Source organism: Drosophila serrata, unplaced genomic scaffold, assembly GCF_035046125.1.
Source record: "Drosophila serrata isolate PLE 108 unplaced genomic scaffold, ASM3504612v1 contig_255, whole genome shotgun sequence".
In the NCBI taxonomy this organism is placed as follows: Eukaryota; Metazoa; Arthropoda; class Insecta; order Diptera; family Drosophilidae; genus Drosophila; species Drosophila serrata.
The window spans coordinates 18,941-163,119 of NW_028257153.1; the positions used below are offsets into that span (position 1 = coordinate 18,941).

General features: G+C 39.4%; 3 protein-coding genes and 1 pseudogene across 3 annotated transcripts; 1 reads left to right on the top strand and 3 right to left on the bottom strand.

The window, feature by feature from the left end:
* The first annotated feature begins 11,618 nt into the window (after positions 1-11,618).
* On the top strand, positions 11,619-113,177 carry LOC110182648 (gamma-aminobutyric acid type B receptor subunit 1-like). The gene is made up of 5 exons (XM_086832920.1): positions 11,619-12,719; positions 12,784-12,882; positions 12,975-13,029; positions 103,533-103,553; positions 112,961-113,177. Exons 1-5 carry the CDS (start codon positions 11,889-11,891, stop codon positions 112,990-112,992), a joined length of 1,038 nt encoding a protein of 345 aa, XP_086689046.1. The 5' UTR covers positions 11,619-11,888; the 3' UTR covers positions 112,993-113,177.
* Positions 68,874-71,361, bottom strand: LOC147643634 (uncharacterized; annotated as a pseudogene).
* LOC147643635 (uncharacterized) lies at positions 92,307-101,967 on the bottom strand. Its single transcript, XM_086832921.1, has 2 exons — positions 101,785-101,967; positions 92,307-95,391 (listed from the first exon to the last, which is right to left on the bottom strand). Exons 1-2 carry the CDS (start codon positions 101,965-101,967, stop codon positions 92,500-92,502), a joined length of 3,075 nt encoding a protein of 1,024 aa, XP_086689047.1. The 3' UTR covers positions 92,307-92,499.
* On the bottom strand, positions 107,879-108,703 carry LOC110182646 (COMM domain-containing protein 3-like). The gene has a single exon (XM_020950714.2). It carries the CDS (start codon positions 108,571-108,573, stop codon positions 107,938-107,940), a length of 636 nt encoding a protein of 211 aa, XP_020806373.2. The 5' UTR covers positions 108,574-108,703; the 3' UTR covers positions 107,879-107,937.
* Positions 113,178-144,179: the final 31,002 nt, after the last annotated feature.

Below are 144,179 nucleotides of genomic sequence, written 5' to 3' on the forward strand. Positions count from 1 at the left end.
TATAAAATGGCTATATCTCAAATTTAATTAAATTCTGTTGAAAACTGAAAAGTTATAATATTTAATTGTATTAATTACTCGATCGTTACTATGGGAGCAGCAGGATATAGTAGTTCGATTTTCATAAAATTGTACACAAAATTGAAGAGTAATAAAAAATGGCTATATCTCAAATTTAATTAAATTCTGTTGAAAACTGAAAAGTTATAATATTTAATTGTATTAATTACTCGATCGTTACTATGGGAGCAGCAGGATATAGTAGTTCGATTTTCATAAAATTGTACACATTAGAGTAATATAAAATGGCTATATCTCAAATTTAATTAAATTCTGTTGAAAACTGAAAAAGTTATAATATTTAATTGTATTAATTACTCGATCGTTACTATGGGAGCAGCAGGATATAGTAGTTCGATTTTCATAAAATTGTACACATAATTGTAGAGTAATTTATAATGGCTATATCTTAAACTTAATTAAATTCTGTTGAACACTGAAAAATTTATAATATTTAATTGTATTAATTACTCGATCGTTACTATGGGAGCTACAGGATATAGTAGTTCGATTTTCATAAAATTGTACACAAAATTGTAAAGTAACATAAAATGGCTATATCTCAAATTTAATTAAATTCTGTTGAAAACTGAAAAAGTTATAATATTTAATTGTATTAATTAGTCGAACTTTTCAATGGAAGCTGCAGGATATAGTAGTTCGATTTTCATAAAATTGTACACAAAATTGTAGAGTAATATAAAATGGCTATATCTTAAATTTAATTAAATTCTGTTGAAAACTGAAAAGTTATAATATTTAATTGTATTAATTAGTCGAACGTTACTATGGGAGCAGCAGGATATAGTAGTTCGATTTAATTGTATTAAATACTCGATCGTTACTATGGGAGCTATAGGATATAGTAGTTCAATTTTCATAAAATTGTACACAAAATTGTAGAGTAATATAAAATGGCTATATCTCAAATTTGATTAAATTCGGTTGAAAACTGAAAAAGTTATAATATTTAATTGTATTAATTTCTCGATCGTTCTTATGGGAGCTGCAGGATATAGTAGTCCGATTTTCATAAAACTTTACACAAAATTGTAGAGTAATATAAAATGGCTATATCTCAAATTTAATTAAATTCTGTTGAAAACTGAAAAGTTATAATATTTAATTGTATTAATTACTCGATCGTTACTATGGGAGCAGCAGGATATAGTAGTTCGATTTTCATAAAATTGTACACAAAATTGTAGAGTAATATAAAATGGCTATATCTCAAATTTAATTAAATTCTGTTGAAAACTGAAAAAGTTATAATATTTAATTGTATTAATTACTCGATCGTTACTATGGGAGCAGCAGGATATAGTAGTTCGATTTTCATAAAATTGTACACAAAATTGTAGAGTAATATAAAATGGCTATATCTCAAATTTAATTAAATTCTGTTGAAAACTGAAAAGTTATAATATTTAATTGTATTAATATCTCGATCGTTACTATGGGAGCTGCAGGATATAGTAGTTCGATTTTCATAAAATTGTACACAAAATTGTAGAGTAATATAAAATGGCTATATCTCAAATTTAATTAAATTCTGTTGAAAACTGAAAAGTTATAATATTTAATTGTATTAATTACTCGATCGTTACTATGGGAGCAGCAGGATATAGTAGTTCGATTTTCATAAAATTGTACACAAAATTGTAGAGTAATAAAAAATGGCTATATCTCAAATTTAATTAAATTCTGTTGAAAACTGAAAAAGTTATAATATTCAATTGTATTAATTACTCGATCGTTACTATGGGAGCAGCAGGATATAGTAGTTCGATTTTCATAAAATTGTACACAAAATTGAAGAGTAATATAAAATGGCTATATCTCAAATTTAATTAAATTCTGTTGAAAACTGAAAAAGTTATAATATTTAATTGTATTAATTACTCGATCGTTACTATGGGAGCAGCAGGATATAGTAGTTCGATTTTCATAAAATTGTACACATAATTGTAGAGTAATATAAAATGGCTATATCTCAAATTTAATTAAATTCTGTTGAAAACTGAAAAGTTATAATATTTAATTGTATTAATTACTCGATCGTTACTATGGGAGCAGCAGGATATAGTAGTTCGATTTTCATAAAATTGTACACAAAATTGTAGAGTAATATAAAATGGCTATATCTCAAATTTAATTAAATTCTGTTGAAAACTGAAAAGTTATAATATTTAATTGTATTAATATCTCGATCGTTACTATGGGAGCTAGCAGGATATAGTAGTTCGATTTTCATAAAATTGTACACAAAATTGTAGAGTAATATAAAATGGCTATATCTCAAATTTAATTAAATTCTGTTGAAAACTGAAAAGTTATAATATTTAATTGTATTAATTACTCGATCGTTACTATGGGAGCTATAGGATATAGTAGTTCGATTTTCATAAAATTGTACACAAAATTGTAGAGTAATATAAAATGGCTATATCTCAAATTTAATTAAATTCTGTTGAAAACTGAAAAAGTTATAATATTTAATTGTATTAATTACTCGATCGTTACTATGGGAGCAGCAGGATATAGTAGTTCGATTTTCATAAAATTGTACACAAAATTGTAGAGTAATATAAAATGGCTATATCTCAAATATAATTAAATTCTGTTGAAAACTGAAAAAGTTATAATATTCAATTGTATTAATTACTTGATCGTTACTATGGGAGCAGAAGGATATAGTAGTTCGATTTTCATAAAATTGCACACAAAATTGTAGAGTAATATATAATGGCTATATCTCAAATTTAATTAAATTCTGTTGAACACTGAAAAAGTTATAATATTTAATTGTATTAATATCTCGATCGTTACTATGGGAGCTGCAGGATATAGTAGTTCGATTTTCATAAAATTGTACACAAAATTGTAGAGTAACATAAAATGGCTATATCTCAAATTTAATTAAATTCTGTTGAAAACTGAAAAAGTTATAATTTTTAATTGTATTAATTACTCGATCGTTCCTATGGGAGCTGCAGGATATAGTAGTTCGATTTTCATAAAATTGTACACATAATTGTAGAGTAATATAAAATGGCTATATCTCAAATTTAATTAAATTCTGTTGAAAACTGAAAAGTTATAATATTTAATTGTATTAATTACTCGATCGTTACTATGGGAGCAGCAGGATATAGTAGTTCGATTTAATTGTATTAATTACTCGATCGTTACTATGTGAGCTATAGGATATAGTACTTCAATTTTCATAAAATTGTACACAAAATTGTAAAGTAACATAATATTGCTATATTACTCGATCGTTACTATGGGAGCAGCAGGATATAGTAGTTCGATTTTCATAAAATTGTACACATAAATGTAGATAATAAAATGGCTATATCTCAAATTTAATTAAATTCTGTTGAAAACTGAAAAAGTTATAATATTTAATTGTATTAATTACTCGATCCTTACTATGGGAGCAGCAGGATATAGTAGTTCGATTTTCATAAAATTGTCACACAAAATTGTAGAGTAATATAAAATGGCTATATCTCAAATTTAATTAAATTCTGTTGAACACTGAAAAAGTTAGAATATTTAATTGTATTAATTACTCGATCGTTACTATGGGAGCTATAGGATATAGTACTTCAATTTTCATAAAATTGTACACAAAATTGTAAAGTAACATAATATTGCTATATCTCAAATTTGATCAATACGGTTATAAACTGAAAAAGTTATAATTTTTAATTGTATTAATTCTCACGTTACTATGGAGCGCAGGATATAGTTCGATTTTCATAAAATTGTACACAAAATTGAAGAGTAATATAAAATGGCTATATCTTAAATTTAATTAAATTCTGTTGAAAACTGAAAAGTTATAATATTTAATTGTATTAATTACTCGATCGTTACTATGGGAGCAGCAGGATATAGTAGTTCGATTTTCATAAAATTGTACACAAATGAGAGTAATATAAAATGGCTATATCTCAAAATTAATTAAATTCTGTTGAAAACGGAAAAAGTTATAATATTCAATTGTATTAATTACTTGATCGTTACTATGGGAGCAGCAGGATATAGTAGTTCGATTTTCATAAAATTGCACACATAATTGTAGAGTAATATATAATGGCTTTATCTCAAATTTAATTAAATTCTGTTGAACACTGAAAAGTTATAATATTTAATTGTATTAATTACTCGATCCTTACTATGGGAGCAGCATTATATAGTAGTTCGATTTTCATAAAATTGTACACATAATTGTAGAGTAATATATAATTTCTATATCTCAAATTTAATTAAATTCTGTTGAAAACTGAAAAGTTATAATATTTAATTGTATTAATTACTCGATCGTTACTATGGGAGCAGCAGGATATAGTAGTTCGATTTTCATAAAATTGTACACATAGAGTAATATAAAATGGCTATATCTCAAAATTAATTAAATTCTGTTGAAAACGGAAAAAGTTATAATATTTAATTGTATTAATTACTCGATCGTTACTATGGGAGCAGCAGGATATAGTAGTTCGATTTTCATAAAATTGTACACAAAATTGTAGAGTAATATAAAATGTCTATATCTCAAATTTAATTAAATTCTGTTGAAAACGGAAAAAGTTATAATATTCAATTGTATTAATTACTTGATCGTTACTATGGGAGCAGCAGGATATAGTAGTTCGATTTTCATAAAATTGAACACATAATTGTAGAGTAATATATAATGGCTTTATTTAAATTTAATTAAATTCTGTTGAACACTGAAAAAGTTATAATATTTAATTGTATTAATTACTCGATCGTTACTATGGGAGCTATAGGATATAGTACTTAAATTTTCATAAAATTTTACACAAAATTGTAAAGTAACATAAAATTGCTATATCTCAAATTTGATCAAATCCGGTTAAAAACTGAAAAATTATAATTTTTAATTGTATTAATTAGTCGAACATTTCAATGGAAGCTGCAGGATAAAGTAGTTTGATTTTCATAAAATTGTACACATAATTGTAGAGTAATATATAATGGCTATATCTCAAATTTAATTCAATTCTGTTGAAAACTGATAAGTTATAATATTTAATTGTCTTAATTACTCGATCCTTACTATGGGAGCAGCAGAATATAGTAGTTCGATTTAATTGTATTAATTACTCGATCGTTACTATGTGAGCTATAGGATATAGTACTTCAATTTTCATAAAATTGTACACAAAATTGTAAAGTAACATAATATTGCTATATCTCAAATTTGATCAATACGGTTATAAACTGAAAAAGTTATAATTTTTAATTGTATTAATTTCTCTAACGTTCCAATGGAAGCTGCAGGATATAGTAGTTCGATTTTCATAAAATGGTACACAAAATTGTAGAGTAATATAAAATGGCTATATCTCAAATTTAATTAAATTCTGTTGAAAACTGAAAAGTTATAATATTTAATTGTATTAATTACTCGATCGTTACTATGGGAGCAGCAGGATATAGTAGTTCGATTTTCATAAAATTGTACACATAGAGTAATATAAAATGGCTATATCTCAAAATTAATTAAATTCTGTTGAAAACGGAAAAAGTTATAATATTCAATTGTATTAATTACTTGATCGTTACTATGGGAGCAGCAGAATATAGTAGGTCGATTTTCATAAAATTGTACACATAGAGTAATATAAAATGGCTATATCTCAAAATTAATTAAATTCTGTTGAAAACGGAAAAAGTTATAATATTCAATTGTATTAATTACTTGATCGTTACTATGGGAGCAGCAGGATATAGTAGTTCGATTTTCATAAAATTGCACACATAATTGTAGAGTAATATATCTGTCAATATGGCGTTCATATTTCTGAGCCAGAGTAGGGGCGATAGTACCCCGCCCTGAGCTGTGCCTCTCTTCACAGTCCGCATGAGGTGAGTGCCACTCAGTTCGGCTGTGATCGTCCTGCTCTTTAGCATGACCCCGATCCACTCTCTGATGCCTCTCTCAGTATCTAGCAAGTTGAGGGAGCCCAGGTTAGAGTCGGGGTTCACGTTATTGAACGCGCCTTCGATGTCTAGGAAGGCTGCCATCGTGTATTGTTTGTGTTGTAATGTCTTCTCGACATGATGTACAACTACGTGTAGCGCTGTTTCCATTGATTTTCCTCTGCGATACGCATGCTGCGCATCCGAGAATTGATGTCCCTCTAGAGACTCTCGGATGTGGACGTCCAGGAGTCTCTCAAGTGTCTTCAGGGCGAAGGAGGTGAGACTTATGGGTCTATAATCCTTTGCTAGGATATGCCCTCTTCTGCCCGGTTTAGGTATAAAAATGACTTTAGCCTCTCTCCACAGCAGTGGGATGTGCGTCAGTCTTAAACAAGCTTCGTAAATGGCTTTTAGCCATTTGCAAATGCTATCCTTGGCTGATTGTAGCGTTGCCGGTATTAAACCGTCTGTGCCCGGGCTTTTATACTTATCGAAAGAATCTATTGCCCACTGAATTCGCTCAGTTGTAATGATGTCTTTCGTAGGCGTGTCCATTTAAGAGTTCGTACCCTCCTTGGGTTCCGAGCTCACTCTTAGGCTTCCTGGGAAGTGGGTGTCAACTAGTAGCTCTCGTGACTCCTCAATTGTCGTCGTAGCAGAGCCGTCTGCACTGTTGATCAGGGTAAGGTTTATGTGCCCTTTGGCGAGAATTTTGCTTACTCTTGCCGTGTCCTTTATGCCTTCCAGTGACTCGCAGTAGTTTTGCCAGGACTCTTTCTTGGCCTTGTATACTGCCTTCTTGTAAATTTTTTGTGCCTCTTTATATGTTCCCCAATCCCGGGTTACATAGCTGTGGTTAAAGGACTTTCTCGCGCTCTTTCTGAGCTCGCTTAGTTCCTTTGTCCACCACGGTGGGTATTGCTTCTTCGAGAATGTTAGCTTACAAGTCTCTTTGAAGGCGTTATTCAGAATATTTGTTAGGTCCTCAACCTCCTTGTCGAGTGCCTTTGCAGTGGATATAGTCTTGATCCTCCTGCCGTTTACTTTAGATTGGACAATTTCGCGGAAATTGTTCCAATCCGTCTTACGGGGGTTTCTCCTTGGCACCTGTTTCTTAACTGGTGTCGTTATTTCAAAGAAAATGTATCTATGGTCTGAGAAGGAGTGTTCTGTTGATACCCTCCAGTTCTCGACACTGTAATTATTTTGTTCTATATGTAATGTGAGGTCTAACACCTCTTCCCAACCTTGAAAATTTTCCGTGCTCGGAAAGATGAAGGTCGGTGTATTACCCTTATTACATATCGTAACATTTCAACAGATAATATTGTCAAAAAGTGACTCACCTCTTTTGTTAGTCTCCGAGCTCCCCCAGAGCGTGTGCCTTGCGTTCGCATCACACCCGAGCACCAGGGTCGTCTTCATCACTTCCGCCTATTGCAGCAGCTTGACTACCGGCTCAGGCGGGGCCGGCTCGTCATGATAGGGCGTCAGGAGATTTGTCGTCGATGACCATGTCGTCCAACAATTTGTTGGTGTCATCGACCTCCTCCAGAATCTCGTCCGGCTCGGCCAAGAAACCTTTATCTTGGCCTTCCTGATGCCATACCGGACTTTGTGGTCATTGACCTCCAGCTGTGGCAGACAGCGCTGGTTAATCGGCAGGACAATAGGCTGGCTTGCCTTCATTTCCTGCTCTGCTCTGAGGATGGTCCAGTCCTCTGTATAGATGACTGGGTTCTGGGTCTTCAGACAGGCGATCACCCTCGCATGTTCAGTTTGGCTCTTTTTAACCAGATGCGAGCTCTGGGTCTCCTTGGGATCTCCCTGGCGTGGACTAGCCTAATCTTAGACCAGCCCATGTGTCGCTAATCTTAGCCACACACTCCGCCAGGAAGCTTCGGGAGAACCCGTCGTCACACTTGATGACCCGGTGCCTCTAACCACGTCTGAGGAGTCGAAGGAGGGGATGGGGCCGGTCGGCATGCTAACCAACCTGTCGGTCACCATGTCGGCCAACTTGGCCTCGATCTCCTCCCACTTCTCCGACAGCAGGCGATCGTCGTCATGGAGCTCGTCGACCAGTGCCATAGCCAGACTGTCTCTGGCCATCTCGCTAAATTTCTTTGCCTTGCTGACAAAGTTAGTCGCACGCGGCTTACCCTGTGGGTTCCTCGCTCTCTTTGGTCCGCTTTCGCTCACTTCCTGTGAGCGAATTCGCTTCGCCTTCAAGGGCTGGAACGCCGCCGGGTTTGCCGCTTTGTATTGCTCAAATTCCGCGACCTCCGCAAGGAATTTGGTCTTGTCCTCGGCATCCCGAGGGTGGGTTTTGCCCTCAGCCTCGTTCTTGGCTATCTTGCCGAGAACGAAGTGGGCTCTGTTGACCCTCCCTTGTCTCTGATGGTGAGACATTTTCGCCATCTCTGAGGTGGTGCCTAGCTGAGCCCCACCTGTGTGTTTAGATTGGGGAGTGCTACTCGCCCTCCCCTCGGATTGCGACTCTTCTTCGTCGGTCTTCGATACTATGTGAGATGCAGCGACCAATCTCGGCCTCTGCATCTCCTTCTCGTCCTTCGTTGACAGTTTTTGGCGTTTATCCTTTCCCGGGAGTTCCGAAGCTCGGTTTGTAGAGGTCAAATCAATTCATGAACGCCCGCTTTGCTCGACCTGGCAAGCGCAGTGGACCAGAGGGGGTTTGGGGCTTTGAAAACAGGTCGACCGCAGCTTCGCCCCAAAACTGCGGCAAGGCCACTTACGACCCAGGGTTGCCTGGCCCTGGGAAGGCTCCGTGCAGACACAGCTGGATTAACCCCTCAGCTGCGAACCTGGAAGTCAGTGTGCACGGGTCGCATCACACACCTGACTTGAGGGGAGGCTGATTAAAGACTTGCCTAAGTCCGCCCGACTACAATTGGTCAGCATCCCCGGTCGAACCTCGACTGGGGACCTGCTTCCAGCCGCCCTCGCTTGGAGAGTATAGTCCCACTACCGATGGCTTACACAGTTACGGCGGAAAACACAGTCATCCGTTGATCCCCCTGTGCACCCTATCGGCTGACGGCCATGTCAGGTAAACTTAAAAAATATTTTTCTTGATTTAAGAAAAATCGCCCTAAAACTAAGAAAATTTTTTCTAGAATTAAGAAAAGGTTTTCATAAATTTAGCGAAAGGCATCATAAAATCAAGACAAGCCACCATATGTTAAACACAATTTTTTTAGTGGTAAATTATATTTTTTGTTTAAACAAATTTTTCCTGATTTTTTTCGTTTAGCTTCTTTCTTAACATACAGGCGAACCGCCCAAGTTTGGCAGGTCAATTTTTTTGAATTTAAATCTCGCACATGTGTTCATAAATTTCCCAACTGATTTAAGCATCCCTGGCATGAGGTGATGGTTGCCGGTCAAATCCTAGATGAGTTTATGTACATATATGTATGAACTAATACAGAAGCATGATACAATTGTATCACGTTCAGAAGTAACAACCTTAAAGTTCCATTTATCATTAATTAATCAAGGATTCATCAACTGTCAGGCTGTTTTGTTAATGAATCATCGATTAACGTTCATACAAATTAGTGATGAATTTAACATGGGCATGTCCTAGACTATCATCCACAAAATTCATCAACAATTAATCAATGAATCATCAACAATTTATCAACATTCATCAACAATTCAGCAACCATTCATCAACGGCCGAGCCACTATACAGCCGACGACTGCCGACGGCTGCCGACGAGACTACAATCGTAACTGTATCGTGGGCAGAGCGTCGACTCGATAGAAGTAGCAATCGGCAGAGCGTCTACTCGGTAGAAGTCGCAGTCGGCACCATGGTACAAATGTTTAACATTAATTCTATTTGTAAAAAAAAGTGAGTATGGATATATTTTAAAAGTAGGCTTGGATATTTCAATACTGACGACCAACAGAATGACCAGCCTTTCTATCTTGCAAACAGACTCTCTTCAAAAACTCTAAAAAACTCCAAAGTCAATAGCCGATCTTTGTGATAAAAATAAATACAAATAAATAAATATACATAATCCATATTTTTCGATAGCAAAAAAATAGCCGAGCACCCAAACAACTTGTAACCTTTACGCCTCTCACAACCAATCAAAAAACGGGATTCGTTTGAAACTTTGTACAGATGTTAGGAAAAAGTGTACCAACATTACAAAACAACAAGAAAGGAAGCTAACTTCAGCACGCCGAAGTTTATATACCCTTGCAGATAGAACTTCTATGAATAGGAATCCATACAATATAAAATATATATATTTGTGTTAAAAAACAATGAAGTAATACCTGCTTTCATTTCATTCACCTTTACATATTATATTTGCAGTTTTACATTCACAGATTTGCATTTTTCCTCGACATCAAACGATCGTTTGTATGGCACCTATGTGATATAGTCGTCCGATTTTCAAAAAATTTGACACAAAATTTAAGACTAATATAAAATATACCTCAAATTTGATGAAAATCAGCTGAAAACTGAAAAAGTAATAAATTTAATTGTATTAATTTCTCGATCGGTCCTATGGGAGCTATATGATATAGTAGTCCGATTTTCATAAAATTTTATGCAAAAGTGTAGAAAATAGTAAAATGGCTATATCTCAAATTTGATCCAATTCTATTAAAAACTGAAAATGTTACAATTTTTTTGTAAAAATGTTCCGATCATTCCTATGGCAGCTATATGATATGGTCGTCCGATCCGGCCCGTTCCGACATATATACGAGTGAGAGTATATAGAACGCTAACTACAAAGTTTCATTCAGATAGCTTCAAAACTGAGAGACTAGTTTGCGTAGAAACGGACAGACGGACAGATGGACAGATGGACAGAAGGACAGACGGACATGACTAGATCGACTCGGCTGTGGATCCTGATCAAGAATATATATACTTTATGTAGTCGGAGGTGCCTCCTTCAGTGCGTTGCAAACTTCTGACTGAAATCTCGTATGAAATAATTTACTTCAAGACTATAATTATTTCCGTTTATACTATCTCTGGGGTTATATAAAACATCAATAAGAGGTAAGACAAAGTTCGACGAGCCAGCTTGTTTTTTTTTTAACGTGGTGTTTACGACTGCGCAGGATAATGAGTTTTTTTATTTTCTTATCCTAAGGCTGAACGTACGTTCGTAACAAATCAGACTCTGTGCTGGTTTAAAAACTTTGACGAAGAAGAACCAAGGAGTCCATAGAGATCAACATGTGAGAACGATTTAAAAGACGTCCATATTTGTTTAGCTATAAGTTCAAAGGAATTTTATTTTGTATAAGCTTATGTACATAACTTGAATTTCATCTCGTTACCTACAGTAAGTTTAAGTAGAAGGCAGCCAATATTTTCTTACAGGTAAAGTCATGTGGGAAACTAAATCGAATTTATTTTCATAATTTTGTGGGATTCTTTTAAAATCATAAAATAAAATCAAACGCATTTATTGTAAAAGATTTAAAAGTATCAAAAATATGATTTATTGAAAAGTAAGCAAAACTATAACTATAGCTAAAAAAATCTTTCAAAAAAATCTTCTAAAATCTTTTTCTTATTTAGTTGTGATCAATATATAAATCCGAGGTGCGTAACATTAAAATGTGCCACAATTTTAGCAGAACACAGAAAGGATTCTGTTTTCATTGAGGATCAATTAAACGAAACTGGTGCACTTGTCAACGTACTTTGGTTGGGACGCAACTTCAGAAGTACAGTCAAATGGCTTGTAAAAGAATACACAAAACGATATCCAAAAGGATCCAAGAGAATCATTATTTTACACTGGAACTCATCTGAACTAATTAATAATCAGGAAAATTTTGCAAAAATTGTAATGCCAAAGTGTGAATATTTCGATCCTGTACGCAAAACATATTGCAAATACAAGGATACTCGCATTGTAAAATATTATGCAAAAAGCTTGGAATATGACAAACGACTAATTTTTGCAATTAAAAAATTTTATTTGAGTGAGGGCGTCATAGAAGACATAAGGGATGAATATCAAAGTAATAGTTTTAACGACATAAATATATATAGCAAGGTGGCTTGTAAATGGTTGACCAAACACGAACATTTGTATAATACTTGGAAGGAAACTTATGCAGACACTAATTTATCAATCGGTGGTATATTTCCAATAAATATAACTAAGAGCGGTTATGAAGACCTTCATAAGGTAGCAAAATTGGCGGCTATGGCTGTTAACAAGGAACAGTCAATATTACCTGGCTATAACTTGCAAATACTAGTAAATGATGGACAATGCAAGTCTGCCATGGTTTTGAAAGCTCTTATACACTATTACACGGAACCAAATATGTTGGGAATTTTAGGTCCTGCGTGTAGTGAAACAGTGGAACCATTAGCTGGCATTGCTAAACACATGAATATGATGATAATTTCCTATTCGGTGGACGGAATAAACTTGGATAATCGTGAAACTCACCCTTACTTTTTTCGTACAATTGGTTCAAATTTGTTATTTGTTGATGCTTACCTCGAAATTATGAATTCATTTGGATGGTTACGAGTTGCCTATTTGACCGATTATGCCAATAACCATTTTATTGTAACATTGGAAAGAATATTAAAATCTCGAAATATAATACTACTTTCAAATCAAAAAATTGCTGTGGATATTAAACTTGTGGATATAAATAAGGTAAAATTTATATTGATATTGAGGCAACAAAATTTTATAAATTTGTATGTTTTATATTTTTCAGCATCTTAAAAAATTAAAAGCTACACGATCTAAGATCATAATTGCAGACTTACATAGCGAAAATGCACTAAAGACATTATGTGAAGCATATAAATTAAGCGTAAGTATTTTAATTCTACTGTTCCAAAATTTAGCTTACGATTTGCCAAATTTAAAAGAATTAAAAATAATATGGGTATTCTGATTTGATAGCACCTGATTACACTTAAGGATTTAGAAGTCAAATCATATTCAACAAGATTCCAAGGTAAAAAACATCTTAGAAATTTGTAAAACATTCAGGAGTTTCTTATAAGAAAAAATTTCTTTCAAAATTTGAATTTGTATTCAGATTAATTTTTTTAAATATGCAGACTTGATTGATCCGTCCGTCCGACTATCTGCTTGCATACAAGTTGATTCGCATTGTAGCTGTTAAAAGCAAAAATAAATATGGTAACGCAGTATTTCAAGTTATATGTGCCTATATGTGTACTCAATTTAAAACTTCTCAACTACTAAACTACTCGCAATAAGCGACAAATATAAAAAGAGGTTACAGGTTACCTGAGCGCCTGCACTGCGTAAGAGAAATAAAATGAAGATTGGAGGCGCTTTTTTTTAATTTTGTTGCATAAAAATGAAAGAAGGAGACAGAAGCGGCTTGCACTTGAAAAATTTGTTTAATAGCCTCAAAAGTGAAATTGGGAAGATGAGACAAATTGTCCTTTATGCATGAGTAAAAATCTAATTACTGTAGAGAGAACGAAGAAAGACGGAACTTTAAACCAGGTTTGGTTAGGTTGAACTGGACTTCCTCCTGGGGCCAAGCATAGGCCAAAATGGCTTTTTGCCTGTGCGTCCAAACTAGGTTTGAAGCGTCCTTAGGGAGACGGGGACTGTTTCTTTTTCGCCAGTCCGACTAGTTCCTTTGCAAGTTCGTCTGCGGTCTCGTTGCGATCGAAGCCCAGGTGGCTGGGAACCTAATAGATCCGCTTTAATGTTGTCGTGCTTAGAATATCAAGTTCGCCCCTGCTTGCTAATGCATTTTTGGAACTGACTGCTGCGATTGCATAGATCTAATCGGTGCTTGACTGTCTTCAATCCGGTTTATCGCCTCTGTGCAAGCTCTGCCGCATTCTTGATGGCGAAGACTTCCACCTGGAATATGCTGCATTGGCTTGGTAGCTTATAGGACAGCCTTATCTCAGGATATGTGCAGTATATGCCCACTCCAACTCCTACTTTCTATCTTGGAGACGTCTGTGTATATTTTAAGGTATTGAGCATGGTCCTGAGCCGTTTTTCAGTCTTTGGGTCCCATGAATGTTGTTGTTTAGACATTTGGGCAGTGTTTTCGGGGTGCCCGGTCGTATTGTTTTTGCGGAGATCCATAGCGGGTTAGAGAGTAAGCCCAGTCGAACTTTGCTTCAAACGGTGAGCAATTCAGGATAGAAAACTATGTCGAGCAGGGATGGCCTTATGCATGGTCCCCAGTTCAGTAAAGCTGGAAGCGCGGCATTCAGGTACCTGAATCGAACGCTGCTCCGTTCAACGTTCAGTTCGGTGCTAAGGTATTTCCTTTTCGGGATATTTTTTAACACGAAGTCCGACGACCAAAAAAAAAAATACCCGCAATTATTTTACGTTTGGCTTTTCAAACTACGTAGAATTCCTCTGAATGAAAAATCGGAAAATATCTAGAAAGCAGAAACCTATTAATATGAACTTAATAATATATTTTTGACAGTTTGTGTACTCTTTATGTACTATAATTTGGTTATCTTACTTAACCACAGTTATTAATTTATTTTAATTTTGTTGGTCAATATTTAACTGAAACTAAAATTTTTAAAAGAAAATTCATTGAATTAACAAATTAAAAAATAAATTAAGAAAAAGTTTTCTCGCACGAGATTTTGAACTCGCGCTAGCCTGTTTGGAAGGCGGATGTTCTAACCCCAGAGCCACACGCCACGATCGCCTAGCGACGACAAAGACAAATATCAAGCGAGCAAAAATAAATGCCCTAAAGAGGTTGCAAGTTTTTGTCCCTCTCACACGAGATGTGCACATGTGTGTATATTGCCGACGCAATGTAAGTTGTCTGCGGCCAGATTGTTAAACATTATGACGTAGGTTCAATCCCCAGTTGGTCGTATAATATTCTAAAAAAGTTTGTGAATATGGTTCAAAGTGATTTACTACAATTTAAATGTAAAAAATAAAAAAAAAATCATCTTAATAAGTCGAAGCTTCATACAATTTTTTTTGTTAATCGAATTATTTCATTGAATTTTTTCCATACCGCTCTTGATGAATTTGATCACGAGCCGAGCAGCGACGGCGGCACCATGAATTACCTCACTGAGCGCTGAGGGTGAATTTGATCATGAGTCGAGCAGCGCATGAATAAAAGCGAATAAGAACTTTACATAAACGGTGGATCCTACCCACCGATTGGGTTCGCATTGAAGTTGAATTTGGCTAAAAAGTCAGACTAGGAGGTCGGTCTTTTCCCCGTTGATATTGAGTCCTACCTTGTCCGCTCAGCCACATATCTCCCGGAGTGTTGATTCCATAATAGAGCTACGGGTCGATGGACACACTCTTATGTTAATTATGATTTTGTCGTCATCGTGGTCTTCCTCTCGAACCTTTTGATTAGGTCGTCGACCACTAGATTCCATAGGAGGGGAGATAAGACTCCGCCTTGCGGCGTCCCTCTGTGCGCTGTACCCATATGCAACTTAGTAGATTTCGTGTCCAAAATTTGATGGCGGGGTGCGTCGTTTCAGGCGGCTTATGTTGTTGAATGCCCTGGATATGTCTACAAAGACTCTGAGCGCATATTCCTTAGTGTGCAACGAGGTCGAGGCGACCGATTAAACTTCTTCGAAGTCTACGTAGATGGCTTATGCCATCGTCGAAAAAGTTCTATATTGAGTATGGCATTGCTATAAAACTTTTTCTAGGGATAGATTGAATTGATCGCGATACCGGTTCTGGCAGCGATCGAGTGAGACTTTTTTAAAATTGTAAGACAGTCAACCCCTCTAAACTGTGTGTCAGATAGGGAGCAACAAAAAGGAATGTAACGGCCCTCTCATGTATTTGGGTTTAACGACACGGCCAAACATCATTCATTCTTTGTCAAAGATTGCGCAACAAAACTCGGGTCCACTTTATAAGTTTATGCCAAAAGAATCCTGAGGTACCTGCAAAGTAAGAATACATTCCACTGGAAATATAAGCGAACTGAAATGCTCGTCTCCTGATATCTGGATGCGAACTGTTTTGGAAACAACAGCAATCGGAAATCGTTTACAGGGTAAATGATTTTGGCGGCGATCAGCTGGCAGTCAAAGAAGGAACCGCTGGTGTCCCTCAGCTCTGGAGCGATTTAGATCTTGGCGAGGTCTCACCGATTATGTATACAATTATAATGATTAGTGAAGAATTCGGTTTATTATGCGCGTAGCAAAACATATATATGAAGTATCATTAGGTTATGGATATGTTTAGAGAATAATGTTTGGACTTGAAGAATGTCTGAATGGAATGAATGGCAGATGTGAAACGAAGAAACGAAGAAACACAGCAAAACACGGGAAATGTATTAATATCTGAAATAGACGAACACCGTTGAGAAAGAATGTTTGATATACTGATATATATCAAGCGATGGTTGGCAAGCTTTAGGATCCGGTCTTCTTCTTCGGCTTTGCTAGGTGTTGTTCTTGCTTATATCGATTCAAGCACTGGCTACACTTTATTAATAACAAGAAAGGAAGCTAACTTCGGGACGCCGAAGTTTATATACCCTTGCAGATAGAACTTCGATGATTAGGAATCCATACAATATAAATTATATATATTTATGTTAGAAAACAATGAAGTAATACCTGCTTTCATTTCATTCCCCTATACATATAATATTTGCACTTTTACATTCACAGATTTGCATTTTTGCTCCACATCTAACGAACCTTTGTATGGCACCTATATGATATAGTAGTCCAATTTTCATAAAATTTGACACCAAATTGTAGAATAATATGAAATGGCTATATCTCAAATTTGATAAAAATCTTTTGAAAACTGAAAATGTTCTAATTTTTAATTTTATTAATTTCTCGATCGGTCCTATGGGAGCTATTTGATATAGTAGTCCGATTTTCATAAAATGTTACACAAAATTGTAGAGTAATATAAAATGGCTACATCTCAATTTAAATTCTGTTGAAAACTGAAAATGTTATAATTTTTTTTTTTTTGTATTTCCGATCATTCCTATGGCAGCTATTTGATATAGTCGTCCGATCAGGCCCGTTCCGACATATATACGAGTGAGAGTATATAGAAGAATTACTACGAAGTTTCCTTCAGATAGCTTCAAAACTGAGAGACTTTTTTTGCGAAAAAACGGATGTAGACGGACAGACGGACATGGCTAGATCGACTCGTCTGTTGATCCTGATCAAGAATATATATATTTCATATAGTCGGAGGTGCCTCCTTCACTGCGTTGCAAACTTCTGACTGAAATTATAATACCCTGCAAGGTTATAAAAATTACCAATTGAGAGTGATGCGACGAAAAGAATACAATACAATACAAAACCGGTAAAAGAGATTAGTTAATCCACGAATTTTATGATCACACGCCTTAGAGCTTGGCCCTGGAGACCTTCCGAATTTTTCCTACTCGCAAAAATACATCAGCAGAGTTCAGTTCACTTTAAATTTAAACATAAATGATTTATTTATATTCGCTAAATAATATAGTGCTTATTTTAATAATGACTCTTAAAATTAAGAAAGATTGGACCATGTTTACTCCTAAGCTTCATAGCACGCAGAGAGATCAATATGATAATCAAGAGTGGAATGCAATTAATTTCAAACTTTCAAGTTGGCTTAGATTACATTTTCAGACCTTATTAATTTCCTATCTTAGATATAGTTGGATTTATATATATATTAGATTTCGTACTGATATATAATTTTAATTTTACTTCATTTTTAGTTTGACTACGATAATAGGTATTTAAGATAAAAAAAATAATTAATTAGTTTACACTCCATTAGGCTTTTCAAATTAGAGCTTGTGATCGTCGGGCTCATTAGATACTATAAAATCTGTAAATTTAAATCAGAATAATCATATACATAGATAACTCACTTTAATTGTCACAAAATTGTCTGCAAAAAGTTAGAAGAGATAAGCAGCATCTCTAAATAGCGAGATTCCTCAGCGACTGCAAGTTCGCGAACAGAGAATAAGGCTAACAGGTATCCTCGGCCAGCTATTATAGAGCGCACAGCAGATTAATTTTGCAACGGTAGGTTGTACCATATGGTTTTTTGATAGTGATATTTTAAGAGGGCGCAAAAAAAATTAAAACCGAGCTCCGTGGCTGCGGTTATGGCGTACGAAACTAGTTATTCTGCTGCACCACGACTATGCTCATCTTCTGGCTAACAGATTCTCTCTGCGCAGCTCTGGCATTCTCTTGAGGAGGAGTTCGCCAGTCTTGGGTCTTGGGTCTTTTTATTAATATAAAATACCCTTAACCCAAAAGTCGACACCGACAGTCAAATATATGTATTCCCCGACATGTGGGAAGCCACTTTTTGGTAGGTACTTTCCCTTATCACAGTGCTTCAAGTAGTGATGCTCGGGAGACATCGGGATCCCTCTCAATAATGAAAAGGGCTAAAGTCGAAAATAACACGAGCTCAAGATCTCCGCCAGGAAGTAAGATATGTCTATTTTTTTCATTTGACCACCGATCGCAACGGCAGCGTCGCGTCATCATTTATGTATAACAAGTATGTAACATATATGCTCCTAGCTACTGACAGCGGGTAGCTCGACAGAAGTAGTGTGCACATGGTCAGCTCGAATCATACCTTGGGTTTACGTAAACACTGCAACAAAGTGTTACAGTGTGTCTCCTTTAGGTACTCTTGGTACAGTAGGTATTGTTAATATCTGTATATACTACATCTACCTCCTATTGAAAAATAACGTAATATTAGGAAGTTATATTCTAGTCATAATATGAATGTGATAAGTATTTTTACACCCTTGCAGGGTTATATAATTTCAGCCAGAAGTTTGAAGCGCTGTGAAGGCATCACCTCGGGCCATATAAAGTGTATAAATTCATGATCAGCATCAACAGCCGAACCGATCTAGCCATGTCCGTCTGTCCGTTTCTAAACAAACTAGTCTTTTAGTTTTGAAGCTATCTGAATGATACTTTACAGTTAGTCTTCTATATGTTTTAACGGGTCGATCGGACGACTATATCATATAGCTGCCATAGTAACAATTCGAAAATTTTTCCGCAAAAAATTAGAACTTTTTTCTATAAAATTTACAATCTAGGCATTTTATTTTATTATCGAGAAATAAATACAGTTAAAAATAAACTTTTTCAGTTTTCAACCGACTTTTATTAAATTTTAGATATGGCCATTTTATATTATTATACAATTTTGTGTAAAATTTTATGAAAAGCTGACTACTATATCATATAGCTGCATTACAAATGATCGATAAATATAGAGGAAAATACAAAAAGTGATTGTAAAACCGTAAGTATAATATGTATAGGTGTTTGTTGTTATTGTTTTTTTTTTTTTAATATAAATATATATATGTCGGAGATGAATTCTGGGAAGTACGCTTTTCTTAAGAAGCGTAGCGCTAGGCATAGCAGCAGAGACGAGGGCAGTCTGAATTCGGGGAAGTACGCTTTTCTTAAGAAGCGCAGCGCGAGGCATAGCAGCAGAGACGAGGGCAGTCTCTGCTGGCGAGTGAGGTCTGTTGTCGCGCTACCGAAAGTCATAGGAGAGAAAGAGAGGGATATAGATCAACTGTAGTAAGAACATGGACAGAACATATAAATTGATGGAGAGAAGGGAGTGGAGTTCAGTTCAGTTTGGGTAACGATCGGCAACGGAACTCGCTGTGCTGTCGCGTGAAGATATTAATATGGACGAAACAGTTACGCATCCGACATATAATTTAAATTTTATTAATTCCTACTGATCGAAGTTCTATCTGCAAAGGTACATAAACTTCGGCGTTCTGAAGTTAGTTTCCTCTCTTGTTAAAAATCGATTATATGTCCCGTTTTGTTTTTAAACAAAACTTGGCCTCCTATTTTAAGTTGAATATTTCTAACTCTCCTATCATACAATAAATTATTTTTAGTTTTATTATTTTCTATCATTATTCTAGTTCTTTAATATGCTACTTTTAACCTAAACTTAGATTCCTTAGCGTAGTCGTCTGCATTGTAATGTGGTTCTATTTTATCTTTGCTATTATTATTTTTATTATTATTATTATTATTATTATTATTATTAGTGTAAATACGTATTTGTTGCCATTGCTCGATTTTGGACCAATTGTGTCTACTACTACTCTGTCGAAGGCATTCCTTGGCTTTTTGGTAATGGTAACTGCTGAATGGTTATTCTTGATAACGCATCGGACATAAAATTATCTTTTCCCTTAGACATTCGACAGTAAAGTTATAGTTGCCTTCAACGGCTGTCACATCACTCGTTCCCGTCAGAAAGGGAAGACTTCTGGCCTGAGGGCGATTATGGTAATATAAAAAGCAATACGCCCATTCACTTACGCAGTGCCGTTTTATTCTGAAATCATTTAAACTTAATCTCACATCAAATTTTCTTATTCATTAGAACTCACCGCAGTGTGTCCTTCTTATTTCGTTTGACAATGAAAAGCCCAAATTTTGCGGTTAGTTCTTATTGCTACGATAGTATGCCATTCTCGTCATGGCAAGGCAGGATCACAGATGAAGACCATATCGCCCAGGCGGCACCACATCTCGCGGCGCACAAGCTTAGGTAGGTACTCAAGAACCCACCTCGTCCAGAAACGGTCTCGCAGCAGGCGAACAATCCTCCATTACTTTCGTGTAGAGCACTTTTAGCTAGGCGTATCCGGCAGGTTTGCTAGTCTCTTAAGTAGGTCTTTCGACGTCAATGCCGCCTCTTGGTCTGCTTCCACCGGAAAGTCGGTGAGCGGACGCGAATTCACCAGATTCTCGGGAACACATGTAGTTCCTTCTTCAGGCGCCGGCCAGCTGTCTGCTGACTGGCTTAAGTCCACTTCTCTTTTTGTCCTAATCGCATCATCTGCCGCATTGTCGGCTACACATCCCCAGGGGGAAACCTTCAACGACTCCAAGTTCTCCGCCACTCGGTTGCCAACAAACTGATTGTACCGGCGGTGGGTGCTACCAATCCATCTCAGCACCGTCTTTGATTCTGTCCATAATACCACGTCATTGATGACCACACTATGCTCGTCCTTGACAGTGTTCATCAGTCAGGTTCACGTTGTCGTCCTCATACGTGACCCTCTAGTAGGCCACCGCCGCGAATGCAGATTAACTTGGATCCACGACCACGTGCAGCTCTATGGATCGAACTGCTCCACGCATCAGCACATAGATCAGACTCCGACTGCTCCTTATCTGAAATGAAAGAGCACGGCTGGCACATTTGTACACCATCTCTTAGCTCTGTGGCAGCTTAACGTGATCGTCCTTTTAGAGCAGTCCCGTCCGGTAGCGATGACCCACTCTCACCGTGGTTTCTTTGTGCACGCACATCGTCGCTGCCTGCGACCTGTGGCGCGAGCTCTACGCCAAAGTTCTCCATGTTTAAGTAGTCCTCCACCATTTGTTCCACCATGTCATCCATCGATACGGAAAGTAGGCAGGACCTCAGTGATGGCGTAGTCAACCCACTTACGGGACCAAGCACAACCCAGCCTAGCTCGGTTGCGGCCGCATACGGTCACTCTCTGGCGAACCGCCTTGTTCTAAATAGCAATCCCAGATGACCAGGATCCAAGACGATGTTCAGCTTTGGCACCAAGTTGCTGGGCATCCTTATGCACACGCTGCACATCCTTTTGACTTAATGTCTGCATGGGCAGACTCAAGCTCCAAATAGCATACACGTTTCTCAGTACGTGACAAGTGGGTATTTTTCAATTCCACTTATTTTCAGGCCCATCACGTTGGTGGTCTTTCTGGGTGCTCTACCTTGCACTCCCCGATCCCTCCGTAGCTCGTCGTCAATCATCGTGACGAAGGATCCTCCAGCTCCGTAAAGCGTTATTGACAGTGTACGGAACAGAAGGCGGCCTTCCTCGGCGTCAACGCAGTTTAAATTCTTCTGCACGACGCTGACTGCGGAGCCCTTCTCTCCACGCTGTTTATGGGAACTGCGGGCCGCTGGTTCCTTTTGTGGTCCCTGTAACCATATCGTGTCAAAGACCTCCTGTCCGGGCTGCATCTGGAAAATTCAAGCTGCTGGTTCCCTGCTAGGTGGCAAAGCTCCAATAAATTCTCTGCAATTCGGAACTGCGTGTTGTCCTCAACATATTAGACAACCTTCGTGCCGATCATCCTGTTGATAATATCTGTTCTGGTCGATGTTCGCATGTTGAACTCGACGCCTTGACTCCTTTTACTCAACGTCTAAAACCGTATACACAACATTTGCGTACTCCTGTAGTCACGCGGTGAATGCGCTTCAGTGGGCAAGGGATGAATCGTCACAGCATACCAGGCTCAGCCCACTCGCTCGATCGTAGGAAGCTAGGCCACAAGTTTCTCCATGAGGTCCACTAAATGCTGACTGCCTTCGCTGACTGCAAGAAATCCATGGAGTTACTCACTCGGGTTTTGCAAAGGGAACGATCTCCTGAACGTTGTTCAGCTGTCTACTTATAAGCTGCTTCGGTCGCCCAAATTTAAAGCGCAGCTGCTCTATTACGCCGCTGACGTTCCCAGGATGAATTAATACCGACTTCACTGCATCGCGAGAGTTTTCATTTAGTGCCTACAACAACCTCTGATCCAAGACCGTTCAATTTTTTTTAAACTTTTTTTTTTAACTATTTTTTTGTCTATTAATTTTTGTACCTGCACCTGTATTTCATCTTTTTGACTAAGACGCTTATTTGTTATATAAGTTAACAACCAGCTCCCAGTACAAGCTAAGCAGGGTAATTTTATATTTCATAATTCCATTTTATATTTTTTTTATTATTTAATTTTTTTTTATATTATATATTTTATTATTAAATTTTTTATGTATTATATATTTTACATATTACCCACGTATGATCACCCTAATATTGTACCACCCTTATGGTGTCTGGGAGTTGAGCCAGCAAAGTGCACCATTTTGGGCCGTGCCTTTGTGCCATTGGTGGCCAGCGATCGTATGACTTTAGCAATTTTGTGCATGGTCAGCGTAAATCCCACGAGCATCCGGTCATTCGTTTTACTTTTTGTCAACTTAGTTTTAGTTCACTTTATATTCTGTAAGAATAAAGAGCCAACGCTCGAGAAAAGAAAACTCCGGCAACAGCCGTAAAAAAATTTATCATTTGATACCCAGACTGAGTCTCTAGGCCAGCGGGAAAAGAGGGCAGTCACCCTCTCAACATATTTCATCACTTGAAGCTAACGCCAACCGTCCACCCTTTGATATCCGCAGCAGCCGGGGCTACTAGCTGCAGCTCCCTTTAGCCGACTCCCCGCCACGGACATCCAGCCAGCCGGCTCCATCCCTACCACGGAGGCATAGCCCGCCGGCACAGTAATATCATAATTGGTGCCCAACGGATTAGTGTTAAACATTACTAATATTTGAACTTCACCCCTGAAGTTATACAATATGTAAGTAGCTGAGCGCCAACAATAGCCAAGGTCTACACATACATACATAAACTCACAAATACAAAGTGACTCGGTTTTTGATTACTGATTTAGATTTTTTTGAGTGCGTGACGATCCTAGCGATTTTTATGTGAATAAATAATTTAAATATTAAATGACGAAATATTTCCAGATTCATGGGTTCATTTAATTTTTTCGATTTGGATTTTTTCTAGTGCACTATAAGATAAAGAAAACCAAATAGAGCGCCAAGGCAATCAATATTTCTATGAATTAATTAAGAAAAGAAATATTTTATTTCTTTATTAGTGTTGGTGTGTATACACATGCAGAGGTTGCCAGTAGCTGTTCTCCTTGTATTTTGTTACAATTTTTATCCACTGTACTAAAATAATCCAGTGTGTCTGTGCTAATAATACACCGAGTCGAATTGACCAATACCTTTTGCCTCGCCGTCTTATAGTTCTGTATTTTAATTTAATTCTTGGGACAAATTAATCCGACATTTTTGTGTTTCCGATGACGCTTCATTATTTTTCGCTAATTTTTGCGGCTTTTATATTACAAAAAAGTGGCCCATCGAAACAATATGTCTTGTGTCCCAATCATTAAATACCTTGTATTCGCCCAATATATCCACCGTTAACCTACCCAGCTCCCCTTAGCTACTAATGAGTTGGGAGTATAGGGAATTAAAACAAGAAGTTAATAGCGACGACGGCGAAGAAGTAGGATTCTGCCCTGAAGTTAGGAACATAGATCAACCAGAAATTAACGCGGAGATGGTACAAGCGATTGTCGCTAATGCGGTCAGCAGCGCTCTCGTCGCTCAGGAAGAGCGTTCAAGAAGCGCCTTCGCCTCAGAGTTAGAATCAGGTAGAACACAAGTTAGCGCGCTGACAGTGCAAGCGCCGCAGGTTGTGGTCTATAAAAAAGCAGTACCGAATCCCAAAATAAAATGTGAAGTCAAGGTAGACATAGTAAAATCTCTATCGACGTTCAATGGAAGCCACGACGAGTACGTTTCGTGGAGACAGACTGCATCAGATGAATATGAAGTATTCAAAAAATACGACGGCAGCGAAGCCCACTACGAGGCCGTTGTCATCATTAAAAACAAAATTTGTGGTCCCGCTCGGTCACTCCTCACGTTCCACAAGACCGTGCTGAATTTTGAGGCAATTCTAGCCAGACTAGATTGCACATACGCGGAGAAAACGTTCCTAAGAGTGATACGGCAATATTTGGATATGGTTCGGCAAGGAGATGCCGACCTTATGGCATACTATGACGAGGTCGAGAGGAAACTCACGCTCGTCACCAACAAAATTGTTATGTCACTTAACACAGACACAGAAACCATCCTAAATAAGGAGGTTAGGGATGACGCCCTTCATGCATTCATTGCAACGCGTCAATAATATAGACCAACCCCAGCAGGAGGAAACAGACTACGCCGCCTGAGGTTGCCACCATTGAGGAAGATAGTGACACTGCCGAGCTTAACGACGGTTGGCTGGCAGAACTGTAAAGATACTCATCGACACAGGGGCGGCAAAAAATTACGTCAAGCCCGTAAAGGAGCTAGGAAACGTAATGCGGGTTGAGACCCCTTTCACTGTGAGCTCTATTCACGGCTCCAGTGATGTTAAAAACAAGTGCATGATGCGCATTTTTGGACTAGATGTCCCATTTTTTCTCTTGGATACATTGAGCACGTTTGATGCTATAATAGGCTTCGATTCGCTAACGCGAGCAGAATTAGCATTGGACCTAGGCAACAGCGTAATAAAATACGCAAACGTCACTGAAAAGCTCAAATTTTTTGACTGTCAAAACGTCAATTTTACCAAAATCGATGACATAGTGGTACCAAGTTATTCTGAAAAGAATTAAGGTGTTTTCAACCTCTAACGAGGCGCTTACCTTTAGCAAATCGGTAATCGCTACCATTCTAACTACGAATGACGAACCTGTCTATTCCCCTATACTATGGGGGCAGCACACCTTGTGATCAAAGAAAACAAGGAGCTAGTGGAAAATGGCATAATTAGGCCGTCCAGATCCCCATACAACAGCCCTACCTGGGTTGTTGACAAGAAAGGGACTGACGATAAAGTCACCAAGAAGAAGCGATTTGTAATCGACTTCAGAAAGCTGAACGAGCGAACAGTCGCCGATCGCTACCCAATGCCAAGTATATCCATGATTCTAGCGAACTTGGGGAAAGCCAAATTCTTTACCACCCCAGACTTGAAGTCAGGGTATCATCAAATATACCTGGCTGAAAAGGACCGAGAAAAGACCTCGTTCTCAGTTAATGGAGGGAAGTACGAATTTTGCCGACTACCCTTCGGCCTAAAAAACGCAGGGAGTAATTTCCAAAGAGCCATCGACGATGTGCTGCGGGAAGAAATCGGTAAAATATGTTACGTCTATGTTGACGACGTTATCATCTTTTCCGAAAATGAAACGGAAAACGTCAAACATATTGACACAGTGCTTAAGCGCCTACTCGATGCCAACATGAGGGTGGTACGGGAAAAGACAAAGTTCTTTAAAAAGAGCGTAGAATTTTTAGGATTCATCGTTACTAGGGGAGGAACAAAAACAGACCTAGAAAAAGTTAGGGCAATAAAGGAGTTCCCCGAACCAAAAAATCTGTTTAGCCTCAGTTCCTTCCTAGGCCTGTCGAACTATTACAGAAGCTTTGTAAAAAATTTTGCCTCTATTGCTAGACCTCTTACCGCTATTCTGAAAGGGGAAAACGGAACGGTCAGCAAGATTATGTCGAAAAGAGTAGCTGTCAGGTTTAATAAAACCCATCGAAATGCATTCGACCACCTTCGTAACATCTTGGCATCTGAAGATGTCATATTGACATACCCTGATTTCAAATTACCGTTTGACTTAACCACCGACGCCTCAGCGAGTGGAATAGGCGCGGTACTATCCCAAAATAAAAGACCTATTTCCATGATTTCGCGCACACTTAAGGACTGAGAACTGAACTACACCGCCAACGAATGAGAATTGTTGGCGAAAGTCTGGGCAATAGGCTAACTCCAAAATTACCTATACGGTACCAAGGAGGTACGGATCTTTACGGACCACCAGCCTCTCACATATTGGTATTCGACAAAAACAGCAATGCTAAGATTAAGCGATGGAAAGCATTTATTGATGAGAACAACGGGAAAGTATTCTACACACCCAGAAAACAAAACCTGAAAGCTGACGCGCTATCTAGGCAACCCCTGAATAACTTAGAGGCTGTTGCTCAGTCCGATGCAGCCACGGTGCATTGTGAGCTTTCACTCTCATACACCATAGAAACCACAGACAAACCTCTGAACTGCTTCAGAAACCAAATAATTTTGGAGGAAGCAAGCCAACCGCTTCGGCGAGATTTTATAATCTTCGGAAATAGAACTCGCCATATCATTAACTTTAATAAAAAGGACTCGCTTGTCGTATCCGTTAAAAAGATCATCAACGCCAACGTTGTGAAGGCTATTCACTGTGATTTTCCTACCCTAGCTCGTATTCAACATGCCTTGAGGCAGGAATTTCCTGCTACAAAGTTTTGGCATTGTAAAACCTTCGTCAGCGACATTACCTATGCTAATGAACAGCTTAAGATCGCTAACATTGAGCACAATCGCGCCCATCGGTCTGCCCAGGAGAACGCAAAACAGATCCTCCAAAATTATTACTTCCCGAATATGTCTAAATTAGCTAGCGAAGTGGTCGCAAGATGCAGAGTCTGCAATAAAGCCAAATACGACCGTCATCCCAAGAAGCAGAAATTAGGAACTACGCCCATCCCTTCATACGTCGGGGAAAAGTTGCATATCGACATTTTTTCGACCGACAAAAAAATTTTCTTAATCTTTATTGACAAATTATCCAAATTCGCTATCGTACAGCCCTTAGTTTCTAGGGCAATAATAGATGTACGAGCTCCTATTCTCCAATTGGTAAACTTCTACCCTAACATCAAAACCATAAACTGCGACAACGAAGCCTCTTTCAACTCCGAAACAATCACATCATTGCTGAAAAACCAATACAGCATCTATGTTGTCAATGCGCCACCGCTACATAGTATCTCCAATGGCCAAATAGAGAGATTTCACAGTACCTTGGCGAAAATTGCCAGATGCCTCAAAATTGATAAAGGAATCGAGGATACTGTGGAACTGATATTGCGGTCTACGGTAGAATACAATAGGTCGCTACATTCAGTCACAGAGTTTAGGCCGGTGGAGGTCATCCATGCCAGCAGTGTCTCCAATGGCCAAATAGAGAGATTTCACAGTACCTTGGCGAAAATTGCCAGATGCCTCAAAATTGATAAAGGAATCGAGGATACTGTGGAACTGATATTGCGGTCTACGGTAGAATACAATAGGTCGCTACATTCAGTCACAGAGTTTAGGCCGGTGGAGGTCATCCATGCCAGCAGTGTCTCCAATGGCCAAATAGAGAGATTTCACAGTACCTTGGCGAAAATTGCCAGATGCCTCAAAATTGATAAAGGAATCGAGGATACTGTGGAACTCATATTGCGGTCTACGGTAGAATACAATAGGTCGCTACATTCGGTCACAGAGTTTAGGCCGGTGGAGGTCATCCATGCCAGCAGTGACGAGATAAAGCTGGCAATTAAACCCAAAATTTACAAGGCACAACTGTCTAACCTAGACAGGGTTAATCCTTCAAGGCAAACCCGAGTCTTCGAAGTTGGTGAAAAAGTACACCTTCGCAATAACAAAAGATTAGGGAACAAACTGACACCGCTTTATTTAGAAGAGCGTGTAGAAGCAGATCTGGGAACATCTGTTCTCATTAGGGGGAGGGTGGATCATACGGACAACATCAGATAGGCCTTTCATCTGCCACATTCGCCCTTATACTAAAAACCAATATTTACTATAATCTCTACAGGCTTGCCGTAATATCCATCATATTGCTGTCCACCGCAAGCGCGTGAATCACCGACTTCTCGCATCCAAAATACATCCCGATATTAAAGGGGAATGTTTCAGTTTGGCCTGGTTAGGCACTCGACAAATCTGTCCTAATTTTCTAGCATAATTGACTCTACGGTCAGAATGCTGGAACTGTTCCCACAATCCCACATGAGGAAGCTGCTGGAAGTTGACATCGAACATGCCCAGAACATTTTGGATGAGCTTAAGGTACACCATCGTATGGCCAAGAGCCTTGATTTTTAAAACTCAGTCCTTAAGGTCGTGGCGGGTACACCCGATGCGGATGACCCTAGTAGAATTAATATCAATCAAGCATCGCTTATCGAGGCTAATAATAGGCAGGTTATTATTAACACAGGAACCCAAAAACACATTAATTTGCTCACAGACACAGTAAATAGGATCCTCAAGGAGAAAAGAGACGGGCTTGTTGACTCAGGTCATTTGTTCGAAACACTCCTCGCCAGAAATAGAATGCTAATATCCGAAATCCAAAATTGTATGCTCACTATTACACTTGCTAAAAACAATATTATAAAACCTACCATTTTCAACCATAACGATCTAAAGGCTATCTTTGACGAGCAGCTCACTGAGGTCCCCATAGTTGGTCTCATGGATGTTTATAAAATTAAGATTTTCCAATCTAACGCCGTTGTCCACATTGTAGTACAGTTCCCTAAGGTTAAGTTTATTTGTAAGAAAATGCTGCTCTTCCCGGCCATACTGCAGCTGTAGCGGAATGTGATGACGGGATATTAGCGGTCTCCGATTGCGCCTCCACCAATTTGGCTACCTTCTGTAAGAGGGCCACCCACGACACCTGCGTCCGTCACTTGCACGCAGGCGGGACGGCTACCTGCCGCACTCGCCCTAGCAACCTGGAACCCATCATAGTCGTGGATGACGGGGTAATAATCATCAACGAAGAGCGGACGAGGATTATTATTGACAATGGGCCCACTACTACCATCAAAGGGGCCCATCTGATCACCTTCGAGAGTAAAACTATCATAAACGACACTGTCTACCTAAACCTCAACAACTCGGTTAATAAGAGTCCGGGGATAGCGGCATCACCCCTGCTGAATATCACGGGGCGCGACAATATGGTGAGCTTCCCGCTACTACAGCGGATGAACGAACATAACCTGCGCCTCATGCAGGAGCTCAGGGACGACGTGTCGGCCGGGGGATCTCCGAAGTTTTGGTTCGCCATGGCAGTCGCGGTTAGCCTTACATTGTGCGGCTTGATCCTATTGCAACAACGCTGGAGTAGGAAAAGAACATCTATCAAGTTGCATAATACCATCGACGAATTGGTAATCACCGAGGACGGCGACAAACTAAAGGGGGGAGTAGTTAACAACCAGCTCCCAGTATAAGCTAAACAGGGCAATTTTATATTTTATCATTCCATTTTTTATATATTATGTACAGGGTGCGGCAAGAAAACTTGCTGATTTTAGAAGGTTATACAAAAAAAAAGTAGTTGACATACCATTCCAATTTTTTTTTATTCTTATAACACAAATGTCGAAGTTTTCATTACACAGTTTTGAAGATTACATCGGACAAGTGATGGCCGTCGTTTTCAATGCACTGAGATACCCGATTTTCGAAGCTCAGCTGAACTCTCTCAAGCATATCGACGGGTATCTTTACGATTGCTTGCCGAATGTTATTCTCCGATGAGCTGGATGGGATTTTGTCACATTCCCGCTCTCCCTGAATGTTTTCACAGACGAAACAATCGACTGCCGGTCAGGAACGCGACCTGCAGGATGAATGTTGAGTTGGGTGGCAATTACGGAACGACCTTTGGAAAAGTAAGCCTCGCAGGCAAATGCGCTCTGCTCTTTCGTCCAATGCATGATGTCGACTGACTGCGGAGTAGACGAAACTTCAGGAAGTCCCCTAAAACATGAGACACTCCCCACCCTTACCCGATCACTCCCCGCCGCTTGGCGCCAAAAACAAAACCAAAACAGACGGACAGACGGTCATGGCTAGATCGACTCGGCTGTTGATCCTGATCAAGAATATATATACTTTATATAGTCGGAGGTGCCTCCTTCACTGCGTTGCAAACTTCTGACTGAAATTATATACCCTGCAAGGGTATAAAAATAGTAAACAAGAAAGGAAGCTAACTTAAGCACGCCGAAGTTTATATACCCTTGCAGATAAAAACTTCTATGACTTGGAATCCCAACAATATAAATTATATTTATTTGTGTTAAAAAACAATTAAGTAATACCTGCTTTCATTTCATTCACCTTCACATATTATATTTGCAGTTTTACAGTCACAGATGTGCATTTTTCTCCACATCTAACGATCGTTTGTATGGCACCTATATGATATAGTCGTCCGATTTTTATAAAATTTTACACAAATTTTCAGATTGATATAAAATGGCTATATCTCAACTTTGATGAAAATCTGTTGAAAACTGAAAATGTTATAATTTTTAATTGTCTTAATTTCTCGATCGTTCCTATGGGAGCTATATGATATAGTAGTCCGATTTCATAAAATTTTATACAAAATTGTAGAATATAGTAAAATGGCTATATCTCAAATTTGATTAAATTCTGTTGAAAATATACGAGTGAGAGTATATAGAAGACTAACTGCAAAGTTTCATTCAGATAGCTTCAAAACTGAGAGACTAGTTTGCGTAGAAACAGACGAACAGACGGACAGACGGACAGAAGGACAGACGGACATGGCTAGATCGACTCGGCTGTTGATCCTGATCAAGAATATATATACTTTATATGGTCGGAGGTGTCTCCTGCACTGCGTTGCAAACTTCTGACTGAAATTATATACCCTGCAAGGGTATAAAAATAACAAAAAAAACATTCCAATTCGTATGTTGTCAATTAATTCTTTGCAAAATGCAAAGACGTTATAGTTTAATAAGGATAACTTAAAAACTATAATAGCTGCGGCGTTAATATTTTATGTGGAGTCCGTTTGCATCTATTACAGCATGGAGGCGTCGCGACATTGGCATTATTAGCCCCTTCAAGTCGTAATATTCTGGAATTTTCTCCCATTTCTCGTGTATTACTTTAATTAAACCCTTTTTATTTGTTGGAGTCCGTTTAGTCACTTTCTTTTCCAAAAAATCCCGAACATTTTCTATTTATTGCTGCGATTTGAGCTTGGGTTCGTTTTCCTGGTGCAGTTAATATTTATTTATTTTTGGACAAGTTTCGTCATGCAGACCAAATTTCTCCGCGCTTCTGGTCAATTCATTTTTAAGGATTTCCTAATAAAACTATTTCGTCATTATATCATTAAAAATCCCCAGCTCACCAACGCCTTTGGATGATATGCACCCCCTTATCATCACAGAAAACTTGCCAAATTTGAATGTTGGTATGATATTTTTCGGCTGGACACCTGTGTTTGGTTTCCTCCAAACTTTATTGGGTCAGCCATGAGTGTATAGCATTATTTTAGTCTCGTCACAAAAAAAAAACTTCATCCCCATACTCAGGAGCCTGGTTAACGAGGCCGATAGAGAAATAAAATCGCCTTTCAATATTTATAGCTGAAAGCATTGATTTCTTCCTGGCTATGCGTGAGGAGTATTTGTGGAGATTTAGGACTTTCCTCACAGTCTCATGGCAACCTGTTTTTCTGCAATAATTTTGTATGTCCAAAGCCAACTTTTTGAGGGTTGTTGGCGGGTTTTTTTCAATTTGTTTCAAAATTTTAGAATGGTCGCGTCTGGAGAGCTATGGTAATCTGCCTGTAGAATTGTACATGTGAAGTCTATTTTTCTTTTCAGCCCGTTTAATAATATTATACATTGTTCTTAACTTAATATGAAACATTTCTGAATGTTCGGACGCTGATTACCCTTTGTAATGGTTAAAGTAAACCAATTGTATGGTATTATCGTCAATTCGTTTGCCGGGCATGATTATACCGTTGAAGGGTATTATAATTTCAGTCAGAAGTTTGCAACGCAGTGAAGCAGGCACCTCCGACTATATAATGTATATATAGTGACATATTCACAAAAAAAAGAACCTCGAGTGAAAAATAAATTAAATTTTATAATTCAGTTCTCGAACAATAATTACGCAAAACATTTTAAAACACTTCAACTTGGATTATAATTCCAATTCGGTTGTCCAACAAAAAGTGGAAGAACAAAACAAAACAAAAACACAATAAGTCCAACGGCACCTAACAGTTAATAAAAACAAATAAATTTTAAGAAAATTAATTTAAACAAACACTTCAACTTTAACTTTCAACTAAGCGACAACAACCTTGCTGAAGCTCGTCGGCAACTAAAAGACATCATGCCATTTAAGGGTGATCCAGAAACTCTCTACACTTTCGTCAGCAGAGTGGACTATGTAATTTCACTCTACCAAACTAATGATGTGCGACAACAGAGGATTCTTCTTGGAGCCATCGAAAGAAACTTGGACGGACACGTAACACGATCATTGGGCCTTCCGAACATTGAAGATTGGCCTACCCTTAGATCGAGACTAGTTGCAGAATTTAAACCCCAAACACCGAACTACAAACTACTGGAGAACTTCAGGGAGACACCTTACAAGGGAAATCTGAGAGCATTCTGCGAAGAAGCAGAAAGACGACGTCAAGTACTAATTTCGAAATTGCATCTAGAAGGTAACCAGCCAGATTTTCTTATTTATATTCAGGCGATTAAAGATTCCATTAAAATATTCATCAGAAAATTACCAATACAATTATTCACTATTTTGGCTCATCATGACTTTGAAGACTTAAGATCATTAATCACTATCGCACAAAATGAGGGAATATATGAAGAACATGTTAATTTTGAATTAAATAAAATTCCAGAAAATCGTAATAAAAACTCAAACCCTAATCAGAATTCTAAACCACACAAATTCAATACAAATACACAAACCCAATATCGACCAAGTTACCCACAATATTCTCAACCATTCCAACCTAATTTTAATCAATACACGCAATCATTTAGACCCACCTATACACAACAGATACCTTACAACCAAACTATGTGGCCAAATCATTTCGGACCCAACCAATACATGAACACACAACCATTTACTCACAAAAATCCTTTTCCACAATATTCAAATAAAATTCAAAATCCTCAAACAGCACATTTTAAAGGAAATACATACCCTCAACAACAAAAACCCTCTACATCTAAAAATACTAACTTCCCGGTTACCAAACGACTAAGACCATCGGACAGTGAACAAACCAAAATGTCTATTGACGAATTAAGATTTCAAGACGCACGAATACGAAGAAATACAACCTAATTATTATGAACAACAATATTATGACCACAATCAATACCATAGGTTGATTAATAAACAACAACAGGTCCAATACACCCAAAATAAAGATGAACAAAATCTAAATAGATCAGAACCAAACGAAAATTTTCGGTTAACAGCCCCGGACAACACCAATACATAGAAATAGCATACAAAGGTTGCACATACAATTGCCTTATAGACACAGGATCCACAATAAATATGATCAATAAAAATATATTTAGTCTTCCTATTCAAAATACTATATGCGAAGTTTTGACATCAAATGGCCCTATTACATTGAACAATTTAATTATGTTACCCAGCAATAGTATTTTTAAAACAACTGAACCATTTTATGTACACAATTTTTGTAATAATTATGATATACTAATTGGCAGAAAATTGTTGAAAAATGCACAATCAATTATAAATTACAAAAATAGCACAGTTACCCTTTTTGATAAAACAAATAAATTAATAACTTCAAAATCAGAAAAGAACCACAATTTTTATATCCAAAAGCCAATAGAACCAATTAAAAATTCACCTCAGGAATCAACAAAAAAAATTGATTTTGGATTGTTTCGATTAGGTCACTTGAATCAGAAGGAAACTTCAAGGTTGAAAAGTTTATTAAATAAATTAAAAAATCTTCAATATGAAGAAGCAGACAATCTAACATTTACAAATACCATTAAACACGTACTAAATACAACACATAACCCCCCAATTTATTCAAAACAGTACCCACTTGCTCAAGCGCACGAAATTGAAGTCGATAACCAAGTACAGGAAATTCTTAATCAGGGATTAATAAGGGAAAGTAATTCACCATACAATAGTCCTACCTGGGTAGTACCCAAAAAACCTGATGCATCTGGAGAAATTAAGTATAGAGTAGTAATTGATTATAGAAAGCTAAATGAAATAAATTCCCGACAGATACCCAATACCAAACATGGACGAAATCCTTGGTAAACTAGGTAAATGCCAATATTTTACAACTATCGATTTGGCAAAGGGAAATGGAACTCAGAATCAATACCTAAAACTGCATTCTCCACCAAAAGCGGTCATTACGAATACCTTCGAATGCCATTTGGCCTTAGAAATGCACCTGCTACTTTTCAAAGGTGTATGAATAATATCCTTCGACCGTTGCTCAATAAACACTGTTTAGTGTATTTAGATGATATCATAATTTTTTCCACATCCCTTACCGAACATTTAAATTCATTACAGCTAGTTTTTTCCAAACTTTCAGAAGCAAATTTAAAGTTACAGTTAGACAAATGTGAATTCTTAAAAAAGGAAGCTAGTTTTCTTGGCCACATCGTAACCCCCAATGGTATAAAACCAAACCCCCTTAAAGTTAAAGCCATAGTTTCATATCCAATTCCAACAAAAGTAAAAGAGATTAGAGCTTTCCTTGGATTAACCGGTTATTATCGTAAATTTATCCCAAACTACGCAGACATAGCAAAACCAATGACCAAATGTTTAAAAAAAGGAGCAAAAATAGATACACAAAATATCGATTACATAGAAGCATTCAAAAAACTTAAAAAATTAATAATTAGAGAACCAATTCTCCAATTTCCCGATTTCGAAAAAAATTCACTTTAACCACAGATGCCTAGCCTAGCCCTTGGAGCCGTACTTTCTCAAAATGGTCATCCTATATCCTTTATTAGCAGAACACTTAATGAACATGAATTAAATTACAGTGCTATCGAAAAGGAATTACTTGCCATTGTTTGGGCCACTAAAACTTTTCGACATTATTTACTAGGACGACATTTTCTCATTGCTGGTGACCATCAACCTCTTAGATGGCTGCATACTTTAAGAGAACCAAATGCCAAGTTACAAAGATGGAAAGCCAAGTTAAACGAATACCAATTTAAAATCGACTATATTAAAGGGAAAGAAAATTCAGTTGCCGATGCATTATCAAGAATTAAAATTGATGAAAATCACCATAGTGAAGTTACTCAACATAGTGCAGAAGAAGATAATAGTAACCTAATTCATTTAACAGAAAAACCAATAAACTATTTCAAAAAACAAATAATTTTCATTAAATCCGATAACAATAAAGTAGAGCATTCAACAATATTCGGTAACACCATTACAACAATCCAATATAATGTAATGACACTCGACAAGGCCAAACAAATTTTACTTGATCATTTTATTCATAAAAACATTACCATTCATATTGAAAGCGATGTAGATTTTGAAATCATTCAAAGAGCACACAGAGAAATTATTAAGTTAATAAAGTAATTCGCAGCCTCCACTTATTAAAGAATGTTTGTTCATACGCCGAAATCAAAGAAATTTTACTTCAATCACATGAAAAACTTTTACATTCAGGTATACAGAAAATGACTAAATTATTCAAGGAAAATCCCTTTTTTCCAAATATCCAACTATTAATTCAGAATATAATAAATGAATGCAACATATGCAATTTGGCTAAAACAGAACACAGAAATACCAAAATGCCTCTTAAAATCACACCCAACCCTGAACATTGTCGAGACAAATTTGTGATAGATATTTATTCATCTGAGGGAAAACATTACATCAGTTGCATTGACATTTATTCAAAATTCGCTACACTTGAACATATTAAATCAAAGGATTAGATAGAATACAGGAACGCACTAATGCGCATTTTTAATCAGTTAGGTAAACCCAAAGTACTAAAGGCCGACAGAGACGGAGCTTTCACCAGCTTGACTCTAAAGCGATGAGTAGTATAGAAACGGGATTTTCGGGACCTTTGATGTCGGCAAAAGGGGTAATAAAAATGCAATTAACGGGTTAGCTGTCAAAACATTTAATTGCTTTGAGTAATAAAAATGCAATTAATGAGGGTTAGCTGTCAACCTGTCAATGGATGGGGGTAATAAAGATGCAATTAATTAGGGTCAGTGTATGTAAAAGGACACTTGTGAACAAGTGTTCAAGCGCCCCAACAAGGATGTGGATACGAGTGCGAAAGGGAGGGGAGCGATCCCGGAGCGCACTGTACGTTCCCACGACCCTCACATAAAGAAAGGGACGGGGGAGGCAATTGAAAAGGTCGCACCGCAGCGATCCTGGGCCGCATCGATCCCGTTCACGCACGTGGACGTTGACCCACAATCCACACTTAAAAAAGGGATGGGGGTGGAATGGAAGAAGGGTGCTAACGGAAAATTCAACGCCCACGCTCTGCTCGATCCCGTTTACGCACGTGGACGTTCACCCACGATCCTCACTTAAAAAAGGTCATTTGTTTTCCCATAGAAGGAGAGAAACACACAATTCCCTCCTCGAAAAAGGATGAGAGGAAGGGGTTTTCCCACACTCATTGCATCTGGAGTTGTTCGAATGTGTGTGATGACATATACAATTAGCTTATCTAAATAGGGGTGGCGGGTGAAAGGGATACACTTGTAACGGTTTCTCAGTGAAGGCGGAGCTGGCTTCAAAAAGGATGGAAAGGGTCAGAAAATGTCAAGTGTTTGCTTTACATTTTCTGATTTTCGTGGGTCCGCGTATGGACTAGTTGAGTACTAAGAATCACGTCTAGTTGGCGGTTTGATCTATCCAGAGTGAAAAAATTAAATACATTTTTAAAAGTTTATTCAAAATTAATAAAGTTTATACAAAATTTATAAAGTGCAAACGTGCAAAAGTGCAAAAGTGCAAAAGTGCAAAAGGGCAAAAGTGCAAAAGTGCAAAACTACGAAACTACAAAAGTGTAACAAAACAGAAAAACAAAAATAAATAAAATTTATTTAAATAAAAACCAAAAACAAAAAACAATCAACAAAAAACAAAATCATCTTCATCTTCATCTTCATCTTCATCTTCATCTTCATCTTCATCTTCATCTTCATCTTCATCTTCATCTTCATCTTCATCTTCATCTTCATCTTCATCTTCATCTTCATTTTCATCTTCATCTTCATCTTCATCTTCATCTTCATCTTCATCTTCATCTTCATCTTCATCTTCATCTTCATCTTCATCTTCATCTTCATCTTCATCTTCATCTTCATCTTCATCTTCATCTTCATCTTCATCTTCATCTTCATCTTCATCTTCATCTTCATCTTCATCTTCATCTTCATCTTCATCTTCATCTTCATCTTCATCTTCATCTTCATCTTCATCTTCATCTTCATCTTCATCTTCATCTTCATCTTCATCTTCATCTTCATCTTCATCTTCATCTTCATCTTCATCTTCATCTTCATCTTCATCTTCATCTTCATCTTCATCTTCATCTTCATCTTCATCTTCATCTTCATCTTCATCTTCATCTTCATCTTCATCTTCATCTTCATCTTCATCTTCATCTTCATCTTCATCTTCATCTTCATCTTCATCTTCATCTTCATCTTCATCTTCATCTTCATCTTCATCTTCATCTTCATCTTCATCTTCATCTTCATCTTCATCTTCATCTTCATCTTCATCTTCATCTTCATCTTCATCTTCATCTTCATCTTCATCTTCATCTTCATCTTCATCTTCATCTTCATCTTCATCTTCATCTTCATCTTCATCTTCATCTTCATCTTCATCTTCATCTTCATCTTCATCTTCATCTTCATCTTCATCTTCATCTTCATCTTCATCTTCATCTTCATCTTCATCTTCATCTTCATCTTCATCTTCATCTTCATCTTCATCTTCATCTTCATCTTCATCTTCATCTTCATCTTCATCTTCATCTTCATCTTCATCTTCATCTTCATCTTCATCTTCATCTTCATCTTCATCTTCATCTTCATCTTCATCTTCATCTTCATCTTCATCTTCATCTTCATCTTCATCTTCATCTTCATCTTCATCTTCATCTTCATCTTCATCTTCATCTTCATCTTCATCTTCATCTTCATCTTCATCTTCATCTTCATCTTCATCTTCATCTTCATCTTCATCTTCATCTTCATCTTCATCTTCATCTTCATCTTCATCTTCATCTTCATCTTCATCTTCATCTTCATCTTCATCTTCATCTTCATCTTCATCTTCATCTTCATCTTCATCTTCATCTTCATCTTCATCTTCATCTTCATCTTCATCTTCATCTTCATCTTCATCTTCATCTTCATCTTCATCTTCATCTTCATCTTCATCTTCATCTTCATCTTCATCTTCATCTTCATCTTCATCTTCATCTTCATCTTCATCTTCATCTTCATCTTCATCTTCATCTTCATCTTCATCTTCATCTTCATCTTCATCTTCATCTTCATCTTCATCTTCATCTTCATCTTCATCTTCATCTTCATCTTCATCTTCATCTTCATCTTCATCTTCATCTTCATCTTCATCTTCATCTTCATCTTCATCTTCATCTTCATCTTCATCTTCATCTTCATCTTCATCTTCATCTTCATCTTCATCTTCATCTTCATCTTCATCTTCATCTTCATCTTCATCTTCATCTTCATCTTCATCTTCATCTTCATCTTCATCTTCATCTTCATCTTCATCTTCATCTTCATCTTCATCTTCATCTTCATCTTCATCTTCATCTTCATCTTCATCTTCATCTTCATCTTCATCTTCATCTTCATCTTCATCTTCATCTTCATCTTCATCTTCATCTTCATCTTCATCTTCATCTTCATCTTCATCTTCATCTTCATCTTCATCTTCATCTTCATCTTCATCTTCATCTTCATCTTCATCTTCATCTTCATCTTCATCTTCATCTTCATCTTCATCTTCATCTTCATCTTCATCTTCATCTTCATCTTCATCTTCATCTTCATCTTCATCTTCATCTTCATCTTCATCTTCATCTTCATCTTCATCTTCATCTTCATCTTCATCTTCATCTTCATCTTCATCTTCATCTTCATCTTCATCTTCATCTTCATCTTCATCTTCATCTTCATCTTCATCTTCATCTTCATCTTCATCTTCATCTTCATCTTCATCTTCATCTTCATCTTCATCTTCATCTTCATCTTCATCTTCATCTTCATCTTCATCTTCATCTTCATCTTCATCTTCATCTTCATCTTCATCTTCATCTTCATCTTCATCTTCATCTTCATCTTCATCTTCATCTTCATCTTCATCTTCATCTTCATCTTCATCTTCATCTTCATCTTCATCTTCATCTTCATCTTCATCTTCATCTTCATCTTCATCTTCATCTTCATCTTCATCTTCATCTTCATCTTCATCTTCATCTTCATCTTCATCTTCATCTTCATCTTCATCTTCATCTTCATCTTCATCTTCATCTTCATCTTCATCTTCATCTTCATCTTCATCTTCATCTTCATCTTCATCTTCATCTTCATCTTCATCTTCATCTTCATCTTCATCTTCATCTTCATCTTCATCTTCATCTTCATCTTCATCTTCATCTTCATCTTCATCTTCATCTTCATCTTCATCTTCATCTTCATCTTCATCTTCATCTTCATCTTCATCTTCATCTTCATCTTCATCTTCATCTTCATCTTCATCTTCATCTTCATCTTCATCTTCATCTTCATCTTCATCTTCATCTTCATCTTCATCTTCATCTTCATCTTCATCTTCATCTTCATCTTCATCTTCATCTTCATCTTCATCTTCATCTTCATCTTCATCTTCATCTTCATCTTCATCTTCATCTTCATCTTCATCTTCATCTTCATCTTCATCTTCATCTTCATCTTCATCTTCATCTTCATCTTCATCTTCATCTTCATCTTCATCTTCATCTTCATCTTCATCTTCATCTTCATCTTCATCTTCATCTTCATCTTCATCTTCATCTTCATCTTCATCTTCATCTTCATCTTCATCTTCATCTTCATCTTCATCTTCATCTTCATCTTCATCTTCATCTTCATCTTCATCTTCATCTTCATCTTCATCTTCATCTTCATCTTCATCTTCATCTTCATCTTCATCTTCATCTTCATCTTCATCTTCATCTTCATCTTCATCTTCATCTTCATCTTCATCTTCATCTTCATCTTCATCTTCATCTTCATCTTCATCTTCATCTTCATCTTCATCTTCATCTTCATCTTCATCTTCATCTTCATCTTCATCTTCATCTTCATCTTCATCTTCATCTTCATCTTCATCTTCATCTTCATCTTCATCTTCATCTTCATCTTCATCTTCATCTTCATCTTCATCTTCATCTTCATCTTCATCTTCATCTTCATCTTCATCTTCATCTTCATCTTCATCTTCATCTTCATCTTCATCTTCATCTTCATCTTCATCTTCATCTTCATCTTCATCTTCATCTTCATCTTCATCTTCATCTTCATCTTCATCTTCATCTTCATCTTCATCTTCATCTTCATCTTCATCTTCATCTTCATCTTCATCTTCATCTTCATCTTCATCTTCATCTTCATCTTCATCTTCATCTTCATCTTCATCTTCATCTTCATCTTCATCTTCATCTTCATCTTCATCTTCATCTTCATCTTCATCTTCATCTTCATCTTCATCTTCATCTTCATCTTCATCTTCATCTTCATCTTCATCTTCATCTTCATCTTCATCTTCATCTTCATCTTCATCTTCATCTTCATCTTCATCTTCATCTTCATCTTCATCTTCATCTTCATCTTCATCTTCATCTTCATCTTCATCTTCATCTTCATCTTCATCTTCATCTTCATCTTCATCTTCATCTTCATCTTCATCTTCATCTTCATCTTCATCTTCATCTTCATCTTCATCTTCATCTTCATCTTCATCTTCATCTTCATCTTCATCTTCATCTTCATCTTCATCTTCATCTTCATCTTCATCTTCATCTTCATCTTCATCTTCATCTTCATCTTCATCTTCATCTTCATCTTCATCTTCATCTTCATCTTCATCTTCATCTTCATCTTCATCTTCATCTTCATCTTCATCTTCATCTTCATCTTCATCTTCATCTTCATCTTCATCTTCATCTTCATCTTCATCTTCATCTTCATCTTCATCTTCATCTTCATCTTCATCTTCATCTTCATCTTCATCTTCATCTTCATCTTCATCTTCATCTTCATCTTCATCTTCATCTTCATCTTCATCTTCATCTTCATCTTCATCTTCATCTTCATCTTCATCTTCATCTTCATCTTCATCTTCATCTTCATCTTCATCTTCATCTTCATCTTCATTTCTATGTGTATAATATATTATCATGAACAATTATAATGATAGTATTAAAAATAAATATTCTTTAAATATAAAACGCGAATGAAATTATAATTGCATATCGAATAAATAGTTTGAGTTGCAATAACATTTTAATAAATTTTTTGCCTAGTCGGATATATCCTTCATACCCTGTTTCCAATGGAAGCAGGACACTCGGACACAAGTTAGCCAAACGGGACTTTGTGAAACGAAACGAACAATAAGAGAAAAAAACGGACTTGAGGATCCGTTTTTCCGGACCGTTGTTGGTTTTGTTGTTGGAGGCACGGCCCTTTTTTTTCCTTTCCTTTTTTCGTGTTTTCACTTGCAGTTAAACAGTGAGATAAGTAAGAAGTGTGCGCAGGCCAAAAAAAAAAATTAAACATATACATATACATATTCTGTTCAGTTTTCAATAATTGAAATTATATATCAGGTGAGTTTTTATTTAAAGATTTAAAAAAGTTTACTTTCGTATCAATTCTGTCTTCTATTTTGTGTACATCTTCCCCTCCTCCCACTTCGTGTCTGCATGCAGCTATTGTACTTAGAGTACAACATCGATGGTGCGAAGTGTAAGATAAGGCTTCGAGACCATAAGAAGTTATACTCAGCACTTTTAGGTAATTATGTATTTTTTTTTTTAGATTTTGATTTCGATTTATTTTCCATATTTTCCTTTTTCAGATGCAATAAGTCAAGTTGATGCAACGGAAACAGCTACCAAACTGTTGACTAAAAGCCTTCGTTGCGCAAAAAATTTGGAGGCACAACACAAAAAAAGGAAAAGGGATGATGGTGTTTTAGAATGCGGTCCGAGCGTTTTTCAGTACCTCAATACTTAATTTGTCATGTTTATTATTATTATTATTATTATTATAATTTATATTATTATTTTTAATTTATTTTGTATTATTATTATAAGAACTATTTTTAATTTAAATATTTTTATTATGTAATGTATAATTTTAATTTTATTATGTTACTTTTTAATAGAATATGAAAAAAGTGAATAAATTGAAATATGAAATCCCTTAATTATGTTTTGTAATTGATTTATTGTTGATGATTCATTGATGAATTGTTGATGAATTGATGATGAAACATCGATGTTTCATCGATGTGTCATCAACAAAACATCGATGAATTGATGATGAAACATCGATGAATTTATGATGAAACATCGATGAATTGATGATGAAACATCGATGAATTGATGATGAAACATCGATGAATTGATGATCAAATATCGATGAATTGATGATCAAACATCGATGAATTGTTGATGATGATGATGTCATCAACAAAACATCGATGAATGACGAAACATCGATAATTTGTTGATGAAACATCGATGAATTGATGATGAATTGTTGATGAAACATCGATGAATTTCTGATGAATCATCGATTTATTTTTGATGACGTTGTTGATGAAACATCGATGAATCATCGATTTATTGTTGATGAATTTCTATTGATGACAGCCTAGGACATGCCCGTGTTAAATTCATCAACAGCACCCCCTTGACTGTTGATGAAACGTTGATGAATTACTGATGACAGATACTGCAGGGTATTCTTTGATTACTAATACATGCAAACGCATTCTATTTTTAGATTTTTTACGCTCTCAACTTTGTGAGAGCAAGGAGAGTACCACTGTCGTTTGAATCAAAAAATTAGTCTCATATTGCAAAACGAATGTATGGTCGTGAGGCATCTTGTAAACTTTATAGTCTTTGGTGCTGGTTAAGTCAGCTCAATATTCCATGTACCAAGTAGAAATACTAGATCCAATATTCCTTTAGTGTTTCACCACTGTAGAACCTATTTTCAATTACATGAACCTTTTAGAGTATTGTGTGCAAATTTTAATGATTTTTACACATTAATCTCTAATGTAGATAGCTTTCAAAAACTAAAAACTTGAATTCTAACCCACTTAGTACACATGCAGGCAAGCAATTTATCTGGACGCCAGTAGTTAGTTTCCTCGTCCTCTTTTCTATATTTCTTATCGCGCCTACTAACACTTAACCCAACAGGCACGTGCCACCTGTATGTACTGTCCGTAGTGCATCAACGTCCATTAAACTTTTTCGCCTGTTTGGCGAAGAATATCGCTTTCGCTTTCCCATGGACGTCATTAGCCCTTTCCGGTGTGCTCTCGCTCACGTCACGTGAACAATCGGGCTTCGCCTTCGGGGTTTGGAACGCCTCTGGCTGTGCTTGCTTGTACTTTTAAAATTCCGCTATCATCAAAAAAGCTCAAAGTCATCGATCTCTGACCTCGGTCCAGCCACTAGCCCTGACATTGAGAGGGGTTTAGCCTCAACCACTAGGTTCGAAGCACGGCGTTGGGTACTCACATTTTATTTATGAACGCCCGCTATGCTCGACCTGGCGAGCGCAGCGGGCCAGAGGGGTTTTGAAGAAGTCGACCGTGGCTTCACCCGTAAGCCACAGCAAGGCCACTTACGACTCAGGGTTGCTCGGCCCTGGGAAGGCACCGTTCAGACACCGCTGGAATTACCCCTCAGCTGAGAACCTGAAAGCCAGAGAGTACGGATCGGAGGACACGCCTGATTTGAGGGGAGGCATATTAAAGACTTGCCCAGGATCGCCCAAATACAATAGGTCACCATCCCCAACTAAACTCGGTCGGAAACCTGCTTCCAGCCGCTCTCTTTTTTTTTTTCTTCACGCGCGAATCCCACGCTCACCTCCCGCCGAACCGACGTACGGCACTGCTACGTACAAGATAGACGCGAGAAAAGGAAAATATATAATAGAACGAGGAAAATTAGGATACACTCCGAGCTAATTCTAAAAGTAATAAAAAGTTTTTAATTTAGAGAGGCTTTCAATGTCATCGACATTTTTAAAGCGGCGATTGTATCGGTACATAAACCCTGAGGGGTTCATGTACTTTAAACTCTATCTTACAGTGATGTACTACAAGAGCAAAATAACTTCTAGATGTTAGTCGAGGAACATGAAAATTGCGCTGACCAAGCAGACAGGGGCTCTCCAGGTAACGTATAAGTAAGCAAACAGGGGATTGACTCGGTAAAATGCCATCAGTTTGTATTTAGAGCTGTTGAGAAGTAAAGAGTAAACGTGACAACACGAATGAAAATTGTTAAGATCCAAGAGTCGAACGTGTTTTTCTCTCGCTCTACCCTCGCTTAAAGTTCTCACCGTGAATATTTATTCTATAAAGCCCAAATTTTTGGCAAATGATCAGTGTTTTGGCTATTCTTTATTTACCCACAATATCTGGATCATCTCATTTAAGTCAGTGACTTTAATTTCCGAAAACATCATCGGCGAAAAATATTCTTTCGCCCTTGTTTTCTGCGCCGTGTGTTTATCGCTTATTGCTGCTCTGGTCTCAGTGTTGTTGTTGCTGCAAGTGATCTGCAAGCCGCGAACAATCACACAATCTCATACTTTCTTGAGCTGAGATAAAAGCTTACATCTTTCTCTCGCACTGTTTTTGTTTTGATCGGTTCCGTCGCCACTCAAGTCAATTTCCTTTTTATTACTTGCGCGTTGCTTCATACGACTTATTATTATTTTGAACATAATGTCAACTTGCTGTGCCACGGATTGCCCACATAGCCGCAAAATTACTTCGCGGCAGGCCACCGTTTATTGTTGGCTGTGCACTAATGCCGCACACCCTGGCTGCGCCGATCTTGGGCATGTTGGCCCGCGCATCGCCGACCGCATACGAGATCACGCTGGCTTGGATTGGACGTGCCCGAGCTGCCTTCATATTAAATCCGAAATGCGGATTTTTATGAGACAAACTCATTTAGAGTTTCAATCTTTGGCGGCTGGGTTCAAGGATTTGGCAAGCCGTTTCCAAAAAACGGAATCTTTTTTAAATCCATGAAACTGATAAGTGTCACGCCAAATAACAACACGGGACATATTCCTAATAATTTTTTGCCTGTTGCAGACCCTGCGAGCCCTCATTTGCTGTTTAGCCCACGCAACCCACCAAATGGTCATACCACGGGTGTTGCTGATGACTCAGCCGCCGATGTCGCCGCGTCGGGTCAAGCAGCGAATGCTTCCCCTTGTCCTGGACTAGCTGATATCGTCGCATCTCCAACCATGCAGCCAGTCAACATGGATCTGGCGTCTACGTCGCATGCTGCCGCAGCAAACAAAGCCCTGCCGGCCTCAAACCATCTGAAGAATGCTCACTCTGCGATTGGCCCGGCGGTCATCATCGCATCTCCTCTGACTTCTAGTCCCAGAGTTCAACTTTCAACTATCTCTGGTGTCGCCCCAAGGAGTCCGGCGCCTCTTGCCGGCGTTGCCCCAAAAAGGCTAGTTTTTGTCTCTCGCCTCAATCCAGATGCAACCGCGAAAGATGTCGCGATCCACTTGAGCAACAAATTGAATGTTCCTTTAACTGAATTCTCTGTCTCAAAATTCAATTTTAAGCAGAAACGAGATATTTCCTCTTTTAAAATTGCACTTTCCGACACGTTATATAGTAAGGTTCTTGATGCTTCCGTATGGCCCGTATATGCTATTGTTCACGAATTTCTTTACAAGAGCAACCCACGGGCTGGAGTGCCTCTGACTCCCTCAACCAGGCCTCCAAAAAACTAACTAACTCGTTTTCTTTGCACTATCAGAATGCTCGTAGTTTGTTAGGGAAACTTAGCAAGCTGCACGCTAATAGTGCCTCCTTCGATGCCAACGTTATTTCTTTCACCGAAACGTGGCTTAACTCCTCTGTTTCCGATTGCGAATTATTCGCTGGCAACTATATTGTCTGTAGGCGTGACCGTCAAATGCGTACTGGCGGCGGCGTTCTTATTGCCGTGAAATCTGACCTTATTTCTGAACTGGTTCCCACAACCTACTCAGATAATATTTTGGAGTTTGTTGCGGTTCGTGTTCAAGTTCACGACTATTCTCTCTATGTATCATGCTCTTACATCCCACCCCGGTCTGACGCTACTATTTATCTACAGCACCTGTCCTTAATCCAGGGAATTCACTTAACTCTGGGTGTTAATGACCATTTAATAGCTATGGGCGATTTTAACCTTCCTTCCATATCTTGGTTGCCATCACCAGACACCAATTTTCTGGTTCCTACTGCAGCTCATGACTTAGTCCAAGGTCTTATTGACCTTTCTTTGGGCCAATTGAACTACGTCAAGAACTGTAGTGATAAAATCTTGGACCTTATCTTTGCGTCCGAGTTCGCCAACGCCCTTGTCTCAAGAATTGACCCTATCTCCTATCCTGAAGATGCTTATCATCCCACTCTGGAGATAATTCTTGAAGCGTCGTCTCCTTTACTTCCTAGTCCAGAAGTTGAACCGACAACTTTTCGCTGCTTCCGCAGAGCTAATTTCAATGGCATTTATCCTATTTATCCCTAGCTGATTGGACTTTTTTGGATTCTCTAGACGACCCCAATAACATGGTTATGCGCTTTAACGATATTTTATATTCTGCCTTTGACATTTATGTCCCATCCTTTCCTTCACCTGACGCGTCTTACAAGCCCCCATGGTTTTCTCGTCGACTATCTTACCTTAAAAACTTGAAATCGAGGCTTCACAAGAAATTCACTAGGACTGGGTCACAGGTGGACCTTTCTATGTACTTGACAGCTCGCACAAAATTCTTAGCCCACAATTCTGTATGCTACAGAAACCACCTAAATCGGTGTAGGGATGAGTTCCAGGCTAATCCTAAGCAATTTTACGCGTTTGTAAATTCAAAACGAAGATCCCAAAATTTTCCTTCTTGTCTTCATCTCAATACTGAGTCCGCGTCTAACGAGCCTGATATAGCGAACCTGTTCGCAAAATTTTTCCAGTCTACGTACTCATCCATTGGCTACAAGACAACCTCTTCGTATCCTTATTCTCTTCCTCTTTCTAATTCCATTTTAATGCCCGCTATTTGCGAAGACGATGTTTTTCAGAACCTCAAGACACTAAAACCTTCCTTTTCTTCTGGTCCTGATCGCGTTCCTAGCTGTGTTTTGAGACACTGTGCTGGTGCTTTATGCCGACCTCTGTCAATTCTTTTTCAGATGTCGCTTCGTCTTTCATTTTTCCCAGAAAGTTGGAAGGAATCTTTCATCATTCCTCTCCATAAAAAGGGCTTTAAATCTAATATCGAAAACTACAGAGGTATTGCAAAGCTTAGTGCTATTCCAAAGTTATTCGAACTTCTGATTACTGCGCAGCTGCAGCACCAATGTCGGTCAATTATGTCCCCCTCTCAGCACGGCTTTATGAAAAACAGATCAACGTCTACAAACCTTCTAGAATTTTGTGCTGTCATTAGAAACGGTTTCAAATTAAATTTTCAAACAGACGTTATCTTCACTGATTTCAGCAAGGCTTTTGACTCGGTAAATCACCTACTATTACTTAGAAAACTTACGCTTCTAGGTTTCCCTGCTTTATTGACTAACTGGATTGCAACATATTTATCCAACCGTAGTCAACGTGTTGCCTTTAAGCGCTCTCTCTCAAACCGGGTTTTTGTTTCTTCTGGCGTTCCTCAAGGGAGCCACCTTGGGCCACTTCTGTTCGGCCTCTTTATCAATGACTTGCCTGAAGTGGTTCTACACTTATCACATATCTTTCATCTTTCCAAGTGAACGGACGTGTTTAATTCCAAGAGTGCTGAGATCGAGCGCTAGAAAAGATTCGGTATCCGAATGTGCAGCGGGAGTGCCCGTACCGCCGTTGATTTCTGTTCTATCGCCTGGGGGGTCGCAAATATTGACCCCTCAAAGTCCCGTTCACATAAATATATCTACCCAGGGTGTTAGGCCCGGAATACCGGCCGACAATGGCACGGCAGATAACCAATCTGCCTTGCCAAAAGCCCTTATAGCTGTTCCACCAACGAGACATATTTTTGTCTCGCGGCTCTCCCCTGACCAAACATCGGAAGATGTTCTCGCCTTTATACAAGGCAAAACCAGAGCCGAAAAAATTAAGATAAAGCTGGAAAAATTCAAATTTTCTTACGCAAGGGACATTTCATCTTTCAAAATAAATGTCCCTAACGAGCTCTTTAATACTATTTGCTCTCCCATCTTCTGGCCAGAGTACATCGTTGTTAAGGAGTTCGAGGCGAAGAAAAAGAAAAAGCGGCCTGTAGGAATAACTCTTCCCAGGCCTGATCATACCACTGCGCCTTCTACGTCTTCCAATCCCAATCCAAAAAACTAACCCACTCCCTAGGTATTTCCTATCAGAATGCAAGAGGCTTACGTAGTAAGCTTCCTAACTTGTATTCTGATAGCCTTTCGTTTGTATCTCAGGTTATTGTGCTCACAGAAACCTGGTTAAAGCCGGAGATTCTGAGCTCCGAAGTTTTTCCAGCTGTGTTCACGGTATATCGGCTAGATCGCCCTGTCAGACGCGGGGGTGGAGTTCTAATAGCGGTGGACTCCTCACTCATGTCAGAATTATTAACCTTCGAGGAATGTAACGATGTTGAATTCCTCTGTGTGAAGCTATCTATCAAAGGTAGCTCCATTTTTATTACCTGTTCCTACATACCTCCACTGTCGGAACTTCCTATTTATTGGAATCACCTTTCCGCTATTCAGATGGTTTCCAGTAGACTTTTGGATAGAGACCAGTTGGTAGTTCTAGGAGATTTTAATATCCCTGGTGCTATTTGGTGCTCAAATAATTCCACCAATACTCTCCATACACCTACACAACATGACTTTATCGCTGGCTTGTTTGACATTTCGCTGTCTCAAGTCAACCATGTTCGAAATTCCTTACAGCGCTTGCTCGATCTTTGCTTTGTCTCTGATCCTGCGAGAGTCAGTTTAGCAAGGCTGGCGCCTCTGACGCAGCCCGAAGATCCTTATCATCCAACTTTCGATGTGACTCTTGATATTGGGTGTGACGTACAGAATATTTCCGATCGTCCAGCCAATAAAGTCCTATGTTTTCGCAAAACGGACTTTGAACGGCTGAATAATTTTATAAACGAGTTCAATTGGTCCGATCTATACATGTGCACTGACATGGCAGTTGCCGTGGATATTTTTTACAGCGCCATGAATTCGTTTTTTACTGAATGTGTTCCGTTATATTATCCGCCAAACTCGAATAAACCGCCGTGGTTTACTAAAGAGTTGAGCCGACTTAAAAATAAAAAATCTAGACTGTATGCTAAATTTAAAATCACCGGTTCTCAATCTGCCCTTTCATCTTATTTATCAGCTCGGTCAAACTTTACCGTGCTGAACGCGCAGTGTTATAAAAACTATTTAACTCGTTGTAGGGCCCAGTTCTCACAGGACCCAAAACAGTTTTATAATTTCGTTAACACTAAACGTAAGCCTAAAACAAATCCTTCCTCGCTTTCATTTGAAAATTCTAATGCAAATAATGATCAGGCAATAGCCGATCTATTTTCGCAGTTTTTTCAAACAACCTATTCTAGCTCTTCGTATCTACACCAGACCTATTCCTACGACATACCCAAATCAAACTTAATTTTCTGTCCCAGCCTAAACGAAAGCTCTCTCCTTTTAGATCTTCATCGTGTCAAGCAAGTTTATTCGCCAGGTCCCGACGGAATTCCTGGCTGTGTGCTCAGGTATTGTGCCGACGCCCTGTGCTATCCTCTTCTGAAATTGTTTACCTTTATTTTTTTTTTTCTTGGACGTTGATGCACTAAGGTCAGTACATTCAAGTGGCCCGTATGACACCAGGCACGTGCCTGTTTGGGTTAGGTGTTAGTAGTAGGCGCGATGAAAAATATAGGACAGAATACGAGGAAAATTGAACTACCGGCGTTCTGCCAGATTGTTAGCTTGCATGCTTACTAAGTGTGTTAGTATTAAAGATTTTAATTTGGGAAGGGTATCTACGTTAGAGATTAGTGTGTACAAATCATTATAATTTGCACATAACACTCTAAAAGGTTCATGCAGTTCAAAGGAGGTCCTACAGTGGCGCAACACTAATGGGATATAGGATCTAGTGGCTCTACATGGTACATGGAAATTAAGTTGACTCAACAAGTCAGCACTTTCCACATCACCATGTATAAGGTTAAAAATAAATGTTATCCCTAGCATCGTTCTACGATTGGCTAAGGACGGCAAGTTTATTAATAGGAGTCTACTAGAGTAGGAAGGTAATCTTTGGTTTGCATCCCAATTTAAACCGCGTAGAGCGAAAAGTAAAAAGTTCTTTTGAACCGACTCAATGCGTTTACTATGGACGCCGTACTGAGGGCTCCAAACGCAGCATCCATATTCTAGGATAGGACGAACTAAGGAAGTATATAAGGATTTAGTAACATAGGGGTCATTGAATTCCTTCGACCACCGTTTAATAAATCCAAGCACACCCCTGGCTCTATTCACCATAGACGAAATATGATCAATAAAGTCAAGTTTTGGGTCCAAGCGGACGCCCAAATCGTCAACTGTATTAATTCTTTCCAAAGAGCAGCCGTTCAGCGTGTAAGTAGCAAGCTTAGGAGCGACACGTGAGAATGTCATTAGCTTGCATTTCGAGCCATTTAAGTTTAATAAGTTTACACGGCACCAAGTTTGAAAATTATTAAGATCTGTTTGTAAATCACACTGGCAGGCAACGTCGTTGTATTGCACGCATAGTCAAGACTTTGGGCAGGTCATTTATGAACAATGTAAACAATAAGGGTCCCAAATGGCTTCCTTGCGGGACACCAGATGTAACCCTTAGAACATTGGATAAATTATTCTTAAAGAGGACCTTTTGCGTCCTGCCATTCAAATAAATAACAAGAGATCCAATTAAGAAGATCACTTGGAAAACCCATTGAATCGAGTTTTCTAACGAGGAGAGAATGGTTAACAGAGTCAAATGCTTTACTGAAGTCAGTATAGATTACATCTGTCTGACAATTATTATGGAAGCCCTTTATAATATAGGAAGAGAGCTCCAAAAGATTTGTTGTTGTTGATCTTCGCTTCATAAAACCATGTTGACATGGAGAAATAACCGATCTACAAAGGTGCTGTAAGTGAGGGGTGATAATGTTTTCAAATAATTTAGGGATGGCCGACAACTTAGAGATTCCTCTATAATTGCTGGCATCCAATTTGCTACCTTTTTTGTGGAGAGGAATAATAAACGATTCCTTCCAAATAATGGGAAAGTGGGAGGTTTCTAAGGACAAGGTAAACAATTTCAGAAGGGGATAGCACAGGGCGTCGGCACAATACCTGAGCACACAGCCAGGAATTCCGTCGGGACCTGGCGAATAAACTGGCTTGACACGATGAAGATCTAAAAGGAGAGAGCTTTCGTTTAGGCTAGGACAGAAAATTAAGTTCGATTTGGGTATGTCGTAGGAATAAGTCTGGTATATATACGAAGAGTTAGAATAGGTTGTTTGAAAAAACTGCGAAAATAGATCGGCTATTGCCTGATCATTATTTGCGGTAGTATTTTCAAATGAAAGCGAGGAAGGATTTGTTTTAGGTTTACGTTTAGTGTTAACGAAATTATAAAACTGTTTTGGGTCCTGTGAGAACTGGGCCCTACAACGAGTTAAATAGTTTTTATAACACTGCGCGTTCAGCACGGTAAAGTTTGACCGAGCTGATAAATAAAATGAAAGGGCAGATTGAGAACCGGTGATTTTAAATTTAGCGTACAGTCTAGATTTTTTATTTTTAAGTCGGCTCAACTCTTTAGTAAACCACGGCGGTTTATTCGAGCTTGGCGGATAATATAACGGAACACATTCAGTAAAAAATGAATTCATGGCACTGTAAAAAATATCAACGGCAACTGCCATGTCAGTGCACATGTATAGATCAGACCAATTGATCTCGTTTATAAAATTATTCAACCGTTCAAAGTCCGTTTTGCGAAAACATAGGACTTTATTGGCTGGACGATCAGAAATATTCTGTACGTCACACCCAATATCAAGAGTCACATCGAAAGTTGGATGATAAGGATCTTCGGGCTGCGTCAGAGGCGCCACCCTTGCTAAACTGACTCTCGCAGGATCAGAGACGAAGCAAAGATCGAGCAAGCGCTGTAAGGAACATGGTTGACTTGAGACAGCGAAATGTCGAACAAGCCAGCGATAAAGTCATGTTGTGTAGGTGTATGGAGAGTATTGGTGGAATTATTTGAGCACCAAATAGCACCAGGGATATTAAAATCTCCTAGAACTACCAACTGGTCTCTATCCAAAAGTCTACTGGAAACCATCTGAATAGCGGAAAGGTGATTCCAATAAATAGGAAGTTCCGACAGTGGAGGTATGTAGGAACAGGTAATAAAAATGGAGCTACCTTTGATAGATAGCTTCACACAGAGGAATTCAACATCGTTACATTCCTCGAAGGTTAATAATTCTGACGTGAGTGAGGAGTCCACCGCTATTAGAACTCCACCCCCGCGTCTGATAGGGCGATCTAGCCGATATACTGTGAACACAGCTGGAAAAACTTCGGAGCTCAGAATCTCCGGCTTTAACCAGGTTTCTGTGAGCACAATAACCTGAGATGCAAACGAAAGGCTATCAGAATACAAGTTAGGAAGCTTACTACGTAAGCCTCTTGCATTCTGATAGGAAATATCTAAGGAGTAGGTTAGTTTTTTGGGTGGGGATTGGAAGACGTAGAAGGTGCAGTGGTAATTTCAGGCCTGGGAAGAGTTATTCCTACAGGCCGCTTTTTCTTTTTCTTCGCCTCGAATTCCTTAACAACTATGTACTCTGGCCAGAAGTTGGGAGAGCAAATAGTGTTAAAGAGCTCGTTAGGGACATTTATTTTGAAAGATGAAATGTCCCTTGCGTAAGAAAATTTGAACTTTTCCACCTTTATTTTAATTTTTTCGGCTCTGGTTTTGCCTTGTATAAAGGCGAGAACATCTTCCGATGTTTGGTCAGGGGAGAGCCGCGAGACAAAAATATGTCTCGTTGGTGGAACAGCTATAAGGGCTTTTGGCAAGGCAGATTGGTTATCTGCCGTGCCATTGTCGGCCGGTATTCCGGGCCTAACACCCTGGGTAGATATATTTATGTGAACGGGACTTTGAGGGGTCAATATTTGCGACCCCCCAGGCGATAGAACAGAAATCAACGGCGGTACGGGCACTCCCGCTGCACATTCGGATACCGAATCTTTTCTAGCGCTCGATCTCAGCACTCTTGGAATTAATGCTGAGGTCGAGGCCTGTGCCGAGGGAGGCTGCTGCTGAGAGCCCGTTGCAGGTAGTTGGGGTCCGTCTACATGCTGCCCACCAGTAGCAGTTTTTTTGCGCCTCGGAGACTCATTTAATAGCGTAAGGCTATTAAATTGGGTGTCCAGCGCCAAGAACATATCAAGAGTTTTACGAAAACTCGTTAAAATGCCCTTAAAACCGCTTTTGGTTTGCCGCATGAAAGACATCATCTCCCTTTCTACATCGCGACAGGCCTCACAACAGAAACGCAGACCGATGTTTTTTTTTACATCGTCCACCGTCCGAGCTGCAACTCCAATACACTTGGCGTGCATGACGTTGTCGCACAGCCAGCAGCCGATTGTAAGGTCACCTGCAACAATTGCCTTTTTGCAGGCTTTGACGAAACAGACAATATTTCCGGACATTGTATAGACTTACCACTGTACTTGTACTTTGAAAAAATAAAAACAGAGCAATTAAGAAAGAAGTGAAGAGTCTCAGCGAGAGCGAGAGAGCGGGAGAGCGAATAAGTTCAGATTAGATAAGAAGTGCAGCGGCACAGCTAAAGCGAGAGAGTTAGAGAGCGTGGGAGATGGATAGATAAATCGTTTAGCTGTTGCGACGGCGCAAACAAAAGCAAGACGAAGTAGGCACAAAAAGGAATGCAAAATATGCAAAAGCTAACACTAGCAGCACAACTAAATTGGAAAATAAAGCCAATTATGTACACAAATTAGAATAGCTGCATGCACACGCGAAGTGAACGGGAAGTTATAAACACAAATTAGAAAATTTAAGTTAACCCCGGTGGTTAGAATCAATCTTTAATACAAAACGAGAGCGCAAGAAAAAAACACGTCCGTTCACTTGGAAAGATGAAAACAATGGAAATGGAATGAAACTCTAGAGTCTAGAGCCAGCAGCACTCTCACGCATACAGCAATGTTTTCGTGATGGCTCTAGAGCCAGCAGCTCTCTCATACGCATACAGCAACATGGCGTGCCTCAAAATACCGATTTCGCGGTTGAATTTATTACAAATTTGTACATTTATTTTATTTTATTTTTATAATTTATGTATATATTTATTTATATATATATATATATATATATATATATATATATATATATATATAAATAAATATTATTTCTAAGTCAATTCAATTGAATAATTATAAATACATATGGGCAATTCTCCGGTGTCGAATGCGACATTCGTACGCATTCAAACTAAAAAAAACACATGTGCCAAGACTTTATTTTAATTTTATAAAAATTGAAACGTATAGCTCTTGAAAAAATAAAAACAGAGCAATTAAGAAAGAAGTGAAGAGTCTCAGCGAGAGCGAGAGAGCGGGAGAGCGAATAAGTTCAGATTAGATAAGAAGTGCAGCGGCACAGCTAAAGCGAGAGAGTGAGAGAGCGTGGGAGATGGATAGATAAATCGTTTAGCTGTTGCGACGGCGCAAACAAAAGCTAGACGAAGTAGGCACAAAAAGGAATGCAAAATATGCAAAAGCTAACACTAGCAGCACAACTAAATTGGAAAATAAAGCCAATTATGTACACAAATTAGAATAGCTGCATGCACACGCGAAGTGAACGGGAAGTTATAAACACAAATTAGAAAATTTAAGTTAACCCCGGTGGTTAGAATCAATCTTTAATACAAAACGAGAGCGCAAGAAAAAAACACGTCCGTTCACTTGGAAAGATGAAAACAATGGAAATGGAATGAAACTCTAGAGTCTAGAGCCAGCAGCACTCTCACGCATACAGCAATGTTTTCGTGATGGCTCTAGAGCCAGCAGCTCTCTCATACGCATACAGCAACATGGCGTGCCTCAAAATACCGATTTCGCGGTTGAATTTATTACAAATTTGTACATTTATTTTATTTTATTTTTATAATTTATGTATATATTTATTTATATATATATATATATATATATATATATATATATATAAATAAATATTATTTCTAAGTCAATTGAATTGAATAATTATAAATACATATGGGCAATTCTCCGGTGTCGAATGCGACATTCGTACGCATTCAAACTAAAAAATCACATGTGCCAAGACTTTATTTTAATTTTATAAAAATTGAAACGTATAGCTCTTGGTTAGCACTATAATTGGTGCTAAGGTCGATTTTGAACCCTTGTTTGTTTTCAAGATATTCACTAAAATGTACTGCGTTCGCACGCGACAAAAATAGAAGTTACATTTGCAAAAAACAAGTTTAAGCTCTGATTTCAGCGAAACGTGATGAAAAATTGTAGTAAAATAAATTTTAATGAATTACGCAATGAATTCTCTTCATAATTCGTTTTGTTTGATTTTAAAATATTAAGTAGTTATTTTTTAAATTCAATTTTAGTCCCGGTCGCACGCGACATGTCGCACGCGACAGTTTGGAAAGCGATAATTCAAACTAAAATTGTACGAATATTGATGATCGCATATGTCCTTTTCCACTTTTTATTTACTCTTTGGGTTTTCTATGTGATATTAGAAAGCAAAAGTCAAAGCAAAATCCCTTTGTTTAATAGATTGACATCAAAACAAAACATGCCATTTTTTATGCCTTTTTTTGATAAAAACAACATTTTTTGCATTTGCGCGTGTTTGACATCGATTTTTTTGAAACTTATTTTAGAAAATGAAAAATTCTCTTAGTCTTGATCATCCTGACCAATTTTTTTTATAATCATGTTAAAAATACTCGTTTTTAAGCAATTTTAAGTTTTTGGCCGCGGTGGACCTTTCTGGAGAATTTCCGAAATAGAATTTAATAATTCAAATATATAATGTACATATATATTTAAATATTGGAATTAAACGAAGTATTTTTATTTTTTGCATTACTTATAAAAATAATATAATTAAAAATAAAGAAAAAAATAACAATATAAAGGGACTCAAGCACTTTAAAAATGTAAACAAACTAAAATCAAAACAAACAAACACATCGATATGCACATGTATACATCAGCTGTTTTTGCTGCCGTTCTCGTCCCCCTCTCTACCTAACAAGCGGTCTTCAGCCAAAATATAAAATTTTAATTTTTCGTCGTTGGGCATGCGAACAGAAGCACACACATATTCACGCACACATGCGCACTTTTTTGTTCTGTGTTTACTCATACATGCAAACGCATTCTATTTTTAGATATTTACGCTCTCAACTTTGTGAGAGCAGGGAGAGCGCCATTGTCGTTTGAATAAAAAAATTAGCCTCATATTGCAAAACGAATGTATGGCCGTGAGGCATCTTATAAGTTATAAAGTCTTTGTTTTGACTCTGTTAACCATTCTCTCCTCGTTAGAAAACTCGATTCAATGGGTTTTCCAAGTGATCTTCTTAATTGGATCTCAAGTTATTTGAATGGTAGGACGCAAAAGGTCCTCTTTAAGAATAATTTATCCAATGTTCTAAGGGTTACATCTGGCGTCCCGCAAGGAAGCCATTTGGGACCCTTATTGTTTACATTATTTATAAATGACCTGCCCAAAGTCTTGACTAACTCCAGAGTACTTATGTACGCGGATGACGTCAAGCTTTGCGTGCAATACAATGACGTTGCCTGCCAGTCGGATTTACAAACAGATCTTAATAATTTTCAAACTTGGTGCCGTGTAAACTTATTAAACTTAAATGACTCGAAATGCAAGCTAATGACATTCTCACGTGTCGTTCCTGAGCTTGCTACTTACACGCTGAACGGCTGCTCTTTGGAAAGAATTAATACAGTTGACGATTTGGGCGTCCGCTTGGACCCAAAACTTGACTTTATTGATCATATTTCGTCTATGGTGAATAGAGCCAGGGGTGTGCTTGGATTTATTAAACGGTGGTCGAAGGAATTCAATGACCCCTATGTTACTAAATCCTTATATACTTCCTTAGTTCGTCCTATCCTAGAATATGGATGCTGCGTTTGGAGCCCTCAGTACGGCGTCCATAGTAAACGCATTGAGTCGGTTCAAAAGAACTTTTTACTTTTCGCTCTACGCGGTTTAAATTGGGATGCAAACCAAAGATTACCTTCCTACTCTAGTAGACTCCTATTAATAAACTTGCCGTCCTTAGCATATCGCAGAACGATGCTAGGGATAACCTTTATTTTTAACCTTATCCATGGTGGTGTGGAAAGTGCTGACTTGTTGAGTCAGCTTAATTTCCATGTACCATGTAGAACCACTAGATCCTATATCCCATTAGTGTTGCGCCACTGTAGGACCTCCTTTGAACTGAATGAACCTTTTAGAGTGTTATGTGCAAATTATAATGATTTGTACACACTAATCTCTAACGTAGATTCCCTTCCCAAATTAAAATCTTTAATACTAACACACTTAGTAAGCATGCAAGCTAACAATCTGGCAGCACGCCGGTAGTCAATTTTCCTCGTATTCTGTCCTATATTTTCCATCGCGCCTACTAACACCTAACCCTAACAGGCACGTGCCTGGTGTCATACGGGCCACTTGAATGTACTGACCTTAGTGCATCAACGTCCAAGAAAAAAAAAAAAAAAAAAAGTGTGATGATGTACGCAGATGACGTCAAACTTTGTTTGCCATTGACGAATTCTCATTCACACAACCTTTAGCAAACTGACCTTAATAACATGCAATCCTGGTGCATTAATAATCTCCTCTTTCTCAACAACTCCAAATGCAAATTTATGTCATTTTATCGGAAGAATTGCCTGCTCGCCAATTACTCTATAGGTGCGTGCGATCTTGAACGCATTTATACGGTAACAGATCTCGGAATCCTATTTAACCACACCCTTAATTTTAATGACCACATTGGTCTAATTATTAGTAAAGCTCGAGGGGTTTTCGCCTTTGTTAAGCGATGGTCAAAGGAGTTTGATGATCCTTACACATCAAAACTTCTTTATATCTCACTCGTTCGCCCTATTCTTGAATATTGTTCGTGTGTGTGGTCACCTCAATATGCGAAGTATCAAGACCTTATTGAATCTGTTCAGAAACAATTCCTTTTGTTCGCTCTACGTGGATTACACTGGGATCCACATCGTCATCTTCCATCGTATGCCGACAGGCTAAGACTTTTAAGCCTTCCCACCCTAAAGGATCGTCGAACCTGCCACGGCGTTATCTTTATACTTAAGCTTCTCAATGGTAAAATTTGCTCCACGTATTTATTAAGCAAATTACGTCTCGCAGTCCCTGTAAGGCCTTCTCGTCATTTTCGTCCAATAGCCCTTAACGTTTGTAAGACGAATAATGACAAGCATGATCCTTTCCGTGTTCTATGTTCCATGTACAATAAGTACTATTTTCTGCTACATGTTGAATTGTCCTACGAGTTAAATGTCCAAAATCCGTTAACCTACCTATCCTTACCTCTGCCAACCTGATGTGAGTCGGAGCACATCGTTAAAAAACACTCCCTTTTGTTGTGCAGAGGTAAGGGTACAATATAATTTTAAGAATGGCAGTTCATTGCTATTTTCTTTTTATAAATAAATAAATAAATAATAATAAATAAAATAATTGTAAGACTGACTGGCTTGAACTTTCCCTATACTGCACGCAAAGTTTAACGTCATCAGCATATATAAGTACTCTAGATTTTGTTAGAACCTGTGGCAGGTCATTGATAAACAGAGTGAATAACAATGGACCACGGTGGCTACCTTGTGGGATGATAGACGTGACACTGAGGGTATTGGATGGAGCATTTTTGAACAGATCCTAAGATAGCTCGAAGTCCACTTAAGAAGATCACCAGAAAACCCTATGAAATCAAGTTTCCTTAAAAGAAGATAATCGAAAGCTTTACTAATGTCCGTGTAAATCACATCGGTTTGAAGATTACGTTGGACGCCTCTAATGATAAATTTTAGTTGTGGTTGATCTTACATCTTTACATAAGTGTTGCAAGTGGGGAGTGATTACATTCTCGAAGAGTTTAGGGATTGCCGGTAACTTAGAGATACCTCTATAGTTACTGGCATTCGATTTGCTACCTTTCTTATGGAGAGGAATAACAAAAGATTCCTTTCAAATAAGGGAAATTCTGAGGATTCTAAAGATAAGGTAAACAACTTAAGAAGGGGGAGACACAGAGCTTCGGCGCAATACCTTAGCACGCAGCCTGGTATTCCATCGGGACCTGTAGAGTATATTGACTCGTTGATGAACCAAAAAAAAAAAAGAGCTTTCGTTCGAGATTTGACTGAGGCAGAAATTAACGGCAACTAAAACTCCACCTTCACCTATTTGGGAAAGCCGGTCTAATCTATAAATTGCAGAGTATGTCCGGCTTTAACCAAGTTGCAATAAACACAATTACCTTGGATGCATAAGAGAAGAGAGCTTGCTGCATAAGCCCCTAGTATTCTGATAGGAAAGAAGGAAGGAAGAGGTTAGTTTTTTGGGACAAAAGGTACAACAGTGGATATTGAAGCTAGTGCTGGCGTGGGTAGTTGTTCTCCCACAGGCCGTGTTTTCTTTTTTGTTTTAGCCACGTACTCCTAAACTATTGCGTGCTCAGGCCAGAAGTCACTCGAACAGGAGACACTTATCTTAAAAGATAAAATGTCTCTGGCATATGAAAATCTATATTTTTTAACCTTGACATTATCAGTCTTGTTTTTACCTTGAATATAGGCTAAAAAATCTTCCGATGCGAAATGAGGGGCAAGCCTCAAAACAAATATAGTTTTCGATTGTGTTACTACTGTTAGGATCTTGTGTAACGTATTGTTACTAACATTGACCTGTAGTCCGGGCGTTAATAGGCCCTGGGTTATTATTTCGACGGAATCAAGCGGAGTCAATGATTGTGACACCGCAGCGGACAAAACGGAAATTACTGGCGAAGCTGTTGCCGTTTTCTCTACGCTCGATTTGGTTTCGAATCCTTTTTCGCTCCAGATCTCAGAACCATTGGACTTGGTACTGGATTCAGGTGCTGTGGCGCGGATTGTGGGTTACTGTGGCTCACACAGGTGCTGCCGACAACTAGCGGATTTTTTGCGTATCGGCGACTCGTTTAACAGCTTAATATTGTTAAACTGAGTGCCTAGCGCAGCGAGCAGGTCATTCGCTTTGCGAAAGTTAACCATAACATCATTTAATCCGCTCCTGGTCTGGCGCATGAAGGACAACATTTCCCTCTCAACCGATGGACAGGCCTCACAGCAATAATGCAATCCCTTTTTGGCTGGAAATTGTATAAGCAATGCGGCCTGTGATTTTAATGCATTTTGCATGCACTACCGCGTTGCAAAGCCAACAATGGAGACTCACAAGCCCTTGAACAACTGTGAACGTAATAAATCCGAAAAAAAATGCGGAGGAGCGGGAGAGTAAGAAAGAGAGAGCGAGAGAGAGAGCAAGAGAACATTAGAGCGTGAGCGGGAGCTTCAAACCACTTAGCTGCAGCCAAATGCAAACGACGCGTAAGCGGGCAGAAAAAAACAACGGGAGAAGGACAAAAGAAAAGAAAGAAAACCGTCTCTGCACTAAACTAAAAGTAGTAATAAATAGATATAAACTACAAAGAAAAACACATTCACTTGCTGTAGCAAAACGGTGTATGAAAGTAATAACATTTAATGATGAATTGAAAGACGCAAATAAAACACGAAAATTCGGAGCGCAACACAAAAACACGACCGTTCGCTATGAAATAATAGAGGAGATCTCACTTGTAGAGTATATTCGCACTACCAATGGTACACACAGTTACGACAGATGACTCGGTCATCCGTTAATCCCCCTGTGTGCCCTATCGGCTTACGGCTGTGTTGTTACTAAGATAGATGGTGTGAATTTTGTGGATTAATGCTGTGCATCTGATGGGGGTTGGGATTTCTCCGAGTTGTATTGAGCTGTTTGTAATTTGTCTATAATTTTGTACTACATTGGATGTACATAGTTTTCGACGACAGCATTACTTTTTGTGAAGCTACCAGCTTCTAAAATGGTTTTCAATTAACCATGCTCACAATTTATAATCATTGTACTAATGGGTTCCTTTGTGCTGAATTTATCAGCGTGTTTAGCTGATAACAGCTGTAACAGTGGGTTGCGGGCTGTGACTCCAAGAGTTGATACTTGCAGGGCACGCTATAGAGTCCAGCCATGTTCGTCGGCTTGAGGGTGTTGTTCTTGCTTGTACCGACTCCAGCTCTTGATACCCTTTTATTAATAAATAGCTAGAATTGAGCGTGCTGCGACGATAGGAATAAGCAAAACAAAATCGGTAACTAAGAATAGATAACTCGGGAAAAAAAGGTTTGAATGCAGAAAAGATTGGAGAAACCCAGGGAAGCAAACCCACGGCTATTGTTGGGGTCACGATATGCCCTCCCATCCTGTGATCACGTCCTTCAAACTGGTCTCGGGTGACCCCTTTGAATTCTTCCTACGCGTTACATTAGCAGTTTAGTCGGACTTAAGCTTAGAAATAGATTGTTTTATTGTTTTTAATTAATTCTGACTGGGGCTTAGCTTAACACCAAGTTTAGTAATATAAAACGATGGGATAATACTACATCTCTTAACCATAATATTTAAAGAGAGTACAAATTTTCTTCTATCTTAATAGTTCGATCTAGTTCGATTCAACTAAATCAATTTAAACTTCTTCCGAATATTTCAAATTTCTTATTGTAAAAAAATAAAAGTTTGCTTCTAGTGCACATCGGCTTCAGTCAACAGCCTGAAATAGTAATAAGGTCTAAAATTATTCATCATTATTTGTTTGTAATTCATTTTTAAAGTACGGGCGCAGGCGTCAAAAAAATATCATCCAATTATCTTAGCTCAGTAGGCAATGGAATCAAGCGTTTCATTATATTTTATATCAATCTCTTGAGAAACGCGAATGGAAATTCTTTAACTTACGTTAGTGACTCACTTTTTTGCCACGACGAAGATCGATCCTCCGTAGGATTTATCTGCAAAGAAAGTCGAGCGAGGTATTCTCTCGGCTCAGAAGAAAAATCCACCAGCATCTCTCTAAAATGCGACAGCACGCGCTTAGTTTCTATTCTGCATATTCGATCAATTGGTTCCCTTCAACTTATCTGCTAGCTAGAAAACAATTAAGGCTAAGCTTAACAAGAGAGTTTACAGGCTATGTAGAAGTGGCTATTCAGCCAAATTATGATTAGCTAGAATTCACTTCTAATTCAGACTCGATTCAAAAGCACAAATTGTCGACACTAAGCGTCTAGAGAACCATCACGCCAGAGCGAAGCAAACAGCGATCATTACATATGGCAAACGAAGAGTGGGGTTATGTCAATCGGCTGTGCGGCAAGTGGCCTGCAGACAAAGGGACTCGGACGAAATTAGGGCCGTGCACCGAGGCTGAAGGTCGGAGACCATGCGAGACGAATATTCCGCTCCCAATTGGCAATCCGCGGGCCTAAATGTCTGGCGGAACTTCGCGGCTACTGACAAGTGACAGGAGTCACACTTAGAAACACTATTTGCTAACAGCTGATCATCGATAACTATCTTCATTATGTGGTAACGTCCTTTTTAGCTCCCCTAATCGACGTACATTGGCGGATTTTTTTATTTAATGATTCAGAATCAGAGATATCTGTTTCTTGCTCTTCTGGTATTGTTATAACAGCAAGAATAGTTAGATCGTGCATATCTTTTTCTTTTATTACCGTATCCTGATCGATCGATTCTATAATATTGTTTCTATTGTCATGTATTAGTTGGCGGGCTTTAATGAAACAAACAGGTAATATTGTCGCATGGTTGATTACAAAATAGGCTTTTTGAATCAGCCTATTTTGTTCAATTGATTTGTTTGATTTGTCAAATTGTCAAATTCATTCCAATTTAGAGTTTGCATATTTAAATATTCTAACTCGTTGAAGCTTATCGTGGTCGTTGCGACCAGTTATTGAACTTGTCCTTTTAAAGTAAGCATCCCTTTAATAAACTTTTAAAATTGAATTAATGCATTATTATTATTAAATTGTATAATAAAATTAATAATAATAACAATCGTACTTGTGATTATCAAACTATTTTTTTTTGGAAATGTTGTCCACGTCATCGTTTTGACTTTATTGTTCAACTTGTATATTTTAATAAATTCGTTTGCTGACATTACAACCACAATTATTACCAATAAAATTACAATCATTTCTGTATCTACTTTTTGTGTTCACAAGGGTATTTGAGTATTTTTTTCAAATCTTTTGTTTCGGGATTAATTATTAATTTGCCATTTATTCTGGCTCAAAGAAAATTAAATTTCCAAAATTGAATTAGGAGATTTACAGTTTCCTACCTTATGATTCGTAAGGCTTTACGGGGCGTACTTTTCACTGGGCAGAAAGGGTTCCGTTCAGTTATACAATTTATCTTATATATATATTTAATTTTTAACTAATTTTATTTTAATTTAAACATCTAGCCATGTATAAGTTATTCAGAGTCGGTTGGTCGCCGCCGGTTTGGTAACGCCGACGCACCATCGATAGCGCAAGTAGGTGTGCCCCTCGCGATTGACGTTTTTCAGCTGGGCCGAAGGGCAAAGGCGGGGCCGCTACCGGTCTTTGCACCGTGGTTTTCATGCAGGTTTTTTTTTTTACCTCCAGATTTGGTATAAGAAGCATTTATTAGGATCAGTGGTTCTCTATTGATTAATTTGGCTTATATCTGACAAAGAACTTTAGAGCTAATTGGAGCTGCAAAGAATGCCGGCAGCGACGCGGCAGCATTTATGTATAACATACATGTAAATATATGCTCTTTGCTGCTGTATTCACTTGAAATATATTTGAATTCCAGCCATAGGAATATGGTGACTTATGTACAAATTTTATTCAAGGCATAAATCGCGTTATCGCATTACGGCCAGCTCGAACCATGCTTTGGGTTTACGTAAACACATCAACAAAGTGTTACAGTGTGTTTCCCTTAAATTCCCTTGGTACAGTGGGTATTGTTTATATGTGTACACACTACACTATTTTTACGTGAAAATTCGGTTGTCCACAGCTCAATTAATTGGCCCGAATTTGTGGACACACGTGTATGAGGCGCTTTCAATCTATAGAATTCGGGGATCCCCAAGGCATCACCCCTCTTCATTGATCGAGCATTCCTGAATTTCTCATTTAGTTTATCAAACATTTATTTTTTACCGACGATTTTTGACAATCGACAAACGTAAAGTTCGTGCTCGAGTTTCAAGATCAAAATTGCGAATAATCTCTATTTTTACATGCTCTTGCTTAGCCTAGCTTACATGATGGTTGGGAAAGGCGAGGCAAATTCGCGGAGAGCGCGAGAGAGCTTTATTGCGCTTCCGCCTTCGCCCTACACTAACATCCATTTGACTTCAATTTTGTGCTACATTACTAACTTAACTAAATCCAGCCAACAATCTCAATTCCTAAGCGCATAGGCAGAGACCAAAAGGCAGTGTAATTTTTCTGTACATTGGCATCATGAACCTTAAAATTAAGTTAAACAAAAACTTTAATAAGTGAAAATAACGCCCCTTATCTTCAGTGCATTCGAAATTAATTAATTAATTATGTTAATGGCAATGAAGATCGGCTTAAATGATTTATTTAACTCCGGAGTAATAATAAATGCAGCTAATTAAAATTTCTTTAAATTTATTTGAATACCATTAGTTGTAGTTAGTAAATTATGCGGCGGAGCTCCTGGGACATAAAACAAGTTCAATATTGCCATTGCCAAGCGCCAACAGTTGTAAGGTGACTCAAGTCCGTAATTATTTTAAATTTTTTGACAACACAAAGCGGACGATTTCAGGCAAGCATTATTGACAGCCGGAGAACAATGTTAAAGCTCCACCAATAAATCTTGAATCACCTGTAAAAACCTTTAGCGAGAATTTTACATTCTCGCATAAATTTAGCTGTCGCCGAACTTTTGGTCATGGCGCACGTTGGATTTTCAGACGAAAGAAGATTGAAAGACAGCATCAATGCGGAATGTGCAGTTCGACCACATTCAACAACGTGTCTGCAATGCCAGATGATGCAGCCACTGCTATTTGTGATCTTGACCGAATTTTTGCCAAAGTCAGCGCGATTCAAGTCTAAATTTACATGTTGTCTTCTTTTATTAAAATTTTTTCTATTCTGGTCCGTCTTATTGCATTTTATTAGGCACGTTTATCCTATATTTGATTATTACGAATATTCTTTTGCCCATGTGTAGCACGTTTACGCCGTCTAATGTTAGTTCGTCTAATAGCAAACATTAATACAAAAAAATCTATCACAAAGTGCACATTGGCGGTTTTTTATCCCAATCGGTTGTGACTATTACATTTTTTTTTTTGTTAGTGGAAAAAAAGGGCTGTTTTTACTGTGTTCCAGTCAATTGTTCTATTCTCGCCCTTTAAACCTTCCCTAGACCTCCCGAACATTTCAAGACTGTTTGACATAGCTTTTGTTTGCGGTATGTTATTTCAAGTCTGATTCTCTTTTGTTATACCACGTTTTATAGTGACTGACATTGCATGTCAAGTCACATGGGAACGCTGTCAAACGGAATAAAAAGTACCCTACCAATTTTTACCGAAATCTGTTCTGCCGTTCTTGAGTTATAAGTGGTGTAGGTAGGTGGGTTTCAGAGGTGAGGCCCAATACTAGAGCCTCCAAGTACAGCTAAGCTCCTTTTTGTTCCACTCCCTCTGTTTGTTGTTGGTGGTCCTGATTACTATCAATACCAAACAAAGTCTGTAAGGAAACCTAAGATTGCCGATACCTTCAGCTTTCCTATGCTTTCCAGTGACTCCATCTGTGCTCGCTCTTACTTAGCCAATCCTTGATAGCTATCTGCTTGAAGTGGTCATGGATCGCGTTTAGGAAGATCGGTAATTCTATGTCCTTATGTCCTAATGTACTTAGCCCTGCACGGGTCTTTCGCCTGCCTTTTCGTTCTCCGGGATCTTGCTGTGTCCCGGTACCCAGGTTACTTGTACCTCATTTTTATCAGTATGTCTATTAAGGGCCTTCTTGCATTCTGCCACTAGCCGTGAGTTTGATATCACGGCAGCTAGGGATTTTATAGCCGCTTGGCTATCCGAGTAGAACCGTACCTTGGTGTCCCTGAGGTCCTGCCTTAGGGAGAGTTCGACTACTTCCCTTATGGTTAGTAATTCAACATGAAAGACCGTCGCTGTGTCTGAGAAAATGAATGCCTTTTCAATTCCCCACTTCTCAGCGTAGATCCCAGCCCCTACGCCACAGCTTATTTTGGAGCCATCGGTGTAGAGGAACACTTTGTTCTCTACTAACACATTGTCCCTGCTCCAGTCTTCCCTTGTTGGATATGAGTTCGAGAATGCGTTCCCGAAGTTCAACTCCGCCATCATGTAGTCAGTCTTTATGTTTGCATTTATACCGCTGCTCACAAGAATCTTGCCGTGCCCGGCGCCGTATTCCCTCCAGCAATTGCTTCCCTTCAATCTCACTGCGCTTTTTGTTGCAATGTCCTTCACGAACAGTTCTATCGGCATTATATTCAGGATAGCGTTGAAGGCAGCCGCGGAGCATGAGGGCATTGCACCCACGGCCCCCGCACTCGCTGCCCGTTGTATCCGTGTCAGTTTCTTTCTGTTGTATATCCTAGTTAGTGCCGGCCTTCATACTAGGGCCCCGTATGTTCGTATTGGCCGTACGACTGCTGTGTTGAGCCATATAATTATCTTTGGGTGCAGTCCCCATCTGTTCCCAAACATTTTCCAGCAGGAGTAGAACGCATCGCTTGCCTTCCTTACTCTTTGTGCAATGTTTTCCTTTCATGAGCTTTTTGTCCAAAATAACTCCTAGATACTTAGCTCGCTCCGCTAGTTTTAACTCCATGCCGTTTAGACTAGGCATTTTGAAGGGTGGTATCTTCGTTCTTCTTGTAAAGAGCATAAGTTCCGTCTTAGTGGGATTGATACCTAGTCCGCAGGTTTTTGCCCATTTATTTTAGCGACCCAGCGCACCTGTCATTATTTCGCTAATAACGTCAGAGTATGGTTCTAATACTAGTTCTATGGTTCTACTACTCCACCCGTATTGAGATCTGTCATTAAGGCGTTCATATTTATGAGCCAAAGTAGGGGCGATAGAACCCCGCCCTGAGGTGTGCCTCTCTTCATAGGCCGCGTGAGGTGAGTCTCACTCAGTTCGGCTGTGATCGTTCTGCTCTTTAGCATAGTCCCGATCCACTCTCTGAAGCCTCTCTCAATACCTAACAAGTTGAGAGAGCACAGGATACAGTCGGGGTTCATGTTATTAAACGCCCCTTCGATATCTAGGAAGGCGACCATCGTGAATTGCTTCTGTTCCAGTGCCTTGACTTTCATTCAACAGCAGTGCTGTTGACTTGCCTTTACGGTACGCGTGCTGCGCATCCGAGTGTTGATGTCCCCAAGCGACTCCTGGATGTGGTTATGATGTCTTTCGTTGGCGTGTGCTTTATGTGTCCTTTTGGCGGGAATCTTGCTAAATCTCGCTGTCTCCAATATGTCTTCTAGTGACTCGCAGTAGGTTTGACAAGATTATTTCTTGGCCTTATATACTGCTTTTTTGTAAGCTTTTTGTGATTCTTTGTATGGCTCCCATTCTCGGGTAACATATCTGGTGTTGAAAGACTTTCGCGCTCACTTTCTGAGTTCGCTTAGTACTTTTGTCCACCACGGTGGGTACTGCGTCTTCGAAAATGATAGCTTAGATGTCCCTTGGAAGGCGTTGTTTAGGATGTTCATGAGGTCCTCCAACTCCTTGTCGAGTGCCTTTGAGGTGGATTGTATATTGATCCTCCTGAAGTTTAACAATTTTGCTCAATTTGTTCCAATCCGTCTTACGGGTGTTTCTTCTTGGTACCTGTTTGCTTACTGGTGCCGTTAGGTCAAAGAAAATGTATCTATAGTCTGAGAAAGAGTGTTTTGTCGATACCCTCCAGTTCTCAACTTACCGTGTTCAATTTGCAAGGTGAGATCTAACACCTCCTCCCAACCTTGAAAATTGTCCGTGCTTGGAAAGATAAAGGTCGGCGTATTACCATTGATACATACCGGCAGGGCCGGCTCGTCATGGGCCATGTGTGCCGATGCGATTTATACTCCGCTCTTATCCGCCGCCACGAATCTGGCCACTGCTAGGCCAGGTGTGCTGAGATTGGGACAGAGAAAAGCATTAAAATGATTCTTAATTACTATGCAAGCTCTCGACCTACCATTCGAGTTTGTGCATAGTAGTATGTATCCTGGGATCCTTAGTCCAGCGACTTGCCCGTCCCTGGTCCAAGACTTCTGTATCATACCGATGTCGATATACCTCTCCCTTACAAGGATCGTAAGATTAGCTGAAGCGTGCGATCTTAACATCAACATCGATTATAGTTGGGGTACCGCACCATGTAGTTATTGGCCTCCAGCTGCGGCAGGCAGCGCTGGTCAATCATCAGGAGAAAAGGTTGGCTCACCTTCATCTCCTGTTCAGCTCTGAGGATGGTCCAGTCCTCTGTATGGACGTCTGGGTTCTGAGCCCTAAAACAGGCATTCACCCAGGCGTGGCCGGTTTGCCCTTTCGGTAACCAGATGCGAGCTCTGGGTCTTCTTGGGATCTACCTATCGTGGACTAGCCTAATCTTAAGGCCAGTCCAAGTGTCGCTAATCTTAGCCACACAATCCGCCAGGAAGCTCCGGGAAAGCCCGTCGTCACATCTAATGACCCGGTGCCCCCTGAACACCTCTGAGGAGTCGAAGGAGGGGATGGGACCGGTCGGCATGCTAACTAACCTATCGGTTACCATGTCGGCCAACTTGGCCTCAATCTCCTCCCACTTCTCCGACAGCAGGCGACCGTCATCATGTTGCTAGTCCACCAGAGCCATAGCCAGACTGCCTCTGGCCACCTCGCAAAATTTCTTTGCTTTGCTGACAAAGTTTGTAGCTCTCGGTTTGCCCTGTGCACTATGTGGAATTTGACCCGTTTTCGTGGCCAAAATTAAAATTTTTGAAATTATTACAATTTTTCACTGCAGGTTTCTTGTATAATGATGATTATGACTATAGGAAGGTATTTTAGAAAAGTGGGCGTGTCAACGACCCCTTCGGCTACAGAAATCGAAAAAAATATTAATATTTCAAGCAATTTATCAAGTTAGAGACCCAAATTTTGGAACACAGGATGCATTTTTTATCTCAAATGTGTCTTGCAAATTTGGTTCATATCGGATAATAAATATAGAAGTTATTCAAGAAGAACTTTTTTTTTTCTTATTCTACATATTAATTATTAACTTCATCATTGTCATAAATTTCATTATTATAATACAAAAATAATGTATGTTCGACTTCCCTTATGTCGATATCAGTTTTAACGGCCTTTAAAACCGTATTTTCTGACGAGTTTGCTTATTCCACAATTTATTTCCGGAGGAATTGAACCACTCTTGCTTACGCCACACTACTAGAAGTTCTGCATTTCTGATCAGATGTTGCTGATTCAGAATTTTCAAACCAACAACATGTATATGGAAATTCACAGGTACAATTTGAACATTTTTTTAAAACCCTTTGGAAAGTTCAACTTTCTTTCCAAAAGTGACAAGCGGACGAACACCTCTTGCTAAATGTACAAATTTGTAGAAAAATACGTACGCAACACGCAACATAACACATAGTAATAACCTGAAGAATTAATATTTATTTTTGTTATTTCATGTTTTTTGTTAGAGATATACCAATTTTTAACATGGAACTGTTAAGTTAACATTTTAGGTATGTAACATAGCAGTTTGATCGTTTCTTAACATGGTATCAATGAAAATACGGAAATTTGAATACTCGCGAGTTTTGAGTTTTGGCCACGAAAACGGATCAAATTCCAGATAGTGCTGTGGGTCCTTCGCCCTCTTAGATGCGTTCTCGCTCACTTTCTGTGACCGAATGCGCTTCGCCTTAGAGGGCTGGAAAGCCGATGGGCTTGCCGTTTTGTAAGACTCGAATTCTGCGATGCCCGCAAGGAATTTAGCCTTGTCCTCGGCGTCCCGAAGGTCGGTCTTGCCCTCAGCCTCGTTCTTAGCTATCTTACCGAGAACAAAGCGGCTTTGTTGACCCTCGCTCGTCGTTGATGGTGCGACATTTTTGCCATCTCTGAGGTGGTGCCCAACTGAGCCCCACCTGTGTGTTTTGATTGGGGATTGCGACTCTTCTTCGTCAGTCTCCGATACTATGTGAGATGCCGCGACCAATCTCGGCCTCAGCATCTCCTTCTCGTCCATCGTCGACTGTTTTTGGGGCTTATCCTCTCCCGGGAGTTCCGAAGCTCGGTTTGTTGTATTCATATCATTTCATGAACGCCCGCTTTGCTTGCTTGGCAAACGCAGCGGGCCAGAGGGGGTTTGGGGCTTTGAAGACACGTCGACCGCAGCTTCGCCCCAAAGCTGCGGCAAGGCCACTTACGACCCAGGGTTGCCTGGCCCTGGGAAGGCTCCGTGCAGACACAGCTGGATTAACCCCTCAGCTGCGAACCTGGAAGTCAGTGTGCACGGGTCGCGTCACACACCTGACTTGAGGGGAGGCTGATTAAAGACTTGAGTAAGTCTGCCCGACTACAATTGTTCAGCATCCCCGGTCGAGCCTCGACTGGGGACCTCCTTCCAGCCGCCCTCACCTGGAGACTATATTCGCACTACCGATGGTGTACACAGTTACGCAAGATGACACGGTCATCCGTTGATAAGTGGTGTAACTAACACGACTTTCTTTTAAATATACATAATAATAAGTTTGCAAGCATAAAAACGAATCCTAATAAATTTTTAGCTGTAACCCCCGTCCAAAGATCTTTCGAAATTGGACCTGCAGCCAAAATACAAGTAAAAACTAATGCGTGCTGATTATCTCTCTCTTTGTTTTACTCGCTACACACGTAGCCTTATAAGCCCCTCATATAATTAAAAACTAATATTTTAAAAATGATTGCAAAGCTTATCTGATAACATATATATAATTAAATACTTGGTATTTCGTAAGTTAAAAAAAATATATTTTATTTTTATTTAACCGAAATAAGTTACAAGATATTTGTATGTATGAAGAACACCGACCGAATAATTTCGTGTCTCAAACTGAACTCAACTATTGAACTAGGATGGGTGACGATCAAACCTCGGTTTCGAGCTTTTGTGGATCTTGATTGATTTCGAAAGATTCTAAGAGAGAGCTTAATTGATTATTTAATTTATCTTGGATTCAAGTGCATTCGCTTTTGGATACAAGTGCTCTTTTGAAATTTGATAATTTTATTTTCGAGCTAACGAGTCCGAACTTTGAGCGTGTGAACGCGACAAATAGGAAAGGATGTTTAGACAATAAAATTGTTTAGTCTACTACTGGGGACTTGTGTTTATTCTACTGTCTTACTCGTGTGGAGTTGTGGTGTCCAATGACTTTATGGTCATTCGATGATGATTCATGGGTGTACATATATGTGGAATAAGTAGGCATGTGCTAAAGTCTATGGGACTGTGGATATGTCACTCCCCCAACCTTTGAATTTAACCTGTCCTCAGGCGGAGAACGTGGGATAAATCATAATGTTATTTTCCGGTATGATCTGATCATTTACAATTTGTTCCGGGATCGGTTGTTCTTCTTGTGTTTTCTTATATTTAATTATATTATGATTTGAAATATGCTGTAATATTTTACATGGGATTCAATTATATCTCTTGTCTGAATGTATGCCAAAGGTTCTATTTTGGTAATGTTGTTTACAATATAAATTGACTGTGTAAAATCTGCAAGGTTGTTTGAAATTATGAATTCATCTATTTGCATAGTACAATTCTTTATTTTAATAATGTTGTTTCCATGTATAGAAAGTCAATTGTTGATACAATTTTGATTAACAATTGTTTCCGGAATGCTCCAGGTGACTAATATGTTTGGTTCAACATAATTGATTTGGAAATCTTTGTGTGTTTTAGTGTATTTACATTCAGTAGGTTCTTGTTTAATAATTCCTATTAAACACTTATCGAAAATTGGTTTACCTGTGTGTGTATTATAGACCTTATCTTCGTAAATATAAAACTTATCAAATATGGATTCAGTAAGGATGTAGTTGGACTCATCAGGATATGGAACTATATTGAATATTGGGACTTTTGTTATCTCAGTAGGAACATGGGAAGTTATTAAAATTTCGTTTGTATCTGTTTTTAGCCAAGTGGATGTTTTAATCTTTAGCATTTTCTCGGAATTTACTTGCTTTAAATAATCATGTTTAAGTAACTTCGGATTGAAGATTCCCAGTCTCGTGAGTTGCATACCCATTTCTATGTCTTCAATATACTCAGTGAATTGTTGTAAATTGAAAATAAGTACTGCTACCTGTTGTTGTTTTTCGTTTTCAATTTTGAATTTGTTAATGATATCTATCCCGCTGTTAATCACATCAATAATCATATTCAAATCATGATTCTGAACGGAATTTTCTGACAAGTTATTAATTTTGCTTTCTAACTCATCTCTGTCGTCTTGATCTAGTGTGCCAAATAAATATTTGTATGCTGTTCCTACAATATTTACTAGACCTCGTTTGGTTCTCTTGATTATTCTCAAACCATTTATTTCCCGTTTTAGTTTTTCAACTAAGTAATCTATTTGGATTACGTCAGGAAAATGTTTCGCTTCATCCAACAAGTTCTCAAACATTAACATGGTCTTAGTTATGTTTATGCTTAAGTAATGATATTCGTAACTCGTTGGTATCTCCGTAACTCCTGTCTGAAATAATAGGTATCCATTCTTAGCACTTATTGTGTTTACTTCTATGCTATTGCCTTGGGCTACGGTGATGAGAGCGATGATTGCCAGACTTATAATCATTATGGGGAATACGGGGCATCTTTTAATCTTCTTCGACGGGTCTCGAATTATCGTATTTACTTTTGTTAGTTTTCTTTTGTTTCTTGAACTTGGACTTGTAATGTACGATTTTCCTGCCTCTGTTTGTTTCTTCGAAGTGTTTATCATCCACTTGTCTAATTTGACCTGTTTTCTTAAACGGGTTGGTCACCTTACTTTTGACTAATGGTGATTGCCTGTATTTCGTATCAACATCAGAACTATGTCTGTTTTTGTTAAGCTGGTCAATTTTGTTAATTTTGTTTTGTTGTACATTAAAATCAGGGCTACCTGCGTATAGAAAAATGTCTGCTGGAGTTCTTTTGGTGGTATTGTGCCTTGTTTTGTGATTATAAACGTATAGGATCGTTTCAAATTTTGTGCATCGATCTTCTATATATTGTTCACTACCAATAATTCTCAGCTTCTCATTTACGGTCTTATGAAATCTTTCTATTTCGGATACACCGTTTTTGCTTGTTGTGATGGTTATATTTACACCTTCTGATTTTAGCCAGTTTTGCAATGCTATACACATAAACGCTGAATCTTTATCTGCTTTTATTTCTTGCGGTTTTCCCATGTCATTAAATATCTTCATGAGGGCTCTTTTTGCTTCTAGCCAATCTCTACTCTTTACTTCGATTAGGGTAGCAAATTTCGAATAGATATCTATGCAGGATAGGAAGATTTGGTTCCCTGTTAGATAAAAATCAATCACGTATTTTTCTCTAGCGTTTAGGACTTCGGGTGTCGTTTCGAATACAAGTTTTGTATTCCTATGTTCAGTTTTAGCTATATTGCAAACTTCGCATTCATTGATAATATTCTGAATGAGTTTCTGACTGTCAGGATAGTAATATTCTTCTTTAAACCAATTAATGGTTTTTTCTATACCTGGGTGTAAAAGTTCCTTATGTTTCTTTAAGATTAGATCTTTAAATTCTGCATACGTCAGAATATCAGTTAACTTCTGAGTACATCGCAGCAATTTTGTGAAACAATTAGGGCTTATGATTTCGATATATGCCCTTTGGAATATCAGAAAGTCGCCGTCATCTGGGAAATAAATAGTGCTTTTCTTTGTGCAAAAATATTCCTTGATGAGGTTTTTAGCTAACTCGATTGTCATTTCTTTATATGTGATTTTAATTTTTAATTTCTGAAAGTAATGACTCGTGTTAACTGTGTCTACATCTCCTTTTACCATTTCTATTTGTCTGGAGAAATAGTTTAGGGGTCTTTCGGTGATGGAGATGTAATTTAAGTTATCTTCAGCAGCGCTATGAATTGTTGCATCCATGCTATCAGCAATTTCGCCAACCATGGCTTCTTCTATTACTGTGCGGGAAAGAGCATCCGCTACATAATTTTCTTTGCCTGGAAGATACTTAATTTTGTAATCAAATTCATTCAATTTGATTTTCCACCTTTGTAGTTTCATGTTAGGTTCCTTTATGTTGTTAAGCCACACCAATGGTTTGTGATCACTTAATATTTAAAATGGCCTTCCGAATAGATATGACCTAAAATATTTAGTTGCCCAAACTATAGCTAACAATTCTTTTTCGATAGTAGCATAGTTTATTTCGTGTTCGTTTAGCGTTCTGCTTGCGTAACATACGGGCTTATGGTTTTGTGACAAAACAGCTCCAATTGCTATATTGCTAGCGTCAGTTGTTAGAGAAAAGGGTTTTGAGAAATCAGGGTAGATTAAAATCGGGTCTGAAGTTATCAATACCTTTAGTTTTTCAAATGGCTCTACATAATCTCTGCGTTTGGTGTCGATTACCGCTCCTTTTTTCAACTTTAGGGTCATAGGTTTAACTACCTTAGCAAAGTTAGGAATGAACTTGCGATAGAATCCATATAATCCTAGAAATGATTTTATTTGTTTAGGAGTTTTTGGTAATGGGAATTTTGTGATTGCGTTCGTTTTGTTTGGGTTAGGCCGAATTCCGTTAGTAGTGACAATGTGTCCTAGGAATTCTGTTTCCTTCCTCATGAACTCACATTTATCTAACTGCAATTTTAAGTTAGCGTCCCTTAATTTTCCAAAGACTTTCTTCAATGATAAAATATGTTCCTCCAATGAAGTGGAATAAATTATGATATCATCCAAGTATACCAAACAATCCTTGTAGATTAAATCTTCTAACAAGTTGTTCGTGCATCTCTGAAAAGTTGCCGGTGCATTTTTAAGGCCAAAGGGCATGCGGGTATATTCGTAATGCCCATGTTTGGTTGAAAACGCTGTTTTTGCAATAGATTTTTCCTCCATCTGAATTTGATGGAAACCTTTAGCTAGATCGATAGTAGTAAAATACTGACATCTTCCCAGTTTGTCAAGTATTTCGTCCATTCTAGGAATCGGAAATTTATCATTTATTGTTATTTCGTTAAGATTCCTATAGTCGACTACTAATCTGAATTTCGGTTTACCTGAGGCGTCTGCCCTCTTTGGAACTACCCAAATGGGTGAACAATAGGGGGACTTAGATTTTCGGATAATGCCCTGCTCTATCATTTCCTTAATTTGTTTATTTACCTCCTGATCAACACTCTGGGGGTATTTGTATGGTTTGCGATAAACCGGATCTTCATGTTGAGTTTGGATAACATGTTTAATGGTACTAGTGAAAGTCAAATTCTCACCTTCTCTGTACTGAATGTCTCTATATTGGTATAGGACCTTCTTTAAACATTCCTTTTCTTCAACATTGAGATGTTCGAGCCTAAACTCGTTACATTCGCGTAATTCATTATTGATCGCGAAGTTAATTGTTTCGTCAGTAATCGATGTAGGATTGGATTGCATTGCATCTGAACCCTCGGCATCTTTACTGTTTTTCGGAGTAAGGCACTTTAGGGGTGCGGTCTTCTCCACTTTTTGTTTGATTTTGGAGTTAACCTTTTTGTCTTTTGGACTGGGGCACTTTTTTAGTGTGGTTTCACCCTTTTTGATTGGGTCAAGGCATATAGTTGATGCGGTCTCGCCCTTTTTGATTGGGTCAAGGCATCTAGTTGATGCGGTCTCGCCCTTCTTATCCTCGTATCTGAATTTATAGGTTTTTGAACCTAAGGTTACAGTCTCCTTCTCATAATCAATCTTTGCTTTGGTATCTTCTAAATATTGACGACCTAACAGGAAATCATATTTTTGAGAAAAATTATGCACATAGAACTTTTGTTCAAACGGACATACTCTATTGGGTTTAATCATTATGCTTTTCATTAGTATTATTGGACCCTTAATTGTGTATACCTTGAGGTTTTCTTTAGTTTCCTTCAAATTTACAAAATTCTCAATAATGATATTGATGGACGAACCTGTGTCAATCATACCTTTGTAAAGATTGTTCTCATACGTAATTCTTACATATGGACTGATTCTACCTCTTCTCCCGTGTCCGAGGTTTCCGAGGCAGTTTGATGAAAATTTACGTCTACCTCCATTTTAGTCTGTCCACTACTACTTTCTCTTTGTCTTTTAACGGGACCATTATTACCCGGGTTGTGTGAAGTAGAGGGCTGATGGTTTAATGGATTATTCTGCCTACCTTGATTTAACTTGTTCCTAAAATTGTGATAAACTTGTGGGTCAACAATAGTAGGGTTATTTGGGTTTCGATTCTGGGTATTTCGATTCGAGTTACTGGCTTGATTATTATTTTGTGACGTAGATGAATAGTTAGAATTTGTGTTATGTTTGTTATTGTAATATCTTTGATTATTATTTAAATTTTTATTTCCCTTATTCCTGAGATTATAATCGTGAGATTTTTGAAAATACATATCTTCAGGATTTGCGTCATAAAGACCAAGTTCCATAGTGGCTTGTTTTAACTTTGGGATAATGTCAATATCCTAACGAGCCAACGACATGTACATTCTATCTGGTAATTTCTTATCGATTGTAGACTTGATAGTCCATTTTAACATATCGGAATAATTGCTCTTAATTACGGGATTACATTATAGTTCTAGCTTATCAAAGATATTGCGATGCTGTGCTTCCAGCATCTGGATGAACTTACTGATGCTTCCTGAATATGGTGTTTCCTCCAGTTGTTTTATCAGTGTTACATATGGTCTATGATCCTTAAATGAAGTGGAAAGGGTTTCCCGGATCTCCATCCATGATGTTGCTCCTGCTTGAATTACTGCTTCTAAGGCGTTGTCCACTATTACTCGTTTTATAGCGCCGTAGATTATATGAGCTTGCCGATTATCTTGTGTTGGGTACAGGGTCAGCAATTGGTCCACCTGGTTGATGAATATTGACAGCTTTCCTGGTGTGCCATCATAATAATGCAGCTCCTTAATTTGGTTCAGCAATTGATTTAAGTGTAGCTCGGAGAGTTGTTGCACTGTTGCCATTTTGGTTTTGTTTTATTTTAAAGTCACAGAATTAAAAATTCGGATTTGAACTTTATTTCTGACCGCACGGGATTTTGGTTTGGTTGTATTAAAAGTCACAGAATTAAAAATTCGGGTTTGAACTTTATTTCCGACCGCACGGGATTTTCGATTTAGAATACTACTTGCACGTAGATTCTTTAGCGGATCAATTTTTTTAATCACTATTTCAATTCGTTGGTCTGGATAGCTAGTTGTATAGCTTATCCTTTAAGTTGACCAATACCGTACTGAAAGGATTATTTTAATTTTTGATCCTACCGACTGCGCCAATTAAATACTTGGTATTTCGTAAGTTAAAAAAAATATATTTTATTTTTATTTAACCGAAATAAGTTACAAGATATTTGTATGTATGAAGAACACCGACCGAATAATTTGTCTCAAACTGAACTCAACTATTGAACTAGGATGGGTGACGATCAAACCTCGGTTTCGAGCTTTTGAGGATCTTGATTGATTTCGAAAGATTCTAAGAGAGAGCTTAATTGATTATTTAATTTCTCTTGGATTCAAGTGCATTCGCTCTTGGATACAAGTGCTCTTTTGAAATTTGATAATTTTGTTTTCGAGCTAACGAGTCCGAACTTTGAGCGTGTGAACGCGACAAATAGGAAAGGATGTTTAGACAATAAAATTGTTTAGTCTACTACTGGGGACTTGTGTTTATTCTACTGTCGAACTCGTGTGGAGTTGTGGTGTCCAATGACTTTATGGTCATTCGATGATGATTCATGGGTGTACATATATGTGGAATAAGTAGGCATGTGCTAAAGTCTATGGGACTGTGGATATGTCACTATATATACATTTATATATATATATATTTTCACCAAAGTCAAAGCTTAGCTTCTTGCCTAGTTATCGCTACACTGAGCGGAAATTTTTTATAAACTAATATATACTCAATTTTTTTCAATAATTTAAGTAATTTGTATTTTCTTTTCTTATTAAACTTAATTCGTATTAACCGTTAGAATTTACTTGTTGCTGTTTTCTAACAATTTAATTTCATAATTAATCAATATTATTATTAATCAATAAATAATAGTAATGATCACGTTTCTAAGTTCTTTTATTAATACGCTTTTATTAGTTCGGGATGTATGTATGTATGTATGTACATATGTATGTAACGGAATCTTTGAACACTATTTTCAAGGGTTTCCAAATATCTGATAAACTTGAAACTTCTCAAGGACCGATGACAGTGCAATAATTTGATAAAAAAAAATTATTATTCTGATTAGGATCGTCAGGATTGATAAATTCTTTTTTTTATAGATCGTCCGTAAAGGAGTAAGAGAGACAGAGCTAGCGCGCGATCTGCGCATGCCTGCTGGACAAGCTTATGTAGACAATGAAGAACTTGATTGCTCAAAGTTAACAGGAAAAACCCCATGCAACAAATGAGCCTTAATTGAAATAGTGAGATTACGAAATAGTTCGTGAGATATTTCATAATTACATGTCCACAAAAATCGATTATTGATAAAGCAAACTAAAATACAAAAAATAACTGATAGCTAAAAAAATGTAAAAAAACACGCGTTTATAGGTACCTACACTAAAAATTATAAAATAAATCATAGTTTAAAAAAACTAAAAAAACACGCTTTTATAAATAACAGAACTAAAAAGAAGAAAATAATTTATAATTACAAACAATATTATTAAATTCATATTAAATTATACTTATAAACAAGATCGCTAAATTCAAAGTTAAAAGCGTGGGGTGTAAGATTTTTCTATATTTTCATAATCCTCCCACTACAGATAATTGTAACATTGATTATAGATGCACCCCACGCTTAATTCGCTTAATAACTCTGAATTTAGTGATCTTGTTTATAATTATATACTATTGCTCTGAATTGAATAATTTTGTTTGTAATTATAAATTATTTTTTTCTTTTTAGTTCGGTTATTTATAAAAGCGTTGTTTTTTGTTGTTTTTTTTAACTATTATTTATTATGCACAGTTCCAGCTCAAACAGATGGGATTTTTTGGCATTTGAAAGCTGGAATCGTTTAGCTATAGTTTGCCCATACTATTTTCTGCCCAAGTCCAGTTTCAAAAATATAAAACTTCAAACATTTTTTTTAAATCTCCTCACAATTTCTTATATATTCGTTTTTCAACTTTTACATTTATTGCTGTATTAATTTCTACACACATTATATTTCATACAGATAGAAAACTATGTCGAGCAGGGATGGCCTTATGCATTGTCCCCAGTTCAGCAGAGCGGCAAGCGCGGCATTCATGTACATGAATCGAACGCTACTCCGTTGAATGTAGAATTCTGTGCTGATTGCTCAGGCAAGTATTTCCCTTTTGAGATATTTCGAATTCGTCTAAATTAAAATCGGAAAATATCTATGGAATAGGATTCTACTATTAATATGAACTTAGTATTATATTTTAAGGAGTTTGTTTACCTTTTTTGTACATAGTATAATTTTGTTATCTTATTTACCCACAGTTATTGATTTATTTTAATTTTTTTTTTGAACTAAAACAAAAATATTAAAAAAAGAAAATTCATTGAATTAACATATTAAAAAATAAATTAAGAAAAAGTTTGCCTCGCGCGGGACTTAAACTCGCACTAGTCTGTTTGGAAGGCGGTTGTTCTAACCCCTAAGCCACACGCCGCGTTCGCCTCGAGACGACAAAGACAAATATCAAACGAGCAAAAAAATAAATGTCCCAAAGGGGTTGCAAGTTTTTGTCCCTCTCACAGACGATATGCACTTGTGTGAATATCGCCGACGCAATTTTAGTTGTCTGCGTGGCGCGATGTGTAAGCGGCCGGACTGATAAACATTTAGACGTAGGTTCAATCCCTAGTTGGTCGTAAAATATTCTAAAAAATTTTGTGAGTATGCTTGAAAATAATTTACTAAATGTAAACGTAACAAATGTAAAAAATTAGCTTGTAAAACAGTCGAAGCTTTATAAATTTTTTTTTTTTGTAATCGAAATTTTTTCCTAAATTTTATCCGAGAAGCGACGGCGGCACCATGAATTACACCACTGAGCGGTAAGGGTGAATTTGATCATGAGTCGAGCAGCGAATTCAGCATCATGAATAACCCCGCTCACGCATGAATAAATGCGAATGAGAACTTTACATAAACGGTGAGTCCTACCCACCGAACGGGTAAGCATGAAAGTTAGCATGAATTTGGCTAAAAAATGCGACTGGAACACCAAATCTTCCCCGTTTTATTGTTCAGCGCCGTTTTCTTTCTCTTCGTACTTCTCTCTCTCACTCTCTCTTTCTCCTTTCCCATAACTCAGCACTCGAATTTATTTTTATTATAGCGTGGGATCAGAACTCTTTTCATTGATTGATGAAAAAAGTCATTGAAAGAGACATACTTTGTTTTAGAATTTAGAGTTTAGATTTGAACTAGCGCTTTCTAAAATATTTAGTGCGCGATGTCCCATGCAAATCTACTTCAAATTGAATACGAAAACAAAAAAGGAATTTTGGCACATCGAAATTTGTACACACTTGCAGATTTTGTGTTAAATAGAACGAAATAATTTCTATCTTCATTACAGTCACCTAGATTTATCATATTTACAGTTACAGTTACAGATTAACATTCCGATCATTTTCAAGGCAGCTATATGATATAGTCCTTGGATTTCCATAAAATTAAAACCGAACTTCTAACATAAAATATCTAGGTCTAAAATTTGATGAATATACATATGTAAGAAACTGGAAAAGTTATTATTTTTAGTTGCAGTCATATGTCGATCGTACCTAATTTTTGAAGAAATATAAAATGTTTGTATCTCATGAAATTCTGTTAAAAAATGGAAAGGTTATCTTTTTTTTTTTTAATTTCGTTATAAGACTAACTGCAAACTACATCAAGTATATACAAATCAAGAACAAATAATGTAATGACAAAAGAAAAAAAGAAGAATTGTGCTCTTAGCTCAAACAATGAATCTATTTATTTGAGATATATTTATGCAACTTTTTTCCCATTAAGTGTTAGAGTTGAAAAGACTTGATCCAAACTTTTCATCTTCCGTTAATTTATTTCATCGATTTCTTTCGCATTTCCTAGTAAACGGACATGTTTTTCCTTTGCGGTCTTGTTTTGTGTTTATATTTGTAATAAGCTTGGAATAAGTTTAATATTATATTTTGTGTCAATAACTTCCAGCTCATTTGGCATGCGTATGCAGCTATTCTTATCTGTGTTTTTAAATCGAGTCTTTTTTCTCATAGTTAATTATGCAGTCAGTACTTCCCTTTCATATGTTGTTGTTTGCGCATTCGTAACAGTTAATCGTTTCAAAATTTTTTCTCGCACCCTCTCGCTCTCTCGCTTTAAATAAATGACCCGAACGAACTCTTCAACACTATTTGCTCTACCAACTTCTGGTCACAGTACCTTGTTGTTAAAGAGTTCGAAGCGAAGAACGTTTTCCAATCCCGACCCAAAAAAGTAACATACACCCTAGGTGTTTCGTATCAGAGCAAGATAGCTCCTAACTCGTATTCTGATATCTTTTCGTATGATTCTCAGATTATTGTGCTCACAGAAACCTGGTTAAAGCCGGAGGTTCTGAGTTCCAAAGTTTTTTTCAGCTGTGTTCACAGTATATCGGCTTGATCGCGATATCAGGCGTTTATGTGGATTCCTCACTCATGTCAGAATTATTAAGTTTTGTTTTGAGGAATGCAACGATGTTGTTTTTTTTTCAACACTATTTGCTCTACCAACTTCTGGTCAGAGTACCATGTTGTTAAGGAGTTCGAAGCGAAGAAAGTTTTCCAATCCCGACAAAAAAAAAGTAACATACACCCTAGGTGTTTCGTATCAGAGCAATATAGCTCCTAACTCGTATTTTGATATCTTTTCGTTTGATTCTCAGATTATTGTGCTCACAGAAACCTGGTTAAAGCCGGAGGTTCTGAGTTCCAAAGTTTTTTCAGCTGTTTTCAAAGTATATCGGCTATATCGGGAGGATTCCTCACTCATGTCAGAATTATTAAGTTTTGTTTTGAGGAATGCAACGATGTTGCATTCCTTTGTGTGAAGCTATCTATCAAAGGTAGCTCCATTTTAATTACCTGTTCCTACATACCTCCACTGTCGGAACTTCCTATTTATTGGAATCACCTTTCCGCTATTTAGATGGTTTCCAGTAGACTTGCGGATAGAGACCAGTTGGTAGTTCTAGGAGATTTTAATATCCCTGGTGCTATTTGATGCTCAAATTATTCTACCAATACTCTCCGAACTCCTACACAACTTGACTTTATCGCTCGCTAGTTCGACATTTCGCTGTCTCAAGTCAACCATGTGCGAAATTCTTTTCAGCGCTTGCTCGATCTTTGTTTCGTCTCTGATGCTTCGAAAGTCAGTTTAGCCAATGTGGCGCCTCTGACGTAGCCCGAAAATCCGTATCATTCAACTCACGATGTGACTCTTGATATTGGGTCTGACTTACAGAATATATCTGACCGTCTAGCCAAAAAAGTCCTCTGTTGGATGCAAACCAAAGATTACCTTCCTATTCTCTTAATAAACTTACCGCCCTTAGCCAATCGTAGAACGATACTAGGTTAGATTAGGTTAAACCGGACGGCCCTCCTGAGGGGCCAATCATAGGCCAGTGTGGCCCTTATTTATCCGGATGTTGTTTTTCACATGGTCCTGGAGAATCTTACATGGTGTTAAAATCCTTAAGGAGCGCGGTAGTTTTTACGAAGGCAAGTAGTTAACCTGGCGACCTTTTGGAGGCATCAACAAGTGATCCCATTACTGGGGCACCTAAGTGCTTTACTCTTGTCTGTGTTAGGGCTGGGCATTTACGGTTGAGATGCTCAAAGGTTTTAGTGGCCTCAGATTCATCGCATTTCCTGCAGTTGCCGTTGTTGGTGATGCCCAGCTTGACTGCATGCGCGGCAGCCAGGCAGTGGCCCGGAAGCATTCTCACTAGTAGTCTGCAGTCTTTTCTGGATAGATGCAGTACGTAGTGGCTGAGTTTGTCATTGCGCTCTTTGCACATGATTTTAGTTGTTTTGCAAGTCATAGAGTTTCCTCTCCACTTGATTTTTGCTCGTACGCCCGCCCGCCTCTCTAACTCGCTTCGGAGCGTTCTTAGAGAGACTGCGACGTTTTCTGTTCTATCAATTGCCAGTCCGACTCCTTCCTTTTCAAGTTAGTCTTCGTTTTCGTTTCCCTCTATGCCCGGTGGCTAGGAACCCAGTAGATCCGCACTGACGTTTTCGTGCTTAGAATATCTAGCTCGTCCCTGCTTGCCAGTACATTTTTGGAACAGACCGCTAACGATTGCATGGATCTAATCGCTGCCTGACTGTCTACGAAAAGGTTTACCGCCTCACCGCCTCTGCCGCCTTCCTGATGGCGAAGACTTCCTCCTGGAATATGCTGCAATGGGTTGGTAGCTTATACGATAGCCTCATCTCGGGGTCTGTACTGTATATGCCCGCTCCAACTCCTACTTCCATCTTGGAGCCGTCAGTGTAAATATTGAGGTGTCGAGCGTGGTTCTGAAGCGTTTTTCAGTCTTCAGGTCCCATAAATGTTGATGTAGGCGTCATGTAGTCAGATACACTGCTCATGGTTCGACCAATTAAACTGTGCCCGTATCCTTTTGACGACATACTTCCTAGCGCTACTAAGCGTTGTGCACCCATTCCCGCGGTCAGGTGCGCGTGGATGTCCAGGGAATCAATTCCAATTATAGTCTCTAAAGCTTTTGTGGGGGTTGACCTCAGCGTCCCAGATATGCAGAGCAGTGCCTGCCGCTGGGTTTTCCCCATAAGCTTTTTGTAGGTTCTCTTTTTTATGGCTTGCCACCACACTAAGACTCCGTATAGCAAAGTCGGAAGCAACACCGATAAGTAGACTAAGTGCATCAGAGCGTGTGAGAGGCCCCATGTGCTGCAGAGCATCTTCTTGCGCATATAGCGCAATGGTGACCTTTTTCACCCTCTTTAGTACATTGGCTTACCATGCCAGCTTGCTGTCCAAGGAATTGATTTTTGGGAGGAACCATGCCGGTACCTTGTATTTCTTAGTGAAGAAAATGAGGTCCGTCTATTCCACATTGATATTGAGTCCTACCTTGTCCGTCCACTCACATATCTAACTGAGTGCGCCGTCTCCACTGATTTCCCTTTTATATATGCATGCCGGTTGGTTGACATTAATATGCCCACATAGTTTCGGATGTATAAGTCCAGCATCATTTCTAGCGTCTTGAGTAGAAAGGAGGTGAGGCTTACCGGCCTGTAGTCCTATAGCGTGACGTGGCTGGTCTTTCCGGCTTTGGGTAGGAAGACAATCCTCGAGGTCCTCCATTGGGTTGGGATATAGCCCGTACTTAGAAAATCTGTGTAAATTGCGTGTAGCCATGGAGTAATGACTTCTTTGGTCGCCTGCAGCATGGCTGGAAATATTCTGTCTATCCTGATGCTTATATCCCCGCGGCGGAGTCTATAGCCCACTGAATTCCTCTAGAGGATATGAGATCATTTGGGAGATACTCTTCCTTCGTTGCTAGTACCTGGTGCTCGTTGGCATTGGTGATCTCTGTTTAACCTGGGAAGTGCGCGTGCATTAGTGCTGTTAGGGCCTCTTCGCTGCCGTCAGTCCACCGTTCGTCGTCGCGTTTGAGCTGACTCTGTATGATGGGTTGCTTTGAAAGCAACTTCCGTAGTCAAGCCGTTTCTGGGGCCGTCTCTATGATGGAGCAGAAGTTCCTCCAAGAGCTTCTTTGTGCCCTGCGTATTTCCTTCTTGTAGTTTCTTAGAAGGATTTTGTATTCCTCGTTTATTATATCATCCTTCGCCTGCTTGGCGAGTTTGAAGAATTCTCTGAGGTTATCGCGTTGGAGCGAGATTTTGTATACCTCGTTGATTACATTATCCTTCGCCTGCTTGGCGAGTTTTAAGAATTCTCTGAGGTAATCGCGTTGGAGCGAGAAGTCCTTGTTCCACCAGGGTGGTCTGGTCCTTTTCTTGCTTCTTGAAATCGGGCATGATGCGTGTTGAGCATCCTGTAATTCCTTTGAGAGGGTCTCTAAGGACTTTTGTATGTCTTCATCGGATTTTGTTCCCGGACTCGTCGCGAGTTTACGAGAGATTATATCTTGAAACTTTCCCCAGTTAGTGTTCCGGGGGTTTCTGAAGACTGTGTCTAAAAAGGATGGTCTCTCTCCAGGACCTTCCAATCTGATACCATGGAACTTTGTCCCGCTCCGAGTGCTATATCTAGCACGGTGGACGAGGTGGGGCTTACAAAGGTGTGTTCCTCCCCCACGTTTGCTCTATCTAAATTGGTAGAGAGAATAAAGTCTAAAAGTGACTCACCTATGTCGTTTATGTCGGGGCTTCCCCATACGCTGTGATGCGCATTGGCGTTTGCAGCCACGATCAGTTGCTGATCTTTCGGGCCGGGTTCTACCAGACTCCTGAGTTCTTCCGCTGGAGCTGGCCTATCGTGTGCCATGTAGCAGAAAGCTACCGTTAATGCGCGTTTTCTTGCTTTCTAGCAACACCACAGTCAGGTCGTACGAGCTGAAATGATACATAAGGTTAGCTTGAAGACCCTTCCGTACGAGTACGGCGGTTCTGTTTCTGCTTACCGATGGTGCGTAGTAGTTTGAGGATTTGATGACCATCGAATGTGGGCATGGGAGCTACAGGGTCTTCCTCCATCCGTGTAACTAATGACCTCCACCGCGCCTCGGGCATCTTGCCTTTCTCATCGCTCCTGTCATTGAGTGCCGCGATCAAATGTCGTTTAGTCACCTCACTGGCCCTCGCGATTAACCTTAACTTTTGGGTTTTCGCCTTCAAGTGGGGCCTGCTTCCTTGGGCACGCTTTGCTGCTTGCTCGCCGGAGTGTCTTTTATGGTACTCTCGGCATAGCGTTGCCGCTGGGTGGCATGCATCTCCTCCACCTTTTTGGCGGAACCGGCCGTTGATGCCATGCTAGGAAGCTTGGCGAAATGCAGCCTGCTCTCCTCGATCCTTTGCTCGACCCAGTTGAGCTTAACCTCTTCCTCTTCCGATAGGGCAGCTTTTGTCCGGAGCCGGCTCTGGATTCGAAGGGCAGCTTTGTACTGCGCCTTAGCCTTCTTCCCCTCGCTTGAATGCTTCAGCCCGTCCCTATGCGGAGAGCTGGTGCCTGGTTCTGGCGAGCGAAGAAAGCTTTCTTCCTCCCCTTTCAAAAGCTGGACGCTCCCCCGGTCCGAGTCTGTATAGACAACGGCACCCGTGCGGCTAAGCCGTGACCGCTGGGGATACGCAGAGAGGATTGTTTCCCTCCGTGCCCGCTGGTGGTAGCAGTCATGCCTTCCACCGACGTTTGGGCTGACATCCCAGCCCCGGTTGCCTCTCCTGTCTGGGTGGGAACCACACACTTGCCATGGTTAGTGATTCATTTCTTCCGCCGTTTAAGCGGGAGAAATTGAATCGAAGCCTTAGCTAGATACTGCATTACTCAGGACAGAGCATGCGCCACTGCATTACCATTGTACGGGGTAATACAGTGCCCATTTCCCAGCCGGCTCCGTCGTCGAGGGTTCAGCTGGAGGATTTTTGCCAACCATAGAACGATGCTAGGAATAACCCTTATTTATAACCTTATCAATGGTGGTATTTCCTATCAGAATGCAAGAGACTTACTGAGTAAGTCTCCTAACTTCTATTCTGATAGCCTTTCGTTTGGTTCTCGGGTTATTGTGCTCACAGAAACCTGGTTAAAGCCGGAGATTCTGAGCTCCGAAGTTTTTCCAGCTGTTTTCAAAGTATATCGGCTAGATCGGGAGGATTCCTCACTCATTTCAGAATTATTAGCTTTCGAGGAATGCAACGATGTTGAATTCCCTTGTCTAAAGCTATCTAGCAATGATAGCTCCATTCTTATAACCTGTTCCTACATACCTCCATTGTCGGAACTTCCTATTTATTGGAATCACCTTTCCGCTATTTAGATGGTTTCCAGTAGACTTGCGGATAGAGACCAGTTGGTAGTTCTAGGTGATTTTAATATCCCTGGGGCTATTTGATACTCAAATAATTCCATCAATATTCTCCTAACTTCTATACAACATGACTTTATCGCTGACTTGGTTGACATTTCCCTGTCTCAAGTCAACTACGTACGAAATTCTTAAGCGCTTGCTCGCTCTTTGTTTTGTCTCAGATCCGGCGAGAGTCAGTTAAGCAAGGGTGGCGCCTTTGACGCAACCCGAAGATCCGTATCATCCAACTTTCGATGGGACTTTCGATATTAGGCCAGACTTACAGAATATATCTGACCGTCCACCAAAAAAAAAAAAATAGTGTTCTGTGTTCGCATGACGGATTTTGAACTTCGGAATAATTTTATATATGAATACAATGGGCCGATCTATACATTTGCCGTGTGTATTTTTTACAATGCCATGAACTCATTTTTTACTGAATGTGTTCCTTTCTACTATCCGCCAATCTCGAATAAACCGCCTTGGCTTACTTAAGAGTTGATCCGACTTAAAAATAAAAAATCTAGGCTAAATGCTAAATTTAAAATCACCGGTTCTCAATCTTTACTTTACCGTACTGAACGCGCAGTGTTTTAAAAACTATTTAGCTCGTTGCAGTGTCCAGTTCTTACAAGACAAACAGAAAGAAAAAAAGCAAATCAGATTCGAACAATTATTGATCAAGTTTCAACTGTCTGTGGACGTTCACGTGTTTTTGATCGCTTTACCGAAAGACTTCCAAAAATTAACAAAAAAAAGTTCACTAAAAATAAGAAAAGTGGTGAAAAAAGCTGGCAATTTAAACTAGCTATCCGATCTAGCTAATTAAAACCAATTAAAATACCGAACTCAATCAAAATATTAACAGGTGCATCCGGTAAAGCCACGAAGCCAAGTTGTGATGGACGAAGACGGATGTCTTCTGCACGGAATATTTTTTTTTTTTTTTTGTCATGGACGTTGATGCACTACGGGCAGTACACTCACGTGGCCCGTATGACACCAAACACGTGTCTGTTTGGGTTAGGTGTCAGTAGGCGCGATGAAAAATATCGGACAGAATGCGAGGAAATTGACTACCGGCGAGCTTTCATGTTTACTAAATGTGTTAGTATTAAAAAATTTAATTTTGAAAGACTATCTACGTTTGAGAGTAGTGTGTACAAATCATTATAATTTGCACATAACACTCGAAAAGGTTCATGCAGTTCAAAGGAGGTTCTACAGTGGCGCAACACTAATGGGATATTGGATCTTGTAGTTCTACATGGTACGTGGAAATTAAGCTGACTCAACAAGTCAGCACTTTCCACATCACCATGGATAAGGTTAAAAATAAAGGTTATCCCTAGCATCGTTCTACGATTGGCTAAGGACGGCAAGTATATTAATAGGAGTCTAGTACAGTAGGAAGGTAATCTTTGGTTTGCATCCCAATTTAAAGCGCGTAGAGCGAAAAGTGAAAAGTTCTTTTCAACCGACTCAATGCGTTTACTATGGACGCCGTACTGAGGGCTCCAAACGCAGCATCCATATTCTAAGATAGGACGAACTAAAGAAGTATATAAGGATTTAGTAACATTGGGGTCATTGAATTCCTTCGACCGCCGTTTAATAAATCCAAGCACACCCCTGGCTTTATTCACCATAGACGAAATATGATCTATAAAGTCAAGTTTTGGGTCCAAGCGGACGCCCAAATCGTCAACTGTATTAATTCTTTCCAAAGAGCAGCCGTTCAGCGTGTAAGTAGCAAGCTCAGGAACGACACGTGAGAATGTCATTAGCTTGCATTTCGAGTCATTTAAGTTTAATAAGTTTACACGGCACCAAGTTTGAAAATTATTAAGATCTGTTTGTAAATCCGACTGGCAGGCAACGTCATTGTATTGCACGCAAAGCTTGACGTCATCCGTTAGTAAAGACTTTGGGCAGGTCATTTATAAAGTGAGGGGTGTTAATGTTTTCAAATAATTTAGGGATGGCCGACAACTTAGAGATTCCTCTATAATTGCTGGCATCCAATTTGCTACCTTTCTTGTGGAGAGGAATAATTAACGATTCCTTCCAAATAATGGGAAAGTGGGAGGTTTCTAAGGACAAGGGTAACAATTTCAGAATGGGATAGCACAGTGCGTCGGTACAATACCTGAGCACACAGCCAGGAATTCCGTCGGGACCTGGCGAATAAACTGGTTTGACACGATTGTTTATGGGGAAGACAACCAATTTGCCACCCTTGAGCAATAATAACTAACGCTCGAATTAGGTTAATTAAATGCTGTGTATATTTTCGTTTCACTTCTCTGGTCGGAGCTGCAACTACCGATCGAATGCTTTACTTTAACATATATAAAAACGCTTACAATTTAGCTTAGCCTAAAGATAAGGCGACAGAAGAAGAAGAGAGGGAAAAATTGATAAGAAAAGAAAAAAGCTATAAGCGCAGCAGGTGCAGCCAAACTCCCATGTGCGCATGATTAGGCGCTAGCGGTCTGCTCCGAACAACGATGAAGATCTAAAAGAAAGAGCTTTCGTTTAGGCTAGGACACAAAATTAAGTTTGATTTGGGTATGTCATAGGAATAAGTCTGGTGTAAATACGAGGAGTTTGCATAAGTTGTTTGAAAAAACTGCGAAAATAGATCGGCTATTGCCTGATCATTATTTGCGGTAGTATTTTTAAATGAAAGCGAGGAAGGATTTGTTTTCGGCTTACGTTTATGTTAATAAAACTGTTTTGGGTCCTGTGAGAACTGGGCCCTACAACGAGTTAAATAGTTTTTATATCACTGCGCGTTTAGCACGGTAAAGTTTGACCGAGCTGATAAATAAGATGAAAGGGTAGATTGAGAACCGGTGAATTTAAATTTAGCATACAGTCTAGATTTTTTATTTTTAAGTCGGCTCAACTCTTTAGTAAACCACGGCGGTTTATTCGAGCTTGGCGGATAATATAACGGAACACATTCAGTAAAAAATGAATTCATGGCACTGTAAAAAATATCAACGGCAACTGCAATGTCAGTGCACTTGTATAGATCGGACCAATTGAACTCGTTTATAAAATTATTCAGCCGCTCAAAGTCCGTCTTGCGAAAACATAGGACTTTATTGACTGGACGGTCAGAAATATTCTGTACGTCACACCCGATATCAAGGGTCACATCGAAAGTTGGATGTTAAGAATCTTCGGGCTGCGTCAGAGGCGCCAGCCTTGCTAAACTGACTCTCGCAGGATCAGAGATGAAGCAAAGATCGAGCAAGCGCTGTAAGGAATTTCGAACATGATTGACTTGAGACAGCGAAATGTCGAACAAGCCAGCGATAAAGTCATGTTGTGTAGATGTATGGAGAGTATTGGTGGAATTATTTGAGCACCAAATAGCACCAGGGATATTAAAATCTCCTAGGACTACCAACTGGTCTCTATCCAAAAGTTTACTGGAAACCATCTGAATAGCGGAAAGGTGATTCCTATGAATAGGAAGTTCCGACAATGGAGTTATGTAGACACATCGTTGCATTCCTTGAAGGTTAATAATTCTGTCGTGAGTGAGGAGTCCACCGCTATAAGAACACCCCCGCGTCTGATACGGCGATCAAGCCGATTGAATTTTCTAATTAGTTTATTAGAAACATTAACAAATTAAATTACGAAAAACCGAGTTGTGGTGGCAGACGTTTGGCGAACGAAAAAAAGGTGGTGCGTGGCTTCGAGTGTAAAAAATGCGAATCATATATTTCATCTGCTTAGCCTAGCTTATCTAAGGTTGGCGAAGGCGAGGCGAATTCGCGAAGAGCGCGAGAGAGCTTTATTGCGCTCTCGCCTTCGCCCTAAACTAACTACACTAGACTTCACAAATTATGACTTCAGCCAACACCGGCCCCGTTGAACGCCTCCACGGCTTCAACCTCCTGGAAGCGGCGCCAGCTTGTGGATCGCCCTTCGGAAGATGGCTCCATCGCTCCGTCTAAGGTCGACGACCCTGACCATGCCGTCCTCCCCTGCGTGCGTTGCGACGATCCGTCCGAGGAGCCACTGTTGAGGCGGCAGGTTGTCCTCTGCCACTATGACGAGCTGTCCCTCCTTGACGTTCTCCTGGTCGTGGTGCCACTTGCCTCGTATTTGAAGGCCCAGCACATACTCCCGGGACCATCGCCGCCAAAACATTTGCTTGGCTGACGAGACAAGCCGCCATCGCCGCAAGCAGCTGAGACCCGCCTGGTCCGGGGTCCGCAGTGCTGGTGCTGCGACGAGGGGCCCGCCTGTCAGCAGGTGTCCTGGAGTGAGTGCCTCTCCGTCGCTTGGGTCCTGGCTGAGAGCTCCGAGGGGCCGCGAGTTCATCATGGCCTCGATTCCGACGAGGACTGTCCCCAGCTCTTCTGCGTTGAGGAGTGCGCCGCCCACCGCTCGTAGGAGTAGGTGCTTGGCAGTTTTGACACCTGCCTCCCATAGTCCGCCCATGTGCGGAGCCCGAGGGGGTGTGAACGCAAATTCGCATCCGCTTTTTGATGCGAATTCGCGAATCGCGTCTGCCTGCTCCTCGAGCCTCTCGCGAAGAGCCTGGAAGTGGCGACTCGCTCCGACGAAGTTCGTCGCGTTGTCGCAGTGCACGGTCTGGGGACATCCTCGGCGACCAATAAACCTTTGGAAAGCCAATAAAAAAGAGTCAGTACTTAGGTCTGAAACAATTTCTAAATGAACCGCCTTGGACGCAAAACAAACAAATAATGCAATGTAGGACTTATATGGGGGCCTTCCTCGTATTTTCAATGTCGTATAAACAGGGCCACAAAAATCAACGCCACATATTGCAAATGGGCGGAGAGCACGGAGTCTTTCTGCGGGAAGATTTCCCATAATTTGAGTCATCAGTCGGGGCTTGTATTTAAAACAGCGCACACACGATCGAACTGTCTGACAGCAGAGTTCCTGAGCGTTTATGGTCCAAATACGCTGTCGTAGGATGCTCACAAGTGCTCGAGGGCCGACATGAAAATTTGTGTGGTGCAGATGCCGGACGTAGCTCTGCACAAATTGGGAGCGTTTCGTCAACAGCAAGGGAAACTTGGCATCGTAGGATATAGGAGCGTTTGCTAGTCGCCCCCCAACTCGCAACAACGAAAAATTGCACCAAGTGCCGGTGTCTTCATGGATGAATGGGTTCAACCGCTGAAGACTTGGGCCGACCTTGGAACCTTTACGAATTTTTACTATTTCTACTTGATACTCGTGACTCTGGATTATTTCGACTATCTTATTAAATGCTTCATTATATTCAGTCGGTGACAGAGTTTTTTCGAAAACTATACTCTTGTCTTTACATTTTCTTATGAAGCGGAACATATAAGCGAACACTCTCAGCAGTTTCAGGTGTGACGAGAATCCCTCGATGACGTCTAGCAAATCGGATGTTTGCACCGCAGCGGTCAGTCCGACCACAGTCTTCCTTGATTCCTGCCGCAAGACTTCCTCATCCGGTTCGAAATGAACATTTTTGGGCCAGTTCTCCTCCTCGTCCTTCAGAAATTGAGGTCCCGTAAACCAGATAGACTGTCCAATTTCGTCGACGTCACAACCTCTAGACACTATATCTGCTGGGTTCTGCTTAGTTGGAACATGCCGCCATGTAGCGTGTCCTGACCATTCCTGAATCTCCGCAACCCTGTTCGAAACGAATGTCGACAACGACGATGGATGAGATCGGATCCAATGGAGAGTGACTTCCGAATCCGACCAGTAAACGATTCGCTCGATAGGGACATTTATCAGCGGTTTGATTCTCTGGCAGAGATCTGCGAGAAGGTGAGCGGCACATAACTCAAGCCTTGGGAGCGTTTTTGTCTTGAGCGGCGCTACTTTCGACTTTGAAGTCAACAACGATACTTTGTAACCTTCGGCAGATTTGCTACGAATGTAGACGCAAGCTCCATAGGCTCTCATGGATGCGTCGGCAAAGGCATGTAATTGTACCGGTGACATCGGATCGGTATGCACAAACCGAGGAAAAGCTATCTTATCTAATTGAGACAAGGTGTTTTTTAGCATATTCCATGCCGTTTCTAAATTCAGTGGAATTGACTCATCCCAGTCTAACTTCTTAAGCCACAGTTCCTGCAATAGGATCTTTCCTTTTATTATAATGGGACTTAATAAGCCGAGGGGGTCAAACAGCTTGGATGTCACCGATAAAATGTTCCGTTTTGTCGCTCGGACACCCATGACAGAATCGTCAATTTTAAATTTGAAGGCATCTTCGCTAGGCAACCAAGATATTCCTAACGCCTTAGTTGACTCTGAGTCCGAGATAGGTATCGACTTAACTGTGCTCTCAGATGCAGTGACCTCAGGTGAGTTTGAAAACCACTTTGTCAATTCAAACCCAGCTGTTTGAAGAACCTGAGACACTTCAGACTTGATTGTCCGTAGCTCCTCTACGCATGCAGCACCAGTTAGCATGTCATCGACGTAAAAATCGGATCCAATTACGTCGGCAGCTCTAGGGAATGAAAGTTTCGCAGATTCACTCAACCTTTTTAAACACCGAATAGCAAGAAAAGGGGCTGGTCCAGTACCATATGTAACGGTGTTGAGCTTGTATAATCTCAAGGATTCAGAGGGGTCTCTTCTCCACACTATGAGTTGAAACTGCCTATCCGCTTCGTTAACCATCACTTGGCGATACATCTTTTTTACATCGGCAGTCAGGGCATACCTGTGCAGCCGGAAGCGGAGTAGAGTGGAGTACAACTCTTCTTGGATTGTCGGTCCCACCATCAAGATGTCATTTAAGGCCACCTGAGTCGACGTTTTGCACGATGCATCGAAAACAACGCGCAACTTTGTTGACGTACTCTGGGGCCTCAACACACATTGATGGGGAATGACATAATGTGGAGTGGAAGGAATTTTGTTGTCTGTAGGCGACATATGACCTAAGGCGAGATATTCTTCCATAAATTCCAAATACATGGTCTTTATGTCAGGATCTCGAGACAACCTTCTCTCAAGCGACAAAAACCGCCGTTTTGCAACATCAAAGGAATTGCCTAACCCCTTAGGGTCAGATTTAAACGGCAGCCTTACTTCAAACCGACCTGATGGCAATACCTGAGTAGTCTTCCTGTAATACTCTTCACATAATTTGTGCTCAGGCGACAGAATTTTCTTAGGATTTGGCATTTCCTCCAGTGACCAAAATTTTTGTAGCGTGGTGTCGATCGACACTAACGATTCTTCACTACAACTGAAACTATTCACAACTTGCTTCGGGGCTGCAGATTTATATCTCCCCGAGACAACCCAACCAAGAAGGGTCTTTTGAAGAGTTGGATAGTCAGGACCTTGTTTAATTTGACCAACAGCTAGCAATTCGAAAAATGATTCGGCTCCGATTAGCATATCAATTTTTTGTGACTTGTAAAAGTAGGGGTCTGCTAATGGGAGGTTCTTTGGGATCTTCCAATCGCTAACGTTCACCGATTGATCGGGGTGATAACCGGTGATCGATTTTAAAATCCAGAAATCGAACGAGAACTCACTCCCATTTATTCGTGACTTCACCACGGTGTGTATCTTTTTCTTGACTTGAGAATTGGATTCGCCAATACCAAGTAAGTTGATACACGACTCCTCTCTACGAATCTGTAAGCGGTTCGCTAATTTTTCCGTTATGAAATTCGTTTGAGACCGAGAGTCCAGAAGTGCTCGGGCTAAAACGTATTCGCCGCTTTTGGTGCGCACGCTTACGATTGACGTAGCCAAGATTACCCTGTCCAATGACGTAGCATGCATAACATGTGACGTGGAAGGCTGCTCTTGGTTAAAAGGAGGAGAAATATTCTCTTGAAGGGGTGGCAACGCTAAACTTTTATCAGGCACTGTGTATCTGTGGAGCAGAATGTGATGTGAGCGGTCACAAGCTCTACACTTTTTTCCCTTGCATTTTGACACAGTATGGCCTTTTCGCAGACAATTGATGCATAAGGAGGCTGACTTAACAAACTCGAACCTTTGCATTACAGAGAGACGCCCAAACGGGCTGCAATTCTGTAGTGAATGATCTTCTGCATTGCAATAGCTACAAGTTTGCTGAGGCTTGCTGTTGGAGGAGGAACACGAAAATGAGCTTCGATTATGTGGTTTGCTTGACGGTAATTTTTCCAGCTTTGGTTTTGTTGATTCTTCAGCCGATAAATGCTGGTATCGGCGATTTAACATTTTTTCACAATCGGACCAAAGTGGCAATGTCTCATAATCGAGCTGTTCCTCCCATTTTTGTTTGGTCACTGGGTCGACTCTATTTAATACCAAATATATCAACATTGCGTTTGAAATTTTTGTATCATCTCCTATCGATAGCAGAGAACCGTAAATCGACGAAACAGTGTCGATAAGATTTCTCAAGGAGGATGCGGATTGATGCGATATTTTCGGAAGACTAAACAATGTTGAAATATTATTCATAAAGATGAGGCATTCGTTATCGTAAACCTTTTTTAAACTGGCCATCGCCTTTTCGTAATTACTCTCGGTGACTTGGTAAGCTTTAATTGTTCCTAAAGCTTCACCAGAGAGACATGAGATTAAGTGGTTAAATTTTTCGATAACTGGAATGCTGGCATCTTTATGAACCAAAGTTTCGAAGAGGCTAATAAAATTTTTAAATTCCGAATAATTTCCACAAAATTTTGGCAATGCCAGATTCGGAAGTCGCGCACGAGTTGGTGCTGCCGCAGCTGATCCCGGAGTTTCGCTGCTGGCTGCTGTCTTAATGGCAGATAATAATGACATCAATTTTGCCTTGGTCACGATGCTAAGTTCTTCCAACTCGTCGCCATATTCATCGCCACTATCTATTTCTTCTATCTGTTCTTGGATTTGATTTGCCTTGCTAATTGAAGCATTTAAGTTTTCGAGTCGACATTTCAATTCTTCTTCTAAAATCGGAATCGAACCCTGTTCCAGCCGCTCGTTTAATCGGCGAATGGTTCTGACCCTATTTTGGAGCTTGCTTTTTAACTCCTCCAGAAGAGACTTATTCTTTGTATCATGGCTCATTTTTACGAATTAATTAAATTAATTTTCCCAAGAATTATAATAATGGCCGAAAATTATTGTTTAAAGCAGAAAGACGACGAAAGTATTAATTATAGCTTTCGAATCTAATATAAATAATATCAAATAAACACTCAATTAAAAATAATAAAAATATATATATATATAAATATTCTTTTTAATTTAATAAATATTTAATATTAATAATTAATTAATTAATATTACAAATTAATATTTTTATTTTGTTCGAAAAGTTTATTAAATATTTTTTCTGATGACAATAATTTATTTAATTGAAACGAGTCACGCAGTATCAATAATAATAGTGGGTGCAAGTGACGCCGAAAAGTGTATACCCGACCAAAACAGGGTAGCGCGTCACTTGGCGGTCCACCAATCAAATGACCGAAAAAGAGTATACCCGACAAAAACAGGGTAGCGCGTCACTTGGCGGTCCGCTAATCTAAGCGCGCCAAACTAAAAGAGCCCAACAACAACAACGACTACACCGGCACACAAGCGAAAGCGAAAACGAAAAAGTTCACCGCTGCAGCTGCTAGTATATAAGGCTTTATGTATTGGTGCGCAAGCTTGGATTAACTTCCCAACTATTAAAGCGAGTTCTAACGAGAGAGGGGGGGGCGACAGTGATTGCAATATAATACAATAAATAACATAAATAAATGTTGCGTCCAAGTGCGGTTCAATTTTATGTATGTATGTATATGTTAATTTTAGACAATATATATAATTGAATAAATACATGCAATGTTGCTCTACTATAATACGTATGTGCCAAGAATTGAAAGCGAGGTGCAATATTTCAGCACAAGACAATAAACAATAAATTTATTTTACTCCAGCTTTCAATTTTTTGCACAAATACCTCTGCTTGGTGATATATATATATAAATATATTCCAGCTGCCACTTTCCTGTGCTTCTTGCTCCCTCGTTGATGGCAGTAGTTGGAGTTAGAGTTTTTTCCCGACCGACACGGTTAATTTATTTAAATTATTTAATTAAATTTATTTAACAGCGCGTCGCGGGCAACAAATTCCTCAAGCACTAGTCACTGGCTTGTTTCACTGCACTTATGTATTTTTTTATATATTTTATATATATTTATGTCTTTATATGTATATATATATATATTGTGTCACTATCACTATTTTTAATTATTTAATTATGTTGCCTTTTGTTGTCTAGTCCACCCGGGGGCGCCATGAATTTTCTAATTAGTTTATTAGAAACATTAACAAATTAAATTACGAAAAACCGAGTTGTGGTGGCAGACGTTTGGCGAACGAAAAAAAGGTGGTGCGTGGCTTCGAGTGTAAAAAATGCGAATCATATATTTCATCTGCTTAGCCTAGCTTATCTAAGGTTGGCGAAGGCGAGGCGAATTCGCGAAGAGCGCGAGAGAGCTTTATTGCGCTCTCGCCTTCGCCCTAAACTAACTACACTAGACTTCACAAATTATGACTTCAGCCAACACCGATATACTATGAAAACAGCTGGAAAAACTTCGGAGCTCAGAATCTCCGGCTTTAACCAAGTTTTTGTGAGCACAATAACCTGAGATGCAAACGAAAGGCTATCAGAATACAAGTTAGGAAGCTTACTACGTAAGCCTCTTGCATTCTGATAGGAAATACCTAGGGAGTAGGTTAGTTTTTTGGGTCGGGATTGGAAGACGTAGAAGGCGCAGTGGTGTGATCAAGCCTGGGAAGAGTTATTCCTACAGGCCGCTTTTTCTTTTTCTTCGCTTCGAACTCCTCAACAACAATGTACTCTGGCCAGAAGTTGAGAGAGCAAATGGTGTTAAAGAGCTTGTTAGGGATATTTATTTTGAGGTATGTAGACACATCGTTGCATTCCTTGAAGGTTAATAATTCTGACGTGAGTGAGGAGTCCACCGCTATAAGAACTCCACCTCCGCGTCTGATACGGCGATCAAGCCGATATACTGTGAACACAGCTGGAAAAACTTCGGAGCTCAGAATCTCCGACTTTAACCAAGTTTCTGTGAGCACAATAACCTGAGATGCAAACGAAAGGCTATCAGAATACAAGTTTGGAAGCTTACTACGTAAGCCTTTTGCATTCTGATAGGAAATACCTAGCGAGTAGGTTAGTTTTTTGGGTCGGGATTGGAAGACGTAGAAGGCGCAGTGGTATGATCAAGCCTGGGAAGAGTTATTCCAACAGGCCGCTTTTTCTTTTTCTTCGCTTCGAACTCCTTAACAACAATGTACTCTGGCCAGAAGTTGGGAGAGCAAATGGTGTTAAAGAGCTCGTTAGGGACATGTCTTTTTGAAAGATGAAATATCCCTAGCGTAAGAAAATTTAAGCTTTTCCACCTTTATCTTTAATTTATCTGCTTTGGTGTTGCCTTGTATAAAGGCGAGAACAACTTCCGATGTTTGATCAGGAGAGAGCCGGGAGACAAAAATATTTCTCGCCGGTGGAACCGCTATAAGGGTTTTTTGCAAGGCGGATTGGTTATCTGCCGTATCATTGTCGGCCGGTATTCCGGGCCTAACAACCTGGGCAGATATATCATTAAACACGAGACTTTGAGGGGTCAATATTTGAGACCCCCCAGGGGACAAAACAGAAAGCACCGGCGGTACGGGCACTCCCGCTGCACATTCGGGTGCCGAATCTTTTCTAGCGCTCAATCTCAGCACTCTTGGAATTAATGCTGAGGTCGAGGGCTGTGCCGAGGGAGGCTGCTGCTGAGAGCCCGTTGCAGGTAGTTGGGGTCCGTCTACGTGCTGCCCACCAATTGCAGTTATTTTGCGCCTAGGAGACTCCTTTAATAGCGTAAGGCTATTAAATTGGGTGTCCAGCGGACACTGTACTTGTTCTTGAAAAGGAGAGAAAAAAAAATTAACAGATCTACGAAGATAAGAAGTGAAGAGTCTCAGCGAGAGCGAGAGAGCGTGGGAGATCAGAGTAACTAAAAAGTGCAGCGGCCAGCGAAAGCGAGCGTGGGAGATAAATAGCAAAAATAAAGAGCAAGTGACACAAAAAGGAAATGCAAAATATGCAAAAGCTAGCACTAGCAGCACAAATTAGAAAAGCTGCATGCACACGCGAAGTGAATGGGAAGTTCTTAACACAAAATTGAAAATTTAAGTTAACCCCGTTGTTTATTTTCAAACTTTAACACAAAACGAGAGCGCAAGAAAAAAACACGTCCGTTCACTTGGAAAGATTAATATAAATATGATTTTTAGTACATCTTTTTAAAGTAAATTAAATTGATCAAATTCTTTTCGACATCGTCCACAATTCATTTAATCATCCTTCGAAGTTAGGATAAATCCATATTTTTTCTCCCAACACTTTCGGGAAATTTTCGATAAAATTCTCATAGTCCATGTCACTATTTACATAATCTCGGTATATTTTATCTATTATATTCGAGGCGATCGTAGAATTAATGGTTTGGACGAAGTGTGTAGAATCAATGATATAGAGTATTCAAATAGTAAGGATTTGTGTGGCATGTAGCGACTACAAAGCTAAACGATTTTTCTTATTGCCCTAAATTAATTGTTGGTTAGAATTTATCTTAGACGGAAACCGATATCGATTAATAGTCGAAATGTTAACACTGGTGAGGGCTTTGCCAGGCTAAGCTTAGATCCGAATGGCCAAATCTAAAAAGATATTGATGCTGTAGTACGCTAGCAGAGAGTCATGTATGTTAATCCCATGTATGTTAATCAAATGTATGTTAAGCCTATGTTATATAAACCTATGTTAAGCAGATGAAATGATCATGTGAAACGGGAGAAGTGGAACATTTGGTTGTGACGAGTGAAATAAAGAAGAACGAAATAAAACGCTTGGTTTAACCTTTCACAAGGCCAAGCTTAAAATTGTTTCCAGATCGATAATTAATATCGATTCGTTCCGGCGGCCATTGTTTTTCTCCCCAAGCGGCAGCTGATACACACTTGCAGTCCTAATAAGCGAAAAAATGGAAAATAAGGGGTAAACGCGCAAAATATTGAATTGTGTGCAGGCATCCAGCCAACGTAATGGGCAATTAGTATGGTGTGTCATTATTCAGTTCGAAAGTGAGTTCATTTGCGTCTGAAGAGAAACTGTCGTTTCTAACCTGCAGCTCGCTACGATGGGTCTCAGCCAGAGTCGCCGGGGTTTGCACAGCGTTCATTGCCGCTGCTGCTGCCGCCTTGTTGCGCAGTAGTTTTGTGTTCAACGTTCCGTAGAGAACCAAAAGGAGATTTCCGAAATTCACGGAAATTGGCCCATAGAAGGAGCTCTCGTGTACGCCCCACATAGCGTCACTAACAAAGATCGATGACTAGAGAGCCATATCTAACTTAACGTCATTTTGTTAACTTTGCCTTCGCTCGGCAAGAGCGAGCTGCGCCTCGTTTTTTTTTTCGGCCATAACCTAAAAGTTATAGGAACAGAATTACAAGGAGGTATAGGCCTTATGACCAAATCGAACTAAAATTTCATTTTGATAAAAAAAATATTATTAAAAAAAGGAAAGAAATAGACAAAAAAATATGGGTATACGCTATTTAAAAGAACTGAGAAATATAGAGCAAGTTTAATAATTTTTACCATCGACTGCTTGGATTCCCTATATGCACACACGAAAATAAAATTTGCCACAGAACATCTATTTGTAAAATGAAATAATTGAGACAGCCGATGGAGTATGCGGGGTCTAATTGAAATGAGTAAGAATACTTTGGGTTGTATCGATAGGTGCTAATTTGTCATTAGCACATTTGTCAGAAACTTGGCTGATCCGTCAAAAATCATGGTAGGTGGGTTATTTGGATGCAGTCTTTGCATTTGCTAGAGACTTAATAGCCACCTTGCTGCCTAAATATATCCTTACCTTGAAATTCTGATGGTGGCTATTTAATAAATATCAGTATTGCGAGTACCATCGCCTAGAACACTACTCCCCAGTTCTCGGCAAAGATTTCGGTCTCTACCCCGTAGCTCATCCTCGAGCTGTCGGTGTAGGGTGATACCTCATCTGGCATTAGTTACACTACCTAGGGTATATAGTAGTATAAGCATTGCTCTTACCCGATAGTTTATCACGCTCAGGATAAGCCTTAAGCCGTACCTGAGTTCCTGATAAAATGTTCTGTTGGTATTGTAACGAATTTCTGCCGTGATCGGGCCACGGGCATAGTTCACAATGGAAGGCCGAGCGGAACTTTTTAACGGGTGTGGCTGCCTAGAACCCGGTCGGACCCACTTACTCGTCCAGATCTCTACCTGGCCCCATGTGTCAAAGTGGTTATTTCTTCGCTTTTCTTTATTAGTGATCAGAGAAGCGTGCTTTTCCGGACACGTTCGTAATAAGAAGAAGAAGAAGAAAACGAGAGCGCTTAGAGGGACCAGGTATCCTGGCTGCCAAAAGCTCTCATAATTGCGCTTATGAGAACATTAGAATTCGTCAAATTAAACGGACAACGTATTGTTCTTAAGTTCCAGTTTTAACATTAAAAAAATTCTTTTCCTCTATAGAGAACTGAAATTGTACCTCACTATTAGTCACTCATGGATAGAGCAAATTTTCAAGAATGTAACTCTATATTCCAAGCGATTTCAGCAATAACACGAATATGTACCAGCGGTGGTTACTGGTCATGTTCAGGCAATTAAAACCACAGAATATTTTTTCACTTCATAACTTTTATTTTAAAGTATTTAATTCGCTCGATGGTAGCGTTAATATTCAATTATACGGTTATGAAGATGTTGGCTGATGATAAATTGGGATTGTTTATTAATAAAAAGCACATTAAATCTTAATAGCTTAATGAAAACAAGTATATGTGCAGATTTTAATAATCATCTATTTTTTTATAGATAACCATACAGATTTTTCAGGTATGCAAATTTGTATTCTAATCTAAAATAAGCATCCCCTCCATTCATAGTTCGTATACCGTTGTAGGGTATTATAATTTCAGTCAGAAGTTTGCAAAGCAGTGAAGGGGTCATTTCCGACCATATAAAGTATATATATTTTTGATCAACATCCGAGTCGATAGATGTCCTTCTGTCCGTCTGTTCTTCTATCCGTATGTCCTTTTGTACGTCTGACTTTTCTACGCAAACTAGTTTCTCAGTTTTAAAGCTAACTGAATGAAACTTTGTAGTTAGCCTTCTACATACTCTCACTCGTATAAATGTCGGAACGGGCCGGATCATATGACTTGGCTTCGTGGCTTTACCGGATGCACTTGTTAATATTTTAATTGCCTACGGCATTTTAATTGGTTTTAATTAGCTAGTTCGGTTTTTAATTAAGTTCAAATTACAAGGAGGTATAGGCCTTATGACCAAATCGAACTTATATTTCAGTCCTAGTTTAAAGGAAAGCTTCTTCTATTAGATCTTCATCTATGGTGATGTGGAAAGTGCTGACTTATTGAGTCAGCTCAATTTTCACCAAGTAGAAATACTAGATCCTATATGCCCTTAGTGTTGCGCTACTGTAAAACCTCTTTTTAAATTGCATGAACCTTTTAGAGTCATATGAGCAAATTATATGGATTACAAATTATAATGAAAAGACACTTGCTTGGTTTCAAATGGGGTACTTGAGTGTACTGACCAAAGTGCATCAACGTTCATATGTATTACTATTTTTTTATTATTTTAGAATTTGGGTTTTACAATGGGGAAATAAATAAAAAAAAATCGATCTCTTTTAAAATATTTTCATTTGCTCTGGGATCTAGCTAATTTGTATTTTATCAAAATATTTTGGTTTTAATTTCATGAAAATCGGATGAATATATTGCATAGCTGCCATACGAACGCTCAGTAAATGTACAGAACTATAAATAAAATATTTGTAAAACTGTAAATTAAATATATATTTAGGTGAACAGAAATACGTTTTATTTATATTATGTTTGATAAAAAAATATTATTAAAAAAAGGAAAGAAATAGACAAAAAAATATGGGTATACGCCATTTAAAAGAACTGAGAAATATAGAGCAAGTTTAATAATTTTTACCATCGACTGTTTGGATTCCCAATATGCACACACGAAAATAAAATTTGCCACAGAACATCTATTTGTAAAATGAAATAATTGAGACAGCCGATGGAGTATGCGGGGTCTAATTGAAATGAGTAAGAATACTTTGGGTTGTATCGATAGGTGCTAATTTGTCATTAGCACATTTGTCAGAAACTTGGCTGATCCGTCAAAAATCATGGTAGGTGGGTTATTTAGATGCAGTCTTTGCATTTGCTAGAGACTTAATAGCCACCTTGCTGCCTAAATATATCCTTACCTTGAAATTCTGATGGTCGCTATTTAATAAATATCAGTATTGCGAGTACCTCCGCCTAGAACACTACTCCCCAGTTCTCGGCAAAGATTTCGGTCTCTACCCCGTAGCTCATCCTCGAGCTGTCGGTGTAGGGTGATACCTCATCTGGCTTAGTTACACTACCTAGGGTATATAGTAGTATAAACATTGCTCTTACCCGATAGTTTATCACGCTCAGGATAAGCCTTAAGCCGTACCTGAGTTCCTGATAAAATGTTCTGTTGGTATTGTAACGAATTTCTGCCGTGATCGGGAAACGGGCATAGTTCACAATGGAAGGCCGAGCGGAACTTTTTAACGGGTGTGGCTGCCTAGAACCCAGTCGGACCCACTTACTCGTCCTGATCTCTACCTGGCCCCATGTGTCAAAGTGGTTATCTCTTCGCTTTTCTTTATTAGTGATCAGAGAAGCGTGCTTTTCCGGACACGTTCGTAATAATAAGAAGAAGAAGGAAACGAGAGCGCTTAGAGGGACCAGGTATCCTGGCTGTCAAAAGCTCTCATAATTGCGCTTATGAGGGAATTCGCGGCTTCTCGCATTGCCAACGGCCATAAATATCGCGGACTCTTTGAATCTGGCGGTTTTCGTTACATTAGCCCCCTCTCAGACTCGAGCGTCCTGGCAATTACCTGGGATTCGGGTCCCGATATGGTGACAGGCGGTGTACGTTTCCTTGGTAGACGGATCTCGTACACTAGATCAGAGTGACGTCGGATGAAGGTGGCGGGTCCAATCCGACTGCAACTTAGGGCATCGTCCCACCCTTCGAGTAGGAGCGTATAGCCATACTTCGTCTCCAACGACGAACTCCACTGGGTGCGACCGAAGGAGGTAGCGTGACTTGTTGACGTTGGCGGCCGCAATTAAATGTTGTCGTCCAATCTGCTGCGTTTGTCGAAGGCGGTTCTGCATTTGGTCTACGAATGCGGGGTAACTTTCCGGATTCGGGGACGGTCGCCCATACAACAATTTGCTTGGTAGCCGGAGCTCGCGTCCCAGTGTTAGTAGCGTCGGTGAGAACCAAGTCGCTAGCGGCAACAATTGGTCCCAGTTGCGTTGATCTGCGGCAGCAAATTTCGCCAGATAGTCCAGAAGAGTTCGGCTAATGCTCTCAACCATTCCGTCCGATTGAGGGTGGAACGGTGTAGTACAAGTCTTTTCCACGTCAGGCAGGTTCAGGCAAGCTTGCAATCCTTCTGACTCAAGGTTTCGTCCTTAATCCGATGCATTCCGGCAAATTTGGTGAAGTAGCATATCACTACAGCAATGTACGGGTTTCCTAGTGCTGTTGTGGGCAGCGGACCCAGTATGTCGATCGCAAGATGCTCGAATGGAGCGCCTAGAACTTTGGGCTGCAGTTGTTCTACCGTTCGACGAGTAGGTCCTTTTCTGGCATTGCAATCGATACAGCGGTCACACCAAATGGCTACGTCGGCGGTTTGTCCGATCCAAAAATAGCGTTTCTTCAGCTTGGCAATCGTCTTTTTTTATGCCAAAGTGTCCACCGGTCGTGGAGTTATGGGCGCTTCGAATTGCTCCTTCCTAAAAAGAGCGAGGTACTACCAGAGCTGGGTCTGCCGTTTTGTAGTAATCATCAGCAGGCCTTTATCCATGAAGAGCTGCTCGAACAAATGCCAATAAGCTTTTACTTAGGAGCTTTCATTCCATGTTGCAGGTTTTACTGGTCGCTCTCCCTTCTCTACCCATTGCAAAATGAAGGCGAGAGTGGGGTCCTTTTCCTGGCTGCGAGCGATGTCGAGGGTCGACGACTTTTTGAACCCTTTCTGGACACGCTCTTAAGCCCTTTCGGCTAACAATGTGACCCAGATAGTTAACTTCGGTCCGAAAGAAATGACACTTGTTCGGGCGCAGCTTCAGCCCTACGCTCTGCAATCTATCGCGGACTTGCTGCAAGTGATCCAGGTGCTACTCGGCGGTACGAGAATGTACGATGAGGTAAACCAGAGTGAATTTCCGAGTAGAACCGGAGAACAAACCGTCCATCAATCGCTCAAGCCAAACGGCATTACGTTGAACTCGAACAGACCAGCGTTGCACGTAAGCGCTGTCTTAGTAGCCACTCTGGAGGTCCATGGTAGAGAACCAGCAGGGAGAATGCTCCATCCCCGTCTACTCTTGGGCTCGATGTGGGCATAGGCTCCACGGGCTCCACCTGTCGCACTATCATTCATGTATTCCTGTGTAGAGGTGGAGAGCTATCGATGGCACTATCGACACTATCGATGGTTTGGCGCTATCGCACCGCCATCGATGACAGCCCTGCACTATCGATAGTTTTGCACGCGGCTTATCACATCACAAAGAAAAAATAAAGTTGAAAGTGGAACGCCAAAATATAGTGAAAAGCTAAAGTATAGCTGAAAGTAAAAATCTCCTAATGCTCTTTTTAAAAAAGAATTAGTTTTGTACTTCTTTTCCGCTCGAATACACAGTTCGACGATGTACTTTTTATACAATCCCTAATCAAAAAAATAAATTAGTTAATTAATTTTTTATTTTTAAAGAGCTAAAAATATAATAAAGTTTTGTTCGAATTTCATTTTATAGCTTTTTTTACATCTAAAAATTAAAAAGCATAACACTACCGATAGTACTATCGACACTATCGATGGTTTGAGAAAAATAATCGCTCACTATCGATGGCGACGACTATCGATAGTTCTCCACCTCTATTCCTGTGCGCTAAGGTTCACTAGGTGCAGAGTGTTGGTGTCGCTTGAGGTGTGCACCAAGGTGCTGCCTAAGAGAACATGGGGCGGCAGTTGAGAGCTTCCACGTTCCAGCAATGCCAGAGGAAGCAGTTTTTCCGACCTGCACCGAACTGCTACGTGGGTGTCGCTATTTACTGTTAAACATATATATTTCTGCGAAATATAAACATTAAGAATGTCATGCTCCTCCTAAGCCACGGCCATCTGGCTGCAGTGTCTCTCTATCTCCTTCAGGCGGTTGATCAAAGACTGCAGCTCTTCGGCGTTGCACACAAACTCCACGACGGTTACTCGCTCTCCACTACTCGGCCGGAAGTTACCCAGATTGATGTTGAAGCTAGCTACACCAGTGCTGCAATCGGAAGTGGAGGACTTCACATCGCAGGCGATGCGCCATTGGATGTCGGTGATGTGCGGAAAATTGTGGCCCAGTTGCAACTGCCGCAGCACCAGATCCTTGCGATTGTCCTCGTACACGCGGGCTAGCTCCTCGATGGCCACGCTGTTAATGGACAGCTGATCCAACTGTTGGCGGAGCGTGAAGCCATCCCAGCCGTTCTTGGTGGCCAGCGAGAGCAGGGTGACAACAGCATATTCACTTTGCTTGGCACAGGCCGCGTTGCTGGCATAAATCTCCGGCACGGGGGCAATAGTTGCATCCGGGTGAAGGGTTAGTTTCAGCGCGTTTGCGATGAGTATCTTGGTCAGAGCGGGCGTAATAATGTTGCCCAGGCTTTTGAGACCGGCCACCACGGTTGCGGAGAGCAGTCCACTCTCCTCAGTGGTTGCATCCACAGCGGGAGGCTTCTCCGTTTGCGTCGCCATGTGGCAACCACTTCTTCCTCAATGGATTATTCGTATCAAGCTATAATTAATAATTATTAGAGCCAAAGCGGCTGTAAACAATAACAAACAATAAACGCGCTTAACAGCACTTACTAACAGAACTGGCGGAATACAGGTGGGTGCAGTCGAATAAAATAATTTTCGAGGCTGGGTATTCGGGGCATTTAGCGGCAGAGATCACCACGGGAGCGGTAACTGAAGATCCCTTAGATCCACGGTGGTCTCATGGCGCAGCAGAAAGTCCATACCCAAGAGGCTAGGGATGCTGCCCTCCACCAGCAAGAACTCGTGGGTGACCGGCCTCCCGACAATTTCCAGTCTGGCGTTGACTCAAGCGGTGGCCACGAATTGTTCTGCCGAGGCTCCTTGTAGAGTCACTTGGCACAGTGTACTCGGAAGTCGTTCTGGCAGAACACTAACACTTAGTAAGGAGACAGTGGTACCGGTCACAACATCAACACAACATCAAACAATGTAAATGTGGGGCTTTTGGGGTGGGCCGTCAGCCTCCGCCCCGAGAAGTTGACGGCAGTTAGTTTCCCGAGGACGACACGGGGAGGAACCTGGGCCGGCCTTGTCGTTTCTGCGAGGACCTCGGTTTCCTCCTCCGGGTGCGCCGATGTGATTAGCCGATTACATCAGCCGATCGCAGGCACCGCGGCGACAGTCATCACGGCGGCCGGTGGGCGTCGTCGACATTGTGCTGCGATGCGGCAAGCCAAGTCGAGGGCCTCTGCCAGCGATCGCGGATTGCTGCTGATGATAGGGACCTGGTATCCGGACTCCCGGATGATACTCTATGATACTGTTATACGTCGCGTGCGCAACTCGCCCAGGACGCATCTGTCCAAACGCTCCAGCTCCATTGCGAAGTCTTCGAAGGACTCTCATTTTCAATTAAAAGGCGTGATAGCCGGCTTTGTTTGCTTTTGAAATGTTCGCGCATAGCGGCGGTTACGGCGTCATACGAGAGGAGCGTGGCCTCCGGGAGGGTGGCGTGAAAGCGCTGGGAGCGCCCTCGAAGGCTTGTATACAGCTCCTGCATCTCTTCCCCTCTGACCAGTGGTATTCCTCGGCCATGTCGTCTAAAAGGCGCTGAAATTCCGGCAAGGGACGGCTGCCGTCGAAATTAGGTCGCACGCTGTAAGCGTGCCGCGCCTGTCCGGAGTCCACGTTTGATGCCTCACCTACGCGCAAGGTGCTCGCGGAGTGGTGATCGCTTCTGGCTGGCGGCATGCTGGCTGTCGTCGCCCACATTTGCTCGAACTACTGGTGAAGCGACTGATCCAAAGTGTCCACTATTTACTCCATTCGTCGGAACGAGGAGTCGACAGCTCGGTCCACGGCGTCCAGCGATGCGACCCCATCTCGCAGCTCTCCCTGGTTATCACCTTCGGACAAGGCCAGACGGCGGTAGCGAGCGGAACTCTTCGCAACACCAATGTAACGAATTTCTACCGTGATCGAGCCACGGGCAGAGTCCCTTACGGAAAGCCGAGCGGAACCTTTTTATTGGTGTAGCTGCCTAGAACCTGGTCGGTCCCACTTACTCGTCCTGATCTCTACCTGGCCCCATGTGTCAAAGTGGTTATTTCTTCGCTTTTCTTTATTAGTGATCAGAGACGCGTGCTTTACCGGACACGTTCGTAAGAAGAAGTGAAGGAAACGAGAGCGCTTAGAGAGACCAGGTATCCTGGCTGTCAAAAGCTCTAATAATTGCGCTTATGAGGGAACAGTATTATATTTAGAATGGCATTCAGAGCTACTACGAAGCGGGATCTTAGTGTTCACGGGGAATCTCCGCTTGACGATCTTTATACTCTTGTGAATTTCTGGGTGCTCCAGTGCTCCGTATGTAAATATGTGTCTTACAACTGCTGTGTAGAGCCAAATTAAATTCTTGGATCAGTGCACCAGTTTGTTTTACTCTTTTCTTGATGTTTTATTTCTATGACAGTTGCGCAACCAGTATCCCTCGCAGAAACTTTGCCTGCCGTGATAGTTTCAGTTCTGTACCATTTTGAATCTGGGCATCTTTGTGCTCATTATAAAGAGCATAAATTCTGTTTAGCCTGGGCTGATTCCAAATCCACAGGCTTTTGCCCAAGAATTAAGTTTAGTGTGCGCCCTCGACATTAGGAATGCTACCACTTTTGCTCTTTCACTATTAAGTGCTTTTTATCTGTTGACCACGTTTATCAGCCAAAACAGTGAAGTGCTGCTCGTTAGCGTAGCGCCAATTAATGTTCTGATGACTTCTTCAACTCCTTTTTTGCTATGGGATCCCATGAATTTAAGTCGTTAGAAGCGCCTTCTATGCTTAATAAGTTGACCATCGTGTAGTTTTTAAATAGTATTGCCTTTTCTATGTACTGCACCACTTTGCGTAGACTTGTAACCGTGCAACTGCATTTCCTGAATGCAAGCTGTGAGTCGGTTCTTCCACTGGTAATACTATCCGTCCCAGTCTTTTTTATAAGGAATGAGGTCAGGTTAATCAGTCTGTAATCCTTGGATTGAATGTGTTCCCTATTTCCTAGTTTGGGTATGAAGACAACACTTGACTTTTCCACCGGAAGTAGATATGTTCTGTTTTTATGCATTGCAGTTCTCTCTTAGTGACTGACTTAAAGGTTTCCCAAATAACCGTTCTCTCTCTTGGTGGCTGTCTGAACGGTACCCCAAACAAACATTCTTTCTATTGGTGGCTGATTAAAAGGTCACTCACAAGCCGTTTTTTTCTTTGATGACTGACTGAAAGGCCCCTTCAAAACCGTTCTCTCTCCTGGTGGCTAACTGAAAGGTTTCCCAAACAACCGTTCACTTTATTGGTGGCTGACAGAAAGCTACCCGAATACCCTTCTCTCTCTTGGTGACTGATTAAAATGTCTCCCAAACAACCGTTCTCCCTCTTGGGGGCTGACTGAACGGTCCCCTAAACAACCGTTCTCACCCATGGTGTCTGATTTAAAAGGTCCCCCACAAACCGGTGTCTCCCTCGGTGACTGACTAAAAAGGTCCCCAAAACAAACATTTTCTCCCTTGGTGGCTGACTTAAAGGTGTCCCAAACAACCGTTCTGTCTATTGGTGGCTGACTAAAATGTCCCCGGATCTCTCTCTTGATAGCTGACTGAAAGGTACCCCAAAAAACCGTTCCATCTCTTGATGTCTGTCTCAAAAGGTCACCTAAAAAACTGTTCTCTCCTTTTTGCGGCTGAATGATTGATCCTCCAAATAACCGTTCTCTCTCTTGATGGCTGACTGAGAGGTCAACCAAATATCGTTCTCTCTATTGGTGGCTGAGTAAAAGCTACCCAAAAACCGTTCTTTCTTTTGATTCCTCATCCAAACAACTGTTCTCTCTGTCCGAGAGGACCCACAAAAACTGTTCTCTTTCTTGTTGGCTGACTAAATGTCCTCCAATCAACCGTTCTTTCTGTTGGTGGCTGACTGAAAGCCCAATTACAGTTCCGTCCCTTGGCGACTAACTGAAAGGTCCCCCAAAAATCGTTGTCTCCTTTGGTGACTGACTGAAAGGTTTCCCAAACAAACGTTATCTCTTTTGGTGGCTAACTGAAAGGTACCTCAAAAGCCGTTGTTTCTCTTTGTCGACTTTTTAAAAAGTCCCCCAAAAACGTTTCTCTCTCCTGGTGGCTGTTTGAAAGGTCCCCGAAACAACCGTTCTCTCTCTTTGGCGGATGATAGATTGTCCGCAAAACATCCGTTCTCACTCGTGGTGACTGACTGAAAGTTCCCCCAAAAACCAATGTCTCAGTTGGCGACTGACTGAAAGGGCCCTCACCAACCGTTGTCTCCCTTAGTGAATGACTGAAAGGTTTCCCAAATAACCGTTCTCTTTGTTAGTGGCTGACAGAACGGTATCCAAAAACCGTTGTCTCCCCAACCGCTCTCTCCCTTTGGCGGCTGACTTGAAGGTCCTCCAAAACCCCTTTCTCTCTTGGTGGCTGACTGAAATGTCCTCCACATAACCGTTTTATCTCGTGGTGGCTGACTGAGAGGTCCCCCAAACCGTGTTGGTGGCAGAGTGAAAGGTCCTCCAAATTGAATCGGTCCAATTGGTTAAGTCCGCTTCAAATACAGTGCATTGCAACGACCACAACACTATTATCAGAGCAGGCAGAAGACCCATGAAAGTCATGCAAGACAATTAAATGCACTCACAAACAATAGAGTAGCAGATGTAATTGTTGCCAAAAATGTGGAACGGTGAAATTTTATTCTCAAACGTCGGAAAATAAATCAAAAAATATAGTTTATCATCTCGCTCTCATCTTATGATATTCACCTTAGAAATATTCCATAGAAATTTAAATTTTTAAAGCTCATTGTATATCATTGTTGCAGCACAGCAAGCCCCGCCCCACATGTACTGCTAGAGCTGGGAATCATTTAGTCCCGCGCATCTGTTCGACAAGCCTAAGTGTGGTTAACAATCGGGCATTGAATCTAGAATCGATACCCAAAAATTCTTCCCTACTTCAACGACGTTCCCAACATCACAGGATTAGATTTTTTGTGTCTGTTTTTTTTTTTATATAATAAGGCAATGGAGGCTAAAGGATAAAAGGCAAAATATTATTCCATATTTTTATAATATTATAACGAGTAACCGAATATTTTTCTCAAATTACTAATATTAGTATTATTTTTAGATGACTCATCAACAAGACTATATTTGGTTTCTTCCCCATTTGCTTTCAAAAGATCGGGATATCTGGAAATCTGTTAATTCTAGCTGCAGCGTAAAACAGTTCGAAAAAGTATGTTTTATATTAATAAATTTATCTACTGACTAATTTTACTGTTCTATCTAGGCATTCGACAGCCATTTTAGTTTAAGGTTCACTCCATTTGGAAGTCCAAATTCACCGATGCAAGAAATGATCACAGTTAAAGATTGGATGGACTCTTACAAACGCACATATGGTGACGAACCTTCTTATTACGCTGGATTTACATATGACGCAGTTTGGACATATGCTAAGGCCGCACATAAATTACTCTATGAAAACAAAACCATATTTAATAATTTAAGAAATCCCGAAGTTGTTAAAAATCTTGGTGATCTTATTCGGCAAACTAATTATAGAGGCTTGTCAGGGAATGTATCATTTGACAACGGAGAGAAAAGGTACGGATCACGTATTATTGAATTGGATGTATTGCAGTGGAGAAATAATAGTTTTAATAAAGTAGGTATTTTCAAACCAGTTTTCAAAATTAATGACACTTATAGATACACAAACGGGGGGGAATTGTTTTTAAACTTCTCAGAAATTTATTGGGCTAATGATAGGATCCCAGAAGACGGTAGATTTGATTGCAACCTATCAATATTGGCAAGAACTTTGCATGTAGACTGCAATATTATGAATACTTTTATTTTGATACTTATTTGCTTATTTACATTAGCATTTATATTTTTTGTAACGTTTTGTTTTTGGAGGCAACTGTACAGTCGTAAACTGAAACGTTCGGCAGAGATTATGAAAATGTTTGGAATCGACTTGTTATCTCCATCATTAAATAAAAATAATACTTTAGACAAATGGGAAATACCAAAAGGGAACGTGGTAGTTAATCGAAGTTTGGGGGAAGGCGCTTTTGGAATGGTTTATGGAGGGGAGGCACAGCTTTCTTCTGGGATCTGGACTGCTGTAGCCGTCAAAACATTGAAGTCTGGCCAATCTATGGAAGATCGTATAGACTTTTTGGCAGAAGCAGAGGCCATGAAAAAATTCGACCACAGAAATATTATTAAATTACTTGGCGTTTGTCTGCAAAGTGAACCCATTTATACAATAATGGAGTTTATGTTGTATGGTGACTTAAAAACATATCTATTGGCGCGTAGAAATATGGTTAATGATAAAGTGCCTGATGACTGTGATATTTCAGCAAAGTATCTTACACTCTATGCATTGGATGTGGCAAAAGGTCTCGCATATTTAGCAGAACAAAAATACGTTCACAGAGATATTGCTTGCAGAAATTGTCTTATAAATTCTTATCGAGTGGTTAAAATCGCTGATTTTGGTATGGCTCGTCCCACATTTGAAAGTGACTATTATAAGTATAATCGAAAAAGTGTTCGAAAACTTTTTCCAGTTCGATGGATGCCTCCAGAAACACTAACCTTAGGATTGTTTACCCCTGCTTCCGACATTTGGTCATTCGGGATAGTAGTCTATGAAGTGATATCTTTCGGTTCCTATCCTTATCAAGGTCTTACTAATTATCAGGTGTTGAATTACGTTAAAAATGGCAACACCCCGCAGATACCTTTAGGGATAAAGCCACAACTAGAAGGTCTCCTAAAGTCTTGCTGGAGTCAGGATGCTTCTAAACGACCAACGGCAAAAGACATCGTCGAGTATATATCAAATTATCCTCGACTCCTAACGCCTACTCTTGAATTCCCTACCGCAGAAATTGACATACCGGAATATCAAATTCATCAAAAATCCACAGTCTCGTCTACTAACATTTGTGAGACCATGCCTATTTCTAATTCTGAATATTATTCAAAAATTACTGCCGATGGCTATAGCATAATGTCTCCATTATTAAAAAGTTCATAGAGTTCAAAAATGTGTTTTCAAAATTATATGTTTTTTAAATAAAACCAACAACAGCCTTAAAGCCTAAGAGTGTAAAGGGAATTGAAATTAATAAGAAACTTCAGACAAATGTGTTCAACTGTTGTTAACCACATTAATGATACAACACGATTTTTCAATGAAACGTCCAGTCTAAATGGGCTAAAGCAATTATTCTGATCAACTCTAAAAGTAATTATTTTAAGATTAAAAGTGTATTCAAATACGATTTTAAGTCTGTGGACGAGTGAGATGCGGATTGCCATAGTGGACCAGGAGTTTGCAAAGCAACGAAGAAGACATTTCCAAAATGCATATACATTACAGATTAGAATTTAAAGCCAAGCTATTGTCATTTGGTCACCTCTGTATCTGCTTCAAAGCGATCAATTTTTTTCTAAGTGAACCTTTAAAGATTCTTCTTACTTCCATACATACATACATAAGTCATATCGCTACAAAAAGAACGATAGGGAAATTTAAAACATAAAAGGAACGCTGAATCGAAAAATTTCCTACTTTCATTAGTCACCTATACTTCTTATTTAAAGTTTTTTTGTTACAGTTTTACATTTACAGTTTGGCATTTTCGTCTACATTTAACTACAGTTTATATGGGAGAAATATAGAATCCCGATTTGCATAAAATTAAAACAAAATCGAAAATTTAGAATAATATAGAATTGCTCTATCTCGAAGTGAATGAAAATATGTTGAAAACTGAAAAAGCTATATTTTTTTATTTTATTAATTTGTCGATCGTGTAGCTATATGATATAGTAGTCCGATTTTCATAAAACTTAAATCAAAACTTCAGAATATGTCATAATGGCTATATCTAAAATTTCAAGAAAATCTGTTTAGAACTGAAGTTGTAATTTTTTCAACGATTTTTTCGATTTTTCCTATGACAGCTAGATGATACAGTCAAGTAAAAAGAAAACTGAATGCTATGGTTTAAAAACTGTGCAACTTGTTTGGGTGGAAACGGATACACAGAAACGTCTACATCGACTCGCCTGCTAATGGATATCAAGAAACATTGTATACACTTTGTTTGGTCGGAGGTGACTCCTTTACTGCGTTGCGAACTTCTGACTCAAATTAAAATAACCTGCAAGGAAATAAACTATATTAGGCTACCGTTTTTTAACATGTTTCTAATTGTGTTACTTCGAGAAATATACATTTTTAATGATTCTAATACATTTTATCTGCGGACTATATATTTTGATATCCATTCGACATTTCAAATTAGATTGTCAATGGAAAAATTTTACAAAAACTATTTTGTGCATTTAGACCTTTAACCCTCAATCCATTTTCGTAAAAGTAAATAAATAAAAATAATAATATTAAAGGGAGATATACGATTTTTTGCAGATTTTTCTAATCTCTTATATAATAAGCGATAACTTTTTTGACATTTATGTCATAAATTAAATTGATTATACATATTATATTAATACATATAAATTAAAAACTGTACAAAATAACTATATCTAAGGGTATATTTGATTTAGTACCAAGATTCATTACAATTAAATTTGTATCGAGAGTGTTACATATACAATTTCTCGATTGTTTCTACATAAGTACATACATATGTATGTTATGAAATTATTTTTAAAAATTAGAAATAAAAAAATTTGCATATTTATAAATAAGTATTTTTTTAATATGCATATTTTTACGTTTTTATATTTGTTTTTATTCCAACTTTTGATACGATAGTCCGATTTCGTACTCATTTATAACAGACACACAGAAGTGCTAATAAAATATATTCTTCTAGCTAAGAGAGTAATTTTCTGCGCGGGAATAATGATCTAATTGACAACTAAAAGGGTATACATATAAACTTTCGCCCACTGCAGTAAGCTGCACTCTTTCTTTAAACCTAATTTAGTGTCTCTAAGCTCCTATTATCTCTGAGAACCGTTTTTACGTATGACAGGTATAAAAAAGGAAAAATATAGCTTCTCTACATATAGTATATATATATATATATATATATATATATATTGATAGAAAGTTCACCAAGAGATTTGCAATAAGGGTCAACCGAATGTGTATATGAACTAAATAACAATAAATTTTACAATACTGAGAAAAAATTTAAGTAAATGAGTGGTAGAGGCGTTGCAGAGGGCGAGGATCTGACCATTCCGCCCCCCTTGCATTTACTCGGGTTGCATTAAATACCTTGGTCAATAATGGCAGGGGAGTAAATTATCCATCCGTATTTGAATGTCTTATGATATGAAAATAATATATTTTTAAATGAAAATTAAAATTCGTGAATTTATATATAGGCAATTTTCCAGAAAGGTCCACCGCTCAAAAACTAAAAATTGCTTAAAACGAGTATTTTTAACATGGTTACATAAAAAATTGGTCAGATTGATCAAGACTAAGAAAATTTTTCATTTTCTAAAATAAATTTCGAAATAATCGATGTCAAGCACGCGTAAACGCAATTTATGTTACTTTTATTGATAACGTAATAAAAAAAGGCATGTTTTGTTTCGATGCCAATCTATTAAAAAAAGTATTTTGATTTGACTTTTGATTTTTAATAACACACAGAGAATCCAAAGAGTAAATTTAAAATGGAAAGGACATATGCGATTACCAATATTCGTACAGTTTTAATTTTAATTATCGCTTTCTAAAATGTTGCAAGCGACCGGGGCTAAAATTGAATTGAAAAAATAACTACTTAATATTTTAAAATCAAACAAAATACATTATTAAGATAATTGATTGCATAATTAATTAAAATTTATTGCATTACAATTTTTTATCACGCTTCGCTTCAGAGCTTGAACTGGTTTTTTGCAAACGTGACTTCTGTTTTTGTTGCGTGCGAATGCAGTACATATTTGTGAATATCTTGAAAAAAAATCGTAGCACCAATTATAGTACTAACCAAGAGCTTTACGGTTAAAAACTTTGTAAAATTAAAATAAAGTCTTGGCACATGTTTTTTTAGTTTGAATATGTACGAATGTCGAATTCGACACCATATATGGAAATGGTATCATTTTTGGTATTCTGACATCAGTTGAGAACGGCTGAACCGTTTTGGATGAAATTGTTTGTTCAATTCCTTAAAATTACCAGACAAATGATTTTGATGACAAAAAAAATTGTTAAACCTTCTTGAAATTGTTAACCAACAGTACAACCCGTGCTTTAACGGAATATCAAATTATTATAATGAAAATGAAAAATTTCTAATTTCGAACTTGCTACAAAACATCCAGATTGAAGATCAAATTCACCATCGAGCGATCGCTTTGTTACCACCAACTAGCAATGATTATAATTATCTTCTTTTGTTGGTGATTCGGCAGTTGAACTAAATCACCGTTATGAAATTGTTAAAGAAACTAGACGACAAACAATTGTGCAATAGCAAAATTTTCTACATGAGCATAATAAATCGGTCAGATTGTTCAAAACCCTATTAGGTACAATGTATTCCGACAACCCCAAAATCAATTCAATACTCCCACAATCAATGAAGTGACATTGGTATTGTTGGCGAAATGTGAATTCACGGCATATTCTCAAACGTCGGGATAATGGACAATAGCAGCGCTTGTACGAGACCCATCGATCATGTGCAATATGAGATGGCCAGAAATTTCGAATCTGTTGCTGCTTGGACAAAAACCCAGTGATACCATTGTACGAGTTATCCATAAGCAAGAGAGTACTTATGTACTTATTATTTCCACCGAAATACCGAATTCAAGTACTGATTCCGAGCTGCATTCCGTTGCGACAACGAACATCATTCATGGCCCTTGCGAAGTTCGAAGCAAGAGATGGATGGAAGACAAGGCGTTTTCTCGCTTTCCGAATGATAACGGCAGGTGGATAATTTTATGTTCTTACTTTTTAGCTAAATATGTAGATTGAAATGCAGTTCACATCTGCACCTGTGTCCACTTTAAATGTGAGTAAAGATCATTTAAATTTTTTTGTCCGCCTGACTGTGTGTCGACCACACTCACAATTCCTAAGATTTATTTTGTTAGTATAAATATTTGCTTTAAGTTTGATTTAATTATTTTTACCTGATTCCACCCAATTGATCAACCAACCGGTTACTGACTTGCTTTCCACATATACCACCAAATATAGTGCGTATCATAGCTGTAAGAAAAAGGTTATTGCTATAAAACCTTAATTAAAAAAAAAACAATTTTGCAATTTGATTAAGCGTCATTTTAAGCTAAACAACAGAAAAGTTTCGATTTGAATATTATTTAAATGATTTTTTTTTTGTAAAAGCCACTTTAATTCGTTGTATCATCAATAAAGTTTTTTTGTTTTATTTATTGTAAGCTTTTTAAGCAAAAGATTAGAGATCTATTAGAGCAATGCGGTGAAGTGGTCGCTCTGCAATTATACTCTCAGAGCGACAACATATTCGCATTGCTGTAAGTGATCGGAAATCTTATGCTCAAAGTAAAATGCCTTAAATTATTGTGTATTTACACATTCTGGCTCAAACTTAACTTAGGTACAATATATTCTTATGGTTCAGAAACGCACTTTAACAACAATTTACTTTACTTTAAGAACAATTTACACATATCGATATATATATGCATACAATTTAAGCCTAATGTATACAAACATGGCACTATGGTCGAGCGGACCACTTTTCTTGGCCAAAGCCCATTTTTTTAAAGTGGTCAAAATAAAATGATTTTGGTCTCGATTTGACCATCGACGTGGCATACCCAAAATGTGCATAGGTGGCGCCACTCTAGCGGACGAGGCCTTGAAAGTCAGCTGTTTGTACACAGGCCAACGGGTAGAGTAAAATTAATTAAAACATGGCAATTTTAAAATTACGAAAACTAGGAAAAAACATGCCGAACCGAACCAAATTTATTTTAATTGAATAATTAACGTTTGAATTACTTGTTCTGTAATGGGAAATGTTCGAATCTATTCTGGTATTTTTGTAATTTAATGTTCAATTATGTTTTCAAAAATATGTAACTTTTCATTAAAAACTTATTTTTAAAAAGCTATACAAAGTGAGTCCCTCCTAGTCCCACCTTGAGACCTATTGGGATTTGAAGGGAATTGCATACTTGTTCATTTGCATATAGTGATTTGACTTAAAAGTTCAAAAAGTTTTGTATGAAAATGGCAATTAAAAAGGTGTAACACTGTCTTTATCCTAAACAAACTTGTAGAAATACAATAAAATTGCTGGAATATAGTCATTAAGATAAGTCAAATGTCAAAACAAAATTTTTATATCGTAAAAAGTGTTAATAATCAATTTTTCATACAATTATAAGCAAAAACAACACTATATTTCGATTTTTGTAATGAAAAATATGGTTATTCGTTATCCGATTTCGATAAAATTGTTTAAATTTACTTAAAATTACATTTTATTTATGTAACCGAAGTTTTATGAATTTATCTCAAATTTTTTTTTATCGTACCTATGATAGGTATAGGATATAGTTTTCTGATCCGGACAATTTTTATCCAGTATCATCCTACAAGTACTAAATTACGATTGGTAAAGTTTCAAGTCGACATCTTTTAAATTACCGGAGTTATTTATTTTGGCCCAAAAAAGTGGTCCGCTGGAGCATAGTGCATAGGGATAACTTAGCTTTAAATAAATTTTTGCACAAATTACTTAACACACACATACGACATACACCACACTCTCTCACACACACACAACAAGCAGCGGCAAACCAAATATATGTTATGTATAATAAATCGCGTGTGCATGCAGCTATACTATTTTGTGTACATAATTGGCTTTATTTTCCAATTTAGTTGTGCTGCTAGTGTTAGCTTTTGCATATTTTGCATTCCTTTTTGTGCCTTCTTCGTTTAGCTTTTGTTTGCGCCGTCGCAACAGCTAAACGTTTTATCTATCTATCTCCCACGCTCTCTCACTCTCTCGCTTTAGCTGTGCCGCTGCACTTCTTATCTAATCTAATCTCATTCGCTCTCCCGCTCTCTCGCTCTCGCTGAGACTCTTCACTTCTTTCTTAATTGCTCTGTTTTTATTTTTTCAAAATACAAGTACAGTGGTAAGTCTATACAATGTCCGGAAATATTGTCTGTTTCGTCAAAGCCTGCAAAAAGGCAATTGTTGCAGGTGACCTTACAATCGGCTGCTGGCTGTGAGACAACGTCATGCACGCCAAGTGTATTGGAGTTGCAGCTCGGACGGTGGACGATGTAAAAAAAAACATCGGCCTGCGTTTCTGTTGTGAGGCCTGTCGCGATGTAGAAAGGGAGATGATGTCTTTCATGCGGCAAACCAAAAGCGGTTTTAAGGGCATTTTAACGAGTTTTCGTAAAACTCTTGATATGTTCTTGGCGCTGGACACCCAATTTAATAGCCTTACGCTATTAAATGAGTCTCCTAGGCGCAAAAAAACTGCTACTGGTGGGCAGCATGTAGACGGACCCCAACTACCTGCAACGGGCTCTCAGCAGCAGCCTCCCTCGGCACAGCCCTCGACCTCAGCACTAATTCCAAGAGTGCTGAGATCGAGCGCTAGAAAAGATTCGGTATCCGAATGTGCAGCGGGAGTGCCCGTACCGCCGGTGATTTCTGTTTTATCCCCTGGGGGGTCGCAAATATTGACCCCTCAAAGTCCCGTGCACACACCATTATCTACCCAGGGTGTTAGGCCCGGAATACCGGCCGACAATGGCACGGCAGATAACCAATCTGCCTTGCCAAAAGCCCTTATAGCTGTTCCACCAACGAGACATATTTTTGTCTCGCGGCTCTCCCCTGACCAAACATCGGAAGATGTTCGCGCCTTTATACAAGGCAAAACCAGAGCCGAAAAAATTAAGATAAAGGTGGAAAAGTTTAAATTTTCTTACGCAAGGGACATTTCATCTTTCAAGATAAATGTCCCTAACGAGCTCTTTAACACTATTTGCTCTCCCAACTTCTGGCCAGAGTACATCGTTGTTAAGGAGTTCGAGGCGAAGAAAAAGAAAAAGCGGCCTGTAGGAATAACTCTTCCCAGGCCTGATCATACCACTGCGCCTTCTACGTCTTCCAATTCCGATCCAAAAAACTAACCCACTCCCTAGGTATTTCCTATCAGAATGCAAGAGGCTTACGTAGTAAGCTTCCTAACTTGTATTCTGATAGCTTTTCGTTTGCATCTCAGGTTATTGTGCTCACAGAAACCTGGTTAAAGCCGGAGATTCTGAGCTCCGAAGTTTTTCCAGCTGTGTTCACGGTATATCGGCTAGATCGCCCTATCAGACGCGGGGGTGGAGTTCTTATAGCGGTGGACTCCTCACTCACGTCAGAATTATTAACCTTCGAGGAATGCAACGATGTTGAATTCCTCTGTGTGAAGCTATCTATCAAAGGTAGCTCAATTTTTATTACCTGTTCCTACATACCTCCACTGTCGGAACTTCCTATTTATTGGAATCACCTTTCCGCTATTCAGATGGTTTCCAGTAGACTTTTGGATAGAGACCAGTTGGTAGTTCTTGGAGATTTTAATATCCCTGGTGCTATTTGGTGCTCGAATAATTCCACCAATACTCTCCATACACCTACACAACATGACTTTATCGCTGGCTTGTTCGACATTTCGCTGTCTCAAGTCAACCATGTTCGAAATTCCTTACAGCGCTTGCTCGATCTTTGCTTCGTCTCTGATCCTGCGAGAGTCAGTTTAGCAAGGGTGGCGCCTCTGACACAGCCCGAAGATCCTTAAAATCCAACTTTCGATGTGACCCTTGATATCGGGTGTGACGTACAGAATATTTCTGACCGTCCAGCCGATAAAGTCCAATGTTTTCGCAAGACGGACTTTGAACTGCTGAATAATTTAGTAAACGAGTTCAATTGGTCCGATCTATACATGTGCACTGACATGGCAGTTGCCGTTGATATTTTTTACAGTGCCATGAATTCATTTTTTACTGAATGTGTTCCGTTATATTATCCGCCAAGCTCGAATAAACCGCCGTGGTTTACTAAAGAGTTGAGCCGACTTAAAAATAAAAAATCTAGACTGTATGCTAAATTTAAAATCACCGGTTCTCAATCTGCCCTTTCTCATTATCAGCTCGGTCAAACTTTACCGTGCTGAACGCGCAGTGTTATAAAAACTATTTAACTCGTTGCAGGGCCCAGTTCTCACAGGACCCAAAACAGTTTTATAATTTCGTTAACACTAAACGTAAGCCTAAAACAAATCCTTCCTCGCTTTCATTTGAAAATTCTAATGCAAATAATGATCAGGCAATAGCCGATCTATTTTCGCAGTTTTTTCAAACAACCTATTCTAGCTCTTCGTATCTACACCAGACCTATGCCAACTATTCATACCCAAATCAAACTTAATTTTCTGTCCTAGCCTAAACGAAAGCTCTCTCCTTTTAGAACTTCATCGTGTCAAGCCAGGTCCCGACGGAATTCCTGGCTGTGTGCTCAGGTATTGTGCCGACGCCCTGTGCTATCCCCTTCTGAAATTGTTTACCTTGTCCTTGGAAACCTCCCACTTTCCCATTATTTGGAAGGAATCGTTTATTATTCCTCTCCACAAAAAAGGTAGCAAATTGGATGCCAGCAATTATAGAGGAATCTCTAAGTTGTCGGCCATCCCTAAATTATTTGAAAACATTATCACCCCTCACTTACAGCACCTTTGTAGATCGGTTATTTATCCATGTCAACATAGTTTTATGAAGCGAAGATCAACAACAACAAATCTTTTGGAGCTCTCTTCCTATATTATAAAGGGCTTCCATAATAATTTTCAGACAGATGTAATCTATACTGATTTCAGTAAAGCTTTTGACTCTGTTAACCATTCTCTCCTCGTTAGAAAACTCGATTCAATGGGTTTTCCAAGTGATCTTCTTAATTGGATCTCAAGTTATTTGAATGGCAGGACGCAAAAGGTCCTCTTTAAGAATAATTTATCCAATGTTCTAAGGGTTACATCTGGCGTCCCGCAAGGAAGCCATTTGGGACCCTTATTGTTTACATTATTTATAAATGACCTGCCCAAAGTCTTGACTAACTCCAGAGTACTTATGTACGCGGATGACGTCAAGCTTTGCGTGCAATACAATGACGTTGCCTGCCAGTCGGATTTACAAACAGATCTTAATCATTTTCAAACTTGGTGCCGTGTAAACTTATTAAACTTAAATGACTCGAAATGCAAGCTAATGACATTCTCACGTGTCGCTCCTAAGCTTGCTACTTACACGCTGAACGGCTGCTCTTTGGAAAGAATTAATACAGTTGACGATTTGGGCGTCCGCTTGGACCCAAAACTTGACTTTATTGATCATATTTCGTCTATGGTGAATAGAGCCAGGGGTGTGCTTGGATTTATTAAAAGGTGGTCGAAGGAATTCAATGACCCCTATGTTACTAAATCCTTATATACTTCCTTAGTTCGTCCTATCCTAGAATATGGATGCTGCGTTTGGAGCCCTCAGTACGGCGTCCATAGTAAACGCATTGAGTCGGTTCAAAATAACTTTTTACTTTTCGCTCTACGCGGTTTAAATTGGGATGCAAACCAAAGATTACCTTCCTACTCTAGTAGACTCCTATTAATAAACTTGCCGTCCTTAGCCAATCGTAGAACGATGCTAGGGATAACCTTTATTTTTAACCTTATACATGGTGATGTGGAAAGTGCTAACTTGTTGAGTCAGCTTAATTTCCATGTACCATGTAGAACCACTAGATAATATATCCCATTAGTGTTGCGCCACTGTAGGACCTCCTTTGAACTGCATGAACCTTTTAGAGTGTTATGTGCAAATTATAATGATTTGTACACACTAATCTCTAACGTAGATTCCCTTCCCAAATTAAAATCTTTAATACTAACACACTTAGTAAGCATGCAAGCTAACAATCTGGCAGCACGCCGGTAGTCAATTTTCCTCGTATTCTGTCCTATATTTTCCATCGCGCCTACTAACACCTAACCCTAACAGGCACGTGCCTGGTGTCATACGGGCCACTTGAATGTACTGACCTTAGTGCATCAACGTCCAAACAAAAAAAAAAAAAATATACTAATTGAACACACTGTAAACAAATTTTTTTTTTTAATTATAGGCGGATTTCCTTGGCTGCGTACTCGAAGAGGCTCAAGCTATCTGGCGACTCGTAATCAGTTCACCATATAAATAATATCCGAATCTTTTAAGACAAACTCTAATAAAGCATGTTTTGGCCTCAACTAATTTCGTGATTCTCCAAATCTCTCCACCGGCCCTAGTGTAACCGTATTCATTTCCAGTTCTAACTCTTGCTCCACAGCTAAAAATGGCCCAAACCGGCATCGACATTGCCTTGAGAAATTTTATTGCCACAACGCGTTTTAAAGCGAATATTCCCACTCCAGGCAGCCCAGAAATTATTAAGCGCTCTCCTTTCTTTCCCCTCAAATGTGCCGCGAATAAAGTTCTACCGGCTGTCGTCTGCCAACCGTGGACACCGAAGTATTCATAGGCGGTTACCTTTGGTTTTCTACCTTTTCTGACCTTTTTACGGCGATTTACATCAACAGTTCGCGCCTCACTCCTGTGGAAAGATTGTTCCACCTTCTCTCAAAGACGAGTGGGGACGCGCACGCCATTATTTTCAAGGCACCATTGACCAACGAGGGCTTTCTTACAGCGTGGCGAAGCCATACTGAGCGCTAGGCTGTCCCCAAGAGTTCGGATGCGTTCTAAATGGGTTGCAAGGCACCATTAAGAGTTGTCTAACAGCCATAGAGATGACCTCCATTATGGTCGAGCCTTGTTACTGTCTGCTGGTGTACATGGTTTCCTCAAAACTTCCCAAGCTTACAATTTCTACGTGGCAGCAATCCATACATACATTCCAACCTGGAACGAGTCGGACGCTGTTCTGACAGAGCGCCATCGTACGCTCGAGGCCATCGATGACGTCAGGGTTAACGGTTGGGGGCATTTTCCACCAAGATCAGAAACAAGAGCCCCAGAGTGCCTGCTCATGGGATGGAAGACAGGGCGTTTTCTCGCTTTCCGAATGATAACGGCAGGTGGATAATTTTAAGTTCTTACTTTTTAGCTAAATATGTAGATTGAAATGCAGTTCACATCTGCACCTGTGTCCACTTTAAATGTGAGTAAAGATCATTTAAATTTTTTTGTCCGCCTGACTGTGTGCCGACCACACTCACAATTCCTAAGATTTATTTTGTTAGTATAAATATTTGCTTTAAGTTTGATTTAATTATTTTTACCTGATTCCACCCAATTGATCAACCAACCGGTTACTGACTTGCTTTCCACATATACCACCAAATATAGTGCGTATCATAGCTGTAAGAAAAAGGTTATTGCTATAAAACCTTAATTAAAAAAAAAACAATTTTGCAATTTGATTAAGCGTCATTTTAAGCTAAACAACAGAAAAGTTTCGATTTGAATATTATTTAAATGATTTTTTTTTTGTTGTATCATCAATAAAGTTGTTTTGTTTTATTTATTGTAAGCTTTTTAAGCAAAAGATTAGAGATCTATTAGAGCAATGCGGTGAAGTGGTCGCTCTGAAATTATATTCTCAGAGCGACAACATATTCGCATTGCTGTAAGTGTAACGAATCGCTACACTCAAAACAAATGTCACAGGCAAGTTGTTAGCTCGAGATCGGAGCGCACGCAAGATATTTTTCCGGCTTCGGCTCGTCGGCTACGGGAGTGATGGTCTTGCTCAGATCTCGGGTTGCCTTTGCATAATTTTAAACAGAAATAACTGCGTGCTACAACAAGCTTAAACCGGGACAGAGATACAGACAACACATAAATAAAAGTTGAGGAGAATTTAACTCTCTTCGCCTTACTCCTCCTTTTTTAGCACTCCTGGTGTTCTGGAGGCTCTAGTTTGCCCACCCTTCCTATGCTCGTTCCCATCCTCAAAGCTATATAGCTTGAGCGACCCCTTTGACAAGTGCTACCCTACATCACAACGCATGCCAGCTGCGGCCAATACTCGACATTCTAAAACATTATAATAATTTTATTTAAAACTAGAACAATATAAATTCATTACTTAAAATAAGAACCGTATATAGACAATTAAACATTAAAACTTAGAATATCAATGATAAATAAATATACGACCTTCGACTCAATTTCGGGCCTTAATTAAAATGATGGCAAAACAATTTTTGGCAAGTTGAAGGGAAATATTATTCGCGCCGACTGAAGTTAAATTTACATGTTGCAACAACAAAAATAATAATTGGAATTGGAGAAGCATTAAAGCTCTCAGCATAAATAGCCTCAAACGCAATCGCCTTATGTATCAGAGTTCCTCTTTTCTTTCCCTTTCCCTCTTCGTTTTCTGCCGTTGGTTCGGTTGAATTTCGATCTTTCTTTTATATTAACGGCTCATAATTTGGGACATTTTTTTTTCCATTTACTTCTTCCTTTTCTATTGTACTTGAAATTATTTAAATTATTACTTCGACACTCACCATTTTCTTAACTCCACCGATGAAAGCGCTTTCCTCGGAGGCTAGCTGAAAATTGGGATGCAAAAGATACATGCAAAAAAAAGAAATTCACATCCCTAAAAGAGATTACGAAGATGGGGGGGAAACTATAAAAAAAAATGACGCACACGGCCCGCGCTATTTAAATCGATTTTCTCATTAATTTTCACCGGAATGCAACGAATTAACATTTCTCTTTGCCGCACATTGCTCTTTACATATGCCTAAGTTCATTTCACATCATTCTTTTTTTCCTTGCAAATTTTCCGAAATTTAACCTAACTTAAAATTTATATTTCTTCTTACACTAATTTTCCATATTATCTTCACTGACACTGGAACAAAATGGGGGTCGAAAATTCCCTTTTTCTTTACAATAGTTCGTCGCGATGAGGCATGGGGCTCGAATTAAATGCACTTTGGCCGGGATCGCATTGCGGCGGCGAGTTCAAAACGCCCGAAAGAATTACATTAAACTAATCGCAATGCTTTGCCGAAGCCTACGCCTACACCGACTCTGGCATAAAAGCTCGTACGTCTGCTACCGAATTCTCTGCTTAGTTATGCTCTCTAGAGCTGTTCGCCAAGGGGACAAAGGTCGTTTTACCGCATTCGGCGATTAATTATGCTTCAACCCCATTAAATTATATAAAAAGTAATATTTTCCCCAGCTCTGGTGAGCGGGGCGACGGGGAAGTCCTCCTCCTAGAATTCAGATCCAGGCGTTTAAAAGAATCCAAGAAGCTGCGCCGGCGTCGTTTCGTTGCCTGCCCCTCGCCTCTCCACGGGCCTTCGAGCGGTACAAATTGCAGCCTTTAAAATTCATAAATAAGTTCAAGCTGCCTATGCTTTTCCCTATCTGTACGCTCACCTTTCTATTCGTGGCTCAGTGGCCAATAAGCAAAATTTTATTCTCAGCACTTTGCACACTCGCGAATACTTATTTTTTCGAAAATCTGTCGCCAGCTCAAAATATGGGAGTCACTACGCTTCAGCAGCCAAAAATGGAATGCTGGAAGATGACGCCGGAAAAGTGGCGGTAACCCAATGTGAAAGTGGGGGAAACGGGGAGACCGTTGACAAATGCCTCTGTTACTCTCTCACCCGATCTTTCGTGCCCTAGCCGACCTACGCTTGCTACACTGGCAAAGCCGCCGTTCGACATATGATCGACCAACAGATGGCGCTAATAAAAAGTATCTTATACCGAGCAAGCGCTACAAAATACCCCCCTAGCAAGATCAGGCTTGGGGATCAACACTCCAAGACTGATAAACAGCTTGCGAGGCTACTGCTTTATATCCTTGGCGTGAAATCGGCCTACATAACGCCCCTGCAAATCTTCAAGATCATAGTAAACTTGTCCAATCTTATCTCTTACTCTAGCTTTAATGAAAGACGGACCCAACTTCGCGTTGTAACCAGCTGCAAAGTTGCTCTGCTTAAAGTTCCTTCGATAAACTTCTTGGCCTTTACTAAAAGATACTTCCTTCGATCGCAAATTATATCTTCTTTCATTCTTTTCGAATTGGTTTTTCATTATCTCCAATGCTTTGCTGCGAGCAAGTTCTAAAGAATCCTCTTTCGTGAATGCCAAAGACCTATCTTCAAGCAAACTAAGAGCTCTCAACACCTTATACGTTGCACCAGATGAGATGAAATGCTGCCCGAAAATCATATAATAGGGTGAAGTGCCTAAACTAGAGTGAACCGCTGATCTGAGAGCACAGCAGATGCTGCTTAGCTGCTCGTCCCAATCCTTCTGGTCGCTGCGTACATACGATCGTATGGCAGCTATCACCGATCGATTTACCCTCTCGGATGCGTTAGCTTGTGGCGAGTAAACGGCGGTAAAAGTGTGTGAAATTTTGTACTCCCTCAATAGCTTTTGGAACAATTCTGATTTAAATTGAGACCCATTATCTGAAACAATGGTCTCTGGGACCCCAAAAGTATGGAATAAATCATCCTGCATATATTTCACAACCACGTCCGCTGTCAATTTCTTCACCGCCTTCAGAAAAACGAACTTGCTGTAGTGATCTAGCACGATAAATATGGCCACATTTCCACTTCTTGACCTAGGATACGGGCCCAAAAAATCCACGTAAAGTTTTTGGAAAGGCCTCGCGGACTCTGGTGCTACTCCCATAGGTGGTCTTAAAGTGCTATTGGGAGCCTTGGTCGTCTTACAGATGTCGCACGCCTGAATATATTCCTTCACATCCTTCACCAGTCTTGGCCAATAATAATACCTCCTTAGTCTCTCTAGAGTTTTATGGACACCTCCATGTGACGCTAAAGGATCATCATGAGACTTTTTAAGAACTTCGGGCACCAAGCCCACCGGAATCCATAGTTTCCAACAAAAACTGTCATGCATAGGATCTCCTGTTAAATGCTCTGTCTTCCTATAGAGAAATCCGTCCGCTACTTTTAAATCTGGCAGACTGCTAGCGTTAGCCTCAACCTTTTTGATCAGCTCTATATAGTCAGGATCAAGAAAATGTGCAGATTCTAAGTCAACTAACAATCCATGACTCGCATCTACGGCAGCTATCTCTTCCTCATTGACTCGGGATAACGCGTCAGGGACTACGTTCAGCTTACCACTTCGATGCTCAATTTTGAACGTGAATCCTTGAAGTTTCAACGCCCACCGAGCAAGCCTGGAGTTCAAATCCGTTTGGGACATCAACCATTTGAGGGACGCATGATCCGTAATGACTGTAAAGTCGTGGCCCTCCACATACGCTCGAAACTGTTTTATGCAAATAATTGCCGCCAAACATTCCTTTTCGCTAACCGTATACGACTTTTGAGCCTTGTTTAACTTTTTCGATACAAAGGCTATCGGGCATTCTTCACCACTCTCAGCTTTCTGAACCAAAACTCCTCCCACTCCGGAGTTGCTAGCATCGCAATGAATGTAAAATGGTTTACTAAAATCAGGACTACGAAGCACTGGAGCCGAGCAAAGCATCTCCTTTAATTTAGTAAACGCTTCTTCTCCTTCCGGAGTCATTACAAACTTCTGCCTAGGCTTTAAAAGGTCTGTCAAAGGAGCTGATACAGCTGCAAAATTACTGATAAATTTCCGATACCATCCGACCATTCCGAGAAATCTTCTCAGTGCCTTCAAAGATCGTGGCAGTGGAAAATCCGTCATTGCCGATATTTTTTCGGGGTCAGTTCGAACTACTCCCTCGCCCACAATATGGCCCGCTTTTCATGCAAAATTTGCTCTTCTCCACATTCAAAGTTAATCCAGCGGCCCTTATGCGGCTGGACACTGTTTCTAAAACCTTTAGATGACCCTCAAAACTATCTGATACAATCAAGAGATCATCTAGATATACAAAGACTTCATTTCTGAGTTCTGCGGGTATTACCTTATCCATCAACCTGGTCATCGTCTGCGAAGCATTCGTCAAACCGAAAGGCATTACCTTATACTGGTATAACGGCTTGCCAGGGATCGTGAATGCGGTTTTATCGCGCGACTGCGGATCTAATGGAATTTGCCAATAGGCGTCCTTAAGATCCAGACTTGAAATAAAATTTGCTTTGGGAAGACGACTTAATATGGCATCAATTTGTGGCAAAGGGTACGCATCTTTCTTGGTTACGGCGTTTACCTTCCTGCTATCGAGGCAGAGTCGTACCTTTCCTGGCTTCTGCACCAAAACGACGGGCGAAGACCAAGGACTATCTGATTCCTCAATTACGCCTAGCTGAATCATACGGTTGACTTCCTCGTAAAGCAACTTTTCCACAGCTGGCGAAACTGGAAAATGTCTCTGTTTCACAGGCTTGGCATCTCCAACATCGATAGAATGAGAAAGTATGCTCGTTTTTCCCAAACCTAAAACCGCAAAAGATGGAAACTGCTTAATGACTGACTGCAATTTAGACTGCTGGATGTCAGACAAAACATGGGCATCGCTACTTAATTCCTCTATACTCATTTCAGGGGGCAAAAGTTCGAAATTGGTCCAAAAGTCAATACCCAAATACAGGTCCTGACTCAGAGAAGGAATAATATATAAATCAAGCTCATGTATCTTTCCCTCATACTGAATTGGAGTCTTTAATCGGCCTACCACTTTTTGCTGTTGGCCATCGGCAGTATTAACTGTAGTTGCCACCCTTTTGAACGCCATTCTCTGTTTAATAATTTGATTGGCCAAATTCCCACCGACGGCACTCATAGATGCACCAGTATCTAAAAGACCGAGCACCAATCTGCCTAGAATTTGAACCTCTGCGTACGGCCGTCTATCCATGTTTTTGTATCTGATGGCATTTATCGTTTCAGCCGCTCGCCAAAAGTCTCTCATTCTTTTTGCATTTCGAGAATAAGTTCTAACTGGTTTTATTGGTAAGTCCGGTAATTGTCTGTGCTGTATTTGCTGATGCCAAAAAACTGTTGCATCAGTAGCTGCCTCCTCTAAGCTAGTATTCATTGCTGACTGACATCGGAATTCGCTGGCTTGTTTCGGAGAACACACGGCTGTTGTCGGGGTCGTGTGTTCAACTTCCCGTTTTTTTGGCATTTGTGGCAGGACGGTTTGTACGAATTTGGGGTACCGCAACCGTAACAGAATATTTTCCGTCTTTCCTCACAATCGTGATACCGGTGCCCTTCCTTTCTACAATTCCAGCATACCAATGCTAGAGCATCTACCTCTGTTACCTGCTCAACGTCCGAGAATTCAACTGCATCATCCGACAGATACTCCTGCACAAGTTCAGATACTTGCTTCCGAAAAGGAACAGGTTTCTGATACCCATAAGTACGCTTCACATCTTCAAGGAAGCCTTCCCTACGCCGGCAGATATCTCGAAGCTTTTGGACTGAGTCTATGCTCACGTTCAACAGCTCGTGCCTTATTTCCGGCCGCAAGTTCCGGCGAAGAGTTTCTACCAGATCTTTCTCTGGCATGGGAACTGTTAGACAGTCTGTGATCTGTACCACAGCATCGTAAAAAGAGTCAAAGCTTTCCCTCTCTCTCTGCTTCCTGTCACGAATTGTCTCCCTCAGATCCACATCCGTACGCATATCTCGGAACTGCTTTCGTAAAGCTTCGGTAAGCAAATCCCACCTGGAACTATCGGATTCTTTATGAAATCGCCAATAAAACTCTCGCGCTTGTCCCTCGAACAGTACGTTGGCATTTCCACAAATTAAATCAAAACGCGAATTGAGGGTTTGTCGAGTTAGCGCCTCCGCTCGATAAAAAAATTTATCTACACTCAATCCGTCTGGAGACCCGTTGAATCGCAGCTTCCAACTGCTAATAATTTGTCCAACCTTATCCGGACGACTGCCTAAATCGGAGCTAGAAAAAGCTGACGTGGGCCTGTCTGGGACTTCAATATCCCCTGCTACTGATTGAGTTCCGAAGTTATGAACAGATTCGTTTGACCTTGGCGGCTCCTGCGTCGGCGCCGCGAAATTTGCCTGAATTATTTGGCCCATCTGTTCCGTAAGCTTAGTTAACAAATTATGCTGCACTGCCTTTAGTTGTTGCGCTACAATGTCGCTGATCGCTTCCACATCAATGCTGCTCATCGCTTGCTTTTTCGGAGCTGAAGTCTTCGCCTTGGCGGAATTTCCCTTGGCCTCGCAACCAGGACAACTACCCTGCTTCTTGACCAACGCATCTGCGCATTCCTTGTGGAATATATGCCCACAACTCCCACGGCTTACTTGATCTGGTGACAAAGCCTTTCCGCAGAGCGTGCATTTCGTGGATCCCGAAGCCTCTGGATCCATGGCTAACTTTTAAATAAAAACGAAGCGGAATAATAAATTCAGGACGACAAAATAGAAACTCCTGATATCTTATATCCCTATACAATACCTAAAACCAGCTAGAAATTAATCTAAAATTAATATACAAGATTCGAACATAAATAATTAAGAATTTATCCAAGTTCCGAACCTCAAGATCGCTATGGAATCTATATAGATCGAAGCCTCACTTCAAATCCCTTCATTAAATAAATTTAATAATAATAATAATATTTAGGAAATACAATGATAACACCTGAAATATAGAAAAATATAAACACAAGCAATAAAAATTTTGTTTCGCAACGAAAATCAAATCAAACCAAAAATCGACAATCAACAACTCAATACAAAAAGTCTGGCCAGCAAGCATAGCAATGCTTGTAATTAAAATGCACTTATATATAAATAAAAGGTTTCGGTAAGAACAAAAGAGAATCGAGAAAAAATTTATGACGAGCGTTGTTTATCGCTATTTGGCAATAACAACAACACTGCAGAGCGTGTTGCCGTGGTCAGACGAAAGCTTCGCTGTCTGCTATCCGATCGGCCCACGCTTCTACTCTTCCGTCAATGTTGGGTCTATGCCTTCTGCTAATATCCGTGGCCTGAGTTTCTCTTCTGAAAGATAAACGCTCAGTAAGTCCTATGCAAATAATAACAAAACTAATAAGCCCCTATGAAATTTGTTGTGTCCCTTTGCCTATGCCTATCATCCGTGGTCAAGTGATCGCTTCTGAAAGCAAATGCACCTGCTAGTCCTATGCGTGTGATATGCACCGACTCGGGCTACACGGTGTAGAGTATACACGAGTTTGTCTACTCCCTATTCCTCTGTTGTCGTCTGCGGCCGGCTAGATGCTTCAAACCTGAGTCATCTTCTTCCGTATTCCTATGCTTCCGAACAACTGTGAGTGGGAATTGACATGCCTTCTCACCAGCTGGAGCAACCGTGGCTTGGTGACTACATGTAAACACAACCTAGTCTTAGCCCACCCCATGGCTGAACGAAAAGTTTAACAATTATCTGTGTGTGTCTGTGTGAGTCACATTGAACATATATGTGGCCTTCACGTTGGCCAATTTTATTAAAATTATGAACTGATAATCATAAATGATAATCCTATATGTATGTGGCCTTAACGTTGGGCGCCAATTTTATTAAAATTATAAAAAGATAAACATATTATTTATAAATGTAACGAATCGCTACACTCAAAACAAATGTCACAGCCAAGTTGTTAGCTCGAGATCGGAGCGCACGCAAGATATTTTTCCGGCTTCGGCTCGTCGGCTACGGGAGTGATGGTCTTGCTCAGATCTCGGGTTGCCTTTGCATAATTTTAAACAGAAATAACTGCGTGCTACAACAAGCTTAAACCGGGACAGAGATACAGACAACACATAAATAAAAGTTGAGGAGAATTTAACTCTCTTCGTCTTACTCCTCCTTTTTTAGCACTCCTGGTGTTCTGGAGGCTCTAGTTTGCCCACCCTTCCTATGCTCGCTCCCATCCTCAAAGCTATATAGCTTGAGCGACCCCTTTGACAAGTGCTACCCTACATCACAACGCATGCCAGCTGCGGCCAATACTCGACATTCTAAAACATTATAATAATTTTATTTAAAACTAGAACAATATAAATTCATTACTTAAAATAAGAACCGTATATAGACAATTAAACATTAAAACTAAGAATACCAATGATAAATAAATATACGACCTTCGACTCAATTTCGGGCCTTAATTAAAATGATGGCAAAACAATTTTTGGCAAGTTGAAGGGAAATATTATTCGCGCCGACTGAAGTTAAATTTACATGTTGCAACAACAAAAATAATAATTGGAATTGGAGAAGCATAAAAGCTCTCAGCATAAATAGCCTCAAACGCAATCGCCTTATGTATCAGCGTTCCTCTTTTCTTTCCCTTTCCCTCTTCGTTTTCTGCCGTTGGTTCGGTTGAATTTCGATCTTTCTTTTATATTAACGGCTCATAATTTGGGACATTTTTTTTCCATTTACTTCTTCCTTTTCTATTGTACTTGAAATTATTTAAATTATTACTTCGACACTCACCATTTTCTTAACTCCACCGATGAAAGCGCTTTCCTCGGAGGCTAGCTGAAAATTGGGATGCAAAAGATACATGCAAAAAAAAGAAATTCACATCCCTAAAAGAGATTACGAAGATGGGGGGGAAACTATAAAAAAAAATGACGCACACGGCCCGCGCTATTTAAATCGATTTTCTCATTAATTTTCACCGGAATGCAACGAATTAACATTTCTCTTTGCCGCACATTGCTCTTTACATATGCCTAAGTTCATTTCACATCATTCTTTTTTTCCTTGCAAATTTTCCGAAATTTAACCTAACTTAAAATTTATATTTCTTCTTACACTAATTTTCCATATTATCTTCACTGACACTGGAACAAAATGGGGGTCGAAAATTCCCTTTTTCTTTACAATAGTTCGTCGCGATGAGGCATGGGTCTCGAATTAAATGCACTTTGGCCGGGATCGCATTGCGGCGGCGAGTTCAAAACGCCCGAAAGAATTACATTAAACTAATCGCAATGCTTTGCCGAAGCCTACGCCTACACCGACTCTGGCATAAAAGCTTGTACGTCTGCTACCGAATTCTCTGCTTAGTTATGCTCTCTAGAGCTGTTCGCCAAGGGGACAAAGGTCGTTTTACCGCATTCGGCGATTAATTATGCTTCAACCCCATTAAATTATATAAAAAGTAATATTTTCCCCAGCTCTGGTGAGCGGGGCGACGGGGAAGTCCTCCTCCTAGAATTCAGATCCAGGCGTTTAAAAGAATCCAAGAAGCTGCGCCGGCGTCGTTTCGTTGCCTGCCCCTCGCCTCTCCACGGGCCTTCGAGCGGTACAAATTGCAGCCTTTAAAATTCATAAATAAGTTCAAGCTGCCTATGCTTTTCCCTATCTGTACGCTCACCTTTCTATTCGTGGCTCAGTGGCCAATAATCAAAATTTTATTCTCAGCACTTTGCACACTCGCGAATACTTATTTTTTCGAAAATCTGTTGCCAGCTCAAAATATGGGAGTCACTACGCTTCAGCAGCCAAAAATGGAATGCTGGAAGATGACGCCGGAAAAGTGGCGGTAACCCAATGTGAAAGTGGGGGAAACGGGGAGACCGTTGACAAATGCCTCTGTTACTCTCTCACCCGATCTTTCGTGCCCTAGCCGACCTACGCTTGCTACACTGGCAAAGCCGCCTTTCGACATATGATCGACCAACAGATGGCGCTAATAAAAAGTATCTTATACCGAGCAAGCGCTACATAAGTGATCGGAAATCTTATGCTCAAAGTAAAATGCTTTAAATTATTGTGTATTTACACATTCTGGCTCAAACTTAACTTAGGTACAATATATTCTTATGGTTCAGAAACGCACTTTATGCACAATTTACACATATCGATATATATATGCATACAATTTAAGCCTAATGTATACAAACATGGCACTATGGTCGAGCGGACCACTTTTCTTGGCCAAAACCCATTTTTTTAAAGTGGTCAAAATAAAATGATTTTGGTCTCGATTTGACCATCGACGTGGCATACCCAAAATGTGCATAGGTGGCGCCACTCTAGCGGACGAGGCCTTGAAAGTCAGCTGTTTGTACACAGGCCAACGGGTAGAGTAAAATTAATTAAAACATGGCAATTTTAAAATTACGAAAACTAGGAAAAAACATGCCGAACCGAACCAAATTTATTTTAATTGAATAATTAACGTTTGAATTACTTGTTCTGTAATGGGAAATGTTCGAATCTATTCTGGTATTTTTGTAATTTAATGTTCAATTATGTTTTCAAAAATATGTAACTTTTCATTAAAAACTTATTTTTAAAAAGCTATACAAAGTGAGTCCCTCCTAGTCCCACCTTGAGACCTATTGGGATTTGAAGGGAATTGCATACTTTTTCATTTGCATATAGTGATTTGACTTAAAAGTTCAAAAAGTTTTGTATGAAAATGGCAATTAAAAAGGTGTAACACTGTCTTTATCCTAAACAAACTTGTAGAAATACAATAAAATTGCTGGAATATAGTCATTAAGATAAGTCAAATGTCAAAACAAAATTTTTATATCGTAAAAAGTGTTAATAATCAATTTTTCATACAATTATAAGCAAAAACAACACTATATTTCGATTTTTGTAATGAAAAATATGGTTATTCGTTATCCGATTTCGATAAAATTGTTTAAATTTACTTAAAATTACATTTTATTTATGTAACCGAAGTTTTATGAATTTATCTCAAATTTTTTTTTATCGTACCTATGATAGGTATACGATATAGTTTTCTGATCCGGACAATTTTTATCCAGTATCATCCTACAAGTACTAAATTACGATTGGTAAAGTTTCAAGTCGACATCTTTTAAATTACCGGAGTTATTTATTTTGGCCCAAAAAAGTGGTCCGCTGGAGCATAGTGCATAGGGATAACTTAGCTTTAAATAAATTTTTGCACAAATTACTTAACACACACATACGACATACACCACACTCTCTCACACACACACAACAAGCAGCGGCAAACCAAATATATGTTATGTGTAATAATTCCATGGATATATACTAATTGAACGCACTGTAAACAAACTTTTTTTTTTAATTATAGGCGGATTTCCTTGGCTGCGTACTCGAAGAGGCTCAAGCTATCTGGCGACTCGTAATCAGTTCACCATATAAATAATATCCGAATCTTTTAAGACAAACTCTAATAAAGCATGTTTTGGCCTCAACTAATTTCGTGATTCTCCAAATCTCTCCACCGGCCCTAGTGTAACCGTATTCATTTCCAGTTCTAACTCTTGCTCCACAGCTAAAAATGGCCCAAACCGGCATCGACATTGCCTTGAGAAATTTTATTGCCACAACGCGTTTTAAAGCGAATATTCACACTCCAGGCAGCCCAGAAATTATTAAGCGCTCTCCATTCTTTCCCCTCAAATGTGCCGCGAATAAAGTTCTACCGGCTGTCGTCTGCCAATCGTGGACACCGAAGTATTCATAGGCGGTTACCTTTGGTTTTCTACCTTTTCTGACCTTTTTACGGCGATTTACATCAACAGTTCGCGCCTCACTCCTGTGGAAAGATTGTTCCACCTTCTCTCAAAGACGAGTGGGGACGCGCACGCCATTATTTTCAAGGCACCATTGACCAACGAGGGCTTTCTTACAGCGTGGCGAAGCCATACTGAGCGCTAGGCTGTTACCAAGAGTTCGGATGCGTTCTAAAGGGGTTGCAAGGCACCATAAAGAGTTGTCTAACAGCCATAGAGATGTCCTCCATTATGGTCGAGCCTTGTTACTGTCTGCTGGTGTACATGGTTTCCTCAAAACTTCCCAAGCTTACAATTTCCACGTGGCAGCAATCCATACATACATTCCAACCTGGAACGAGTCGGACGCGGTTCTGACAGAGCGCCATCGTACGCTCGAGGCCATCGATGACGTCAGGCTTAACGGTTGGGGGCATTTTCCACCAAGATCAGAAACGAGAGCCCCAGAGTGCCTGCTCAATTCTTCTAAAGTCACGGTGGCTCCTGCACCCGCAGGTCGTATATGTCCGCGTTTTCTCGGCATTAATATATACGAGAGATCAGAATTCGTCCGAAGAAGGCAAATGTACTCAGGTTTTTTGGAACGAGGTCACCATCAGCGAGATTGCTCCAGTGCCCACTCCTGTCTTACGTGCTAGTGTCCCGCTTTATCCTGAACTTTCAAGCCCAGTTCCCGCACCGATCGAAAGTATTTATTTTATTTATTTGTCCTCAAAGCGGTTGACTCCACACTCACGACAGAATTATTAACATTCGAAGAATGCAATGATGTTGATTTTCTCAGTGTCAAGCTCTGTGTCTGTCAATATTAGCTTCATCTTTATTACCTGTTCCTAAACTCATCCATTGTCGGAACTTCCAATTAATTAGAACCATCTTTCAGCTATTCAGATGTTTTCCGACCGACTTTAAATAGCCTAAAAAGTCCTCTTTTTTGGCCTGAAAGACTGGCTTAAAAGACTTTGAACAGCTGAAAAAGCTCATTTCTGAATTTAATTGGTCTAATTTATACTCTGCACTGTCTTCTTCTCACAGGACCCAAAACAGTTTTATAATTTTGTTAACACTAAACGGAAGCCTAAAACAACTCCTTCCTTGCATTCATTCAAAAATACTACCGCAAATGATAAATAGGCGATTGCCGAGCTATTTTCGCATTTTTTTCAAACAACTTACTCAACTTCGACTTATTTAAGGGGTTAAATGGATTTCCTCGGACAAAAAAACCGACTTTTTTTAATAATTTTTTTTTTTGCATCTAAAAATTAAGATATTTTATTATTATTATTATTATTTTATTTGTCAGCAGAACTTCTTTCAGGATTGTTTAAATTAAAAATAAAATACGTCTTTTAGTAAAGACAATAAACTAGGTATTGAACAAAAGAAAGTACAAAATTATAAAAATTGGATTTTTGGAAGACGTTTTCCTCGAAATTTTTTTTTAAATCGTTATAATTAAAAAAAATATCATTCGTTCAATATTTTGTAAATTATTTCTCGAAGACCTGTGCAAAAAATCATTAAGATTGGTTGAGTATGTCGTGAGAAATCTTGACAACCGCCTTCGAAACCATAGTTTTGAGAAAAATGCTTTTATAGTTATACCACTAAGCAAGAAATACATAGAGAAGTCAAACAGTACATAAAAGTACTATTACAAAAACGGCTGAGCCTGGAACCCCAGAGCACCCGAACGATATGTCTAGAACCCCAGAGTGCGTTCGGCTTTTTCGAGTTCGAAGCATTCGTTCGAAACCGAGCACAACAAGAATTCACTTTTCAGTGGCAGATCGACCGTGGAACGATGAGCAGGGGTGCGTTTCTTTGCGCTGTGCTCTCGTTTCTGTGCATATGTGTATATGTGTACAAGCGCTCGCACGTTTGTATGCGTGTTCAAATTTCTGCATGCAGCGTCTTTTTCAAAGATTTTGGACGGCCACAGCCAGTGCGCCGCGGCGGAGGCTCACTTGCTAATGTCGTTACAGCAATATTTAGCGGCTAGCGCTTGCATTGGGGGACAAATTATTTAAGTTATTTAACTATAATTACTACTAATTTTAATTTAAGTAATTTCAAGTAAGTAATTTATATTAAGAAAGTACTTTTTTATACTGTTTGACTTCTCTATGTATTTCTTGCTTAGTGTTATCACTTCATGGCGGTTTTTGTTTTTCGCTTTGAATTTTTGTGTATGTTTGTGTGAAACCACCGCGTTTTCTTTCGATTCTACATAATCTATTATTTATTACATATACTGTTGAGATACCGCGCGTGATTTTTTTCCTGAGATCTGGAGAGAAAAAGGATTCGGAAACCGAATCGAGCGTGAGGTGACAGAATCATTGACTCTGCTTGATTCTGTCAAAGTAATGACCCAGGGCCCATTAACGCCCGGACTACCGGTCGATGTAAGTAACAATACGGTACGTAAGACCCTAACAGCAGTTCCACCTTCGGAAACTATATTTGTTTCGAAGCTTGCCCCTGATTTTGCATCGGAAGATACTTCAAGGCAAACCCCAGGCTGATAATTTCAAGGTGAAAAAGTTTAAATTTTCATATGCCAGAGACATTTCATCATTTGATTTAAGTGTCTCCTTCCAACTTTTTGACACTATTTGCTCGGGTGACTTCTGGCCCGAGCACGTAGTAGTTAAGGAGTACGTGACTAAAAAGAAAAGAAAACACATCCTGTGGAAGTACAACTACCAACGCTGGTAAAGTATCCACCGTCGTACCTTCAGTACCAAAAAGTTCCTTCCATTTGTCCTATCAGAATACTAGAGACTTACTCAGCAAGCTCTCGACCAGGCCATCTCCCTTTTTTTTTTTTGAGTGTTTTAAAACAACATATTCTCCCTTAACCACTTTATATTTTTGTTTGCTATAATCTTATAAACTGAAGGGGTCACAAACAGTCAGAATTAAAAAAAAATTATTTTATTTTCTTAATTTTAATATATTTAAGAATATACACAGAAAGTTTCCTGAGGTTTAAGTAAATTTGAAATTCAGAAAACACGCTGAAAAATGCTTTTTTTTTTGCCCTAAAACTGTATGTAACCCCTTATTCTTCAGTCCCATATCACTATGGGCGACCCGGATTTTGGCCAAAAGGGTCAAAAATGGTTTTAAGAAAATGAGAAAAAAAAACTTGCATTATATAGAGGATAGATTAAGCTATCTTTCCTCAAAATTTTATTACTTTCTATTCAATGGGTACGAAATGGCAGCTAATCAAAGTGGAAATTTGCGTTTAATTTTTTCATTTTATTGGCAAAAATAAAAACTTTCTGGGCCTATGCGGGCAGCTATAGTCACATCAAAATGCTCTTAATGTAACTAGTAGAATCCAAAATTTAAAAAAAAAAATGTTTTTTATATATAACACTTATCTATATATATAAAAATGCTCTGTTCGTGTCTACATCCTTCATAGACTTGAAAAGTTCTGAACCGTTTAAGCCAAAATTTTTACACAACATGCGTTGAGGTTCCAGCTCGGTTATTGTCTACATTTGATGTTGATAGCTTATCTGCGGTTGCAAATATATCATTTTTTTTAGCGTTTCCCCGTGCCCCTACTGCTGCGCCCTCTACAGGCAGCCAGCTGAATCAAAGCATTTCCTGTCAAACATTCAAAACATATTGAAAGAAGAAAGTTGAAAAGTTCTGAACCGTTTAAGCCCAAATTTTTAGAGAACATGCGTTGAGGTTCCAGCTCGGTTATTGTCTACTTTTGATGTTGATAGCTTATCTGCATTTGCGAATATATCACTTTTTTCGCGTTTCCTAGTGCCCCTACTGCTGCACCCTCTACAGGCAGCCAGCTGAATCAAAGCATTTCCTGTCAAACATTCAAAAAAAATTTAAATAAGGAATTGGAGAAAAAATTATATTTTTTTGTTCAGGTTCAGTAAGTAAGTAAGTAACGAGGAATCAGCAGAAAGACGAGCAGATAGGCTTGAGAGAAAACGATTGAGAGTTAGGCAGTCGCGTTCTGCAGCAATCGATTTGATTCACTCTCAAAATAATGAACGCGACAGGGCAAGGGTAGCTGAAGCGCGTTTACAGCTTGCAGAAGATCAAAACCTGCAATACAATCGTCTTGCATTCAGATATAATCCAACTATTGATTACAGCTCGAATCGAATGTTGTTATTGGACGAATGTATCAGGTCTGCATATACCGTCAGGCTCTCAAATTCAAAAACGAACCAAAAGGATTGTGTTGCGCTTCCGGGAAAGTGGAATTGCCTCAACTTGAAGCACCACCAGAGCCTCTGCACTCTCTATTCGCTGGATCTACTGCAGAATCGAAGCATTTCCTGTCGAACATTAGGAAATACAACTCTTGCTTTCAAATGACGTCATTTGGTGCGGAAATTATAACTGCACAATTCATGCCAACTTTTAAAATCAAAGGACAAATCTATCATAAAGCCGGTTCCCTGCTTCCGTTCCCAGACAGCGAACACAAATTTCTTTTTCTTGGTGATGATGGAAATAAAGTAGATGCACGCTATGGAATCAATACCTAAATACGCTGAAGAGGCACATTATTTCGCAGCTACAGAAACTTTTTCACGAACGGAACAATTTGGTGCGTTTATTCAAAACAGCAATCGATATGATGCCTTCGGATACCCATAAAGTTGTCATTCATGCAGACAAAACGCCTGCTGGAGAACATATCAGGAGATATAATGCTCCCACTATAGACGAAGTGGCAATTGTCGTAGTCGGGGATCAGTTTCAACCTCGAGATATTGTTCTCCATCGACGAAAAGATCGATTGGTAAACGTCGCAGAAACTCACCGTTGTTACGATGCTTTGCAGTATCCACTAATCTTCTGGGATGGTGCCGATGGATACCATTTCAATGTGAAGATGGTAGATCCAGTCAATGGTGTAGAAACGAATAAAAAGTGCAGCGCGATGAACTTTTACTCATACAGGTTAATGGTTCGGAGGACCGATTGCAATCATATATTGAAATGTCGTCAGTTGTTTCATCAGTACATTGTCGATATGTATGCAAAAATTGAAACAGAACGTTTGCTGTTCCTCCGATTGAATCAGACGAAACTTTGGTCCGATGAATATATACATTTGCGGGATGCTGTGATGAATGACCGTAATACAATCAACGTTGGAAAGCTCACGATTTTGCCATCCTCATACATAGGTAGTCCACGCCACATGCATGAATATGCTCAAAATGCCATGGCATATGTTCGTTGCCACGGCCGTCCAGACTTATTTATCACCTTCACATGCAATCCAGCTTGGGACGAGATAGTACAGCTGTTATTTCCTGGACAATCGTATAGGGATAGGCATGACATCACAGCCCGTGTTTTCAGACAAAAGCTCAAGTCAAGAGAATGGTCAACGTGTCTATTTCACAGAAAGAAATGTGCAAGAAAGAGTCTTGAATCCGCCAGCGACAACTCTGACTGCCTTCTTCACCTTATGCCAGGAAGATGATTTTGCC

What these genes read in the sequence shown, in the direction of transcription:
- LOC110182646 (XM_020950714.2), bottom strand. Translation starts at nt 108,573, where the DNA reads ATGGCGACGCAAACGGAGAAGCCTCCCGCTGTGGATGCAACCACTGAG.
- LOC147643635 (XM_086832921.1), bottom strand. Translation starts at nt 101,967, where the DNA reads ATGTGGGGCGTACACGAGAGCTCCTTCTATGGGCCAATTTCCGTGAAT. An exon ending in CCCATCGTAGCGAGCTGCAG is followed by an intron (nt 95,392 to 101,784) that starts GTTAGAAACGAC and finishes ACGTCGACTCAG; the next exon opens with GTGGCCTTAAATGACATCTT.
- LOC110182648 (XM_086832920.1), top strand. Translation starts at nt 11,889, where the DNA reads ATGCCAAAGTGTGAATATTTCGATCCTGTACGCAAAACATATTGCAAA. An exon ending in GTGAAGCATATAAATTAAGC is followed by an intron (nt 12,883 to 12,974) that starts GTAAGTATTTTA and finishes CTGATTTGATAG; the next exon opens with CACCTGATTACACTTAAGGA. An exon ending in ATATTCAACAAGATTCCAAG is followed by an intron (nt 13,030 to 103,532) that starts GTAAAAAACATC and finishes ATTTTTTTATAG; the next exon opens with ATAACCATACAGATTTTTCA.